Source organism: Haliotis cracherodii, unplaced genomic scaffold (assembly GCF_022045235.1).
Source record: "Haliotis cracherodii isolate W230 unplaced genomic scaffold, xgHalCrac1.p SCAF_17, whole genome shotgun sequence".
NCBI classification, from domain to species: domain Eukaryota; kingdom Metazoa; phylum Mollusca; class Gastropoda; order Lepetellida; family Haliotidae; genus Haliotis; species Haliotis cracherodii.
Genome location: NW_027266272.1, coordinates 18193127 through 18337305, shown reverse-complemented (window position 1 = coordinate 18337305; position 144179 = coordinate 18193127). Strand labels below are relative to the sequence as shown.

Genomic DNA, 144179 nt, shown 5'->3' with positions numbered 1-144179 from the left:
TGTGATATTATGGTTTGAGTTAACAAGAAAGAAATCTGATCAACTTAGATAATCATCATTGCTAATAATTGATTAAAAAACATGTATTTTGTGTGTTTTTGTGTGTGTTTTTGTTGTTGTTTTTGGGGTTGTTTGTTGCGCCGCACTCACCAATATTCCACGAGGGTCTGTAAATAATCGAGTCTGGACCAGACAATCCAGTGATTGACACCATGAGCATCAATCCACGCAATCTGGATCGATGACATGCATCAACTAAGTCAGCAAGCCTGACAAAACACTGGTACATAAAGTTGTTTTGATTACACTGTAGGAAGTAGACCACGAGCTATGTACCGTTCCACTGTCAACAGTAGGGAAGTGGTTAGGCTATTGGAACTTGAGGACAGATAGTTACAATTACAATACAATACAATAACAAATACAATGTTGAGTGAACGTAGCCAAAATACTCAAATGATGATAGTCCTTTCTAATCGCTATAAGCAACACCTCATATTTATTTAGATTTACTTTCATTTACTGTTGTAACCAAATACACAACCGATTGTCCCATAAAGCTAACTGTGCATAGCGGAGCCTCCTAGGGATATGTGATGTTAATACGCTTGTTAACATGGTTTAGTTTGACTCTACACATCCTAACAAACTAATCAGCAAATCTCGCTGCACTGTGCGGGAGAGATACTGGAGAAAGGCATGGCACCGCAGCCGGAAATACGAAACTTAGCCTACTGCATGGCTCCTAAATATTTATGCATAAATGGGTAAAAGGGACAGAAAATCTGTCATTTCCAATGTTTAATATTTGTTACTATTTTTAGACACCCTCAACTGTCAAAGGTCATTTCTATAAATAAGCTGCCGTAAAAACCTTGCTATCATATCATAATATGACTAATGTATACTAGGCTGTACAAAAATGCATATGTCCCTAAAACTAACCTTCTGCACGTAATGCACTTTTAGTACCATTATAAAAAATGAGATCGTAAAAAATATTCAACTCGTAAGTTCAGCAAGAGAAGTTCGTCTGATAGCTGATGTAAACAGTAATGTGTATCACGTGACTACTAAGGGGAGTACCCGCTCAATTCTTAAAACTATGGAAGCTGAGTAGGGCCATATCTTATATCGTTTATCGTAGTTTGTAGGATAATCCTGCGAGACGCAAACGACAGTACCGGCCTTATAGTCCAACACAACTGAAAGAAGCCTATCTGGAAGTAGTTGAACGAGGTTCTTCTGTCTACAAAGCAGCCAGGAAGTACTCTGTGCCTGACCAGACTCTGAGGGACAGAACTAAAGGCATTACTTCCCCAGAATGTTTGTCCTCTGGACCAGGCCCATTATTTTCCCAAGAAGAAGAAGCATGCCTTGTCGACCACATAAAGCTTATGGCCTCAGTAGGGTATGGATATACCAGGGCGCAGGTTATCTGTCTTGGAACTGACTATGCCATAAATCTCAAGAAACGTAGTAATGATTCCAAATCACTATCACTGCAGTGGTTTTATGGGTTGATGGGAAGATCGCCTGAACTGAAGTTGCGACGACCAAGGGGATTGTCTCAATTACGAGCCACTGCCACATCTGAGGATAGCATTAACAAGTATTTTTCTCAACTTGAAGCAGTTCTTGACAAGTATGACCTAAAGTCAAGCCCAGAGCTGATCTACAACGTCGATGAGAAGGGAATTAATCTCACACATTCTTCACCGCAAATCGTTGGATCTGCAGACGCAGTTCCAATTGAAATCTGCCCAGAGAAATCCTCTACAGTTACTGTTTTGGGATGCGGCAATTCATTGGGTCAGAAGATTCCACCTTTTTACATTTTTCCTGGTTCACGCATGCGCGATGACCTCTTAGATGGTTCGACAGTTAGAACTTGTGGAACTGTTAGCGAGACGGGATGGTCCAATACAGACATATTTCAGCGATGGTTTCAAAGTCGGAGGTGACAAGAAAACTCTGCTGCCATATGACGGCCACAGGTCTCACATCACCCCTCATCTGATAGATTACGCTGTTGACCAGGGGATAATCCTGTTTGTTCTACCACCTCACACAAGCCATGTTCTCCAGCCGATGGATGTTGGGTGCTTTGGGCCTTTCACCAAGATTTTCAGTTCAGAATGTAGGAAATGGCAGCGGTCAAATTCTGGAACAGTTAACCGATATAGCGTCTGTTCTTTGGCCTGTAAGGCATACGAGATTTCTCTGTCTGCCAGTAACTTGCACAGTGCTTTCAGGAAATGTGGTATTTATCCATTTGACCCAACGGCAATTGACAAGTCATTCCTGAAGCCATCTAAAAGCTGCAGAAATTTCAGTTGCATGTCCTGACATCGTTGAACAGCCCTCAGATTCAAGATTTTTTGAAAATCATCTTCCTGTTATTACCATTAAAAAATCGAAGCCCAGACGTTCTATCCATAAGATCGTTGGTGGACAAGCAATTACGGAATCAGATATATCATGTCAAGTCACGGCTTACATCAACCAGTCCAAACAGTCAACAAACGGAGGAAGCAAGGCATCAAAATCAACTGCGAAGCCAAAGACAACTAAAACAACTACCAAGTCTACTAGCAAGGATAAGCAGGACAGTATGTCATCCCAACAACCTGGACCATCTGGGATTGATAAGCTCCTTATCTCAAGCGACGACCAATCAGATTTTGAATCTAACAACGACGATGACGAAAAGTGTTTCAGTGCGGAAAGTGTATGCGGAAAGTTTCAGCCAGATGAACTTAGGCGATGTCCACATGTTGAATTCACTAAGTGGGGACAGTGCATGCATGGAAATTGTGAACACTGGGTGCATTTAAAATACTGTTGTGACATCTCCTTTCTTCGACGACATGATGTGTTTTTCTGTCCGTGTCACGGTCTACCTTGCAGACACCAAGAAGAATAACGAAATTTGTGATGATCATGATCATAAACTGTAAATAATCTGAAAATTTGTGTTCAAGTGACAGTTATTTCATATTTCATAATTCAGTACAGTGTTATCTGTATTATGTTACGTTTGGAAGTGCCTTGGGAACATTACTTTCGATTCCAAAGAACTTTGACATTGTGGCGTGTGCTAATCACCCGTAGCTTGACCCGATGAACTTTACCACGGAAACATATGACGTCACTACATGTTGTGTATAAATGGCCGCTATTGTACAGCAGCCGATACGGAGGCATTTGTGGACAAAATGATGTTTCCTTGTAATTAAATGGTGTAAAGGTGAGTGTTCTAACGATTTATTTCACATTTATTGCTTGTCGAAGTCAGCGGGTTGGTTTATCGTAATGCTATTCTTAATACCACGGAAACACGTATATTATATATAGGCAACGAGAAAAACTACGTTTTCGTGTTTGCAGTGTTTCGGAGTGGCCCGTTTCAACCCGTGAGCCTCGCATTTAAATGAAAGTTCTGTTTGAGAGGAACCACATGCCAACAAGCTGTCACCTACTTTTGGACAGTGGCTACTCCTGCTAACGCTGACTACTGATACCATGTTTGCGACATCAACTTCGCCCCCAGTCACACTACAATAAGTATGATGTTTTCTCCCATGTGAACACTGAGGAATAGATGAATTAGCCACAATCATTCTGACATAATAGCTTTGATCAAAACATTGAATTACCAACCAGGTTACCACAGTACGGAGCTTTGACAGATACTCACATGTTTGGCCTAGCACATTGACACGGTCCGCAACATCTTCTGTAACTTTTGATGGTTAGAGTAATCTCCCTTTTACGTGGGTTGTTACTAAAATCATGCAGGACATTCCTCGAAATAAGATCCAAATCAATTTGATATAAAGCCAGTATTAAAACAAAGTTGATATTACTTTACTCTGTATTATTAAAAAAGCTAATTTGATCAATATATGACTTTACGTCTATCCTATAATATAAAAATTTTGAAAATATTATTAAATTGAGGACACAATCACTAAATGCAAATAGCAATGTGATCCAAACCAATTGTATTTCTTGCTTTACATAATAATTTTATAGACAAATTTATTGGTTTCTGTGTAAGGTATCTTTTGTATGTAAGGTATATGTGAAACAAAGACAATCATGAGAATGATCATGATGATATCGATGATATTTTGGAACATAACACAATTACAATTGGTATAAATAATTTACATTCTATGTGAATAAGATGCTTTGGGTAGAATAAACAAAAACATAAACATAAACTTTCTATTGTATTTTCTTTGTCACATATGTAAAGTATAGGGGAATATTATTTATGACAAAAGACAACATACGTATGTGCTAATTTAAACTTATCTTTGAAAATTATAAATGTATCCACATTTCATGTTAAATTTTAGTAACAGAAATATATTTTCAAACAGAAAATCAAAATTTTGATGATGTGAGGGTATGCCCAAAAAGGATTGTAAAATAATTATTGTTTGCAGCAAGCAGAGGAATCTCCAGATACCCCCTGATGAAAACACTGATGGTGAGGGTGATGATGATGAAGACATGATTATAAAAAAAAGCCCATATGATAATATGATAGCACTTGAAACCATCCAAAAATGATATATGTTTTTATCATAGAACTCTTTAAATCACACAAAAATCACTGACAGAAAAGAATATTCTCATCTTGAAATGTTCTATAGCCCAAAGAAATAAAGCCAGAAATAGGCTCTTAAATTTCTTTTTAAGATGAGAAAATATGTGAACCACTGAGACACATTTCTTATAAAATAACATCCAAATTACTTTCTAACCTCTAATTAAATACAGACTGTTTGTAAAATAACTGAAATTGCATAACATTGGTTAGCAATGTGGTGATTGATTTGGTGAATTTTAATGAAATAAAATTCAAATTCCTGCAAAGGCAGCTGATTCCTTGAATCAGCTCAAAATGTGCAATATCTTTCCTCATCTTCTCTAATTTTAGCCTCAACATTTCTTTTTGAAGTTCAAGGATATCCTCCTCCAATAATGTCTTTTTTTCTTAAAAGCTATTTGTAATCTAATCTTTTTTTCTTGAGAAAAGGTAGAGCTGGAGACCCTGAGTATCTTGAGGCTGAAGGTGGGTTTAGGCGGGGTTTGCACACCAAGGGGCAAGACGCCACAAGCTTCTGAGTCAAAGCTGAGGATAGCTGCTTCCTGACAACTGAAGAAAAGAAATGTTTACTTAAATGTTTGTGTAACAAAAAATAACATATATATCATAAAAGTATTGTATCACAAAACGAAAATGTGTTTACCTGTTTGACATATCCATGACCTGGAACAGGGTTGAATCAAAGCTCCACTTGATTCCACAATACTGACATTTGATTGTCCAAGAACAACATAGACTGCCTAAGACACAGCACACCCAGCTTGCTTAGGGGTGTTGATGTACTTTTTGATACAATAAATAATAATAATAATAATAATAATAATGTGTAGACTATGTTTGATGTTTACTGCCTATACAGTTATTTGAAAATATATGTTTTATACTGCTTCATGCATAATAAAACTAAACAGGTCCAACCATCTCATCATGCTAAAGTCAGTCTGTATTTATTATATACTAATCACATGCAAAGTAGTTTATTTTTTGTAATGATTATCAGTATGAATACTACATCTGTTTTCTTTGAGTAATTTTGAACCATTCCACTTTGTTGTATTCAGCTCTGTATTGGTAGTTAATTGTGCCAAAACAAATTGAGTCTACTAGGCTAAAGTATAAGGATCATTTTCTGTAGATGTTTATGATATAATTAGACTATCACTCAACGAGTTTTCCAAACCGAACAAATGTTTACTAGACTCAGGCTTTGGAATAGTGGTTCCAGACTGTATCAATCTCATTAAAATCAGATTTTAGTTCTCGTTACCGCTAAACAAAGCTAAGATCTAATTTTAATGAGATTGAGACTGCATTGGCCTATTACCTAGAAAAATATGTGACATCATGTTTGAGGTTCATAAGAAAATTAATATTTTAATTTCTACATGTCTCTACATTTTTGGCTTATGGTAAACTGAAATAAATCAACAATTTCATTTCTAAACACTGTTACTTTGTCTATTTATAGACATTTATGTATCTTCGATAAATTTGCCTATGCAGACTGTATGGTGTAAATGAGACCATCTTAATAGGTTTAACTGTCAAGTAAAACATATTTATTATACGTTCTGTCAGGAAAAGTAGAAAAATACAAATACAATTGTTTAATAATATTGGAGATTAAATCTCGTATAAATGTAATTACTTACCTGTGCCACTGAGCTGTCTTGTGATTTGTTTGTTTGTTTGTTTGTTTGTTGTTTAACGCCGCACTCAGCAGTATTCCAGCTATATGACGGGGGTCTGTAAATAATCGAGTCTGGACCAGACAATCCAGTGATTAATATCATGAGCATCGATCCACGCAATTGGGATGACATGCATCAACCAAGTCAGCGAGCCTGACCACCCGATCTCGTTAGTCGCCTTTTACGACAAGCATAGTCGCATATACGGCAAGCATGGGTTGCTGACGACCAATTCTACACCGGATCTTCACGGGTCTGACAGATATCTCCCGCATTGACTTCGAATGGATGTCGTACCACCGCTTTTCGCAATCCTCTGTTGACCGAACCACGTTCGGAAAGGCAGTATTGATATTCGCTGCCACCTTCCCCCAATGCCTCCTACATTCGCGACGTAATGTTCTCCTGGCACAAACTTGTCCTCGATAATTGCCTTCCGCTCGTAGGCAAGTTGGACCGGGAGCATGACCAACTTGGGTTGCGTTTCTTGTTAACACTTTGTGCAGAAACCATCGCGCGAAGTGTTGACAACTGTCAGACGCACGTGTGCTTGTTTGCATCACGTGACAGTCATGTGATACAAAATCATGCCTCTAAACCTGAAGAGTGCGTGGAATTCTAATTACAGCACAGGGATTCCCCTGATTACGACCAATGCTCGAAATAGAGTTACTCTCAGATTTTCTCTGAGTTATTCCCTGAGCCTTTATAACTACACTCCTAAGCGTAACTCTTAACTAAGAATGTTCTCAGCGAGGTCAGAAAATACTTAAGAAAATTCTGAGAATGTTTATAATAACGGCCCCTGATTACAATAATTTGAGTTTCAAATGTGAATTTGTATTTCATTAGTAAAATACTATTTTGATAAAAGATATTTCATAGAAAATTAATGATATTTATATTTTTCAAAAAGGCATGCTTTTGGTGTATTCTATCATCATATTTCGTTCGTTAAAACAACAAACAACAGTATCTCATATTCATATCAAATTAGTATATTTTCAGGTGTAACACTAAAGAGAAATATCTCGACACAGAACATATAGGTTGCTCTTTTCAATAATAAGTTGCACTGGTGCATGGTTTTTTATAAATAAATCGAGCCCTGTCAACAACGTCTCCATCCAGAGCTTTGCAGCAGAAGACGCTGGTGGTTCTTGTTGATTTGACTGTTCAAGGACAGACTTTGGACTGGGTAACTGGAGTAGGCCAGAATCATAGAGCGATGGTGGTAATTCCTGGATCTCATGGTAAACTAAGGCTCTGGAGCTACTTTCAAAATGATTCATGTGAGGAAAGCACTTGCGCATGGCGATGAGGTTCCGTGGAAGATCTAGATCATCGTCAAGAAAATACTACTGTTTGACTAATCAAACATATTTGACATATCAGGCCCTGACAACATCCAGCGTCTGAAAGCAATGGGGTTTTCTGTTAATCCAATCGCACCCCCTGATCCCTTGACTGGCTTGTTCTCCTGCTAATGAGCCTGATCCAATGATAAAACAAAAAATCTGTTTTTCGTTTTAGAGCTCTTCCTTAGCTCTTCTCTTGGGGGCACGGGTGGCCTAGTCGTCCAAGGCGCCGTTATTCGCTGTGCAGAGTTGCGTCCCTTGCAATGCTTCATGACGAAATACTGGAGACGGTCATGTAAATTTACAGCTTACAAACTTCCCCCAAACCTGGGATCGCATCAACATTTGGGTGACTTACGTATAAGGTCAAGGTCATTAAAAGTCAAATTATGAAAATTATGAAACATGGTAAAAGTTTCAGGACATTTCAAGTGGTAGAGTTTATTGTTCTTCCGCCATGTTCTGTTATGCAGATGCCAGTCATCATTGTAAAGGTCCCATATAAACATCAATACGCTTTACCATTGACCAATGGCTTCCTTTATATCAACGTTGATGGGGCGCCATGTAGATTGAATGAACCTCCGTCACTCACCGACAGGCTTAACATGGAAGGGCCCGTGAAGATTCGGGATAAAATAGAACTTCAGCAACCCATGCTTGCCGTAAAAGGCGTCTTTGGTTGTCGTTAGAGGCGACTAACGGGATCGGGTGGTCAGGCTCGCTGACTTGGTTGATGCATGTCATCGTATCCCAATTCCGTGGATCGATCCTCATGATGTTAATCACTGGATTGTCTGGTCCAGACTCGAATATTTACGGGCCGCCGTTATATAGGTGAGGTGAAATTGGGTTTAACGTCGCGTCCAAGATTATTGCACTTATATAGCGACATGCACGCACGCGCGCGCGTGCGTGCGTGCGTGCGTGCTTGTACTAGTCCGGACTGTTGCCGATTTATATGAGATACCATGTTGCAGTTTAACATGAATATCCCATTCAGACACAGTATACTGACTCCGAGCCGACCAGTCCTTGTTTTAGCCCCCTAATGCCGAGCGCCAGACAGGGCGACAACAAGTACATGTACAATCTTTTAACGTATTTTGGTATGACGCGGCCGGGGATCGAACCCCGGACCTTCCGCTCTCCGGGCGGACGCTCTACCACTAGATCACGGAGGCGGTCCCGCCGTTATATAGCTGGAACTTAACGTGTAAGAAAAAAAGTTCATTCACTCTGTAAAGAATCTGACCTTTTATTTTGATGATCAAATTTGTTTGTTTATCAGATATGTCTATCCCAAACAGGGGAAGTTGGCCTCGAGAATGCGCGTTTTGAGGGGTTGGGGCGGCCTGACGTTAGTGTGGACGGCAACAGGTACGCCCTCGGCAGTAGGAAGCATCTGCAGCAACCTCACCTGGAAATACAGGACTGCTTAAAATGATAAAAGAATATACGCTCTATTAATTTCGACGGAAAAGCCACAAGTGTAAGGTAGTTTTGTTCAAGATCACGTGGACCAATCAGATCTCATCATACTGACATTGAGGTATGATAATAAGTGTTGACACAGATTCCATGGGGCGTAAAGGTGAAAAAGTAATAAACATAACATGATCGGATCACTGAAAATCAGTGATTACAGTAGTTGTTCGCGAATTTGGGTAGGCATATCCTGCTCTACCCGAAGTACACGCCACAATTTTCACAAAAAAAACGTCTTTTATGCACGCTGCACCCAGCGATTACGACGGCGGCCGGTACACTACAGGGTCTGGGAGGAACGTCAAAATTGAAGCAGACGTAATCTTTATGTAACACGGGCAAGGGTAATATATTGTGCTGATAGACCCAGGATCATACAGACAGATCACACAGGGTACAGCATCATGGAGTCGCGCACTGTAAAGGAATAGATAAGCCTAATTAAAAGAAAATTCATATGATTTTTGTAAGTGGTGGCTAAATGGTTTGCCGACCTCGTTGATTTGGTCATCATTCATAGACGGCGTAGGATGAAGGTGCTTTTGATATCAACCTCTTGCTGCGTTAAACCTGCACTGTTGCTGAACAAACAAATACACAAACAATACATGATATAAACAAATTATCATCAACTGTTAAAGATTGGAACCGTGAAGATCCGGGATAGAATAGGTCTTCAGCAACCCATGCTTGCCGTAAAAGGCGACTATGCTTGTCGTAAGAGGTGACTAACGGGATCCGGTGGTCAGTCTCGCTGACTTGGTTGATGCACGTCATCGTATTCCAATTGCTTAGATCGATGCTCATGATGTCAATCACTGGATTATGTACAGATCGCCGTCATATAGCTGGAATATTGCTGATTGCGGTTTTAAACCAGTCGGTTTAAGTTTTAAAAAAACAAGGTTATATGTGGACTATTGCAATAGTCCTCGCCACTTGAAATAGAATAACGACTGCTGACGCTACCCGGATTGTAACCGCGTGATCAAAACTCATTGATGATGTTTATTGCTTTTTTCATTACTGTAAGTAAAATTTATACGTGCAGCTGTCTTCGTTTATTAATCATCGCGATATTTCGTGATTCTATTTCAAGTGTCGAGGACTATAAGTGCGGCGTCAAACAACAAACAGCCACAAATGTTGAAGATAATATCAAATATTACAAAACTCACATTGTCTCGAGTTGTCATGAGAGGGGCCCTCATGACAATCCACCTAACAGACTCCGAACAGGGTGGAGTTGTGAGCGATCCCTGGTAGGTGAAGAAATTGCCGCTGAGAGGGAGGAGTTTACGTGGGTCGATCCTGATTGGAATCTTCTTACCTACTGTATTATAACAGCTTACAGTCAAGACTCAGTTTATGTCGTGATAATAACGAGAACCAATAAAAAAAATATTTTTACAAGTGCCAAATTAATTGGACTGGAAGCGCCCATAAAATATGCAACCGTTTTCTATTTTGATCTGTGGTTGCATAAGTGAGTTAAGCAGATTATATCCTTAACATGAAACATTATTGGTAAAAATGTAAAGTCACAACTTTGCGTACCCCTTCTATCATTTTGTTTGTGGTAATATGGAAACAGTGTAGAAACAGAATGGGTTGGATTCTTAGTCTATATCCTTGGTTCATACAGATACATATATTTGTGACCGCCTCCATGGTCTAGTGGTAGAGCGTCGGCCTGGAGAGCGGAAGGTCACGGATTCAATCCCCGACCGCGTCATACCAAAAGACGTTAAAAGATGGTACTTGTTGTTACCCTGCCTAGGGTTCGGCATTAACGGAGTCTGAGTGGGGTATTCATGTTAAACTGTGGCTTGGTATCTCATTTGGCTAGCACTATAAAATCGGCATTAGCAACACACACACACACAAACACACACGTGCAAGAATGTCGCAACACAAGTGCAATAATGCGTGCTGCATGTCTGCTAGTACTAATCAAACAAAATCAAGCCATTCCGCCAATGAGGAATATTACTTACAGTAATGACTAAAAATGCAAAGTGCGCTTTTATAATAATATCATGTATGCTAGTTACAAACGAGGGTGCCAACCCCGGTCTCATTGTTCAACCCGGAATCCCGAATACTGCTTAACACAAATCCAAAAACGTCAGAATTCACCCTGTACAAAGTCAGAATGTCAATCACAGACGAAAACATTTGGAACACGTTCCTAGGTCGAAAAAGGGTGCGATTTGAAGTTACTGAAAATAGTATAGAAAAAATATAATATATAAAAGGAAATTTTCCCGCACACCAATAATGGGTCAATAAATGTTGAATCTGGGTACGAAATTAGGTGTGTTTGTTTTTTTGTTGTTGTTTTTTTTGTGTCAGTTTTTTTGTTTGTGCCACACTGCTGAGTCCCGAATACCCTTTAAACAGACCCCAAATAGCGCGTTGGCATACTTAAATTAATCATCGCGATATATCGTGATTCTATTTCAAGTGGCCAGGACCATTGCACCTGCATTAGTTAGGGCAGCCCTCCCACATCAAGCTGACAGGCAGTGATATAACTGAAATATTGTTTAGTGGAACGTTGAACATCTTCTCTCAGAATAACTTTACTGCCTGCAACATACTTACAGCCCCCCCCCCCCCCCCCCCCATCACCCCCTCTCTCTACACAACCCCCCCCCCCCCCCCCCCCGAAAACACACACACACACACACACACACATTATTATCAGGTATCAATTAATGCATTACACGCAAGGGCAAGATATATGTACAATATTTAAAGTATGAATATTTTGTTTCTGAGCTTAGTATGCAAAATATTATCTTAATATGAGTGAGTGAGTGAGTGAGTACGGTTTACGCCGCTTTTAGCAATATTCCAGCAATACCAGAACTGGGCTTCCCATGTCGGAAATCGAACCCGGATCTTCGCCGTGATGAGCGAACGCTTTAAACACTTCGCTGACCGTCCCTTATCTTAATATGAATGAGAAGATGCCGAAAATAGATGTACTTACTTCCCTGTAGCCTGGAGACCGCGCTGATGAAATTATTCAGGTCAGTGTTGGGAGAGAGAGAACCTTCCTGATTGAAAGAAAACAGAAATACAAACATTTTTGTTTATTTTCTTAAAGAACTACATTCGGATAGGACATGCAAGACAACATTCCCCTTAACTTGTATTGCCATGTTACTAAATACCTGTAATACAAGTATACCACATCTTCCCGAGCCAAAGAGTAAATTGACTATAAAAGTCCAGTTCCCACCCTTGCCGATCTAGGCTGGAATTTCTTGGCTCGATCGTAGCGCCACCAGTGGCTATTACGAGTTATATGTTCCTCCTATTGACCAATCAGATTCCTTTAATATCACTTGCATTTGCTCCAAACAAAATGGCGGCTCCCAGGCAAGACGATCTGATCGATAATCAAGATCTATATTGTGATAAAACGGGTCTTACTTCACGTGAGCACCTTCATTAAAAACATAAAGAGATTTGAAAAATGTATGTTGACGCCGAGTTAAAAATACACAATAAACTAGCTGACCCAGACCTCAGTATGAAATAGTTGGTTGGTTTGTTTGTTGTTTAACGCCGCACTCAGCAATATTCCAGCAATATGACGGCGGTCTGTAAATAATCGAGTCTGGACCAGACAATCCAGCGATTGACATCATGAGCATCGATCCACGCAATTGTGATCGATGACATGCATCAACCAAGTCAGCGAGCCTGACCACCCGATCCCGTTAGTCGCCTTTTACGACAAGCATTGTCGCCTTTTACGGCAAGCATGGGTTGCTGAAGACCTATTCTACCCCGGAATCTTCACAGGTCTAGCAACACGTACACTAGTGTGTCAAATAACAGATAACTATGACAAGTTGTAATGTTAACGCCAGATCTAAGTAAGAAGAGCCAAACCGGCTCCGTGGTCTAGTGGTAGAGCGTCCGCCCGGAGAGCGAAAGGTCCGGGGTTCGATCCCCGGCAGCGTCATACCAAAAGACGTTAAAAGATGGTACTTGTTGTTACCCTGTCTGGCGCTCGGCATTTAGGGGCTCAAACAAGGACTGGTCGGCTCGGAGTCAGTATACTGTGTCTGAGTGGGATATTCATATTCAACTGCGGCATGGTATCTCAGTGCGCTAGCACTATAAATCGGCATCAGTCCGGACTAGTACAAGCAGCCACACAAACACACACACACATACATGCACGTCGCTATAGAAGTGCAATAATCTTAGACGCGACGTTAAACCCCATTTCACCTCACCTAAGGAGAGCCAAGGAACTTCACAAATTTTCCCCCTATCCAGCGCCAGTGAGCGGCCCGGGTCAGCAGCGTGGGAACTGACCCATGGAAGGACAGCGCCATCATGTATTACCTTGGCACGGCACCTTGGTACTAAATGCTTGTATACAGCTTCTTGGGTCCAAACTGTATTTGTGTAAATTTTATTGATCAAATTTTAACAAATACCAGTTAAATAAACTTTAGTAATTTTGACACTCTTTTAAAGTCCAGAAACATAGTTTTTAACAACTGCTGATTAAATCATAGCATGACTATTGAAGAACTGACGAATACTCTGTAGGAATTATCATATCAGAAGCGATTAAATCAATTATGTCAAGTATCAAAGTTGAATACTGTGAGGGTTTACCACATTTATTACCCTCAGCTGCACCGACACAATTGGAAGTCAGCGATTGGTTAAACCCTGCTCTGATCATTGTTTCAGTTGTATGACAGTGTGTAATAGATTGACGAGGCAAGTGTAAGACGTTTATTACTGTAGTGATCGTAGGTTTCCGGAGGTCTTCGGAAAGGTTCGAGTTGGTCATCCCGTGGCTGACCACGGGATACCCCAAGAAGAAGGGTTGTCAGCCATCGTTGTAAGTAAACCAGGTCGAGTACCCAGCTCAATGCAGTATTGAATAATATACTGACTTGACGAACTGACAGCCCTTGTACGTGAGTAGAAAACAAGGTTTGTGAAACCAAGATATCGTTTTCACAGCAGTGGCGCTGTGAACACATCGACTTTTCTCGGGAAAAGATTTTTTCCGAATTCGTCGACTGCTCGACTTTGCCGCCACGCCGTCGCCATCTTGCTTGTCTTGGCTACAGGGACGAGGGATATTTGGCTAAGGTTGAATGAAACTTTAGCATTTCGCGACGAGTGGAAACATTTTTCGCCCGGTTAGTACCGTGCGACCTTGTAGTAGTGATTTCTTTTCACGGCCGGTTCCGTATCGGCTGGTAAATTTATAGTTCACCGCACGTGGAAATCTACGTGCGTTGATCAAGTACGGCCGTTTTCGTGGCTGTGCACAATAATTAATAATTAGGGAACCGTAGCGTATCGGAAATTTATATTCTTATATCAATTATGACCCTTTCACATGCGTAGTTGTGTGTGACAATTGGTGACTGCTCGTAACGGATGTTTGTTGACATTGACTCGCGAGTGTCACCTATTTTCGTCACGGACGTATAAGTTCGTGAGTTGGTAGGTCATAACCAATAGCGTAGGTGTTTAGTGTTAGGGGAAGTAGGAATAGTATTGTTATTTTCATTAGGATTCAGGATAAATAGTTGTCTAGATTTATTGTTCATTGCTCTGTGTGATTTTCCAAAGTATTCTACACACTGTTGGAAGATGGAGGATAATGGGGTGAGAGTCAATTATGCCACTTGGTCTCAACTATGTGAAATCCAGGGGATTGATATAGGACTGGCGCAGAGGATCATAGACCTGAGAAGTGTGGTGGGCAATCTCATCCTGGATGATGTCCGCAGTTTAGAGGGATTTGATGACAGTGACGAGGTGGTGAGCCAGTTAGACTTTGCCATAAACCCCGACCATGGCAACAGGCGAAGGAACCATACCGAGAGGATGGAGGATCAGCATGTGCAACAGCCGGAGACAAATCCATACGACTGGATGCAGGAGGGTGGAGAGGACCAGGCCCAGACACATCCAAGGGGGTGGGAAGTTATGGAGAGACTGTTGGACCATCAGAAAAAAATGGCAGAGGCTCAGGAAAGGAGACTGTCAGAGATGCTGGCAGCCCAGGCTGAAACTAGCTTGCGGATGAGTCGGGAACAGATGAACGAGATAGCTAAGCTCCAGGCTGAAACTGGCTCGCAGATAGTCAAGGCTTTGGCTAATTTGGCTCCCACGCTACAAGGCCCGGGCAAGAGTAACTCGAGCCTGCAGCATGACAGGCTGGCACTTATGAGTCCGTCGCGGGAAATAGTTTCCAGTATCCAGAGGGGATCACGGGTTCACCCGGAACTGAGGTTGGATGAGAGCCCACAAAGACAGTACCACCCTTCTTCAAGAGCGGAGGGGAGCGAGTATAGTGGGGAGACGGTTTTTCCCGGGAAAGCACCGCCAGTAAAAAACGAGTCTGTAACGCCGATCCCACAGGTGTCGAGGGAACAGGACTACAGATTGCCACCACCTGCGCTCTCGACTTACAGCGCTGTTGGGGGTGGACAGGGGGCGCGAGTCAAGGACTCACAACATAAGCAGTTGTTGCAGAGTGTGGATTATCTGACCACGGAGCAGAATCGGAAGCATGCTCGAGGATCACCACAGGGAGGTACTCCCCAGTTTCAATCGGACAGTTCTGGTGAGTATGCGAACTCAAGTCTGTACTACCACAAAGAAACCCCAAACAAGGGAGCCAATTGGGGCTACAGCTCACCCTGTAACCCCCGGAAGAGCATGGATGCACATGGGCTGAATCCATCCACTGGGGATTACCCTTTGCCCAAGCAAGTGAACAGCTACCAATCAGCAATTGACCATCAAGTCGCACAGGATCCCAAGGTGGTCAAGCAGGAATTACCTGATCGTGACCAGACCACGCTGGACAGAGTACTTAACAGAAGAGGCCCCGATAGAAGAGATTCGGATGGTCGAGGCGACCAGGACCGGGCCCCCATGGATAGATATCATGCCGAGGAGAGTGACGTGGATGAGCGAGAGGACCCACGAGAGCCTAGCCGCAAGGGTGATGCAGTTAGACGGGATAGGGGCGTGAATAGAGGTCCGGTTCGCCGAGGCCCAGAACGACGGGAAGGAGCAAGAGACCAGCCCCAACGCCATAGTACCCCTAACCTAACATATGACGGAAGATCTGGTTGGTCAGGTTTCTACCTCAAATTCCAAACATTGGCCCGCAGAGAGGGTTGGTGGGAACAGGAGAAAAAGGATCAACTCACGTTAGTGATGCGAGACATGGCAAGTGACTATATAACTATGTGCCTGGATCGGGACCCGGACTTGTCCTTTGAGGATTTGGTGTTTAAACTACAAAAACGGTTTGAACGCAGTGAACCTGCGGAGACGGCACAGATACGATTCCCTACCATGAGGCAAGAGGGGGGAGAGACATTAGAAGACTGGGCACAGCGATTATTGGCCACGGCTGTGGTAGCTTTCTGGGATTGTCCAGACCAGTTCATCGATCGACAGGTGATAATGCGTCTCTGCCAAGGATGCGAAAACAAGGAGGCTGGACAATTCGTCTCTAACATGAAACCAGGGACTCTGGAGGTCGCCATTGCAAGCTTGCGCCAATACCAGCATAACACACAGGCAGTGTATGGAAGGGCCCGTCGGGAGATACGACAGGTCGCAACGGACACATCACCACCACCAGAAACACGGGTGAAGGTGGTTCAAGCCTCGAGCCCCAAGTCATCGGGTAGTTCTGGCGATTCTGGCACAGAGATAACAAGGAGACTGGAAGCTGTGGAACAGAAAGTCAGTAGCCTCACCCTGTTTGCAGAAGAAAACAGGACCTCTATAAAAGAGATCAAAACTTCTATAAAAGAGATCAAAACTTCTATAAAAGAGAACAGAACTTCTATGGAGGAAATCAAGATCATGTTCACGAAGCTGGCGGAGAATGTGAACAGTAGAGGACGTCAAAGGTCTCCGAGCCCTAGCCGACGGGATACCCCAAAAAGAAGGGTTGTCAGCCATCGTTGTAAGTAAACCAGGTCGAGTACCCAGCTCAATGCAGTATTGAATAATATACTGACTTGACGAACTGACAGCCCTTGTACGTGAGTAGAAAACAAGGTTTGTGAAACCGAGATATCGTTTTCACAACATTACTTTGCTGAAACCCAACAGAACCGAACTGAACGTACGTTTATTCGTAAGAAGACGTATCATCTTATAACACAAGTTACTTAGGATGAAACCCAAGAGCAAATCCGGGCGAATTGGAATCAGAACCACTGTCATGGTCTAAGTGCACGTCGAAGGGACGCAACTCTGCACAAGAAATAGCGACGCCTTCATGCGTCGAAATTAGGGTTGCGACCGGGTACGAAAACTGAACTCGAGTACCCGGCAGACAATACCCGAACCGGACTCGAGTACCCGTAGTTCAATGTGGACAACACTTGTTTGTAATGCTTTTGCGAATAAAAGGTTATCAAACATCTATTGATCTATTCTAAGGTATTATGTTTTTTATTAAATGCCTGCATGGCTTACCTAAAAAATTTGAACGTTTGTCCGTTTTGTCGTCCATTTGGAAGTGACCTACGAGTTACGAAAGGCGATTAGAGTTATCTCCCCTGAACGGGTACTCGAGTCCTGAAAATTGGACTCGCGTCCTAAGCTACCCGACCCGTTATCGGGTACTCGAGTACCCGTCGCAACCCTAGTCGAAATTATTAAAATATTTATTGAAAATTCAGTACCCATCAACAAACGAGATAATTAATAAACAAAATACATACAAACAGCTGATCTGAGGTTACTACTGTGTAAAGTTATACTGACCAGTAGGAAGACAGCTATCACGGCCAGTCCGTCAGGCATCCCACTCGCGCCGTCCATGCTCCCATACTTTGCGTTGTAGTGAACCAAGTGAAGCTGGAGTAAAATATACACAACCATAGTTAGCTTTTGTTTTAAAATGAGGAATGTCTTTTAGAATATTATAACCCCCGGGTTATAAAATGCACATCAACAATAGGTCTTCAGCAAACCATGCTTGCCGTAAAAGGCGACTATGCTTGTCGTAAGAGGCGACTAACGGGATCTGGTGGTCAGGCTTGCTGACTTGGTCGATGCCTGCTATCGTATCCGAATTGCGTGGATCGATTCTCATGATGTCAGTCACTGGATTGTCTGGTCCAGACTCGATTATTTACAGACCGCCGTCATATAGCTGAAATTTTGCTGAATGCGTTGTTAAACAACAAACAAACAAACAATACAAAGAAAACTGGTTACTACTAAAGCTATATTGTGAAGCAATCACGATCCCACCTATGGCCAGCTAAAGGGAATCGTTTGTGAAGGAACAAATGTGTCAACATGAAACATGGAGGTGATCTATGTAGCAATTAAAACAGCTTCCTGAAAACTAGATTAACGTCTTGACAATGGAGGTGATGTTTGTATTCAACTAAATTCCAAAGAAACATATAAATAAAGTTATAAGGAATGTTAAACAATTGGAATGCAGAGGGTATCTCGGCCGAACGCAAAAGGCATTTTCATCCAATCAGGACATTTTATATCATTCACCTCCTTTGCGGCAGCTTCATCATGTCATCTTTTTCCTTGACTCTTAAACCTGAAGACATATTTATTCCTCTTTTTATTACCCATATAGGAACGGAGATGCTGGGCAGTATTTATTTCTGTAACCTCCCTAGGGAGGTCGCTTGATGCCGATTGGCTGTTTTAGAAAGCCTGTAATTTCATTGGTTAATGACACATTGCCGGAACTACATTTTCCCATTCATCATGTTCATTCATCTTTTTCCACAAACACATGTCTGCCATACGAGACTTGTCATTTACAACATAAAGCGATCTATAAACTGTATATTTTATTCATTTAAATAAAATATCGTTTACTCATGTTGTTTACGATAATTGAATACACGAAACATAAAAAGTAGGCTAACTGAGATTTGTAGATTAAATTTGATTGAAAAAAACCGTCTGCTATACTTGCAGGTAAACAACAATGGCGATATTGTTGTCCCCGATAAAAGTGACCGATCTTGTGAAGATTGACGTAAAATTATTTGCAAATGTAGTGAACATAATACAGCCATTGAACAGTTTCAACGTCTTTGTGGTGAAAACTGACATGGGAGAGTCCGTCGTTATAGACTACGCATGATTCCTGGAACCGTGACGTCAATGTCTGCCAGGCGCCAACATTTTGGTCTAAATCAATCACATTTGGATGTTTTGATGGATAATGATTTCTTGGATGGTCCGAATAACACCCCGATGTTCCAAAACAAGCAGAAAGATTTATTGATGTACATGAAGGCGACACTGACAAATTTCTGGCAAAAATGTAAATGCAAACACTGTAAAAACAAACAAACATGCTGTTGTCAAACAGTTTCTTTCAGAAAAGGTGAATGAGCAACGCCCAATTGACGTTATCCCTCCCCCTGAACTTAACACGGTCATGTGCAAGTTTGTCATTGGCGTTAGGAAAAAGGATGGTTCCGAGTACGATTGTTTTTCAACGAGTATTATAAAGAGCGGTATACCACGTTGGTTCAAAAGTTGTTTGATCAAGGTTAAATCATTCGAGGCCTCAGTAAAGCTTTCAGAAACTGTATGGCTGACATATGGAGGACATTTCCAAATCTGACGCTTCAGTAACAAAAAATATGTCCGATACAAATTCCGGTAGGATCATGTTTTTAAGTTAGCATTTGACTTGCCTTTACATGTGTTTGTAATGGGTGCAACTGTTGGGGCAGAATATGCTTGGTTGGTTTGTTTGTTTGTTGTTTAACGCCGCACTCAGCAATATTCCAGCTATATCACGGCGGTCTGTAAATAATCGAGCCTGGACCAGACAATCCAGTGGTTGATATCATGAGCATCGATCCACGCAATTGGGATCGATGACCGTGCATCAACCAAGTCAGCGAGCCAGACCACCCGATCCCGTTAGTCGCCTTTTACGACAAGCATAGTCGCCTTTTACGGTAAGCATGGGTTGGTGAAGACCTATTCAACCCCGGATATTCACGGGTCGGCAGAATACGCACATGCTCATGAAACAGTCGGAATCGTACAACCGCACAATTATACTGCCATGCTCATGAAACAGTCGGAATCGTACAATCGCACAATTAATTTTTCATGAATATGGAAAAGGTTTTGTCGCTTTTATGTACCGTAGTAGCCGTAGTAGCCGTAGTCCTACAGAGCTGCCGATGTTGTAAGAGTACACAAAGGTGAAATACAGGAGTACCGATAGGATGGCATATTAATCCTGTTTATAACAAGTTGTCTTTCAGGCTGGGATATCAGGAAGAAGGTGTCCTTCAAACTGTTGACGTTTATAGTTACGTTTCTGAAATGTCATTGAGGATGACTTAAAAAGTAATAAACCGAAATCTCAATGTACTTTTATCCTGTGTTGTTTTGGACGAATTGTGAAAGGGATGGAAACGATAAGGCTAAAAACAGAAAGAAACGTGCCGTGGACGAGTATCACTTCTTGCTTAGAGCATTGTTGTATTTGGACGATGTGTTTTGCATTGAACTGAGTTTGAATTTTTAAATTTTGGCAATTTCATTTTTAAAGCGGTAAAGTTTTATTTGGTCGTTAGTTTATTTTGCCTATAAGAAAACTCAATGCAAACAGAGGGCGCTTTGATTTCTCCATCCGGTTAACATACAGCCTTGGCGACTGTCAAGTGATATTTGTCAACTTGTCTTTAGACAATAAAAGTTACACAATTCGACATAACATGTAAGTTTATCAGCCTTTCTATTTGTTTTAAAGTTTACACTTTTAGATAACACGTCATAAAATGGCTAACTGCATTTGCGTATTCGTCTTCTGATTACAAGACCGACTCCGTGGCCTAGTGGTAGTGTGTCCCCTCCGGAGAGCGGAAGGTAGTGGGTTCGATCCTCGGCCGCGTCACTGCGAAAGGCGTTAAGAGATGGTACTTGTTGTTACCCTGTCTGGCGCTCGGCATGGTATCTCAGTGGGGCAGCACAATAGATCGGCATCAGTCCGGACTAGTACAAGCAGCCACACACACACACGCACACGTGCATGCACGTAGCTATAAGTGCAATAATCTTGGACGCGACATTAAACCCCATTTCACCTCACCTCACCTTCTGATAACACTGGATGTATGGTTCCACATGCAGACACAGAACTTGTGGGAGAGCTAACAGCATTGTGAGTTGATGGGTAAAAACTAAAAAGTATATCTATAGTCCCGGCTGTTGTCTTTGTTGTTGTTGTAGAATACCTTTATAATTCTGCCTAACAATTGCTAATCACACTGAAAGATACCCATTATAATAAAGGTATAAACCCAATGTTACCTCGGCGTCATAACCTCTACCGTCAACGAGGTGTTCAGACCCTGTGTAGGGCAGGTTGCCGACGTGGTAGTGCAGCTTACTGAGGATGTAGGTGGAATCAGGGCTGTGTGGGACGCCGGTCAGAGTCAGGGGGTTTGAGACAGAAAATTCCATACTCGCTGTGTGGCCACCTGAAAGAAAGGTATTGTTTACACTCACAATCACATGACGCTGCGGCGTGTCAGCTTAATGTGGGTTGTTTGGTTGGCTTGTTGTTTAACGCCGCAATATTCCAGCTATATGACGGCGGTCTGTAAACAATCGAGTCTGGACCAGAAAATCCAGTGATTGACATCATGACCATCGATCTAAGCAATTGATCCATCGATCAACCAAGTCAGCGAGCCTGACCACCCGATTCCGTTAGTCGCCTTTTACGACAACCATAGTTGCCCTTTACGGCAAGCATGGGTTGCTGAAGACCTATCCTACCCCAGATCTTCACGGGTCTGCTTATTGTGGGAGAAGAACCCAAAGTGATGCGGGTCTCAGACGCTTTAATACCACTCTGGTGAAACCCACGAGCACGGGTGTGGTGCTTACAAACCTAGAAACATAATCGGGGCGAACGAGGATTCGAACCCGCTGTCATAGGTTTCTGGCGTGCCCAAGGGACGCAACTCTGTGCAGTGAATAGTTTTGTCTCTTATTGCATGAACGTAAAGAATTATATGTAGGGGAAAAGATTTAGAAGACCAATAAATAAACATGAAAAATTACTCATGATAAATAATTCACGAAATTCAGTTATGTACTTATCTAGCAACCAGATATATATTTCATTACCATGGTTATACAGTTGCCCCTGCAATGACCCGGAAGGAAAGAGACTGTACTTGACCCGGAAGGACTTAAAGCAAGACGTTTGCGCAGACCGGATGTTGACGGGAGACTGCCAAGAGCCCCCACAGCACATGGACAGCTGAGACCAACTGTAGGGACCTGTGAGGAAACCATTGAAGACGCATCTTAGATTTCGTTTGCATTTGAAATGGTTGAGTTGGTGACTGTTGCTTAATTCCAAAATCAACAATATTCCAGCTGCATTGCTTGTGTCACAGAGTGACATGATGGCACTCAGTTCGGATGATATACTATGAGCTATAACTTCGGTACTAATTAATTTCTGGTAAGTACTGACTTACACGTCGTTAAGGGAATCTAGACTATTTCACATGTGTGTTACGGATTGCAATTGTGCCATTGTCCAACACAGTAAGCCTTTACTTGATATTACTACACCGCCTCCGTGATCTAGAGGTAGAGCGACCGCCCGGAGAGCGGAAGGTCCGGGGTTCGATCCCCGGCCGCGTCATACCAAAAGACGTTAAAAGATTATACTTGTTGTTACCCTGTCTGGCGCTCGGCATTAAGGGGCTCAAATAAGGACTGGTCGGCTCGGAGTCAGTATACTGTGTCTGAATGGGGTATTCATGTTAAACTGCAACTGGTATCTCAGTCGGCGTCAGTCCGGACTAGTACAAGCAGCCACACACACGTGCATGCATGTTGCTGTATAAGAGCAATAATCTATTAAGTGAAAACCCAATTTTACCTCATCTCATATTACTACAGTTATAGCCTTCATCAGTAGTGAGTGAGTATAGTTTTACGCCGCTTTAGCAATATCCCAGCAATATCACGGCGGGGGACACCAGAAATGGGCTTCACACAATGTACCCATGTCGGGAATCGAACCCGGGTCTTCGGCGTGACGAGCGAACGCTTTAACCACTAGGCTACCCGACCGCCCCCTTCATCAGTAATCCCCTGGTTATCCTTGTCGTGTCGGTAACCATCCATAGTCCCATGAGCAGGTTGTTTGTATATTGTCAAACGCCGCACTCAGCAATATTCCAGCTGTCGGTGGTCTGTAAATAATCGAGCCTGGACCAGACAATCCACTGATTGACATCATGGCCATCGATCCACGTAATTGGGATCGATGACATGCATCAACCAAGTCAGCGAGCCTGACCACCCGATCCCATTAGTCGCCTCTTACGACAACCACAGTCGCCTTTTACGGCAAGCATGGGTTGCTGAAGACCTATTCTACCCCGGATCTTCACGGATCCATGGTGCAGACAGTCCAATGATCATTATCGGGACGATTCTAAGACTCGATCCCAGACCAATATACCCTGGTGGCTCAACACGGGTAGTGTAAGACGCGTGGCTCACTGAAAACGACTACAATATTGGTTACACAATCCCAACAAGCACCGCTGTCTCACCGTTATAGGATTTTTTGTTATAACTGTAAGCCGCTCCATTAGCCGCACACTGTATTGGAAGCATCGTCTGTCGTCTGGCAGGACCCTCCTTCGCTTCAAGGTCAACAGTCGTCGTGCTATTTGTGCCGTCTTGTACACCCACCGTGCAACCCACTGTGTCAGCAGCAACAGCAACAGCAGCGAAGACAACAACGACCAGCGAGAACGTCCCCAACATAATCCTCCCGTGACGTCTGACGAGGTGGTGTATTGATCATTTACTGGAGTCCCTGTGGTGTGTATTGTACCCTATCTGTGCAATCTGACAACAGTTGTCACCTGCGTATGCCACCGCTTCAATAATATGACGTTATCTAGATGCTGTTTCTGTTCAAAAGGTCGATTGTGTGGCAGTTCCATCGATAGATACATCACTTAAATAGCTTCGTAGTAATATGAAGGACCGTGTTCTGAACTTTCATCCAAACCACAGTCTATACATACATACATACATACATACATACATACATACATACATACATACATACATATATATACTCACCGCCAAAAGAAACGCGAACCATACAAACATATAGAGAAGTATATACGTTAAGAAGAGATGCGTACCACTTAATTGCAAAGAGTGTCTTTATTCTTATCACGATATGTTGCACGTGATTTCCAAACTTTCCACCCTAATCCTGCACAAGACAAAATGGTAATCCCAGTTTCCAAACTGGTCTTCAGCAACCCATGCTTGTCGAAACAGGTGAATAATGGGATGATCGGGTGGTCAAACTCGCTGATTTGTATGATGCATGACATCGTAACCCAATTGCGTAATTCGATGCTCGCGATGCCAATCACTGGATCGTCTTGTCCAAAGTCGATTATTTACAACCCGCTGTCATATAGCAGGAATATTGCTGCGGCGTTAAACAACGAACAAACGCATCTTACAATGTAAACACATTACTAGATGTTTATTTCGTAAGGTCTTTTCTGGCGCCAACTGACATTGATCTCCACTCAGGATAGATGTTCTTGGTAGTCAGGACAGGTTCTCTCGTTTGGCGAACACCGGGCGTCAGCAGTGACCAAATTATGTCAGATGCAATTTCCAATTTTGACTTTCACCAGATGTTCTCTTCGGACGAGTGCCACGGTGGGGCATGATGCACCTTTTCGCGAACACCTGGTTCCATCCCTGTTTGACAGTGATTCATGAAGGTTACATCCCATTAGTAAGACATCCCATTAGTGAGGCACCCATTGTAAGACAGTGGAGAAGGTGGGATTAATTAAACAAACACAGCCAGTCTACCCACTTAACAATGGTCACAGCCCATGATTAGCGGATTAATTAATACATGTTGTGATATTGTCGGAAACGTAGAACGGGCTCTACTTTTTGCAGATATTGCGTATGACAATAGAAACGGTTTTTTCGCTTTTATTTACAGTGATCTGTCAGTGTTGGTTCTTGAATTCGTGCTAAAATATGAAATATGTTTCTTTTCCGGTGACACAGACACTCATGAGGAGACCCCACATATATTGACGCCACTAGACTCAAAGAACATCGGACCTCTGTTAGCAAACTCGACCAGAAATCCGCTATTTCCGAACACATCCTGAAGAACGTAAACCATAACATCATTAAGGGAGCCACCAAAGTCCTGTCTACCAACAACAAGCTGGCTTCAATTTGCCCCTTGCAATGTCCATTTTTACACCTATCAGTGCTAATTACCACCCCCCCCCCCCCCCCCCCCAACACCACCCCCCCCCCCTCCCCAACACACACACACACACACACACACACACACACACCAACCCACCCCACCCCCACCCTATTTGCCAAGTGTCCATTACCAATTACTTACGTGTTGGCTTCCATTGTCTATTGCTAATCACCTATCAGCACCAATCATCTGTTGGCTTCCTTTGTTAGCTTGTACCCTTTGTTATTTTCCACCTTTTGATATCTTATTAATTTTGTTGTCCTTACATGTACATATATATGCTCTCTGCCTCATGGCTTTAACTCACCTGATGAAGGAGTAAGCATATACTCCGAAACGTTGTGTTCCTCATAATAAAAAAAGTTGACATCCATTTATTCTCTTCCTTACTTGTCTTCTTGGTCATAATTTTTTCTAAACAAAGTGTGTTGCAAAAGAGTGACTGGGTATGGTTTTACGCCGCTTTTAGCAATATTCCAGCAATATCACGGCGGGGGGCACCAGAAATGGGTTTTACACATTGTACCCATGTCGGGAATCGAACCCGGGTCTACGGCGTGACGAGCGAACGCTTTAACCACTAGGCTACCCGACCGCCCGTGTTGCAATAGACGTACAGTAGGCGTGAGCAAAGGTCGGGTTAAATCTTCTCCTGGACCAGTGGTCGTAAGTTTCTGATTGCGACAACCCTATATCTACATACGAATCTCCTTAAGCGACCGTACAAGGGACCGTACCAAAAGTTAATTTTGCTTATTCAACGATAACATTTGGTTACATATACACACATTCACGAGGTGAAATAAAAACCACGACCGTGAAGATCCAGATAGCAATAGGTCTTCATGATCAGCAACCCACGCTTGCCGTAAAGACGACTATGATTTTCGTAAGAGGCGACTAACGGGATCGGGTGGTCTGGCTCGCTGACTTGGCTGATGCATTTCATCAATCCCAATTGCGTTGATCAATGCCCATGGTCTCAGTCACTGGATTGTCTGGTCCAGACTCGATTATTTACAGACCGCCGTCAAAAAGCTGGAATATTGCTGGGTGCGGCGTTAAACAGCAAACAAACAAATAAATAAAAACCAAAAGGACTTATGATACTAGTACTTATTGCCGATTAAATGTGATTAACATCAGCATTTCGAATTATGTTGTGCGCAATTAACAGAGTACAGTGTATATAAGTATAAGGCGGTTAAATTAACTGTCACAGCCAGACAAACAACACAGTAAATCAACTGTTAATATCCCATTGACCCGAAAAGAAGGTCACTTCGTACATACACAGTATATATCTGACAGTAACCAACAGGGCCGAGCTCATTGAGGTTACTCATGTGTCTTAGTATCAATCACGTCACCAGCCTTACAAGAATAGTCGGCGCTAATTTCATGCATGAAAGAAGGTAATCGATCTTATTTATTATTTTGTTTACGTAGTTGTAAAGAACTGTCTTAAGGGAGTTCTGACTGGTAGATGCAGCTCGAATTTATACTGCCAGGCAATAGAACGTATACCCTCATGTTTGATGACGGTTAAAATGAAACAAACAAGAAATGTTTATTCGATGGTGATGTATTTCACACGGGTATCATAGTTGTGTTTTGGACCTTAAGTTTGCGACTGTTTTCAACCGACTGTTTTTAATGACGTCTGTAATTGATTAAGTCCAATTTTCATGTGTGCACTTTCTTTTGCCCGGTAGTGCAGTTTGTCAGATTATGTTTGTTTGTTTGTTTGTTTGTTGGTTAACGCCGCACTCAGCAATATTCCAGCTATGTGAAGGCGGTCTGTAAAATAATCGAGTCTGGACCAGACAATCCAGTGATTGACGTCATGAGCATCGATCCACGCAATTGGGATTGATGACATGTATCAACCAAGTCAGCGAGCCTGACCACTCGACCCCGTTAGTCGCCTTTTACGACAAGCATAGTCACCTTTTACGGCAAGCATGGGTTGCTGAAGACCTATTCTACCCCGGAATCTTCACGGGTGTCAGATTATGGAACTTGTATATTTCAGGTCGGTGGTTCGATTAAGACACCGCAGACTTAATGTTCACCGGGCGGACGCTCAATCCACTGGACCAAGGAGGCAGTACTCTCGACCTAGGCTGGAACTGGGTATCGGAAGGGAGAGCCTGGTCCCTTTAGAATGAAACCTTTGTCAACACCCACACCTACATCTGTCACCACTCCTTCTACCACATTCACAACGCCCACAGACCCGTGAAAATCCGGGTTAGAATTGATCTTCAACAACCCATGCTGGTCGTAAGAGGCGACTAACTGGATGGGTGATCAGTCTCGCTGACTAGGTCGATGCTTGTCATCGTATCCCAACTGCGTGGATCGATGCTCGTGATGGCAATCACTGGATTGTGCGGTCCAGACTCGACTATTTCCAGACTGTCGTCATATAGCTGTAATACTGCTGAGAGCGACGTTAAACAATAAACATACACATCAATCATATGACGCTGCCGTGGAAACAAGGTGTAACTAAACATTGGTAACGTCACCGCCATCTTACATGTATCAACAATGTGGCATTAACCAGTCTGGAGCTCCTGAAAGAGCGATTTGTGTCTGTAGCTGACGTGTGTCGCAGTATCGGTGATGCAGTTGACGGATCAATCAGTCAGCCTGGATTAATGGAGACGTTCATGATGGTGACATTCGCAGTTTCCATACACCAGATTGGTAATTAAACTGCCATTTAGTAGGAAATATGGCCCCATGTATATGTCGAACTTTGAATACGACTATATACAATATGTTAGATTTATATGTTTTACAGATTTTCATAGAAAGGTCATTCGGTGCATATAAGGGAGACAACTCGTGTAAACGTCCGGGCATATACCGTAAAGCGATACGAAGCCTTGGGTACCATTTCTGTTGTCCCTGTTGTCTTCGTCCGTTGTGCCTCCTTCATTCCGTCCGTCCGTCCGTCCGTCCACCGTTTGTTTCTCCCAACCTACTGAATACATTAATATCATAAGGAAGAATACACGTTAAATGTCCTTCTATATTTTTCTATTTAAATTTTCTATTTAAATTAAATGGTCTTAGGGGAGTGCGGTAGAGCCCCTCTCCAACTTGTGTATACCACAAGGGCCATCAAGTATTGGTGCAGGCTACTGCTTTCGGACGAGCACAGACTGCCTCGCCAATGCTATTTAATCCTCAAATCACTGGACCATTCTGGTCGCACCACATGGGCTACTCACATTAAGAACATCTTGTTTAAATTAGGTTTTGGATACGTATGGTTAACACAAGATGTTGGCAATGTGAAGATATTTATTCATCTTTTTAAACAAAGATTATTTGATAACCTTCAACAATCATGATGTAGTTCCATCAATAGTATATCTGATACCTTTTATTATAAACATTTTAAATCCCTGTTAAATGTAGAAAAGTATAATACACTCCCCATACCAGTATATTTGAGAATATGTATGACTCGTTTCAGATGTAGCAAGTTTTAACTTGCAGTTGACTTGGGGAGATACACAAATGTCCCATACACGGAACGATTATGTAAATATTGTATAGAAAATGGTATATCTTTTATTGAAGATGAATTTCATGTTTTGCTTGTATGTGAGCGTTATTCAGCCCTAGGAAATATGTATCTTAAACAGTATATCAAGTTTCAAACTTTAACATATTTTACTGAAATTATTTCATCAGAAAACTTTGATGTTGTATGAGAACACATGTTTATATCTATATAAAGTCTAAGAGAAACTCACTTCCTTGGCATGCGTAGTTCATGCAATCAACCATTGTCTGTATTATGAGCCTATGGCCTCCCTACTGACTAAGGGGCGGTCGGGTAGCCTAGTGGTTAAAGCGTTCGCTCGTCGCGCAGAAGACCCGGGTTCGATTCCTGACATGGGTACAATGTGTGAAGCCCATTTCTGGTGTCCCCCGCCGTGATATTGCTGGAATATTGCTAAAAGCGGCGTAAAACCATACTCACTCCTACTGACTAAACTGTCTGTCTGTCTATTTAAATTCCTTCAGTCTATATTTTTCTATTTAAATTCCACATTTGACATGGCCGATGCAACAGAATGTTTTATTATATGCAACCTTCAAACCCATTTATTCTCCTCTTTAGTCTTTATCCATAAGAGCGGTTATCTTGCAATACACCGGTATGCCAGATATACGCTTTTACGGGCCCCTGTAGACAGGACCCCAGTTCGCGTCATTCGTACATCCACCGTTTAAGATTTTGATCGCATCTATCATGGCGATCTTAAGTCCATGACGTCATACAATTGCGTCAGATTGATCAGTGCAAGAGAACTTAGACTTAGGTGTATTAACTGCAAAGGTGATTGTAAGCTCCTGACAATACATTGATTCCATGGTATGGTATTGTCTAAACATGCACGCAAAGTCTTTTGGGTTAATGTTGCTATTACCGAATATGGATTAGGCCACGCCTACTGGTGGTCTACTCTCTCCTTATCTGATCTTAAGGGTAGTTCTAACAGGCTGAACGATGTGACATTTGTGTTCATTTTAGATAGATAGATAGATAGATAGATAGATAGATAGATAGAGTAAACTACGTTCATAACGAAAACGCTTATAACGAACTGACGGATATAACGAACTTTTTGTTTGGTCCCGGCCATTTGCTGTACATGTGCTGTATATATGCTTATAACGAACTTCGGTGATAACGGACTAATATTACTGGTCCCTTTGAATTCGTTATAACCATGGTTTACTGGATATACATTGTTGACAGGTGTGCACGCTTTACAAAAACATTTTCTTTAGATATAAATCCACTGATGCTTGGTGTCGCATTCATATTGAGTCGTATTTCTGGCTGGGGACCAGCGGTCGCATTCTTTTGGAGACGCATTAATTTCACGATTCACAGTATTTATGCAGGCTTATTATTTATAAGACTTGACTCAAATATGTTTTGCGTATATGGTGGTGTACTTGTAAACGTAACGACCACAAAAGGTATTGAAGTCAATTCTTATTTATAACAACATTCTTCTGTGCAAGTGGAGTGAGTGAGTGAGTGAGTGAGTTTGGTTTAACGCCGCTTTTAACAGTATTCCAGTTATACCACGGCGTGTCAGCTTAATGTGGGAGGAAAGCCCGAAATTATGTAGGTCTCAGACGTTTACCACTTCGGTGAAACCCACGAGTACGGCTATGGTGCTGACAAACCTAGAAACATAATTGGGGAGAACCGGGATTCGAACCCACAATCATAGGTTTCTGGCGTGTCCAAGGGACAGCGCAAGTGGAGATGCGGTCGGGTAGCCTAGTGGTTAAGGCATTCACTCGTCACGCCGAAGACCCGGGTTCGATTTCCCACATGGGTGCAACGTGTGAAGCCCATTTCTGGTGTCCCCCGCCGTGATATTGCTTTCATATTCTTAAAGCGGCGTAAAACCAGACTCACTCATTGTGAAGCGGGCCCACTCTCCGGTAGAGGTTTCCAGTAATATAAACGGGGGAAGTTCATTAGAGGAAATGCGGTAAGTGTTAGGATGAATGTGAGGGAGGTCACTGCCTGTCCTTCATCTGTCTCCATTCATTGTCATAACCCCTGTCGTACGTCACACCATTGACAGCAGGTGCCCGAAGGCCATGCTAGTATTAGTTGTATACAGATCCAGGGATGATGGTAGGATGTTCTTACCAACACTATTTACTATATATACACTTGTATGTGTCCTTACATATATGTATGACACTGAATCTGTCATGATGTCCATGTATGGCTCACTGAGGTAGTTTAGACTTTTCGTACCGCAGTCAAGTACGAAAGCCTAAAGGTGGCAATTCAGAAGCAGAATTTCGATTATTTTCTCGATATTCCGAATATTTATCAAACATCAAATTTCTATTTTTCTTATTTGAGATTGAAAAATAATATTTTCATATTCTCCATTATAAAGTTTTTCGAAATTTCGAGTTTTTCTCTCGGTAATCAAATATTTTAAGAATAACGAAATTTCGAAAAACATTTCTTGTTTATATCACCCACGAATACAATCTATGAAGTTTAGTTTGCTACAGGTAACATTTAAATGTTAACCCTCAAAACGAATTCAGCGTTGCGACGATCGTAACTCTTAACAATTTTCAAATAGAACTTGGTGTTGCTTTGTGCAAGTATTTATAATGAGCTAGATTCCATACTCTAGTGAATGCTTAAAGCACTACACCTTAATATCCTCAAACAATGGATCAGTGTGTAAAATCAGCTTCCTGGGAATCATACAACCAAGCTGCCCATGAGGCTCTAGAAGATTAATAGCCACATTACCATCTCATCCTACCGGGTACCCATACATCGCTGGGAGAGCAGAGGCATATTTGGAACACAGTGACTTGCCCAAGGTGGCACCATGTGTAACGTGTGTTTCAATCTGGGGCAGGAGCAATGCCCTAGAAACTCTCAGGGTACCAGTTACATATATACAGTAAACTACGTTTATAACGAACACGCTTATAACGAACTGACGGATATAGCGAACTTACTTTTTGGCCCGACTATTTGCTGTACTTATGCTGTATATATGCTTATAACGAACAACGGTTATAACGAACTAGAATTAGTGGTCCCTTTGAGTTCGTTATATCCGTAGTTTACTGTATGTTATTACATATGATGCTCTAGAAGATTAACAGCCACATTACCATCTCATCCTTTGGGGTACCCATTCGTCGCTGGGAGAGCAGAGGCATATTTGGAACACAGTCACTTGCCCAAGGTGGCACCATATGTAACCTGTAAATCAGCATGGGGCAGGACCGAAGCCCTAGAAACTCTCTGGGTACCAGTCACATACACACGCCCTCATATACCTACCCATTAATCGCCCAGGTGTGCTTTACACAATACAGTTTACTGTTCAGTAACGGTTTCGCTGAATCACTGTGTCATTGTACAATCTTGATTTATTCTGAAAAGTCACGTTTTGAGCAGAGTGAATGTTTGTGTCCGATGGTTTTAGATGCTAATGTTTACCTTGAGGCAGCAGTTAAAGGAGGATTGTCTTTTTATGTAAAAAATGAATTTCTGAAAGTGATGTGACATTTGACAGCCGAAATCTTATATATAAAAGTGTACAAACATGCACCTAGGAACCCTTAGGAATGGCTTGATTCATAAAGAATACTGTATTTCTTATTCAGCTGTGCTTGAATCATTTACCTTTGAAACATGTACTAATATATGAATTTCGTCTGAAAAATATTTTCATCTTAATTTCCAGAAACTATATATATTCAAAGGTCGGGGAAATCTTACATGGACAGGGTAAGGGAAATCTTACATGGAGAGAATGAGGGAAATCTTACATGGACAGGCTGAGGGAAATCTTACATGGACAGGCTGAGGGAAATCTTACATGGACAGGCTGACGGGAATCTTACATGGACAGGCTGAGGGAAATCTTATAAGGACAGGCTGACGGAAATCTTACATGGACAGGCTGAGGGAAATCTTACATGGACAGGCTGAGGGAAATCTTATAAGGACAGGCTGGGGGAAATCTTACATGGACAGGCTGAGGGAAATCTTACATGGACAGGCTGAGTGAAATCTTATAAGGACAGGCTGAGGTCATCAAATGTTGAAATCATCAACCAGAACTACAAGTTACTCAATAAGTTAAAAACACAAATGAATGCAGAATGGTCACACAATACATCAAAAATGACAGTGTAAACAGACCAGTTAGTGTCACTGTTACCTCATAGTAATCCTGCCTTCTTCCAACCACGCTTGATTGCGTCAGTGTCCTTTGCAATTTTGTCCACACATGACATGACACTGAGTTGAGTCAATTATCGTATTTGATAATTGGTCGCAATCTCTTCCGGTCAACTTTCCGGCCAACTCAGTAAATCTAGCTTCGGAGAGAAGCTGTCTATTTGTTGGTACGCGAGGGGTCATCTCAACACGGCAGCTCGCAAAAATATCTCGTCGCAGTATTGTCTTTGGCGTGGTATTCGCAATATTTTAACGGCGCAGAAATAAAGCTGTTTACAGTATTACATGGCCAGAGTGAGGGAAATCTTACATGGAGAGAATGAGGGAAATCTTACATGGACAGGCTGAGGGAAATCTTACATGGACAAGGTGAGGGAAATCTTACATGGACAGACTGAGGGAAATCTTACATGGAGAGAGTGAGGGGAATCTTACATGGACAGGCTGGGGGAAATCTTTTATGGACAAGGTAAAGGGAATCTTACATGGACAGGGTGAGGAAATCTTATATGGTCAGGCTGAGGGAAATCTTACATGGACAGGGTGAGGGAAATCTTATATGGTCAGGCTGAGGGAAATCTCATATGGACAGGCTGAGGGAAATCTTACATGGACAGTGTAAAGGAAATCTTGCATTGACAGGCCTAGGGAAATCTTACATGGACAGGGTAAAGCAAATCTTACATGGTATTGATAATGAGATCTGTGCAGAGTACCATGGTGGCGGTCTATCTATTGTCCGTCCGTTGGAGCATCCAGGATCCACGCATCAATGTGACATTGTGTTTATTGAGAGTGTAAATCGTGTAAATGTGTATCCTTAAAGAAAGCCACCGAGCGATACTCAAAGGCTGGAAGACCTAAAGTGACACGTGACCTCAAAGTTTCATTTTGCATACGTCACCAGTATCATACCTACCAAAACGTCACCTTGATTGGACGTACCTATTCATATCATTTAGAAGATGAACACGCTGTTTGTTTGTTTTAATTTAGAACAATGCTCTCAGTTCATGTGACGACGCTAAATTGAATATGTAGCTGTTGGGAGGTTAAGGTTTCAAATATTAGTTCTGCTAAAAGCAGAGTACTTTGAATCATTCCGACTATATCATGAGTTTCTGAATCACCATCAAATAGTGATACCAGGTGTTTGCGATGGAATGAGCGTATCCTGCCCCACCGGTTCCCGACGGCACCCGCCACAAACACACGCAAAGGCAAATACATCGTTAACTGGACAAAAGCATATAGAACAAGGCAAAATAGGAACTTGCATCAGACATTTTAGTAGTTGATGCCTCAAATTTGGACGTGTCCTCCACATGTTAAAATAAAAAACAAATTTATGAATCTGTCTTTGTAAAAGTATTATTGTAGTGTGAGAAAAAAAAGCGCTCAAGTGCCGTATTAAAGCATTTTTATGTGTCAAAAATAAAAGATATTTTGATTTTCATTGACACCAATAAATGCCAGCTTTCCGTGACAGATACAGCCGATCTTAAATATGAAGCATACGGCGTGACACCTCTGGACCAGAAAAAGAATGATATCGTTATGTCCGGGGGATATTTTTAAGTGAAAGCAAAACCAATTTCATGAGGGCTTAAACGCTATTTCCTGCATTTTGGAACCGTTTATCTTAGATTATATTTGTAACGAATATAGGTAATATGTTTAGTATAATTTTTTATTATACATATATATACGTGTTTCACCAACACATTTCGACACAATGAAATACATATTCAATATAAAGTCATCATGTTATTGACAGAATCGTAGAATCTTGATCTTTGAATAAACCTTGAAATGTTTGTGACAAAATTGAAGGTTAGGGCAATTCGGCCGTTCCGCCCACCAGCAAAGTCGTCAATCACTTCGTCAATGGCAATGGCAATTTCCCTGTGGAAGTGGAGGAGTGCCACATAGCTCATTCTCTCGTTGGTCATTGTTGACACGAGGTATGTCTTGATCCTCCCCATTGTGCTGAACGAACGTTCTGCCGTGGCAGAACTCACTGGCAGAGTCACCAGGGTTTTCACAGCTATGGTAAGCCATCTACCACTGAATCCATAAGTGCGATATTCAAGTGCGATTTACAATAAACATTACGTTCGATCGTGGAGAGCTTGTTGGGGGGTGTAAAAAACAATTTGTGTTTTTTGTTAGTTGTGAGCAATTGCTTTTCTGTTGCAGTAGTAGTTTCGCCCCAGTATATCAGGTCACAAGATATGATCAACATGTTATTTGACAGGAATGCCAAATATCCCGTATATACTAGTTCGGTATGTTGTGCTAATTGGTTACATATTGAAAGATACTCGCATGAACCTTCATGCACTCATCAATGTCATACCACTAAAAGGCCCGTGGAGATCGGGCGACTAACGGGATCGGGTGGTCAGACTCGCTGACTTGGTTGATGCATGTCATCGATCCCAATTGCGTGGATCTACGCTCATGTTGTTAATCACTGGATTGTCTGGTCCAGACTCGATTATTTACAGACCGCCGTCATATAGCTGGAATATTGTGAGTGCGGCGTTAAACAACAAACCACTCAAAACTAACCAAGAGTTAACGTCATTCATATAGGAACCAAAGACGGTGTGATCCTCCGAAGGTACGGAAGTCCTACATTTGTATGGTTAAAGTGGAAAACGTTTCAGACACTGACCTGTGACTGGAATTTGTTTCATGAAAATATTTGCCTTTGTTTTTGTTTCAAAAGAATATGTTTTTATCCAGCTGGGTGTGATGGATGTCCTTAAAATGTGTTTCTTGAATTACTTCTGTGATTGGTGGTTTCCTAATATCAGAGAAATTATTGTATGTCTTAAAGAAACGATCATGCAGCATCCATGAAAGATCAGTGGCTAAACTCAAAGCTATAAAATCCGTGAAGATCCGGGGTAGAATAGATCTTCAGCAATCCATGCTTGGCGTAAAAGGCGACTATGCTTGTCTTAAGAGGCGACTAACGGGATCGGGTGGTCAGGCTCGCTGCGTGAATCGATGCTCATGATATTAATCACTGGATTGTCTGGTCCAGACTCGTTTATTTACAGACCGCCGTCATATAGCTGGAATATTGCTGAGTGAGGCGTTAAACAACTAACCAACCAACCAAATCAAAGCTATAAATCTACAACATTCTTTTTCATGCTCACATAATTCAAAGAAACACGTAATTATTTTTATATCAGTTGACGTTACGAGGGATAGCTGAAGTGTTCTGAACCTAACTAGTAAGGATGTATATATAATACGCCCTTAACAATTTGCATGTATTCAGTAGAAAACATTTCATGCATGCAGGCCGCATTTGAACCAAATATATAACAAGGCTTGAGCTTGACTAGGTTATATCTGTTGAAGAAGATGGACAAAACTGGCTACCGTGCTGTCATCAAATATCTACAACTCCAACACCACCCCATGCGGACATGATGTCAAGTTTGGGGAAGCCATGCCACTTCCTTTGCCGCTGTTAAGAGGTCATCAGTGGGGTTCAAGAAGAGAAGAGACAGCCTTATGGTCAAAGATCAGTGGCACCTTCAACTGCCATCTCTGAGCAAAATGTTGATACAATTTTGTGTTTATGTATGATTGGCGAGTCATAGCCAATATCGTAGGAATATCTTACGAGAAAGTTGAGAACAACTTGGGCAATGAACTTGGCATGACACAGGTTTTAGCAAGCTGGGTTAAAATGTTGCTGACTCCTGATAAGAAACCCTCCAGGTTCATCGTCTGAAGTGCGAATGTGCGTCATTTTGAAGCAGAGCCATCTGACTTTGATGAGCGATTTGTAACAATGAGGGAGTGTTGTTTTCACGACTATCATCTGAAGACTTCACTGGAAACATCTAACGTGTCCTTCTCTGAAGAAAGCAAAGTCGGGTCGCCTAGGGCGGTCGGGTAGCCTAGTGGTTAAAGCCTTCGCTCTTCACCCCGAAGATCCGGGTTCGATTCCCGACATGGGTACAATGTGTGAAGCCCATTTCTGGTGTCCCCCGCCGTGATAATGCTGGAATATTGCTAAAAGCGGCGTAAAACCATACTCACTCACCCATCAGAAAGGAATCCTACTTAATGGCCAATATATGTGGACCTCGGAGGAGATTATGTTGAAAAACAGTCAGCAACTAACTCCGTCCTACATAGTTTGGTTCAGAACTTTTCGTCACAGCTCGAGAACCCTTTCACCCTGTTGATGATCATTATATAACAATAAAGTTTATATTCACACGGCATTCCAGATTACACGTAAAAAGAAGGGTATCTTATAACAAGCAAAACCATTTTATTCAACAATCATTTAAAATGACCAACATTTACCATAATATTGAGGTAAGAAGATAATTCATGGCATCCCGCATCAGCGTAAAACGAATTCATCCTAGGTCAAATATACCACCTCAAAGCAGTTGAATGGCGTGATCACCGATCCATTCCTGAAATACAACTTTTTTTGTGAGGGATGTGGAGGTCATTTTGGTCTTTTTCATTCAGATTCCCAAGATGAATAAACGGCCGGGTGTCTTGAAATCCCTTTTTTTGGATAAGCTGAAGGCAACTACTTATTTGTTGTCGTGTTTCATTTACAATGTCTTATTCCATTTTGTTATTTCCGCACTTTATTTATAACGCCGATTTAAACAGCAATTCAGGTATACCACTTCCTTGAAACCCACGAATATAGTGCTGAGAAATCAAGGGTCATAATCAGTATGAACATGGCATTGGAACCAACAATTCTGGTCAAAATCATCAATAAAATATTAATTAAAACCCTAGGATCCTTCAACAAACGTGATTATAACTGAACGAACTATCAAACAAAATTACTGACTACTAATCATAGGATCTCCTACGGCTAAGGGACGTAACCCCGCATAGCGAATGTTGCACCCTAGATAACTGGACAAGATATCAGTGACAGTTTGTTAGCAAATACTTTTATAGCATAAAAATAAAAATCTCAAGAATTCTCTCAAACAGCAAGTCCCTGTACCAGAAATTAAGAATCCTGCAAATGTTGAGATGAAACGGTTATGGAAAGACCAGGAACCGTTCCTTCGTACTTATAATTTGGTATCAGTTATAAAGGGGTGGTTAATCACGGTAAAAGGTGAAATTTTGGATTCTAAAGATAAAGAAACCAAACTTCTTTAACAAAACAGTTATCTGTGTATATCTATTGTGTATACCTCGTGTGCATTCTTTCAAGTAACATTATGCTTGGAAAATCACCAGGGGGCTCGTCCTACTTTTGTGATTGATGGGAGATTTTAAATAGATTTATTAATTGTCAACCATCAACATACATGACGTTGTCATGAAGTAGGTTGTTTGAAAAAAACCATAAAGTACAGATTTAGTAACTCATTTTTGGCTTTTATCTGGCCTTTTAACAATCATCAAATAACTTTACAATGGTACCTAACAGTGTTCACTAAAGCCACTAATATTTCTACGTAATCCATTACCATATCGTTGTAGATACTTCAGATACTATGTTCGCATTTCTACTTCTGTTCCATGAACCACGGATACGTATTTAAACGAGCTGAAACGTTAAATCCCTGGGCATGTAATCAAGGCATACATCGAGCGATTCCAAAAGGCGGGAGGACCTAAAGTAACATGTGATCCAAATTCGTCGAATTCCCTTTCTGCACATTACAGCAGTGTTATAGGTTCTTAGGATTGACGGTAACCCCAGCGATGTTCAACGCTTGGAATAAGTACACGGTGGCTAGATTTAAGTAACTCAGGGATCGTTACTTCAACTTTATTCAATAAATATGGAACTTATTTTATCTTGTTGTCAGTCACATCATCGATAAGGTTATTAATGTGCATATAGTTATACACAATCAAAGATGGCATTTTAAGGTTCATCTAAGTAATTTACTTACTGAAAATATCGATATGCACAAACATTCACCAACATCGTCTACTTTTGTACATCACCCTGTTCTGCCAGATTAATCTGTTGGGTTGTCGGGAAGATGGACGGGGGTGCAGACACGTCTTAACATAGATTACAAGACTGAACATACATAAATGTCTCCTGCAAAGATCCGGGTTAGATCTGATCTTCAGGGTCCTTCTGTTATGACCTATTGTACTAGTGTGTAATGTGTCCACGATCCTTCTCCTGTTGTTGTGTGATGAAGAACTTCTCCACAATGTCCGACGTTCTTCGTCAGCAATGGAAGTTAGCCTCCACCTGGCGTCCTGCCCGTGGCACCACTGGTCGGACATTGCTGTGTTGCCCCAGGTAACTGCCGTCAGACATCCGGGAACTCTGCAGTATCAGAAGCTGGAAACAAGTAGTAACTTAGTGTTAGTTGTTTGTTTTTGGTTGTTTTTAGTGTGTTTTTGTTTTTGTTTTTTTATAAAGATACATTATTAACCTATATTAGTGAGTGAGTGAGTGAGTGAGTGAGTGAGTATGGTTTTACGCCGCTTTTAGCAATATTCCAGCAATATCACGGCGGGGGACACCAGAAATGGGCTTCACACATTGTACCCATGTCGGGATTCGAACCCGGGTCATCGGTGTGACCGACCGCCCTTAACCTATATTAATATTAACGGTTTGGAGATACCGTTTTTATTACGAATGTATTTCAAAGTGATCAAGTTGATGTATCTTGTCATGGGTGATATACGTGTGGCCAAGTCGCCTAAGGCGTCGCAATTCGCCGTGCAGAGTAGCGTCCCTTGGGCGGGTCAGAAAACTATGATTGTGGGTTCGAATCCCGTTTTGCCCAGATATGTTTCTAGGTTTGGCAGCACCATACCCGTGCTCTTACCAAAGTGGTAAACGTCTGAGATTTCGGGCTTTCCTCCCACATTAAACTGACATATTAATATATATCAATCATGGCCTGATGAGACTGATATATCCGTGATATATTCCTGGAATACTGTTAAAAGCGGCGTTGAACCCAACTGACTCACTCACTCATTGAGGTTATATATAAGGTGTCATTACCTTGTCACGGCTGATAAATACTGGCTCCTTCATAACCATCCAGCGCACAGACTCAGAACACGGAGGCGTGGTCAGTGACCCATGGTATGCATAGAAGTCCTTCTGCCAGGGAAACAGTTGACGAACATCCACTGAGAAGGGTATCTTGTTGCCTGAAAGTCACAAAACAGGGGTCAGCCATAGGTACTACTCCAAAGAAGTTCAACAACACCTTGGCCTGAAAGATGCACTATAGTCATATGAACAAATCTGATGTTCTTGAACTTTTGCTACTACAGTAAACTACGTTTATAACAAACACGCTTATAACGAACTGACGGATATAACGAACTATTTTTTGGTCCTGTCAATTTGCTGTATATATTCCGTACATTTGCTTTTAACGAACTACGGTTATAACGAATTAAAATTTGAGGTCCCTTTGAATTCGTTATAACCGTAGTTCACTGTAGAATATAGTCATTATGTACTTTATATCTCCTGGAATGGAATATACTCTTGTCTTGTTCAAACTATTTGCTATGAAACGTCATATCGTATTCATTTAATGTTTTCCGCTAAAGAATTTCACAACTGTGCCTGTGCGCCGCACTCAGCAATATTTGAGGTAAATGATGGCTGTCTGTCAATAATCTGGACTGGACCAGAAAATCCAGTGATTGACATTATGAGCATCGATCCACGCAATTGGGATACGATGACATGCATCAATCACGTCAGGGAGCCTGACCACCCGATCCCGTTAGTCGCCTCTTACGACAAGCGTAGTCGCCTGTTACAGCAAGTATGGGTTGCTGAAGACCTATTCTACCCCGGGTCTTCACGGGTCTTTGTATTATGAGGAGACAAGATGTGATCGAGTCGTCGGACATTGATCATAATATAGAGGACTGGTTTGTCTGATCCAGCTGCCATGATATAGCTATAATATTGCTGAGTGCAAAAGTTTTGTTAACATATCCACTGTTCCAAACTTCCCAAGGAAGAGCGATATACATCTGCGTGCACGAAGCATCGTTCAAGGTTAAGGAAACGTCTAGACACTCTAGGTCGGATGTGCTTTGTCTTGGACACACAATGCCCTTTAGAAAGCTGTCGTATGTTACAAATGTAATATTTGGGATAAAACTTTCTTTGTAAAGTACAGATTCTACTACTCTTTTGGGTTTGAGTCCCATTCGGGAATCGAACCCATATTGCCAGAGTTAGGCATCTAATCGCCAGGACACAAAGTATATAATCTGTACTTTACTTAGAAGAAAATAACCGAAATATAATATTTCTGTCATTTGACCACTTTCCAAATGGAATTGTGAATTCATATCTTTCGGCCATGAGAGCCGTGAAAATTTACACTTGTCAGAGGGGTACACAAAGTACGTGATCTAGACTACCACTTGTCGGACTTTCATTTTGTTGAATCCTCGGTGGCTGAGTGGGTTAGATCGCTGACTTTGTGTGCTGGTGATTAGGTGCCTCGCTCTGGCACTGTGGGATTCCACTACCAGATGGGACTCAACCCCAAAAAGGACGAGAATCTGTACTTTACTAAGAAAGTGTTATCCCAAATATAACATTTGTTAGATTGTGTTTTGTCTCCATGAACATCCATTGGATAACCTTGATAAACAGGTGAAGGTGAAATTGGGTCCAAGATGATTGCACATATACAGCGACGTGCAAATCCTTGTTTTAGCCCCTTAGTGCCGAGCGCCAGACAGGGCAACAACAAGTACCATCTTTTAACGTCTTTTGACCTTCGGTCTCCGGGCGGACGCCCTACCACTAGACCACGGAGGCGGTCTCCTCTATAAACAAAGGTGGAAAAAGCATTAAATAACTGTGTACACTTACCTTTACCTCCAGCCAGCCCGCAAACCCGTATGAGACGGTTCATTTCAGCATTTGGGGACACGCGAGACAACTGTGGGAAAAAAGTCAGCGAGTGAGAACGCTACTTTCAACTATTTTATATCAAGGCGTGTCAGTTTAATGTGCAAGGAAATAGCCCGAAATGACGTTTACCACTTTGGTGAAACCAACATGCTTGGGTGTGGACTTGTCAAACCCAGAAACATTATTTTAGCCGCTTTTTTGCAATATTCCAACAATATCACGGCGGGGAACACCAGAATTGGGCTTCACACATTGTACCCATGTCGGGAATCGAACCTGGGTGTTCGGCATGACGAGCGAACGCTTTAACAACAAAGCTACCCGACCGCCCCGAGCCTCACACATAAAGAATTGTTTAATTGTGATTTTTGTAGATGTGAACATTACATGATGTAATACATTCCACAGAATATTTTGCAGTGTTGAAAATATCAGCTCGTTGGGCTCCGAAGCTGTGACATTTGATCTCTCGATAATCTAGCTCTGTTTGAATCTGATCCAGAAAGGTTCTTGCAAAGATTTGAGACTATGAATGGAACCTGAATTCACCACTTCGAGGCTGAATCCAAACTACAATCAAAACAGTCAAAACGTTTGACGTCACCACCACCAAAGAAGGCAAAGACTGTCTATCAGCTGGAAGGGATGTGGACTCCGAGTTCTGGGATGCCGCGGGTGTCATCGTTGTGAACGATCTTACAAAGGGCCAGGCAATAACCGGAGCACAGATGCTGTACCTTTGAGGCAATTACGGGTGAAATTAAGACAAAAAAGACGGGGAGCTGAGAAAATCTGTGCTCTTCCATCAGGACAACGTGCTACTACACAACACACAACCATGGCGACAATCCATGAGTGTGGCTTCAACTCCTTCAGGAATCGCCATATTCTCCTGATCTGGCTCCGTGAGACTTCCATATGTTCCCAGACATAAAGAAAGCTCTTGCCTGAACCCATTTTGACTCGACCGATGACGTCATAGCTGCTGTGGAGAACAATGTGGACAGCCAAGAGAAGGACATCTTCTAAACTGGAATACAATCCCTCCAATATCGTTGACAACAGTGTACCGGAAAGGGTCTATATTGAAAGATAAATCAGTTTAAAGAATTTCGAAGTCTTTTTACGCGAGGCTCAGAAATATCAATCAACTCTCACATACCTGAAGGAAAATTCCAACAACAGCGAGACCATCATGTCGCTTGACTGCCTCAGCCACGCTACCGTACTCCCTCTTGTAATGGACCAAGTGAAGCTACAGGAGACGCAAGTAAACTGTATAAAGGTCATGTTTAAATATGTCAACTTCTATCAAATATCAAAGTATGGAACATCTTAAGGCATTAAAGTTTGTGTAGAATTCAGCTTTTTCTGAAGCGGCTGTTGAGAGAACTCACATCATATGCAAGTTTCTGTACTTAGCAATCGGCAGTCTTTCTATATTTCCATTGACCAAAACGAAAAGCTTGATAAATTGAGTGGGTCGGCCGGAAAACCTCCTAGTCGACATGAAGAAAATATATATTAAACTAGTGCCTGGCTATTAAAATATGTAAACCAGGGCCCACTTGCACAAACCGATCTTAGCGCTAAGACTATTGTAAGCCTATGTTAAAGTATGGGAGTTACGATCATCTTAGCGCTAAGTTCGCTTTGTGCAAGTGGGTCCAGGATATAATAAGGTGTGACATGAGCTGCATCAGCTACCTCTCCGTCGTAGCCCACGCTGTCCACCTCGTGCTCTGAGCCATGCCCTGTGCCGTTACCCGCGTGAAAGTGCAGCTGCGCCAGGACGTACTCTGAACTCTCCCAATAGGGAACTCCCAGCAGTGCCGGGGATACACTGTTGCTAAAGTCTATAGACACCGCATACCCTGTAATGAGAAGAGAGATGTGACTGTAAAACTTATACTGGTTATACGTGTAGCCATGTCACAAGACTCTGTGTCCATATCAAGTTTGTTTCATAACATTGTATTTTCTAGTTGCAGTCAGATTTTCATAACTGCTTCTGCAGTATCAAAAGTTTCCCGGTCAAAGAGAAAGGGCACTATAAGACAAATGCTCTTCCCGGCTTTCTTGAAATGTTGAAATGGTACCATCAATCTTTGAAATATTTATTTGAAAATTATTTAGGCTTCTGGGGTGTTATGCGCCCCGCGTTAGGTTTTATACCACGAGCCGGATCCGAATTTATCTCGCCGACATGTTGTAATGTGACATTGAAAAAGAATAAACACAAACTCAAAATTGATAGAAAACAGCTGTTCATTTGAGCTGAGGTTTACTTCTGCTATGTCACGTGACTTCCATTGACTCGGAAAAAGCGTGCGGATTTTTGTTTTGATGCGGGGTATAATGGATTTATTCTGCCTCTCTGAAATCCACGTGCAGTCTGTATTGCTCGTGGAGGGGTATAAGAGATTAATTCCCCATCTGAGAAGTGTATAACCTTCCAATGTGGGTTACGCAGTATTTTATCAAGATCACGTGGACCAATCAGATCCCATCATTCTCCAATGGAGGTATGATAAGATTCTGTTCCAAACGTTTATGCTGAATTTATCGATTCCAGAAAATCAACATGGTCAATAATAATCAGTCTCCCTTTTCTGCCGAGACAGATTCCCTTAGTCGTAAAATGGAAAATAAAGATGAAAATTATATGAATGGATCACTGAAAACCAGGGATGACACCAGGTTTGTTTGTTTGTTATTTAACGCCACACTCAGCTATATTCCAGCTATATGACGGCTGTCTGTAAATAATCGAGTCTGGACCAGACAATCCAGTGATTGACATCATCAGCATCGATCCACGCAATTGGGATCGATAACATGCATCAACCAAGTCAGCGAGTCTGACCACCTGATCTCGTTAGTCGCCTCTTACGACAAGCAAAGTCGCCTTTACGGCAAGCATGGGTTGCTGCAGACCTATTCTACCCCGGATCTTCACGGGCCGATGACACCAGGTGTTCGCATGACGTGCTTTACCATTAGCACCCGCTAATCACATATTTTGCAAAAGAAGGGTTCCTCATCACACCACGTGCTTTATACGTCTATCTTGAATGTCGACCGTTTGTCATGTATGGCTGTTAACTAGAGATGTTGCAACTGTATTTGGACGAGTCATTTACATTTGTTCAATAGTTACACCCCTGAGAGTGTTATATAGCTTATAAACCCCTTCACATGTTATATATCTTACAATGACCTACCTGTGCAATATTGCTTACAATGACCTATGTTATATAGCTTATAATGACCTACCTGTGTTTTATAGCTTAAAAAGACCTACACGTGTTATATATCTTATAATGACCTACCTGTGCAATATTGCTTACAATGACCTATGTTATATAGCTTATAATGACCTACCTGTGTTTTATAGCTTATAAACCCCTTCACATGTTATATATCTTACAATGACCTTCCTGTGCAATATAGCTTACAATGACCTATGTTATATAGCTTATAATGACCTACCTGTGTTTTATAGCTTAAAAAGACCTACACGTGTTATATATCTTACAATGACCTTCCTGTGCAAAATAGCTTACAATGACCTATGTTATATAGCTTATAATGACCTACCTGTGTTTTATAGCTTAAAAAGACCTACACGTATTATATATCTTATAATGACCTACCTGTGCAATATTGCTTAAAATGACCTATGTTATATATCTTATAATGACCTACCTGTGCAATATTGCTTACAATGACCTATGTTATATAGCTTATAATGACCTACCTGTGTTATATAGCTTCCCTCGTATTGGCCCGACAGGTTCCGTGGTATACCTTATCCTGTGCGACTGGCTACATTTACATTGGGCGATTTCAATATTAATGGGAGACTGCCATTCGCCCACACAACAGTCAGCCGCAAGTGGCCACTTGGAAGGACCTGCAAAAAAAATCCCTGTACATGTTTTGTAATATGAAGGGTGAGTGAATTTTGTCTAACATCACAGTCTGCAATATTGCAGCTACATCATTAAATAAATTTTATGTTTGTTTGTTTGTTTGCGGCGGTCTGGAAATAATCGACTCTGGTCCAGACAATCCAGTGATTGACATCATGAGCGGGTCATACATTTTAACCATATGATTCTCCTTTAATTGGGCAGGATAAGCTCATCTTTTCCCGAACACCGCGTATCATCACTGTTTGGTAGTTATTCATTAATCTTAAACGGCAACACCAGAGAATAACCAGTCTCCATTATCCGACAAAACATATTCCTTTGGGCATAAAAGGTAAAATAGGTGAAAATTATATGAATGGATCACTGTAAATTAGTGATGACACCAGCTGTTGGCGAAAAGGGTAAGCATGTCCTGTCCTACTGGTTGCACCCGGTTATGATTTAGTCTCAATGATTTAGGACCGCCTCCGTGGCTAGTGGTAGAGCGTCCGCCCCGAGAGCGAAAGGTCCGGGGTTCGATCCCCGGCCGCGTCATACCAAAAGACGTTAAAAGATGGTAATTGTTGTTACCCTGTCTGGCGCTCGGCATTAACGGGCTAAAACAAGGACTGGTCGTCTCGGAGTCAGTATTCTGTGTCTGAGTGGGGTACTCATGTTAAACTGCGGCATGGTATCTCAGTGAGCTAGCACTATAAATCGGCATCAGTCGGGACTAGTACAAGAAGACACACACACACACCTGCATACACGTCGCTATATAAGTGCAATCATCTTGGACGCGACGTTAAACTCAATTTCACCTCACCTCAATGATTTAGATATTTGTAATGAACATGGAAATGGTTCGAGGCATCCGTTTGAGGACAAGCTACGCGGTTTCATCCGATTCCGGAGTCCCACCAAGGAGAGTCTTCTCCTGCTTCAAGAGGCGCCAAACTCACCGTCATCCGCTACTGGGTTGTAGCTGAATCGTGATGACCCTGCTGCAATGGCACATTGTTGTGGAAGGCGCACTCTGTTTTCCACACGTTTGTTGATTCCAATATCCAAGAGTTTGGACGGATCAGCAAGGACGGTCACAAACAGAAGCAGAATTCCCCAAGCAGACGACATCACTAAAATCACAAAACTTCCAAGAAAAGTCCACTGAAATTTTCAGCTAGGTTTGCGTCAGTTCTTCGCCGACGTGAAATTAAGTCCTTGAAGAGTTTGGTATCTCTGGGAGCAAGCCAGCAGTGGGGTCGACGATCTTGAAAGTGAATTGATAGTGTGACGGTGACGTTGAAATCCCACCGCTACAGCCCCACTAATGGTCTCTCGTTTGAGAACAAACTGACGTAGAATTCTCGCGGCCTTATATATCGTACATTGCTCTTCTCAGCAACTGTCAAAACATGTGATTGATAACAATTCACAATGACGGATCCAATGTCGTCTGCTCTTTCTTTTAAACCTCTGCCAGCGGTGGGGTTTTCAACGATGATATCAATAGCTTAGCTCTGACGAGGGGGGTTGGCCTGACAGTGATAAATCGAAAGGCTGCTCGTAAATATGGCGGAAAGGTCTTTTTCTTTTACCGAATATCCTCGCGCAAACGCCCAAGCGTTGATGTTTTTATCCCGTTAATGTTGTGCTTGTCGCTGGTTTTCCTGGACCCGATATTGTTGTTTTTTTGTCTGTCTTTTTTTTTATTACGGGTTTCTGAGACCCGATGTTCTTTTTGACAGGTCTGTTATAATCGTGTAGTCGTTGCACAAAGCAGGTTAATATGTAACGAAGGGTCTCATTAAGCAGATATACGGTAGGCGTCAATCATCTGGGCAATGAACAGTTCGCCTTTGACAGACTACAGTCAGCTCGGTAACCCTACGCGGCAACAGAGGGGACAGCGTCCTCGTCTTTACAGTGGGCAGTTGCGAAGTACAAGATGAAACTAAAAGTTTCGCAAGCTAAAAAAATCCCCCTTTTATAGTCTTCTTCTGAATTCATGCTAATTTATCATCCTTATGAGTGAGTGAGGGAGTTATGTTTAACGCCGCTTTTAACAGTATTCCAGTTACATCAAGGCGTGTCAGCTTAATGTGGGAGGAAAGCCCGAAGTGATGCAGGTCTCAGACATTTACCACTTGGGTGAAACCCACGAGCACGGGTGTGGTGCTGACAAACCTAGAAACATAATCGGGGCAAACCGGGATTCGAACCCACAATCATAGGTTTCTGGCATGCCAAAGGGACGCAACTCTGCACAGCGAATTGTGGCGCCTTAGACGACTGGGCCACATGTGCCCCCTCACCGTTATGATCTGGATGTTGTATTTTTTACATTAATATTTTGTAGATATGGAATATAATTCATAGCATAAAAAGATCTTTCTAAGGAATATGCTTTTGATGCATTTGAGAGTGGCCGCGTCCCTTTGTCGCGTCAGGATCCGATGACCATGGGTGTATGTTCCATTTTTAATGTGATTATTTATAGATCAGGGTGCCGTTGTACAAAACAACCTTAGGGCTACGACTGTCGTACATCTATGTTAAGGTATGGGAGTTACGATCACCTTAGTGCTAAGATCGCTTTGTACAACGGCACCATGGACTATATAGCATAAGACCACCTCCGTGGTCTAGTGGTCGAGCGTCCGCCCGGAGAGCGGAAGGTCCGGGGTTCGAACCCCGACCGCGTCATACCAAAAGACGTTAAAAGATGGTACTTGTTGTTAACCTGTCTGGCGCTCGGCAATAAGGGGCTAAAACAAGGACTGGTCGGCTCGGAGTCAGTATACTGTGTCTGAGTGGGGTATTCATGTTAAACTGCGGCATGGTATCTCAGTGAGCTAGCACTATAAATCGGCATCAGTCCGGACTAGTAGGGGTATTCATGTTAAACGCGACGTTAAACCCTATTTAACCTCACCTATATAGCATAAAGAGACGTTTCTTCAGTATCAGAGTCATTTTGACGCAAGAAGTCGGTGCACAGAAGTATATATATTTGATGTGTTACAGGAAGAGAGGGTGTACGCATGTTGTGCACGTGCAGGCCATGACGATGAAATTGACAACGCTCCCGTGGACACACGTGTTGCTCATAAGACTATTAAGAGGACGGTGTGACAAGTCGACACCAGAATTCTCTAAAAGTCGTTTTATAGAGGTTACAGTAAACTACGTTTATAACGAACACGCTGATAACGAACTGATGGATATAACGAACTTATAGATTGGTCCATATGCTGTTTATACATGTATATATGCTTTTCACGAACTACGTTTATATCGAACTAAAATCTGTGGTCCCTTTGAGTTCGTTATAACCGTAGTTTATTGTAATTACAAACAAAACAACATGTCGAAGCATGCCAAAGACTTCCGCCCGTATCCCCTGCCCAAAAGTTATATATGTATTATTGCTATTATTGCTCCTGCATTTAAGTATATTGACCAAGCAACACAAGAGAAATTAAAGGGTAAGAATGCATGTATCATTGTAACCTTTCGGAACACCTACATGTGCATACATCGACCGGTGAAGATCCAGGCTGGAATAGATCTTCAGCAACCCATGCTTGCCGTAAAAGGCGCCTATGCTTGTCGTAATTGGCGACTAACGGGATCGGGTGGTCAGGCTCGCTGACTTGGTTGATGCATGTCATTGATCCCAATTGCGTGGATCGATGCTCATGATATCAATCACTGGATTGTCTGGTCCAGACTCGATCATTTACGGACCGCCGGCATATAGCTGGAATATTGCTGAGTGCGGTGTTAAACCGGTCGGTTTAAGTTTTAAAAACAAGGTTTGATAAATAAAGCATTTCGTTGGCCAAAACATCGCGAATAAGCTACCAGTGATCATTAAAGTAATGAGTATGATTCAATATCCGGCACGATTTCATTTTATGATAATTATCTAATTGCGGCAATCCCGGTCTTCTCAATCACGATGAATCCACGAAGAGAAAGAGCAGTTGTTTCGCAATGGTATACCTAAAGTCATAACAAACGCAAAGAAATACGTAAATTGACATCTGCGCGTTCCGTACATGCACGGACTTGTAGGTCCGTGGTACATGTAAGTAAAATTAATTTTCTCATCAACAGTTTGATTGATGGCTTGGGAGATGAAATATCTTCACATGCTGTGTTGACTATTGTTACACCTCACCTGTCAACAATTAAATTGACACGTGAAATCCGTTACCTGCGTCTGTTTACATTTAAGATGGTATTTTTAGAACATTGCTTGAATTATTTCGTAAACTTTTATTAAACCTGGAAGTAATTACTGTGTTAGTGTGTTTGTTTCTTTCTTTCTTTAACGCTGCACTTATCAATATTCCAGGTTTATGACAGCGGCCTGTAAATAATCAAGTCCAGACCAGGAAAACCAACGATAGATATTATGAGCGACTATCCACACCGTCGGGGTGACACAATCAACGAAACCTGACTACCCCATGTATAAAGTCGCCTCTTCCGACAAGCTGAGTTTGCTGGGGACCAATTCCAACACGAATCCCCACCTAATTGCAACATTAAATATGTTATAATGAATATATACTTGGTTAAAATTATAGGGAGATTCTATATACCCACTGGACTATATTACATATAATTTGTGACCCGTCAAGGTCCGGGTAGAGCATAGATCTTCAACAACCCATGCTTGCCGTAAGAGGCGGCGAATTAAAGGGTAAGAATGCAGATATTATTGTAACCTTTCGGAGCATCTACATGTACATATATCGACCCGTGAAGATCCGGGTACAATAGGTCTTCAGCAACCCATGCTTGCAAGGCGACTAACGGGATCGGGTGGTCAGACTCGCTGACTTGGTTGATGCATGTCATTGTATTCCAATTGCATAGATCGATGCTCATGATGTCAATCACTGGAATGTCTTGTCCAGACTCAATTATTCACAGACCGTCGTCTTATAACTGGAATATATTAAACAACAATCAAAGAAACAACATATAATTTGCTCGCGGATGACGTAAAGAATATTATCCTTCTCGAGCCAGTCTCGCATGGATATTCATTGCATCGTCGCTTCAGTTGACTTCGAGTTTACGCTCCTGTTGGTAGCTGACCACAGACGTTATACCGTATTTCTTTTAATAAGTGCCAGAAAATCCAACAGTCGCACCTATGGGGTTCTTAACACCCATACTGTAACATAGACTAACGACAGTCGCAGAGCAAGGACGATCGTAACACTCATACTGTAACAAAGACTAACGACAGTCGCAGAGCAAAGACGATCGTAACACCCATACTGTAACATAGACTAACGACAGTCGCAGAGCAAAGACGATCGTAACACCCATACTGTAACAAAGACTAACGACAGTCGCAGAGCAAAGACGATCGTAACACCCATACTGTAACAAAGACTAACGACAGTCGCAGAGCAAAGACGATCGTAACACCCATACTGTAACAAAGACTAACGACAGTCGCAGAGCAAAGACGATCGTACATTAACATTACATTAACATTAACATAGACTCGTGATTGTCGCAGAGCTTAAACGATATTATTACATGCCCATGGAGAGATCAACTGTTTAATAAACATACATCTGTATCACACACTGTGTAATACCAAAGCGCGTGATAATGAACTGCGGGAACAAGTCCCATTAACAAACATTGAAAGCTCTCAGGATCTCTTTAGTCTTATTCCACGACATGATAGATCACTAAGAGGAACTTATGCACACTCGATGACCCCAGCAACCTTGCTGCTGGGCTGACGTCACATTGCATTGTTTCGCCGATGGATCTTGCAACAAAATTCCACTAATTACGTCATCGGGTACTGTGACGTGTTGTAAACTTTGTGGTGCAGGACCCCGTTCCACAAGGCGACCTCACTGTAGCGCAACGACTGTCGTAAGTTTCTGTCAAAGTATGGAGCTACGATAACATTGTGGAACGCCTCCTGAATTCTAAAGGTGGGCCGTTGTATGTAATTAAATCAATATGTATCAACGTTTTACGTGTTTGAAGTATTATTCTGTTAAACTCAATTGGACTACTTTGTGGATCGTGTAGGTGTCTGCCTATTCATACGCGACAGTGAAATTCTAAAAAAAAAGTATAAATGGCTTTCGCTCGTCAAATACCAGAACTATTCACTCGTTTCATAAAATTGGTATTACACGGGAACTCGTTTAGTATTCTATATTTAGAGCTAAAATTGATAGAATTATCGTTAAACCGCCCGCATGTTATCAGAAATGAGCGTGCCACTGTAACTTGATAATGCCATTATGTTGCTTGACGACCGGCCATTATCACGCCCATTGTTGGTGACGTCATAGGGAGTCAGCTTTTGACGTCATCTAGTTTGTTCTATGACGTTTCCATGTTTGTAAAAGTTTGGCAATGACATTCGTTGTGTGTTGATCGCAGTAAATGTTTCAAAACCGATATTGCTGTTAAGTTTTATTTGATAACCAATTCTATCCATTTTTAACAAGTGCAAAAGTGAGCGTGGCTCACTAATACCCCCGACCCGGGCAGGGCATTATCATTTGCAGAAACCTTCGGTCTTTTCAACTGCACTCCTTCGTCGGGCAGTTATGGAAGAACTCGGGATTTTGCAAATGATAATGCCCTGAAAAATAGCGTAACCCTTGTAGTAACTTCCGTACATAGATTACGATGGTCGTAGCACTACGATCACTTTGTGGAACACGACCCAGTTCTTCTATGGATAGACCCGTGACGATTCCGGGGTAGAATAGGTCTTCAGCAATCCATGATTGCGGTAAAAGGTGACTATGCTTGTCGTAAAAGGCGACTAACGGGATCGGGTGGTCAGGCTCGCTGACTTGGTTGATGCATGTCATCGATCCCAATTGCGTGGATCGATGCTCATGATTTCAATCACTGGATTGTCTGGCCAAGACTCGATTATTGTCAGACCGCCGTCATATAGGTGGAATATTGCTGAATGCGGCGTTAAACAACAAACCAACCAACCAACCAACCAATCTGCTATGTATATCCCCAGAGGGACACTTACAAGCAGTACAAAAGAAACATGAGAGGTAAGTTAAAGCAACTATAGTGTAACTTTATTTGTTAACAAAAAGCATCATCATATAAAATTCAGCAAAAATCAATAATAAATTTTCATTCAGATAACAAATGGGCAAATGGTGCCTGAAATATATTATCATCACAGTATTCATTGAGCTGTTTTGATTGGTCAAATGATTCTTGCTCTTGATTGGATCGACAGATCACCTGACCCTGTACAATGACAATCATTGATCCAAACAACATAAAAACTCGTGCCTGGTTTGTTAGTGTCAGCATTTGATGATATTACGATGCCCCTGGCATGACTTTGTTATATGAATCCAGTGTCAACATGTTACCGTAATAAAACTAAAATACAGTGACTACTGATATGAGATTGAAGATGACTGTGTCATGTGTCGTTCAAACAAACATTTCAGACAGTACATTTTAATTCATTCATTCATTCTACCATATCGACCCTACCATTTTGATATCACTTAAAAATAGAGGGGTTTTTTTTTGGTTTTTTTTTAATATATTCTTTCTAACGACCCTGTGTGTTTTTGTTTAAGATAATGAACTGGACTTTTTAAATAATTAATCAAATTCAAAATCCACACTTTACATAATTTATAAGCTCCTCGCCAAAAACAATTCAAATTACTTGTCCTTAGGTAAATATAGGTAGGTAGGTCAATAATTAGCATTGTGATAGTATAAAATATGTTTCAATGATTTGTTACTTCACTTGCACCACATGTGAAAAAACATTTAGGGTTGCAGGTAAAGTGATACCCCAGTTGTTTCAAAGGAAAGACAAGTACCGCATTCAACGTAAGCGCCCAAGGAGCTCTCAAAATTAGAAATTGGGGGCTCTTATTAGAATAAAATTTTGGTGGAAAAAAAACCCCAGAAAAAAATGATACAAAAGAAAAGTCTGTGCGTTTTATACACGACAGATATATTTTTCCAGAATTTAATTGCCCATAATGGATGTGCATATAACACACGAGTGCATATTATACACGATAAATAAGTCTTGTGTACATTGATCAATCGGAAGGGGTGTTAATTGGGATTGTTCACTAGCCAATATATCAGCAAATATCACTGTGGGCGCTTATTACGTCGAATAGGGTATATGTACTTTTCCTGGTGGAAAGGAATAAGATTTCTTTCTTCACAATAAATGTCTTTGGAAAGAACCAATAGTTTCAGGAATATAATTAATGATTGTAACAAGGAGTTAGGTATCGTGTCTGAATGTGACCGATTGCTTGGATAAGTTGTCATGTGGGTAGTATTCAAGCATAATAAGTTTCATTGTAAGTTAAATAAACATAAGTACACAATTCAATAATAAGTTGTTGTCATTATAACACTCTGACATTGCTGACTATCCTTACCAAATGTAGAGCAGTATACATGCACTCATTTTTCGGTACTGTCCAAATGATAAATACCTGTGTTTGTGGGATCAAAATGTCTAACTGAGATGTTTGAGAGAGCCACATAACAAGCAAGCCCCTGCATGAAATAACAGTACAGATATTCATGTATGTACATATTGTATACTGAACAAAAACGTCAGGGGTCATATGTTGGGGGAAAATATTTTGTAGTGAAGACGTTGCACGCAATTTCATAAAGATATCTCCAAAAATATTCACGATCCCTAACATATTTTGTTCAGCATAGTATTATGAGAGAGCACGGTTACCTAATAAGGTGAGAACATAAATCGTGAGATCTGATAGGAAGGCACCGAGTGCAGCTATATACAAATCATGGACAGGCATCAGTATTTGAAGGGTACTGAGAAAGATTTAGTTTATATAAAAAGCCCTCTGGTGATGTGAATCACGTGGAAAAGTTGCCTTCTCTACAGCACAACAAAGAGGTGTGTCTCTCTGTTATATCAATGTTACACTCATGCACATATATGATATTAAAGCTGGGAAATAAAACAATTGACACATGCTTATTAAACAAAACACAGATATAATATTTGGTGTATGAAGCTATATGAGAATAACTAATGATAGTTGAAATAAAGCTACTCTGTTAGGTTTTCTGTTCTTAGACACTGCACAGTATTTTATAAGAAAACAACATTAAGTACTTATGATATAGAAGTGCTTTTTATCAATAGTTAGGACATTAAGTGAATGAGTATGGCTTTACCCTGCTTTAAAAATATTCAGATTTAACATAAATTCATTGTTAGAATACTATGAATGCAAGAATATAAGAACCTTAAAAATATTCCAAATTTGGGACGAAAACAAATATTTCCCCCAATTTTGCCAGCATAGGCACTTAGTTTAAAATCTCAGATAAATCCTTGATAATCCTTGATAAATCCTAGATAATCCTTAATAAATCCTTGATAAATCCTAGATAATCCTTAATAAATCCTAGATAAATTCTAGATAATTCCTAGATAATCCTTGATAAATCCTAGATAATCTTTGATAAATCCTAAATAATCCTTGATAAATCCCTAATAAATCAAAGATAAATCCCAGATACATCCTAGATAATCTTTGATAAATCCTACATGAATCCCAGATAAATCCTGCATAATTCTTGATAAATTCTAGATAAATCTTAGATAATCCTTAATAAATCCTAGATAATCCGTGGTAAATCCTAGATAATCCTTGATCAATCCTAGATAAATTCCTCATGTAAGGACTGTTTCACCATTTCATTATGTTTTAACAAACATATCTTCTAGGAAACTAATATAAACAATGACCAGATATATCACTACGATATGTTACAGGTGACAGTAATTCTTCCTTCTATCCAACACGGTGATGAATCAGTAAAACTAACAATCAAAATAAATGTATCACATTTCATAGAAAATGATTTAAAGTTACTAAGGTCCTTATCGTATATTCCGATCCATGATTATTTTGATAATACACTTGATTCTTTTAATTCAAAATCCATAAAAATGAACAAATGACTAGAAAAAAAGTATGTATGTCTGTTTCTTTGATATGTTGGTTCCATTGTAGTTCAGTAAGAACTGACTTGAACATATTTTGTGTTTATGGAGTAATAAACATAAAAACCGGTGTGCATTCTGTGTAAATCTGTGTTTATTGTAAAATAAATATTCTTAAGTAGCACCTTGAAAAACATATCTTGATTAATAAAGTGTTATCTTCACTCAGCATAAATCCTTCAAGGGAATAAATGCCTCGAGGATATGGGGAAATGAGATCAAACAATGTCACAGTCTGTGAGTGAGTGAGTGAGTGAGTATGGTTTTATGCCACTTTTAGCAATATTCCATCAAAATCATGGTGTGAGACACCAGATATGGACTTCCCACATTGTACCCATGTGGAGAATCAAACCCGGGCCTTCAGCATGACGAGTGAACACTTTAACTACAAGGCCACTCCACTGCCGTTAGGGTTAGTGCGTGAGTTTCAAAAAATGTTGCCAAAACTCTTCACAAACGAAATTAGATTAATGTCAGGTTTTCTTTTATCTTAATTCAAAAGGAGGTGCCATTTTATCACATTTCACACTTACAAATTATTAATATATTTTAAGCAAATTTTCCTTCATAAACAAGTCACTATTGCCACTTGATGGGCTATTCAAAACATAATTATCGACCATAAGATTTATTGCCTGCTTGCTATGCACAGATTAACTAGTTATCTTAAGGGTTAAAACAAAACTCAAAATGACATCTTTGCTTCTCTTACTTACTGTCACATATCAGATCCCTCCCAAACATAAATGGAATGATTACACAGAGGTACTGATGGTTAAGTTGTTAATCTTCATAAATAAGGATAATATATTAGAAACAAACATTAAAAAACGTTAGCGCTTTATGCATATTAAAACCCAATGTCCTATATACATATGTCATCTTATAATACACATTATACTCTCGTAAAAGCAGCCATAAAAAGGAACATGAAAGCATTTCAAGGAATTTTTAAAAATATAATGAAATTTTGACTGTCAAGTTCCTTCACAATAAAATGAAGAACTGAATTCACCAGGTTTTGGACAAAAACATTGTTTCATTGTTGAAGGCTTATGATCAACTAAGAAACCCCTCAAATAATACAAAACACAAAAAACACAAGTAAGACATCAAAACATAAATCATAATTGTTTTCAAATTATAAGAATCAGTTATAAGGTGTACATACAATCTGAAAATACCATACAATGAGACTAATAATAAAATTCTACAAATAGTGTACTCCATTGATCCCTATCATACCGTTATTATGTCAGCGATATTTCTCAACCACTGACAAGTGTTCCCTGCCTCCCAGGCATGTCAGTTAACACAGCCGATGCTGTCTTGGTCTTCAACACGTACCTGTATGAATTGCTAGATTTAGACAAATTCAACATACAGTTGTAGAACTACAAATTGTTGGCATAACATCAAAAAAAGGATAACTTGTGATTTCTTATTTTATTCTTGATGAAAAGAAACCTTTAAGGAAAAGAAGGTACGTTGGATGTTTGGTCATGTTTGTTTATTCCTTAAAATAATATATAGACCAATGTCATAAAACAAACACGTTTGTATTATTGAGACACTTGTGTACAGTCCTATCTGCCAAATGGACACACCCCTCCTCTGTAAAGCTACACCTCTTTATTTATGTTTACTTATGTTTACCTGACAACTGTGTATCAATGAGATCCTATGATAACGTGTTTTTAAAAAAAAGCTTGGATCACAACTTGCATGACACATAGAATTCTGGATAAGTAGATTTACCTGGTCACTTAGAGATTTCTTTTTGATTCAACAGACTGCTTGTAGCATATATTATGTGAAATATTATGAACTTACAACCTATACATTCCTCAACCAATACATCCAGACTGTGCGATTATCTGAACATATTTCTAATGTGTTAATATATTTTTCATAGTCCTCCATGGAAATTAGGCTACCTTTATTGATAAGAAACAATATCAATGTCATTGACAACATGAATTAAAGCTTCCAAGATTGATTAATGATAGTTTTTACTCTGGTGTAATTCCATATCTAATCCATACGTCATAATGAAACTAGACAGTAGGGCTGGGACGAGTCCAAATTTACTACCCGGGTACCCGACCCCCTATAACCCAACCCTACCCGGGTACCCACTGCAGGTTTCAAGAGATGGGTACAAAATGTCTGATTGGGAATTGTTTTACTGCAGCCATGGCCAAAATTATTTAAACATACATGTATTGAACGATCAGATCATGCGTACACTGAAGTTGATTGAAGCTTTATTTTTACGCAAACAATATATCACGTGACTAACCACGGGTCTGGGTAGTCCTGTGGGTACCCCGGGTCCAGCTCAGGACCTACCCGACCCAAGTACCCAAGTTACCCATACCAGCCCTACTAGAGAGACTGCCCAAGGCTACACTGTCAATGAGAATATTCTAGGAGACACATTTCAGTTTCAATACCATGGACAAAATATGACACAACATAATGTCTAAATGCTAATTTGTCAGTCATAAGCACAAAGATGAATCAAACACAGCAGTTATAGCATAAACACTTTGAAAAATACTCACTCTTAAAGCATACAAAACAGGTGAACAGTCACACTTTATGCAGGACTTAAGATGCACATTTTCCCTGACTTCTACAGTGTAATACTCAAGCTATCAAGCTAATACTATGGAAACACAACAGGGCTAAACATGCCTACTGGTATCAGGACACTACAACGTACTGATTCCGCTATCACAGTATGGTGTTAAGACCAGGGATAGAAATTAACACTATCCAGTTCGGCTAAAAAAAAATAATAGTCTTGGTTCTCAGGCGCTGCCTCCATCATCATAAAGTTCACCGCAGGTCTCGTTATTATTTCCATTTTTCACCCAAAAAACCCCTAAAAAATCCTTAAATATTCAAAGTCCAACGGTAGTCAAATACTGTATGCCAGTAATTTACTCATCAAGGAATAGATTTATGTAGGAAGGCCCTTTCCCAAGTTGATTGTATTTGGTTATACAACTGTCTATTTGGTTTCACACTAGTTTGAACAACAACAACAGAACAACAGAACAGACCGCCCGTCCGCCCGCACTATATTTTCAAAAGCCATTGCCTGAGAACCAATTCTTTTCATTTTTTAAGCCTTATCTCAAACCAATTCCAATACTGTTCAAGGAATCCTAAGGGCTGGTAGAACTTTGAACATTTTAGGGGCTGTTCCAGGAAGCTGTCACTATTTTAGCTTGGAGTTATCTTTGTTAATCTCTATCCCTGTACCAACAATCATTAATAAGTCAAACAAATTCAACAGTCCTTTAAGTATATTTCTGAATTTGTTTGAAGCATATTCTAAACTATTCTAGTGTTGCTAGTCTAAGTAGGTCAAGAAACTCGCACACAGGTATACATAGCATCCTTCAGGAAAACAAGAATGATCATACACACAAACACTGTATGTAATTCTGGCACACAATGAATAAATTATCAGTTATTTTTCATATTATTATTTATCGATAATATTGATAGCGTAACATATGCAAAGTCCTGCAAGTACAGATACTTGGAGGCTTCAAAAGATGATCTTGTGATGCAGTGATCGAGTCAGGACTTCTGTTTCCACGTACAACAAAGAGAGTTTTCAGGGGAGCAAACTCTAAGGCCTTTTTATATTTTAGTTGGTTTATAAAACCAAATCATAAAAAAAATGAAATTAAAAAACAAATATAATGATGTTTGAAATGGGTCGACTGTTTTACAATTAGGGGAAATAAAAAAAATAACACGTTTTTTTACTACAGTTTGTAAGAAATGGTGAACAATATGACAAAAAAATATATATTTGTTTTCACACAAAACAACCAATCCATTAACTCACTGTATTGTTTCACAAACATACTTTCCTGATGGCGTGACATACGTTCGTTTTTCATTCATTAGTAACAGTACTAATCTGGAAGTTGAAAATCTGTTTTTTCGTACCACCTACATAGAAGTTTAGGCCAAACATTTTGTAAACCAACAAAAAGCAAACAATGGCTTCCTGGAATGATTACCTGTACATATGTATCATACAAATGAGAAAATATTATAAATTCTATTTACGTAGAGATCCTTAATCAGATTCAAATCAAGCAATAATTCATACAACATTTGGTCACTTCAAGGCTGATTATCTATTCCGTCTTTTCATTTGATTTCTGGCACTTATATTACAAGACCAGATCCTGCTAATTCCCCTTTGCTGGTGAGAAGTTGTCACTAAGAGAAATAGAATCATTAACCTTTTGACCTCGACCTTAACCTTTTGACCTTGTAGGTCGATGCCTCACCCAGTACAATCACCCCTCTCATGTCCATTTCATATTTCAACCCAGAACCTTATAGAATTAGATTAACCACATTTTAACTTAATATTAAAACCTTTTTCCAAAATACTCTGGTTATAGAAACCATAATCTTGACAAGCTGTTTTAACAAACTTGACCTTGATTAAAACTTCATTTATAACTGTTAGCCTGAAGCTCTGATTTTTACTTATTCCTATGCAAGGATAATATGCCTAAACAGTAGATCTACCTCACAATCAATACTAATACCGTATTCGACGTAATAAGCGCCCAGGGCACTCTCAAAATTAGAAAAAGGGGGCTCTTATTAGAATATTATTTTGGTGGAAAAAACAGAGTTGAAAGATAAATTTGACCTGACTGTTTATATAGGTCAGATATATTTTTCCAGAATTTAATTGCCCGTAATTAAGGGTGCATATAACACATGAGTGCGTATTATACACGAATAAATAAGTTTTGTGTACATTGATCAATCGGAAGGGGTGCTAATTGGGATTGTTCACTTGCCAATATATTAGCAAATGTCGCCGTGAGCGCTTATTAGAGCTGGGCCTTTATTACGTTGAATACGGTACATTGATTTATGGGGTGTATTTGTTTCATCAATAAGTAATTTTTCTTTACATATTCAATGAGAGTAGTGGATGACATATAACAAGCCCAGCTTAAGGCCTATATCCAGTGAGAAATTACCCTATGATCATATGGTGTATATGGTACCTTGACAGGTCTTCCACAGACAGTACTCCATGGTAGTGAAGATTTCTTGTGTGCTCCATCCATACAATGTGCTATTTGGATGTGCCGTACGAAAAATAGAGAAATAATGATTTATCGGATGTGATTAAATGCGAAAGTGCATATTGTTTTGATTAATTACGGATTTCAACCGAAATCAAACTAAAGCATTTTAAATCAGCATACTTTTGCAGCAGTTCAAGCTGCAAGTTGATGAAATTCATTTTTGCTATAAAACACTTAAAAATTTAATCCATTTCAACCATTCAGTCATACCAGATTTGTCTTTTTAATCCAATGGAGGAGTCAGTGTTCGCCAGGACCAACCACAGATAATGGATGATTTCCAAAGGTCATGTGAGTTTGACAAACAGTAAACGCCATGAGACAAGGCATGATTCTCCAGGTGTGTAATAAATGTCACCAGAGTCACATCTCCTCCCTGCACCTCCTGAACCTCACATGAAATCACGAGATCATGAAATCAAATCACACCTATCCTTAACAGTCATTTTCAACAATAACAGACATTTAAAACTTGAAACCATTGACTAGGGTGGTGATGTTTGTGGGGTAATCCCCATGTGGAATATAAACCATTCTTTAGATGTAATATTGCTCCTAATAAACATAACGTCTGCTATACAAACCAGGATATACATGTCATATCAGACTGATGTGTTGCACTGAGTTCAAGGGGTATCCAGTTCACTACACCAAAACATCTGATAAGTGGGAGGACCTCAGAATTTACTGCCCTATCAATTCTTCATAAACATGCTGCTGCATTATAACGCCTTTTTAGACTAATTTGTACATTAACACTGGATTTTGATCACTCCAGATTTGAAATTCAAAAATATTTTGTGAATTTCAGGATTGACAAGTGTAATCTGATCAGGTTGGACGAGCTCCTTGGTATACAACCAAGAGATGATTTAAACCCAGTGCTACGCTAGAGTGCAATACAAAAGGTGAAAAAGGTAGAAAATGTTGAAGTCCATGAACCGAGATCTGAACCTTGTTACAGTATTCGCCGTATTAAACGCCCTGCTCCTATAAGTGCCCCCTGACCCACTTCAAGACCAATCTGCAAATAAACTTTACGATCAGCTCCTACTCAGACCAAAAATTTTCATGACAGTCATCATTTTGTGTATATTACAGATATTGACAGGAAACAGTAGTGTAGAAAGGGAATATAATTTCCTTATAACTATTATCAAAAACTTTTAGTTTCATCACATTTAATTTTATTCACCACAACTCAATCTCTGACATTAAATTTAACTTGTTGCAAATGGTTTAAATAAGAGCGGCCTTTTGTCAATTTTCGGAAAGGGTACTTAAAACGGCGAATACTGTATTTGGTCTAAAACTTAAGACTTAAGCTGCTACAGGTAAAACTGCATACAAAGTGACCTTGTTGATCCAGTTGCTAAGACATCATCAAAGTTGTATTGGACTTGTGTCGAGACAGTGTCATGGCGCTTGCAGTAATATATACATAAATCGTATCAAAGCCCTGCTGTTAAGGACATCTGCTGGTATGTGTACAGGAGTGTTCCACTGATATTATGTAAGTCAATCTATCGCTGATGTTAAGCAGTGAAGCCAAGAATGGTAAACTAAAATTCAAATCATTAAACAATTATTTAAACAAAAAGAGCATTAATTCCCACTTACACATTGTGTATGACTTCAAGCATGGGAGAACTATCTCACTTGGTTAAAACATTCTAAAACTTAAATGCTATTACCGTATTCGACATAATAAGCGCCCTGGACGCTCTCAAAATTAGAAATAGGGGGCTCTTATTAGAATATTATTTCGGTTAAAAACAACAGAGTTGAAAGATCGTAAATTTCGAAGTTTATGCTGACAGCCTGAAATGTTTATATACGACAGATATATATTTTTTCCAGAATATAATTTCCCATAATTAAGAATGCATATAACATACGTATTATACACGAATAAATAAGTCATGTGTACATTGATCAATCGGAAGGGGTGCTAATTGGGATTTTCACTAGCCAATATATTAGAAAATATCGCCGTGGGCGCTTATTAGAGCGGGGCGCTTATTACGTCGAATACGGTAAATACTATTTACTTTAATGTGAATCTATTAAAACATTAAATGACTTCCCATATCCCCAGTAGTAAAGTGTGAATTTGACACAATAGCTAACAACTGCACCCAATCTTATTAAAATCTGATCCTCATGCTTGCTTCTGCTACACAAAGATGAGAGGACATCCCATTACTGCTCGTTAGAACTACCTTTCACGAACTTTGACCAACCAATGTAATGTGTAACAGGAAGTCAACATTAGCCAATCAGGAAGCAGCTTTCTCAAACTTTATGGCCGTAGTTTCAAAATGGCGATTTCCTTTCCAGGCCATGTTAAAAAAATATTTTGACAAAGTTCTTGATTCAAAATTTGAACAGTAATTTGGATGGCGATTGCACCTAGCAGAATAAGAAGCACACCAACCCTTCTCTTTTTATTTGGCCAATTAGACAAAATAGAGATTTTAGAAATAAATACAGTACACTATGTTTATAGTGAACACACTTATAATGAACCGACAGATCTGCTTATTTTATGACATAAAATTGATGGATATAACGAACATGGTTATAACGTAAATAACTGATGTAGCGAACTCACTTTGTGGACCCACGTGTACTCTGTGAACGACAATGTTTATGTTAATAATGAACTGTTTATCTCTGAGCTGCTCGTGTGTCACTAATCAGCCTATCAAAACATCCGCGGCCACATGCGACTTTTCAAAATGTCAGTAAACAATTTGAAAGCAAGTGATTATCTGGATCAAATACTTGCACCTTGTCTTCGTTTTACTTCCCCAATTAACAATAGTAAAAATGTGATTGGGCTGTAGCCTTTGAAGTGGATATATTCTGTCTTTAAAACGCGCTGACAAAAGTGAGGAAATTCAGTCGAAATGCTCATAACAAACTCTGGTTATAACGAACTAAAATTACTGGTCCCTTGGAGTTTGTTATAAACATAGTTTACTGTAGCTTAGAAAAAAAATTAAACATTTTTAATACTGACCAGCAGACACCCTTAAAACAGCAGTACTGCAAAGATGACTTGGTTGAAGTGGTTAGGGTACGTTCCACAAAGCGATTGTAGAAGTACAACAGTCGTATGCCTATGTTAAAGTATGGGAGTTACAAATGAGTGAGTGAGTATGGTTATACGCCGCTTTTAGCAATATTCCAGCAATATCACGGCGGGGGACACCAGAAATGGGCTTCACACATTGTACCCATGTCGGGATCGAACCCGGGTCTTCGGCGTGACGAGCGAACGCTTTAACCACTAGGCTACCCGACCACCCCATGGGAGTTATACACACCTTAGAGCTACAATTGCTTTGAGGAATGGGCCCCTATTCTCGTGTATCATGGACTACATGGGTGACATGACGATGTAGCGCTACAGTCCTGCTTGTCATGTCTTACTAATACTGATGAACCTTCCTGTACTGTTGACTTCCTGCATGCAGCGCCAACAGTTTGAAATACTGCCTGAATATATCACTATTGTGGAAACTGATAGCTATTTCATAAAGTTTGGTGTGTCTATTCTGTGACTGATTTTCCTATTCTCGTTCTTCTAGAATCTTGAGAATGTCGGCACAGCCTGTCTGGGCTGTCTTCACTGCTTCATTGATTTCACTCTCAGTCTGAAAAATAGAACAGTTTGTTTTTTATAAAACAGTGCCACAACACATCCCTGGGTATGTGAGGTGAGGTGAAATGGGGTTTAACGTCGCGTCCAAGATTATTGCACTTATATAGCGACGTGCATGTACATGTGTGTGTTTGTGTGGCTGCTTGTACTAGTCCGGACTGATGCCAATTTATAGTGCTACCTCACTGAGATACCATACCTCAGTTTAACATGAATACCCCACTCAGACACAGTATACTGACTCCGAGCCGACCAGTCCTTGTTTTAGCCCCTTAATGCCGAGCGCCAGACAGGGTAACAACAAGTACCATCTTTTAACGTCTTTTGGTATGACGCGGTGGGGGATCGAACCTCGGACCTTCCCCGGGCGGACGCTCTACAACTAGACCACGGAGGCGGTCTCCCTGGGTATGTACCGTATATGACTGTAGATAAGCCGAATTTTGAGGACCAGAAAAAGATTCTGTAGAAATGGGGTCAGCTTATGTACGGGTTACACTTTCATCAAACTATTTTTCCGGTGGTAAAAAAACTACATCATATCGCTTCAGGTGAATGAACAACGCTATAACAAACTTTGTCAATGAAAATGTGAAATTTGCGATTAAACATCACTAGACATGATGACTTACCATTTCAACTTCATAACAGTGAGTCCGGGACCTTACGGAACGGGGCAAACGGAAGTTGTAAGTACCGGATGGACACCGAAATTAACGTAAATATCATTGATTGAAAGTTTGATAAAAATAAATGAAATAGGTTACGTAGATTACAAACATGAGTCCAGATATACCATTTAACACTTTTTATTACTGATGGTGTAAGGACACGATTAACTGGCGTAATTCACTACGGACTTGTTGCTATTCTATTTCCGATGAAAGATTATGACGAGACATAGTTTTAGGTTGATGGTCCGGCTTATCTACCGCACATAACATTTTGATACAGATTTCAAGGACCAAGTTAATGCCTCAGCTTATCTATGAGACCAGCTTATCTACAGTCATATATGGTAGTCAACAGTTTATGATGTCAACAAAGACGCCACTTTCAAATGTTGACAAATATTATTGCATAAAAACTGACGACCATGAACTAAAAACAGGAAAACAAGACCCAACTATGCATCTTGATTTCAAGAGGTAGGTCAATAACAGAAAAGTCAAAGTAAGGTCAAAATTTAAAATATTGTGAAAAACAGCCCACATGTCATACGGCCTGCTACTTACAAAACATACACCAAACTTCATCACATGTTGAAGAAAACTTGGCTGAATAAATGGCCCAAAACAAGTTTTTCAATATGGCTGCTCTGAGCTAAGAATCATATCAACACTTGACGAAAAGGTTCAAAATGCCTCGGCAAATTCTAAACCTAAGAGTCCTAACATGGATGAAATCGTGTTCCTATTCTGATATCAAAAGACACTCAGTGAGATTCTCAATCAGTTTCCTTGAGAGTGGAAAATACCTCTTCCAAAACACCCTCCCCAAACCATTCTCTGATACGATGTTCTTCTAAATCGCCTCCAATGAAGAACTGCAGTTGTACCTTTTCTCTGAATGCCTCATCCTTGATGTCCTTCAGGTTAGTCTTCACGTTATAGTAGGCGCCCCACACGCCTGTCTCCAGCGCTCGCACACCCACCTGAATACCACAAACAAGGCATTTTATTGCAGATCACATGATTGCCATATTTTCTGGAGTACAGTGCATACCCAAGCATAATGCACACCCCCCTCTACTGCAGTGTTCGACATAAGAGCCTACCGGTAAGCCCATAGCAGATAGATCTCGTGTTGGGACTGTAGTTTCAAATTTGAATGGATCCATATTAGGGCTGGGACGGGTAACTCGGGTACCCGGGTCGGGTGGGTACTGAGTAGGTCCGGGGTACCTACAGGACTACCCTGACCCCTGGTTATTCACGTGATATATTGTCAAATGGCTAAAATTATCTGGAACAGGGCTATGCTAAAAAAAGTTACCAAACGGACAGTTTGAAACATCTCTTGAGACCTACAGTGGGTACCCGGGTAGGGTAGGGTAATAGGGGGGCGGGTACCCGGGTAGTAAATTTGGACTAGTCCCAGCCCTAATACATATAGCCTGCAGTGAATTTAGGTGTCAATTTATTTGTCACAACAAGCTGCAGTTATTTTAAATGAGGTCCTGAAGAGTTTAGCCAGGTCCTGCAGCTTCTAAAGTCTTTGGGTTGAATGGCAGCCTGGCAAATTCATTTATCAAACACTGCTCCAGGGGATGGGAGTATTTTGGAAAAACATATTTTTCAAGTATTATGTGCAATAAATATATTTTCATCTTGCCTCAGGTGCAATTAATGTAATCAATTTTGAATGACATTTTGAATACAATTAATGAAATAGATTACAAACTTTAGTCCAGATACACAGTGAACACATTCTGAAACCAGTCAGGGTACGGGATTAAGTTGCAAACTTCGGTACAGATTTGGTATTTCCAGTGTCACTGTGTTGGGGGAAAAAACAAAAAAACAACTCATTGTATTATGTGCACCCACTTCTAAACAGCTGTTTTTTTGGGGAAAAGTTTGCACTTTCACAATACAATAAGGTAGCCCCTTAAGGCATCGAAAAATAAAAGAATTGTTTTTCAGGCAATGATTTTTGAAAACATAGTGTGGGCGGGCAGTTGTTTTTTGTTCTTTTTTGGCTTGTTCAAACTAGTATGTAAACAAATACACAGTTGTGTACCATCAACTGGGAAAGGACCTCCCAACATACACAAGCATACAAACTCCTATTGCCGCCATTACCATAACACGAGATGCGCATTAAGCAGAGCACATGTAAAGGGAAGTAACTGTGTGCTATATTGGAACCCACTGTTTTTAAGTGTTATCACTTTTTTATTTTTGGCAAAATGGAAATAAACCTGAAACTTTATGATGATGCAGGCGCTGCCTGAGAACCAAGACTATTATTTTTTTAGCTAAAATAGCGGGCTAAATGGCAATCGTACCAATGATGCTTCGACAACTCTTGTTTTACTCTACTAGGATACCTTGCGGCACGGAGATCAGAGAACCACTAAATAGGGTGCCCAGGTGGGGGTGGGGGGGTGGGGGTGGGGGTGTGTGTGTGTGTGTGTTATTCTAATCAGCCAATCAGCACCAAGGCTTCTAAGTTCTTGTCATGAGTGAGCAAACCATTCAGATTAGAATATTTGATTTCTGTACCTTGTAAATGAACATAATTGAGGGGTTCAGAATAAACAATATTGAGGTCTTGCTATAATACTCTTGTGAATACATCCTTACACCTGAAAGGGACTAAGACTGAGGGCATACTTGAGTTCTCTGAGGATTTCACTAAAACTAAATTCCTGAATCGAGGATGTAAAGTAATCATTTTAGAAAGCTGACATCTCATTGGCTCAAGAACACACACATCCTTCATTTCACCAATTCATATTTTTGCTATCTCAAATATTAAGATGGCTACGCATCTAGCAGTTAATGATCCGATCATATACAGGAAACACAAGTGTCACAAGGTGTGGTGTCACCCTGGGTAAGTGACATGAGATTGGGTTTAACATCGCGTCCAAGATTATTGCACTTATATAGCGACATGCTTGCACATGTGTATATGTGTGTGGCTGCTTGTACTAGTCCGGACTGATGCCGATTTGTAGTGCCAGCACACTGAGATGCCATGCTGCAGTTTAACATGAATACCCCACTCAGATACAGTATACTGACTCCGAGCCGACCAGTCCTTGCTTAGCCCTTTAATGCCGAGCTTCAGACAGGGTAACAACAAGTACCATGTTTTAACGTCTTTTGATATGACGCTGTGGGGATCGCACCCCGGACCTTCTGCTCTCCGGGCGGACGCTCTACCACTAGACCACAGAGGCGGTCTCTTGACCTAGAGTGGATATGGAACAGTGGACATAACATGTGAGGACTGTAGAAGCTTGTTGGCTCCATTAATACCTGCAAGTCTGATCTGCAGTTGATGTTTCCGATCTTGGCGATCTCAGTGAGGTGTGGCCAGAGAGAGTTGACAATCCGTGCCACACACATGGGCACCTGGACAGCGGTCAGCAGGCCACGCTGCATGGCGATCTCACGACTGCAAAACAACAAGCTTGACATAAGTTTTACTACTAAACATAGAGTGACTGTATCTCGTCTTTAACTGGCTTTCGCTTTTGTAGCCCTCTTGGGTCATGGGTCAGTGATAGTGGATTTAGCAAAAAATAAGCCTGAAAAAAGGAAATGTTTCTGGGGGATTGGGGCATCATTCTTAAGGCTAAAAAAAAGAAGTCTTGGTTCTCAGGCACCGCCAGCACCATCATAAAGTTCACCCCACATTTCGCTCATATTCCCATTTTTACCCCCCACCCCCACCCACCCCAAAATCCTTAAATATTCTAAGTCCAATGGTAGTGAAACAGCTCACCAAGAATACATTTATGTAAGGAGGCCCTTTTCGAGGTTGATTGTACACAACTGTTTCTTTTGTTACATTATAGATGAACACGCCCACCCACCCTCCCCCCCAAAAAAACCCACCAACAACAACAACAACAAAAATGCACCTACCCTCCCAAACTATATTTTCAAAAGCCATTGCCTCAGAACCATTTCTTTTATTTTTTAAGCCTAATCCTTCGTGTGAGTCATTTTTATTGTCTAAAATTAAAGACCCTTTACAAATTTCCAGCTACGTAAGAAGCTGACTCAATGAATCATAGGAACATAATAATGGAATTGCTGCATCCATAGATAATATTGTACTACTTGTAAGATAATCATTCCATTCCAACAATGTTCATAAAGTTTGACTTACAGTTGGGAGTCTTCTTCTGTCTTATGTGGGAGTTTAACAGCCAGCTGTAACAGAAAAGTATGGAAACGTGGTCAAAGTTAAACAACTTTCATGAACTATTTGGACAAATAGAGACAACTCACAAAATATATGCAACGATGAATACTTGTTTGATTATGATCACAAATCTTGTACACACCACAAACATAATGGTATGACATGAAAAGTGAAAGAGGACGTCTGGTGTAAATCTGAAAATTTTAGTTAGTATGATGGAAGTAAAAATGCAAGATATATGGCATATACGTAATAGAGGTAGAAGTTTTGGAAGAATTATAATGGTATGACATGCAAAGTAAGAGTGGTCTCCCTTCATTGCATCGCCAACATAAAGCCACATTGTGTCACAGTTCAAGAAATTTTCAAAGATAATTCCCATATTTTTCACATAAAAACAACTCATTGCCAAATTTAAACCTTTCAAACAATCTTTGTGAAATTCAAATATTTTTTATTTATCTTGTCTATCTGTACTACATCTTCCCGAGGCAAGAGAGTTAACTGACTTTAAAAGTTCAGTTTCGACCCTTGCCGAACTAGCCTGGAATTCCTGAGCTCGATCGTAGCGCCACCAGTGGCAGTTACGAGTTAAGTCCCTTCTATGCCTCTCCTATGGGCCAATCAGATTCCACCTCTCGCATCACTTGCGTTAGCTTCGAACAAAAAGGTGGCGCCCAGTAACTACAATCAAGATCTATATTGTGAGAAAACGGGTCTTACAACGGGAAGTGCTTCAAATCACGTGAGCACCTTGATTAAAAACATGAAAAGATTTGGAAAATATCTGTTGACAACGAGTTGGCGGTGGACATGCTGTGCAAATCGTGCAATCAACCGAAATCTGCATGACAGTTTACGAACCAGATTTCGATTTCAGTGCGTGAATTTGATTGGACTATGCATAGACTCGTTAGTCCAGCCAAAATGTAACACCACAATACCAGCCTAGTTCGGCAAGGATGGAAACTGGACTTTTATAGTCAGTTAAGATGTCTGTACAAATACACCCAGACAGAGGCTAAAAGAGGCGAAAAACAACAAACACACCCACCTACAGACAGACAGACACACACACACAGACAGAGACTCACCATCAGACACACACACACAGAAACACACTTGTTGGGTTGCTGTTGAAACATTCAGTGTCCAAAAATCTGTATGGTATATCTAAGATGGTGTTCTTATGATGTGAATGATGACAGAATCTACGCGTCTCCACCATGCAACGTTAGTGATGCTTCAAAACTGACCATGTATTCACTAAATGCTCCTGCATCAGCGTCGATGAAGGGGATGAGGTCCTTCATGGCGGTGTACACAGGAGGGATCAGCTTCCTCATCTGAGCGTCAAGGTCGGCAAACTTGCGGTTCCCGTAAGTCAAGAATCCAACCATTGCACCTAGGGCTGCTCCCTGGGTCAAACACAAAATTCCAATTTAAATTGTCAGTCAGTTGTAGTTTGAAGTGAGTCAGGTTTTATCATGTTTATGCCATGTTTTGCAATAGTCTTGCAATATCAAGACAGGAGACATCAGAACTGGGCTTTATACAATGTACCCATGGGGGGGGATCTTACCAGGATCTTAGAGATAATTAAGCCTCAGTGTCATCCATGGACTCGCCACAGGCCCACCTCAGGGATGGTGACAGGGGTACGATTGTCACTGAGATAACTGAGCCCCAGTGTCATCTATGTACTCACCACAGAGGCACAGACAACCACCCCCCCACCCTGGGATGGTGACTGAGAGCTGACTGTCACTGAGATATCTGAGCCCCAGTGTCATCTATGTACTCACCACTGAGGCACAGAGAGCCGCCACAGACCCGCCCCCGGGGATGGTGACCGGGAGCCGACTGTCACTGAGATAACTGAGCCTATGTACTCACCACAGAGGCACAGAGAGCCGCCACAGACCCGCCCCCGGGGGATGGTGACCGGGAGCCGACTGTCATGATGAAATCCTTCACATCCATGCTGACAAGCGGCCCATCCTCATCAGCTCGGATCATGTACTCAATGATTCTCTCCTTGGGACTGAAGGCGCCCAGTGAGTTCAATCCAAGTCTGTTAATAACCTGAATAAGGGCAGGAAACAAGACATAGAGTAGAGCAGCTAGTCTGTCAAACAGACCCTGACACAAATATATCTAATACAGCCCATGCAAGTCTATAAATTATAATATTTGGTAAGTCTCTTGGCTCCTTTTGATTACATTATGTAACTATAATTTAACAATTGTTTATTTCTATAAAATTTCAGAGACTAGATGTTAGTCTTTAGAGAAGCATGAAATAGCATATTCTGCTTGTCAACAGCCCACTGTCTGTCACTGGTTCTCAATGAAAAGGTACAAAACTCTTCTTCTTTAACATGTTTAATGGCTTTAACAATTCTGAGAGTTTGTTTGCTTTCCAGCTTTATGACGGCGGTCTGTAAATAATCAAGTCTGGACCAGAAAATTATGAGCATCGATCTATACAATCGGGATACAATAACATGTATCAACCAAGTCTGACCACCTGATCCCGTTAGTCGCTTCTTATGACAAGCATGGGTTGCTGAAGACCTATTCTACCCCAGAGCTTTACACGTTAACAATTCTGATTATTCCTCCTGAACCAGTGAACCATTCTGTGCCCAAATAAAATTGAGACTACTAGCCTGAACCTGGCTCTCGGCATACGTTTTAGTAGAATCTAGCATTATTATATGAATTCTTAAGAGCTAAGTTTGGTACACCAGACAGAATTTTACCAGACTTGGGCTTGAACTAGTGGCTTACCATATTCGTTGTAATAAGTGCCCCGCTCTAATATGCGCCACGGCGATATTTCCTAATATATTGGCAAGTGAACGGTTCCCTCCCATAACGTAGACCTCCAAAATGCAGACTTCCCAAAAACAATCCCAATTAGCACCCATTCCAATTGATCAATGTACACAAGACGTATTTATTCGTGTATAATACGCACTCGTGTGTTGTATGCACCCTTAATTATGGGCAATTAAATTCTGGAAAATATATCTGTCATGTATAATATGCACAGACTCTACTTTTGTATCATTTCAGGCTGTCAACATAAACCACGAAATTTATTAACTTTCAGCTCCAAAATGACTATCTAATAATAATTTGAAAAGTATTCCAGTTATATGACGGTATGTCAACTTGATGTGGGAAGAAAGCACAAAGCTATGCAGGTCTTAGACGTTTACCACCTCGGTAAAACCCACGAGCACGGGTATGGTGTTGACAAACCTTGAAGCCTAATCGGCGAACAGGATTCAAACCCACAATCAGAGGTTTCTGGCGTGCCTAAGGGAAGCAACTCTGCACAGCAAATTATGCCACCTTAGACAACTGGGCCACCGTGCTCCCTAGAGATAGTGAGTGAGTATGGTTTTACACTGCTTTTAGCAATATTCCAGCAATATCACGGCGGGGGACACCAGAAATGGGCTTCACACATTGTACCCATGTCAGGAATCGAACCCGGGTCTTCGGCATGACGAGCGAACGCTTTTACCACCAGGCTACCCAACCACCCCCCAAGAGATAACAATAAAGGTAGAGGCTAGAAGTAACCATTTGTAAAGCTGGTGGTGGTGGTAAAATGGGGTTTAATGTTCAACTAAGATTATTTAACTCACATAGTGATGTGATTGTGTGAGCATAAATATGTCCCCCCTGAACATGTGTTCTGGTGGAAGCGACAAACCAGGAATTATATATGAGGGAAATAAATTTCAAGAAACGAAAATCCTTTCATATCGATACGACCAATACAAATGTTCAGGGAAACATAGTTACTCTCACACATGTATGTACATGTGTGGCTGGTTGTACTAGTACAGTCATCATACTGTTAATGCTGAGAAAGAGGCAGGGTAACAACAAATACCATCTTTTAGCATCTTTTGGTATAACAAAGCCAGTGGATTGAGTGAGTGAGTGAGTGAGTATGGTTTTACGTCATTTTTAGCAATATTCCAGCAATATCACGGCGGGGGACACCACAAATGGGCTTTACACATTGTACCCATGTCGGGAATTGAACCCGGGTCTTCGGACGAGCGAACGCTTTAACCACAAGGCTACCCGACCGCCCCCCAGTGGATTGAACCCCAGACCTTCAGCTCTCCGGGCACAGACTCTATCCACTAGATCACAGAGGCAGTCAACACTTGAAAGAACATTACTTGAAATCAACAATACTTTAAGATACCAAGAATAGATCCTATGAACTTACAAGTCAGGAAACGTTGAGACCCACTTAATGAATATACACAAATTACCAATCATGAGATAAGGGACCTTATGGGTGAAAAATCACATTTTGATTTTTCATCATATTTTAAAACTACAGCATCTTCGGATCACAAAACTACAATTTCAAGTTTCAATTCATATTTATTACAGAGATACATGACATCACACATGACTATTTTCACTGAAGTTAGTTGACGTCAAACGTCTTTATGACAGCATAGCACAAGTGTATCCTAGCACCCACAAGGTCCCCCTTCTCCTGGTGGCTCACAAATATCAATAAGTTTTACACTCAATCCTCAATAAAGATTGCCAATTGCGTGGATCGATGTTCATGATGTTCATGATGTTCATCACTGGATTGTGTGGTCCAGACTCGATCATTTACAGACCGCCATCATAAACGGTCATATAGCTGGAATCTTGCTGAGGGCGGCATTAAACAACAAACAAACCAAACCAAACCCATAAGGATTGTATGCTATAAATGGTCTTACCAGCCTGAGTTTCTGGTCCTCCTCCAGTATAAACAGGTTCTCCTTCTCCATGTAGAAGTCAGCCACCGCCAGTAGCGCCTGCAGAGGGACCACGCCCACTATCTGCGAGCCTACCACTGCCAAGTTAAGCTCCTGTGAACAGCAACATCATGTCGGGGTTATCCCTACGTCACACAGTTTATAGACTGATATTCAAAGTTCATTAAATTTTATCATACTTGTGTCCAAGATTATTGCACTTATATAGTGACGTGCATGCACGTGTGTGTGAAGGGGGGGGGGGGGGGGGGGGGGGGGGGGAGGGGAGAGGCTGCTTGTTCTAGTCTGGACTGATGCTGATTTATAGTGCTAGCCCACTGAGATACCATGTCGCAGTTTAACATGAATACCCCACTCAGACACATTATACTTCCCCCCAAGCTGACCAGTCCTTGTTTTAGTACCTTAATGCCGAGCACCAAACAGGGTACCATATTTTAACATCTTTTGATATGACGCGGCCAGGGATCTGGACCTTCCGCTCTCTGGGCGGATGCTCTACCACTATTCTAAGACTTGGGGTATCGTAAGCCATATGGTGATGTTTCAGGGCACATAATGCATCGTAAGACTTGGGGTATCGTAAGCCATATGGAACTGTCTACTTACATCAGCATCTTTAGCACATTCCTCGTAGGCCACATGTAGAGGAGTCTTCTCGTAGTCGGTGAGATTCATGGAGACCTGGGCCATGTTTGCTTCCTCCATGTACCAGCCGATAGCCTGGACATCACTCAGTCGGCCTGTCTGAAATACAACATCACTCTCCAATATCACACAGACTACACGTTTCTGGAGAATCGCCTCAATAGCCAGGACTTCACTCAGTCGGCCTGACTGAAATACATCACTCTCCACTATCACACAGACTACATGTTTCTGGAGATTTGCCTCAATAGCCAGTACTTCACTCAGTCGGCCTGGCTGAAATACATCATCACTCTCCAATATCACACAGACTACAAGTATTTGGAGATTCGCTTCAATAGCCAGGACATCAAGTTGCATCAGCTGATGTGGAAGGAAAGCCTAAAGGGACACAGGTCTGGGACTTTTGCAAAACCCATGATTCAATTGGAAAATGTTGGTCTTTTAAACATATAAATCTGTTCCCCAAAATGTTTTCAAAAACTCAGAGCTGACTGAAAAAATATTCTTTCTCAATTAAATCCTTAGCCACTTCCAACCCCCACCAATAAGAATATTGAATCATCCGTCCAGACGGGGCTCCTATCTGCTGCCCTCACCTGATCTTTTCCCCGGCCCTGTTCCCGGACATTGAGGGCGATCCTGTGGGCTTGCTCCTTGGTTCCCAGCAGGTTGATGTTGAATGCAATGAGGAACTTCCTGGCGCCAACAGCTGTCGCGCCCCAAGACGGAACAAAGTCTGCAGGACCAAAATCAGGCTTCCATTCGGGGTCCTGAAGCTGTGGACAAATGGAGAGTTCAAATTCAAGAATTACCTGTACTTGTTCAATAAAGGTTATTATTCATAATTGCCAGCAATAGCAATTTATCAGTGTATCTCAGAAGTACATCCCTATCATCTATAAAATGATAGACATAGTATAAAAAATAGAATTTGTGTAAGAAAATTTATTCCATACATGGCCATGGAATACGGGGTTATAGAGTTAAACTGTGACACTTATGAAACAATATGCTTCATCAGACCACTAATGAAGACAAATCTGTTATTTGCCATACGCTGTGTATGTCATTGTAGTCGTTGTAGTGTTGATGGGATAAACCATGTTGTTGATATAAATACTTTCAATTGCAACCTTGATGACTACCTTGCATCTCTAACCATTATTTTGAAATTTGTCGTTTTACACGTATTATATAGAAAAAGGACAAAAGCAGCTTTGTCAAGCCATGAAACATTTGTTAACCTCTCACAGTTGTGTGTACAGCAATGGCTGTTGTGTTTCTCAATCTCCCTGCAGCCATTATTATAACCAAGGTTGCATTTTAGGTGTTGTATTTTCGGTACTGCCTTAAGCTCCCCTTGATTAACACTGGTTTAACTCAGGTGGAACCTAAACTCTGGTTGCTCGAAATGTGGTAACCTTGGTTGACTTGGTCATTCAGATTTTAATACTGAAACATATGTAGCATTGACGGTGTTCATAGTTCTGAGTTGTCTCAAGCACACCTGTGCAGGCAACAAGAAATGAATTGTTAATTTTTAGATTTTCAACCAAATTTATCGAAAATGTGATGCTGGAAGCATTTTTTTATCATATAAATTTAATGAAATAAAATGATCAAGGGATCAATCATCCAAATTGATAACAAAACATGAAGTGTGAAGTATCTTGTATTCTTTAGTATTATATTGCATACAACAAACTGATCAAGATATTTGTGTTCATTTCTGTCAACAGATTCCCATCAAGCACTAATGTTTGGGAAGACTATGACTACAGTGTTTCATCAGTTGATGTAGGGTGTTTGATAGTGAGGTGTTGTGTTGTTGTTGTTGGTTTGTTGTTTAACGCCGCACTCAGCAGTATTCCAGCTATATGACGGCGGTCTGTAAATAATTGAGTCTGGACCAGACAATCCAGTGATTGACATCATGAGCATCGATCCCCGCGATTGGGATTGATGACCGCGCATCAACCAAGTCAGCGAGCCTGACCACCCGATCCTGTTAGTCGCCTTTTACGACGGTTGCTGAAGACCTATTCTACCCCGGAATCTTCACGGGTAGTGAGGTGTTGTGGATGAAAGTCCACCAGTTAATTGATTTGGGCCTAGCAGTACAAGGCACTGATTGGAGGAGTTGGTCAGACACATGTGTTGCCTACCTTTGTAAGGAGTCCCTCGAACTCCCCTGATCTTATGTCGGGCAGCTTCTTCCTTCTGTCATCTCTGGCTGCCTCGCCATACAGGTAGACTGAAACAATCACCAGGCATCACAATGGGCCATTGGTGTTAGACAGCAGTGACGGCCACAATTAACACTTCTCCAAACTAGATCACTAGTAGATAACAACAGTAATGGCCACAATTAGAGATTCTCCAAACTAGGTCACTAGTAGATAACAACAGTAATGGCCAAAATAAGAAATTCTCCAAACTAGGTCACTAGTAGATAACAACAATAATGGCCACAATTAGAAATTCTCCAAACTAGGTCACTAGTAGATAACAACAGTAATGGCCACAATTAGAAATTCTCCAAACTAGGTCACTAGTAGATAACAACAATAATGACCACAATAGGAAATTCTCCAAACTAGGTCACCAGTAGATAACAACAGGTCACTAGTAGATAATAACAATAATGACCACAATAAGAAATTCTCCAAACTAGGTCACTAGTAGATAACAACAATGATTGCCACAATTAGAAATTCTCCAAACTAGGTCACTAGTAGATAACAACAATAATGACCACTATAAGAAAATTGCTCCAAACTAGGTCACTAGTAGATAACAACAATAATGACCACTATAAGAAAATTGCTCCAAACTAGGTCACTGATAACAACAATGACCAAACTATTTGCTCCAAATTAGGTCCAAATTAGGTCAATAGTTGATAATAAGAATCTGAAATGTCTTTTATCATTTTTTTCCACCCACTGACCATAGCTTTTTAAACAAAATCTGTAAACTCTGAAAACAATGTGTCCTGTAGACAGTGACTACCTGGTACAGACAGCTCCTCTGCGAGTCTCTCGGCAAACTCCTGCGCACACTGTATGCAGTCTTCCATGGTGGCGTCCTGGACGGGGATGAAGGGGCACACATCCATGGCGCCCATACGAGGATGCTCACCTACAGGATACAGAACGGTAAATCACACATTGGGAAGACTGGGTCACTACAGCTCTTGTAGCCTTGAATAACTACAGATGCCACGGTAGTTCCATACTGTGTTAAGTGTGGGGACATCCCTCTGTAAAATAGTTGAAATGTTTCTAAAAGTAGACATCTATGGCTACCGTACAGCGGTGCTCATCTACTGAATAAAGTACGGTAAATTCATGCATTCAGAAGACTGGGTCAAAATGCAGTTGTTGTAGTCTTGAATAATACTTCTTCTTTTTTTAAGTGTGTACATTATAAGGGTAACGCTATTTTTCAGGGCATTATCATTTGCAGAAGCCCGAGGTCTTCCATTAACTGCCCGACAAGCATGCAATGTCCTAACATTATATATTTGGTTGTTTTAGTTGTTTGTTTGTTTGTTAAACATCACAGTCAGCAATATTCCAGCTTCAAGACGGCAGTCTGTAAATAGGTAAATCTAGACCAGACAACCCAGTGATTGATATTATGAACAACAATCCTCGAGTGACATTGCATGCTTGTCGTAAAAGGCGACTAACGGGATTGGGTGGTCAGTCTCGCTGACTTGGTTGAAGCATGGCATTGTATCCTAATAGTGTAGATTGATGCTCATGACATCAATCACTGGATTGTCTGTTTCAGATTCGATTACTTACAGACCGCTGTCATACAGCTGGAATATTGCTAAGTGCTGCATTAAACAAACAAAGAAACAAAATGAGTGACTATGAGACTTGTATAAGTAGGGCAATGAGTAAGTTCTGATCAGAATCATAAAATCTAAGATAGTAAACAAACAAAATGGTGTTTAAAAATCTTGAATTAAACTAGAACTGCCAATTAGCCTTCAAGTCAGGCTACCATTATGCGTCCTCATGTCGATGAGATGGTAAGCTGCCCGCGCTGCATTGAGAGCTCCCTCGACCACAGTGACTGGGTTGCCGACGAAGGTGTAGACAGTACGGTTGGTGGAGATCCCTGGGTCGACATCCAGCACGCTGCATCCTTCTGTCTGGGCAATAGCAGATGCGATGGCTTCAATAACCTGCAATACAAGACCAATAATAAGCAATGTATCATCTGGCTGACCATCTGATTCAATATAGTCACATCTTACAGAAATGAAGTCATTGAGTGAGTGAGTCGGGCTTAACGCCGCTTTTAACATTATTCCAGTTATATCACAGGGTGTCAGCTTAATGTGGGAGGAAAGCCCGAAGTGATGCAGGTCTCAGACGTTTACCACTTCGATGAAACCCATGAGCACGGGTATGGTGCTGACAAACCTAGAAACATAATCGGGGCAAACCAGGATTCGAACCCACAATCATAGGTTTCGGACATGCCCAAGGGACGCAACACTTCACAGCGAATCGCGGCGCCTTAGACGACTGGGCCACCCGTGCCCCCTCAAGTCATTGAGCCTTGCTAAAGAAGCTTTAAAGCTTAGTGTTATAGAAGATATTTCATCTCATCGATGAGAGAAAAATGATACTTCACTCGACACATGGTATATCCTATTTATTATAAATTACAAATGTAAAACCTTGAAGATAAATTCTCCCTACACAACAGGCAGGGATGTTTCACCACCCCTTGTAATTGCAACTAAAAACGTAGTTCCAAGTTTGCAAAATCTTTAAAGATATACATGATATAAACAAAAGTCTAAAAAAATATTTAGGGTCACAAAAATTCTTTATCATACATTTGGATATGATTATGTTCAAGATCAACTTAAAAAAATAATATTCTTGAAAGCTACAAGACCGCTGTTGGAAGCAAAGGAATACAAGTAACAAACATGGCGCTTTGTGAAACGAACAGTCTCAATTGATGAGTAAAATGAGAAATCTACAGTTTATAACGAAACATTTTCAAGAGAAAAACAAACGTCCAGAAGCGATATTAACTCCATAAACGACCATCTGTCATTATTTTGCCTTGTCAATGTGGAACTAACATCAAAAGGACGTCCACAGTTTGTGTACGGGCAAGACACTTACTATAAAGGGAGACAACTTGAGTGGAGGTAACCCTTTATGACCATGAGTTGTGAAATATCAAGTGTCATGTTCACTGCAATGAAAATATCCCTATTCTCAACTTCTCAACGTCAGAAAACCTTAGTCTTTCACACTGAAGTATATAATAAATATTATAATGCATTGAATGTCATGTTAAAATGAGAAGGAACCACCTGGGTTAAAAGCTTACTTTGGCTGCTTGGTTAATGAGCAGCCATGAGAATCACCAAAATGTACATGTACAAATATTGAAAAGTTATGAAACTATTACTCTCCATGGTATATCCATGGCAGATTTTATTACTGAATTGGGCGACAGAGTAGCCAGGTTGTTTAAGCACAAGTAGCCTTGCAACAGGAAGCCCTTGGTTTATTTCCCCCAATGTGCCATCCTGCCCCCCAATACATGAGGAGAGGCAGGACAATATAAGTTGCAGCAGGATCACTCGAGGCACAAGGGGTTTAATGCATCCCGCGTTACGTTCTATACCACGATCTGGAGGCATAACACGCAAAAAAAAACATGTACCCCAAGTGATCCTGCAAAAATGAATTTACCTGACCGACATGTTTTAATGTGACATTGTAAAACAATTAACACAAATTCAAAATTGATTGAAAACAGCTGTTCAATTGAGCTGATCTTAACTTGTTCTAGGTCAGGTGACTTCCACTGACTGGGGAAAAGCGTGCAGTTTTTGCATTGAAACAGGGTATAAGGGATTTATTCTGCCTCTCAGAAATCCATGTGCAGCCTGCATTTCTAGTGGCAGGGTATAAGAGATTTATTCCCTGCTGAGAAATTTATTACATTCCAAGACGGATAACACAGTATTTTATCAAGATCACGTGGACTAATCAGATCTCATCATTCTGACATGGCGGTAGGATTAAGAAAGGGAAAACACCCCCTGATGAATGAACAATGCAAACTACCTCATATAACTGGAATATTGATTATTATGGTATTGCAAATTACTTGGCTTCTGATTGTTTAATAGTTAACAGGTGGCATGCAATAGCTGTCATAAAATGAATGTTTACTTTGAACAACAGATGTCATATCTAAGTGTATTTATATCTATATTTGTTCTGTTGTAGTGTGTACTACTTGGTTGCTGATGGTTCCAGCAGGGGTAGATTTAACAACAAATCTGTATCTTTACTCATATACAAGTCAAAAGGAATGTGTGCATCGTCAAGGAAATTGGAACATTAGCAACTTGTAGTGTAACCACTGAGTTTTCGTCATTAAACAATATATCACGTGACGAACCACGGGTCCCGGTAGTCCTGGGGGTACCCGGGTCCTACTCAGGACCCATCCTACCCGAGTACCCGAGTTAACTGTCCAAGTCCTAGCATCATGAAAGTGACCCTTGACACAATTCTCATCCCTAAGCAAATACAGTTTGGTCTCAAACATAATAAATATGGTCAAAGGTTTAACTATTAACTGTTTAGGTTGCATTCTAGAAGTTGGGGAGTAAATAAGAAAAGGTACAACTCTATGGATAACAAGTCCAGCTTAATAACGGTGAGTGAGTGAGTGAGTTTGATTTTACGCCGCTTTTGGCATTATTCCAGGAATATCACGGCGGGGGACACCAGAAACAAATGCTGGGACTTGAACAAACACTGGGTCTTGAATAAACGCCAGGTCTCGATTAAACACTGAGTTTCAATTAACATGATTAAACACTTCTTATCAGAACAGATATATGAGTGAGTGTGTGAGTGAGTGAGTGAGTGAGTGAGTGAGTGAGTGAGTGAGTGAGTGAGTGAGCGAGCGAGCGAGCGAGCTAGTGAGTGAAGTTTTAGGCCGCTTTTAGCAATATTCCAGCAATATCATGGTGGGGGACACCAGAAATGGGCTTCACACATTGTACCCATGTTGGGAATCAAACTCGGGTCTTCGCGGTAAACGCCAGGTCTCGATTAAACAGTAAGTCTCAATTACACAATTCTTATCAGAACAGATATATGAGTGAGTGAGTGAGTGAGTATGGTTTAAGGCCTCTTTTAGCAATATTCGAGCAATATCACGGTGGGGGACACCAGAAATGGGCTTCACACATTGTACTCATGTCGCGAATCAAACTCAGGTCTTCGGCGTTACGAGTGAACGCTTTAACCACTAGGCTACCCGACCGCCCCTTAATAACAGTGAAAGAATCTACATCGTAACATTGTTAAATGAAATAAACCAGAAGTTGTTATCCATAAAGTTGTACCTCTCTTATTTTCTAATTTGACTATTGATGAAAAAAGTAAATCAAGTAAATTTTATTTTATTTTTCAAAATTCAGTGATGCCTTTCATCTGCATCTCACACCAGAGTTTTCACTAAGTGTACCAAGGTTTCGACAAGTATAGCTGACCCATGTCATCCAGCACTCCAGGCTTGTTTGTGTTCATTAGCATCAATATGTCAAGTCACACACTTGACTCCAAGGTCAACATGATAAGACAACACTGATTCCAAGCTGGCAATTATTCCACAACCTATGACCAGCTGATACAGACCAACCTATAGTATAGACAATGTATACTACTTTAAAAAAGTTAAAGAGAACATGATTTTTTCACATGTTTGTTAGTTTTTTGTTTTTTTGTTTAACGCAGCGTTCAGCAATATTCCAGCTACATGACGGCAGTCTGTAAATAATTGAGTCTGGACCAGACAATCCAGTGATTAATATCATGAACATCGAGCCCTGCAATTGGTTGGTTGGTTGGTTTGTTGTTTAACACCACACTCAGCAATATTCCAGCTATATGATGGCGGTTTGTAAATAATAGAGTCTAGACCATACAATCCAGTGATTGACATCATGAGTATTAAGTCACCCAATTGGGATATGATGACATGCATCAACTAAGTCAGCGACCCTGACCACCCGATCCCGTTAGTCTTCTCTTACAACAAGCATAATCACCTTTTAGGGCAAAAGCATGGGTTGCTGAAGACCTAAATATGCAAATGTTTGTTTTGTTTGTTTGTTGTTTAACAGCGCACTCAGCAATATTCCAGCTATATGACAGCGGTCTGTAAATAATCAAGTCTAGACCAGACAATCCAGCGATTGATATCATGAGCATCGATATATGCAATTGCATCAACCAAGTCAGCACGCCTGACCACCCGATCCCGTTAGTCGCCTCTGTCGACAAGCATAGTCACCTTTTACAGCAAGCATGGGGTGCTGAACATTACAGTCTGAGTATAAGTTCAGTTGAATCTATACATGTCTCAAGGTGTGGCCTTTAAACATGCATCCTCACATACTGAGTGCCTTGTTCACAGGGGAACCATGTTATGGTTAAAGAGCCATGTTGAATCATAAATAACCTTCCACATTAGAAACCTGATTCCTGGTAAATGGGCCATTTTCTCTGCCAAATCCAAAAGGTTTCTGGAGACAAGGAATCTGGATAAGTGCCATCCCACTATCTATCACTATCATCAAGCCTGTCTATCATTTGGTTTTATTATTTAATAAAAGATTCCTTTATTTGCATATTTTACCCATGAAGATCCGGGTTAAAATAGGTATTCACCAACCCATGCATGCCATAAAACGTGACTATGCTTGTCGTAAGAGGTGACTAACGGGATTGGGTGGTCAGGCTCCCTGACTTGGTTGAATAACGTCAGCATTATCTGAAGATGATTTGGTTGGTTGGTTTGTTGTTTAACGCTGCACTCAGCAATATCCCAGCTATATGACGGCAGTCTGTAAATAATCGAGTCTGGACCAGACAATCCAGTGATTGATATCATGAGCATCGATCCCCGCAATTGAGATCGATGACATGTATCAACCAAGTCAGCGAGCCTTTTACGACAAGCATAGTCCCCTTTTATGGCAAGCATTGGTTGCTGAAGACCTATTCTATCCCGGAATCTTCACGGGTCTATCTGAAGATGAGATAGATGATGAAGAAGGAAGCATACACTCTAGAACATTGTGTTCCTCACAATAAAGATGTTGACATCCATAAATGCTCTCTCTTATGTCTATCACTTCTAAATGTCATTCAAAGAACTACTATTTATCTTGTAAACTAATATCATGTTAGGATTGAGTTAGACTGCATGTATTCAGTCTGTAGTTTCAGCCCTCTAAGTAGCGACCATTTTGGTGTCCAGATGCTACTCAAATCTATGATTGGCGACCTAAATTCATCTTCTGCTCGTCACTTGGCTACCTAAAAGTAAACATAACTGTCGACAATATCTGTTTAAGATATCTGTTAGCCACTAAAAGCTTTGGTTTGGCTCCTCAAATAATGATGTTAGGAGCCACTTGACTCCTGCGCAAAAAACGAACTTAAAGGCCTGAGTTTTCCTGAATATATTTGATATTGATAATTACAAAAAAATACAAAACATGTTACCATGTTACACATGTTACCAAAACAAGGTCATATTAAAAAACTGAGGACACAGATAATAGCGATTAGGAACAACATTTCAGTCAGTTATCAGAGATCTATCTAGACCTGTTCAGAGGCCGATATTCGGTCAAATGTCATGAAAAATTCCCAAATCAGAACTAAACATTACTAATTCATGCTATTAGGGACTGGTAATTTATGATAAGGAGGGGTGTCGTGAAAAAAATGATAAACATATGGGGAGGGGGACAAAAATATGTTCCATAAAATGGGGAAAGGCACAACATGATGCAGTCCTAGGTGCAACCAATCCCATCCATCCCCCAATAATAAATTACATGTCCCTACTGTCAATCGGAATCCATATATAAAATTATTATCACAAGATCCAAATCCATCTACCTGAATGGCCAGTTGCAGTTTTGTAAAACTATGGGCTTGTCAGTCTGTACGATATCATGTCATCATTGTGTCTGTCACTTGCTTATGTCAAAATTGACCCTGTTCATACTTCGAGGTACTGCACTAGGGGTCTGGTTGCGTTGACAGACAGCACACAAATAATTCACTGTAAATAAGGCCTAACATTTTTTATTTTTCATTTCACAGGCCAGCCGCCCCTACTGAAAAGTGGCCGGTCCAGAAAAAAATTAAACGTGAAAATATTTATTTTTATTATGTTTACCCCTAGTAGTATAGACCCTCTCATACAATATAAAATGTTATATATAAATTCCATGTAGACATCACTATCAGTGACCCAAGAAGCTAACTGCAGCTTTAACTCCAAAGCAGAGTGACCTTCAAATAAATAAATAAATAAATGAATAAATGAATGAATGAATGAATGAATGAATGAATGAATGAATGATTAAAAATAATAATTATATTAATAAATGAATGAATAAATAAATAAATAAATAAATAAATAAATAAATAAATAAATAAATAAATAAATAAATAAATAAATAAATAAATAAATAAATAAATGACATAGCTATTTATTTTTATTTCCGCTGACCTAGAGCATGTAGAGTGGAAAAGCTGGAATAAATCTGTGAAACATAACATTAAAAAACTGTAGCCTAAACTATTCAAGCCCATTACCGTCATACAATCCTGCACAACAAACAACTGACTGAATAACTCATACAATATTATTTACTTCAACATTGCTGAAAGAATTTATAAGCAGCGTGAGTGTCGGGGAATTTTTCATGACTCATGGTAATCACAGAATAGTTCATCACATATTTCCCTTGCATGGCTTTCTCTAAACGTGCTCAGAAACCGATATATGGTCCAAAGTCTGCAACAAATGTCAAAAACAATTACCAAATTCTAGGGCTGTGTATTGACTTGGATATTGCACAGCAATATATTGCCACACTGTAACCTGTATTCCGATACGTATTGCAATATATTGCCAATTTACATTTTCATGAGTTAATCAGAGTTATACCCTGTATTAATGTCAGATACCATCAAGCTCCTTCCCAGCGTGTGACACCTTCATTATACTCTCAGTATAGAGAGCTCCCTCTGAGAAAGGGCTATCGCTACGAGGAACTTGATAGTCGCAATGTGTACATGCTAATTGATAAAAAGATCGTCAGAGGCAAGTTGTATCAGAAAGATACTATTTTCCATCTCCATATCAATTAGGAACACATAAATATACTTATTTATATTTGCCCCAATATATTGCTACATTTACAAACATATTGCAATATATATTGATACGTATTGCTTAAGATTTGCACCACAATATGCCGGTGTACCGGTTATCCCGCACACCCTTACCAAACTCATGTTAATAACTACTTTTATGGCTCTGTATTTCACTGATAACAGGACAAATATACAGGAAGCTTTACATTATTGTATTAAATACAATCTCAAAATATAATGTTAAAATATCTCTGGATACAAGAAAATATGAAAGTAAAAAAAATCTTAATTTTGAACAAAGAACATTTTTTTGCCAATTTGCCTGCCAGGGGCAGTTAGGTTCCAATCTTGGATAAATCCCCACCTTGCTGATCCAAGAAAGATTATTAGAAATATGGGTTATTTGAGTGTCATCTAATGACTGCCAACCCCTCTCTCAGCCCTGTAGAAGTAGTTTCAAAACTGCAATTATAGATAATGTGGTAAGTTTGAGATATTTGTACTGAAACTCCCAAGGGACTTCAAGCTGGTTGCAGATACTAGCTGTGGAGTTTGAGATAAACTGTCTCTCTATAGATAGACAAAGATGCAGTGAACACAAGGGGGTTATACATGCTGGAACACCAACATGGTGCGGAGGATATTACCATATTTCTTCCATTAAAACGCTTGGATTCAAATAAACGCAAGACTGAAATAAACGCTGTGACTCAAACATAAACACTGGGTCTTGGATAAACAGTGGGTCCTCAATTAAACACCAGGACATGAATAAATGCTGGGACTTGAACAAACACCGGGTCTCGAATAAACATCAGGTCTCAATTAAACACTGAGTCTCAATTAAACGATTCTTATCAGAACAGATATATGAGTGAGTGAGTACGGTTTTACGCTGCTTTTAGCAAAATTCCAGCAATATCATGGTGGGGGACACCAGAAATGGGCTTCACACATTGTACCCATGTTGGGAATTGAACCCGGGTCTTCAGCTTGACGAGCAAATGCTTTAACCACTAGGTTACCCGACCGCCCCTACAGATACACGTATACAATTCATCCCTTCTTTTTTCTTGTTAACACATCCAAAATCATGTTTAGTATGTTTATGGGCTTTAAAAAAATGTGTGCGTGCGTGCGTGCGTGCGTGCGTGCGTGCAAATACGGGTCTCAAATATACGCCAGGTCTCGATTAAACATTTCAGATCAGAACAGATATATGAGATAAATCAAATTTGCACTTGACTCATTCCATCATCCATACTCATTCAATCCCAAAGGGACTCACAGTGGATACTGTATGAGTCTTCTCAATATATAGGAGTATGTAACAAGTTATTTTGTATTTGTTAAAACACTACTACTATTAGTACTATACCACTAACCCATACAGCTCTTTTGACATCTACGACATAAGATGTTTTCTTTGAGCAATGTTTTCTTTTTTGGATTAATATTAACCTGGATTCCAACTACTCAGAAAATGTGTCGATGGTAGCTCTGACATGACCTGTAATAGGATGTCCTCAAATCTTTGTTTAGCTGTAGCAATAACTAAGATCTGATTTTAATGAAATTGATTAGCAGGTTAAGTAGTTTCAGGAATTATAATGAGATTTCAGTCAAATGAGTCGGCAATCAAACACCTGTATTGTTCTCCTGTTTTGCTGAAGAACTGGGGTAGAATAGGTCTTCAGCAACCCATACTTGCCGTAAAAGGTGACTATGCTTGTCGTAAGAGGCAACTAATGGGATCGGGTGGTTAGGCTCGCTGACTTGGTAGATGCATGTTATCGATGCCAATTGCGTGGATCGATGCTCATGATATCAATCACTGGATTGTCTGGTCCAGACTTGATTATTTAAAGACCGCCGTCATATAGCTGGAATATTGCTGAGTGCATTGTTAAACAAACAAACAACCAAAACCTAGCTCCTGTTTTGCTGCAAATATGTGCAAGTGAAAACAAAGATGACGGAATCTGATGAAACCAGCATCAAACTATCGACCACCAAAACTCAACTCAATGTCCAGCTGATTTTGTTTGTCTTTTATTCATTAACAATTAATTTTGAGCCAAATTTGTTGCAAACCATCTAATCCTGAGGCCAAGAGGTCTATTATCATGCTTTAGTATGTCAACTGTCCTGATCAATGGAAATCATGATCATTGATTACTTGGAGACGAATGATAGATGACTGACAAATCAGAGCCTTATTGCTCTAACTGATTTCTCTCCAATTTGTAGGGCTGGGACGATACATCAACTGTGGGATCCGATGTGCATCACGATACCTTACTCACGATCCAATACGTATCACGATACTTGCGTGAGCACTTATCTGTGGTCTTTAAGCCATCTTTTTCATAGACAGGATGGCCAAACCTGGCACACTGATGATTTACAGCTGGCAGACTGAAGTATGGCACACAACGGATTTAAGTATTTACGTTTTTCACGACTAACTTTCACAACTAATTAGTGTTTAGAATAACAGTTATTAAAGCAAACATTTAAGGTAATGTACCTAGTGTACGACTGTGATCGATACTTTTATCGAGAAGTAAAAAATCATGATCAACCGATGCATCTGTGAATTGTCCCACAACTACCAATATGCCCCTTAAAACAACATATATTTTGCTAAACAACTTAAAGGTGTACAAACATGTATAAACTCTTCTCTTGTAAGGCAACATTTTTTTCATTTCTTGGTTTACGGATTTCACACTCATTTCAAAAGTGAGGTAGGCCAATTTAAAAAAAGCCTCTCAGATCTTTTTACTTGAATTTTGTCCTAAAAAGTTAGGTAGGTATGAAAAAAAAAATTCTGGAGTAACAAAAGTAAAATAACACAATTTTTCAAGAACATTTTATTATATCCCTGGCACTTAGCTTGTGCACAAATGGCAATAGAACAATATGGGCGATGATTAACTCTTTCAACACCATCCGACCAGAAGATTACTGCTGTGACACCAAGTTCCCAGAGATTCTTGTGTGATAGATGAAGCCAACATTTATCAAGGAAATGATCTGGTTGTAAAACATCTTTGCTTCTACATGTTTGGCTATACACCATTTGAAAGGTCTAATTAATCCTATTGACTTTAAATATGAAAGTTATGTGTGTCACATTATTTCAATAATTCACTTACAACTTAATTAAGTTTGTTTTAATATAAAATGATGTAGGCTAACATTCATGTCCTGGCAGAGACCATGTACCGGTATATGGTCTCTGGTCCAAGATAAGGACCAAGGAAGTGAAAATTTAACGATTTTCGGCAAATATAAGATTTTATAAAATCCACTTGCCTATTTCTTTTTTAGTTTCATTGCTTACGTAATTGGAAAATTATTTTAAAAAGAATTACAAATAATATCTGTCATCAGTGCTCATCACCCATTTCCCGATTATAGTGACTTTCCGCTCACTATCATGAGGAAATACCTCTGTTTTCGAAGCTTTGTATGAATAAAACGTATGTCAAAGGCTGCCATGTCAGTATCCATAAAAAAAAAACTAACATTGTTTCATTGACATAATGATAATACAGAAGTAACTCTACTGGAGTCTTTTCATAGCTGTGACATGTAAAACTTGGTTTCTAGTGACGCTTTCTTGCCGAAATCTGCTACAAGGTTCATGATTGGTCAAATTTAAGCATGTGACCTAAGACAGCAAATCAAATTACAGCAATGGTTAGGTCCTCGTGTATGATAATTTTAAGATTTTGATGAAAGGTTTTGGATAAATCATGTTATTCTGAACTTTTTGAGCAGGAAATCGCGATCTATATTAAAATATGGAACTTCATGGATGTATAGTGATAGGATACGAGCTGTGACAAAGCTTTCTTATGCATATATTTTGGCATTAAACATCGTGTACGAGCCGAGAAATAGAGGTGACGAAAGCCGAGATGTCATTTGACACGCGATTGCATGTAAAGATGGAAATAATAACTTAGATGTCAGTTTGGCAACTTTTAGATATGTTTTTGGTGGTTTTATTTATTACTTTGTATAATATATTTAAAGATTTGCTTGAAACGTCATTATTTTGCTGTTTGACATGTTCGATGAGGACCCGTTGTCGAAGTGTGTGTCAGAGATAAAATTTTCAATAACATTGCGAGGAAATAGTGAATAATCTTTTAATCTATTGATAAAAAATGATAAATTGAAATGGAATCCAGACATTGCGAAATGTGATAGATTTAATAAATGAATGATATGACAGGTAGGTTAATAAAATTATATACTATTTTGACATGACTTGGTCTGGTTAGTGGTTACTCATGGCGGTGTCTGGTTACTCGTGGCTTCTTGGCCCGTGTACCGGCCAACAGTGTTGAAAGAGTTAAATTGGTCACCACTGCGCTTTGCATTGACATGCTTTGATGGATCCCAGCGAGAGTGACTTCCCTTTGGTTTACATTTGCGTAGCAAATGCAATCTTTTCTTTTGGGGGGTAACTATTAATGCATTTTTTAATGTAAAGATCGGCGGTAATAAAAAAAGGAGTGATTTGTATTTGTATTTTTTTTTCAACATTTGGACTTTGAAAGAGTCGCCTAACATGCATTGTCAAAACCAGATGAATTCAAACCAACTGATTGATATTTAAGATGTCTCATGACTTTGACAAAATTTAAAAAACAGATCATCCCTGCCATAGCAGTGCTCCTGCTGGCTTCTAAAAATTAACAGTCACCCCTCAATTTTTGTAAGTCCCAACTTTGAACAAAATAAAATAACATGAAAATTACCTAGTTTTAATTCTTTCAACATCATGTTCAGTGCACTGTATTATGTTCACGGCTAACATGCAATGATTTCATCTCTGAAGTAACTTAGTTAGATCTACACGTCATTCAAACAAAGTTCAGTCACAATTTTCTCTTATTTCCCTGGAATATTTCACTTTCATTTGAAACTAAGTCGCTACAAATAAATGGATATTCAACCTCAAAGAAAAGCACTGAAAATAGACAACGGGACTTTATTTGCAGGGCCACAGGGACTGGCAGTCCCATGAATTACCAGTCCAAGCCAAATTTTACCATAAAAAAAATGGTAATTACTGGTAAAAAGGAACACTGCATAGTGACAAAACAGGATAAAGAGGTCACTTCACAGACACCTCAAAGTCACAATGGTAAATTTGTGATGGCACAAATCAACAATAAAGGCATGTTTATACAGACGGATTGTTTCCTTACACATGTCTATACAATCCATTAATTAACATGGTCCAATTAGAGCAGCAGCTACTGGTAGCCTTCAGGCTAATGAACAACTAAGCTCATATCTGAGTAGGAAAATGGTAAGCTAATTCCATCATCAAGCAGAACTACACATCCAATGTGAATTGGCAGCATTAGAAGACATTATGCATGTTATGAACTAAGTGAAATTTGGTTACCGTGGATACTGGAAATTGAAGAACAATACATAGTTAATGCAAATGGAAAATCAAGAACAATGCAGACAAATCGTTTAATAGTTTGAAACCTGTTTCCTCCGTATACGTATAAATTATTCGAAAAAAAGGAAGTTTTTATTGTTTTCAAAAGTTAATTTATTACCATAAAATGTATGTTTTGGAGGGAGTAATATATTTGAAACAGTTTCTTGGAACTGCACTCTGAATACAATAAGCATGTTGGAATATCCGTAGAATGCACTGCATTCATGACACCTTATAATTTCTTATCTAGATATCTAGCTCTGAATTAGATATGTCAGGCTGACAAACTTAGAAACTGCAAACAAGTTCTATCATGAACTGCCAAGTTGCAATCAGTTTCGATATTTTTACCTAAAACAAGAAAAAAAGGTTATCTGTAAATTATAAGAGTGACGTAACACAAAATTATGTTTATCGATCAAATTCGAATAGATCAATAGCCTAATCGGTGACCATAGTGATATTTTGTTGACAGTGCGGTAGTGGCCTCTAACATAGTCATTTTTGGGTAATCAAACGAGTCATAAGTCTATCACTAGTATCACATGTATTTTAGATAGGACTACAAGGCAGGCATGCCTAAGGTATTTGTGCAGGATGGGAGAGTGGAAATAGAAGAGTTAAATTTGGTTTGTTTTGATGGGTGGATTATTGACGACTTAGTCATCAAAAAAGAATTTCCTACCTCTTTGCTTCTCCCTTCCGAGAAATTCGGCACACACTCGATAATTCTAGGCATTGTGTATTCCCTGCACCAGTTGTTCACCTCAGCTACCACTGCGATCCAATGTTGAAAATAATTTTGACTGCAGATATAAGTTCTGTGGCCGACTTCCCATGTAGACGATATGCGTAACTCGTCATCACGCTTTGCGCTTGTAACTGGGCGATTTGTGACGTTGCAGTTTATGTGCTTGACGTAGTTGTTATCGGCCATGTTGCTTGTTTTCATGCCGGATGGGACTCCGAAAACAGGAATAATAATCTAAAAGTATGTCAATCAGGCCGTTATTTTCGTGCAAGATGCAGCATTGTTTAATCGCGATTTTATTACGAATTAATGCGGTTATTATGTTCTTGATTTAAGCTCCTGTTGTGCATGTACACACCTGTCAAAATGCTTGCCTGTTGCTCGCAGGTGCTTGTTTGGAAATGCATATCTGTATAATTAAGCGTTCGGGCGTTATTATGCGCGCTTGTTAAGTTCTTTTTTGAAAATAATCTGCACAGACATTAGATTTGTATTTTGTCGTTTTGTGTGTAAGGAGGCTGTACACTGTCATTGCATCTTATGGTCTGTAAAATGCACAGATTTGAATATATTGCCGAATAAATAGTTCAAACTTGTGGAAGAACGCTGATCATAATTTTTACTAATTTTCAATATATTTATGTTACACATCTGTCAAAATAATGATACTTTACAGTATTTTATTGTTTAATCATTATATTGTTAAAACACTCTTTGAGTGTCGATTGGGTAAAAGAAGACAGCAGCAGACTACTTCAACTTCAAGAAACAGTCAAATATTTAATATTTTGTAGCTTGGCTTGTTACAAATCTGGCAAATATGAGAGAGTGTAGCCACTGAGCCAAGATAGAGTTCTTTCGGATACAGCCCAACATATCTTCTCCTTTTCAATTTATTATTCACAATTATTCTGGCCACCATCCAGTTATCGCCATTTTTATCGTGTTATATTCTGTGTATAAAGTTGACTGTGCCTATAACTTTCATTTTTGTAGAACTGTAAGCAAATGCGCTTACATCTGTCCGTGGCAAACGATTGAGTAGATTTCTGTTATAATACGACATCGACTAACTGTACCAATTATCGCCATAGTCTAAACAACACATGCCATGTGATCTCATGCACCGTTTCAGTTTTATAAATTACATTTCTTTTTTACTATCTCTGGTATCACACTCAATTATTTTAATAATAAGAAATGCTTTTGTCAATTTGTCATCTGCCAACTGATGTAAACCAATATTCCCCAAATTCGAACTGCACATGCTGATCCGTAACACTATTTACTATGGATTACACGATATATCCCGGCTATGCATTTTTTTTAAAATTGCTAATTTATGTTTTGGAATTATATTTTTGGGAAGATGTGACAGCCAGATTGAAGCCAATGACAGAACTGTGTGTGCATGATCATAGTGCTAGAATGTTGTTCCATGTGAATTAGTCACATGACACCAATTTCTAAAATTGCATTTGAGAGATGTGCTTATATGATCGTTTTTTAAATATTTCCAAACAAGAGTCAGTTTTGTTCTTCATTTTCAGATAATTATTTCTCTCTTCTTATATAAACGAAAAAGGTTAAAAAGATATGCAATCACATGCACTCTATAATGGGGTGGGGGCGGAGGGGGAGGGGTTGGCAATAATTGTTCCTCGCAGATAACTGGTCGTGTGACTTTCTCAGAAATATCACCATAGAAGTGACCCAAGAAGATCAGGTTTAGACGCTTGCCATGCTTGCCGTAAGAGGCGACTATGCTTGTTGTCAGAGGCCACTAACGGGATCGGGTAGTCAGGTTCACTGACTTGGTTGGGGCATATCATGGTATTCCAATTGCGTGGATCAACATGATCAATCAGTCACTGGATTGTCTGATCCAGACACAATTATTTACAACCAGCCGTCCTATAGCTGGAATATTGCTGGGTGCGGCATTAGAGCAACAAACAAGCAAACAAAACTATGTTACATACTTTTATGTTTTATGTGTTATCATGGTAATAATAAGATGAAACTTTCCTGACACATATATTACATATCAATTTTGCAGTTGTGTTCATTAAATGACGAATTCAGCATGGTCCGCACGGTGAAGAGACGGCAATCAACAGTGCGATGTTCCCAGCAGCTGCTGACGGCTGTGGCATATATTCGCCAGCAGAAACAGATCCCCAACATAGACCGTCTAACTCGCTACATGCAGAGGGAAAATGACATGCAGTATGGGGAGACCGTTCAGCAACTCAGCTATGTGGTCAAAGATGGCCTCTTGTTGTCGTATACAGCAGTTGGTTGTAAAGGATCCAAAACAGGGCTGGAACAAGAAGGGTTTAGAATTCCAACAGATGATGACCAAGAAGAGGTTAAAACTTGTTTTTGTTCATTTCTTTAAACATATTGAAGATCAGAAATACCGATTTAATGTTAATGTTGACACTTACAAATTTTTTGTTGCTTCATATTGCCCTAGAGCCAGGGTTGTTCTCTCTAGAAATATATCGTCGGATCGTAGGTTTTCAGACATATGTTTTCGAACAGCCATGTTTATCTCGGTTACTCGCTGTAACAGGGAGTGTAGCATCACACAGACATTTTAAATACTCAGATGATGTCTTGTTTTTGAGAGAAAGTTGTATTTTATCATGTTTATAAGTGAATGAGATGTTGTACAGTTGTTCATTGATATAGAGGTTATCACGTGAGTGTGTTTGGAGTGTGTTTGGGAATGGTAAATATCCTGTATTAGGAATAAACATTGTATTTAGCGAGTCTTGACCAAATCCAACTTTTTGGATTTGTGGAAAAGGTTCCAAGCCACAGAGGTCTACGAGCACAGACGTGGCTACTGATCCCGCTTGGCTAGGACTAGTGCCCTCGCAAAATTGTTTCGCAATTTATGTCTCCAAAGTTGCCCAAACTTGTAAAATGCCTTAGCTACGTCACAGTTAGACACTGATTTTCAGTATAGTAGACTGTTCTTTTGATAATGATAGCAATTATCCCAGTAGTTTCTTCAGATTCCAGATGGTTAATTCTGACTTGACAAGGTCGACGACATGTTTGTTTGTAAACAGTGAAAATAGTCCCTACCATCATTAGAAATACCTTTGTTTCGCACAATGCAATACAGGCACATGAAGTTGGGTAGTAGGGATTTTATTATGTTTATTTTTGTTATTTGTCATCCCACCATTAAGCGATTACTGACGGGCAGACAGATGTGCTGATTTAGGGGCCATATGTTCATGATGTAAACTCATTAACATGTTTAAAAAGTTCATGCTGTCAATATGGTGAAAAAAACTTTTCGATCTGAACTATTTTGCAAGGTCAGGCATTTTACTCGACATGTATAGAACAAAGGCTTTGTTTTTTATTTTGCCTCATTATCAAATTTTTATTGAAGACAAGTTTTTCTAAATCTTAAAGAGAGCTGCATTGACTGTTTCAGGAAAATGATCATGATTGGTACTGCTTTGAGTGTCACCAGCCAGGAGAGGTGGTGATGTGTACAGACTGCTGGCGGGTGTTCCATCCTATCTGTACAAGGGAGGATTCATCAGGCTCCAAATTCTGCTGCTCAGTCTGCAAGGTGAGTGTCGCAATGTCACGGGAGGCTTTATTAAGGGTCTTGTAGACCATACCAAGTCTTATTTATTGCTTTTCACAGTCCATAACCACACAGGAGTAGATTGGTCTTCCACAATAACCCAGTGTCCCTTAGCTTTATTGATCAAGTTGATAATAATGATCATTATATATTTCTGGTATCAACGTGATCAAAGTTTTTGTATTTCTTGATTGCAAAATTGTAATTTTAGTCGAACTGAATTGATGTTCTTATCTTTGATAAGATACTTCATGGTTTGTATGTGTTTTACTTATCCTGCATTACTCCTTAATTCACCTGCTACCTACCTTACGACAAAAAAGACGGTGCTAAGCGATGGTCCTGGGTGAGAAAAAAGTGTTGTTTCCATCTCAAGTACGCTTTTTGCAGGACCCATCGCCACTGTCATGTGACAGATCGTGATGTCACAACCAATTCACTTTCCTGTTCGTCATCCTTCAGGGAAGTTCTGCTTCGTTTTGCTCCTCAAACTTTGGCTTAATTTGGTGGTTAGCTTTCTGCTACCACACAAAATTTCGTCTGCGATGAGTGATGTATTCCTTTTCATATTATGTTCACTTTAACGTGTGTTAATATGCAGCTATTTTCCACGTAAAAAAACCTTGTATCTTTCCCCGTCAGCTAGCTCGTTTCCACCATTTTGAATTTGCGTTACATTGTTTACCTCTGTGCAAGGTAGTCATTATTGTTTGCAATTCTCGGCTAGGTATTAGCATTTCATGTATATGTATATACCTTTAGCCTTTGGCGTCATATAGCGTTTCACGCTTGTATTTTGATACACTTTAAAAGTTCGTAACTTTTTGTCAATTGGACATTTGGTGTTTATCATCGCTTGCCATATCGTGTTTACGCCTGCCGTACACTAGATGCCAGCTACGCTATATGTGCACTCCACAACGATTATTACACCATCAATTTGTACAAGTCTACTTCAAGTACAACTTCAAGTTTTGTGTAACTTATGCTTGCGCTGTGCACTAATTGTCGTGGCAAGAAATCTTCTAAAGATCCTCAACCATGTTGCTTGGACTGCACTGAAGTATGCACTCCAAATTTTAAATGTCGTTTTTTCTCACCTCTTTCTCCGCCGAGTTTCTCCATTTGTAGACAGGTCACAGGTCATCGCTTAACGCAGAACCAACTACCTACCCGGTAGCGCAACCTATGTACGTGCAGCCTATGGCGCAGTACCTGGAAAATACTTGGATGCAGAACTTCATGCAATCCATGTGGCAGCAGTTAACCTCCAGCGTCAGCAACAACGCTTAAGCCTTGGGTGGGGCGGTCAGGTAGCCTAGTGGTTAAAGCGTTCGCTCTTCACACCGAAGACCCGGGTTCGATTCCCTACATTGGTACAATGTGTGAAGCCCATTTCTGGTGTCCCCCGCCGTGATATTGCTGTAATAATATCTAAAAGCGGCGTAAAATCATACTCACTCACCCCCAGCCAGCGTTAGAAATTGGCACTAGTCCTGTAGTCCTTTCCAAACTGCCCAATAGTTAAGGTATCATAAGGACTAAGAGAAATTTGGGTTTTGCTATGTTATCATTATGAGGACTAGTGGACTAAACATGTTTCTACCCCTGCCAGTTGTCCCAATCGTGGACACCCTTGAAGGTGGGAGACTGAGCCTCTTCTGGCAGAACTGGGACGTACTGAAGGACGCTTTCGTACTCAACATTCTACACTATGGCTACCATCTGAACATAGTGGAAGATCCACCGTTGACCACAGCTCCTTCACCTTGGTTTTTTTCCAAGGAAGCCACATCTTCTACTAAAATTCAACCTTGACATCTTTTTGAAGAAAAGAGCTGTAGAGATTGTACATCCCCAGCGTTAACAACAGGCTTTTACTCTCCCATTTTTCTGGTGGCCAAAAAGGACTCGGACAAGATGTGGATGATTCATAAATCACTCCTTGTTCAACGAGCACTACCTGGAGGATCCATCTACTATACTCCTTCAGGCTTGATCAGAAGGCCAAATTTCATTCTCCTGTGTGGGATTGGAATTTGGTACTTCAAGGTTTGCGAGGGCCCCACTTTGAGTCCCTCAACGCATCCTCAGTTTATGACATCACCAAGAAAACTATATTTCTCTTGGCTTTAGCCACTGCGGCATGGGTAAGCGAGTTACATGCACTTGACATCACCCGTGTCTGTTTTGAGCATGGTATGCTGGGAGCGGTATACCTCGGGTTGTGCTGGGATTTCATAGCGAAAAAGCTATCAGGCCAATCCAACTGGTCCTTCACCATTCCACCAATCTCTACGATTGTCGGGGTCGAAGATGAGGGTGAGTTCCTCTTGTGCCCTGAGTTTTCATCCGGTCAAAGTTATTTGCAGCACCATATCTGTATGTCTGCACAGTCATCTTGAAGGCTTCAAGTTCGCTAACCTTGATCCACCTGGAAAGAACAATCCTCACGAGATCAGAGCGGTAGCCTCAACCATGGCTCTACATAGCAACTGTTCTATTACAGCAATCACGGAAGGATGTTTTTGGAGGACCAACATGGTTTTTGCCAGCCATTATCTACGCGATGTGACACTCGAAGACATTGAAGGCGTTCATAGTTTTTGCACTCTAGTAGTAGCCTGGCAGGTAACCAACCCCTGACACAAATAATGAACTCTTCTTGTCTGGAGCCAGTCTTACCTGTCCCGACTGTGACATGCCCGATGGGGGGACTTTCCATGCTTTTCACCTTTGGCTTGGTAACACAGTACGTAAAGAGTTTCGCTTACGCTAATCTTCTATTTAACTGTTTGTTTACTTGGACTTATCCTTAATACTCATGTTCTTTCTGTAGATAAGATTGAACCAGCCCTACGGTCAGGTGCTATGTTTGCGCCATTCGGTTTCCTTGACAACTTGTTGTTTGAAGGGTTTATAATTATTGAGGTTTTTGACATCTGAAGGTTTAACCATCACCATACCGTCTGATACAGATGCATTAAGGAGTAATGCAGGATAAGTAAAAGATTTTTGTAAAATCTAGTTATTTTTTTACATTTGTATACTTATCCTGCATTACCAAGCCTTAGGACCCACCCATCACAGACTTGCCTCCCCACTATTGCTTTTGTTAGTTCGGGTGACAAGCAGGAATGTGAATTGTTTGTGACATCATGATCTGTCACATGACAGCAGGATTGGTCCTGCACAAAGTAGATGTGAGATGGAAACAACTCTTTTTTCTCACCCAGGACCATCGCGAAGCACTGTTTTCTTTGTCGTAAGTTGCAGTAGTTGCATTAAGGAGTAATGCAGGATAAGTATACAAATGTAAAAAATATTTAGATTTCACTAGTTTTTAATGTAAGTTGAACTTTGCTCATAGATACTGGACTGTATATCAGTTATGTAACTATACCTTTTATTTGGTACAGTTCCTCATTTTTTACCGTGGTTTCAGTACCAATAACAAATCTCTAAATGTATGAACAACTTGATTCTTTGATTAAGTGTCAATGTCCTATCAGCGTGTTCTACAGCATCTTATATGTTGAGAGTTATATAAGAAATGTCCAACAATTTATGGTGTGTATAAAATTTCAAATCAGATCAGTTTGCTTAAGATTATATCACTCAAGTTAAAAGATGGGGCAATTCGTCATTCATAACCCATAAATGTGACTTTTGTGTTACCATTTATCATTCTAGGTTATCTCTTGATAAGGCTACTATTACTTACCCACTCTTTCTGGATTTTTCAGCTTAGATTTTTCTTGGTGCCATTTCAAACTTTACGTAGCCTCTTATAAATTTTAGCAGCTACAGATTTAGGCTTTCATATTAACATTTTAGAAATTAAATAATTACGCAAGACAAGATTGAAAACCAATTGTTGTGAAGTGTCTAAACAACAAACTTGCTGCAGTTAAGATCATGAAGATAAGTAATTGGAACAATTACCTTTGTCAATAAATAATTACTGGAATTTGCTTAGCCAATTCCCTGAAACAATTCTGCTGCTGTCATTTTGTTTTATTCCTATGGTTGTTTATGCAGTCACTTGTATTTCCGATCCATTATAAATATGCATTCACTTGTATTTCCGATCCATAATAAATATGCATTCACTTGTATTTCCGATCCATTATAAATATGCATTCACTTGTATTTCCGATCCATAATAAATATGCATTCACATGTATTTCCGATCCATAATAAATATGCATTCACTTGTATTTCCAATCCATTATAAATATGCATTCACTTGTATTTCCGATCCATTATAAATATGCATTCACTTGTATTTCCGATCCATAATAATATGCATTCACTTGTATTTCCGATCCATTATAAATATGCATTCACTTGTATTTCCGATCCATAAAATAAATATGCATTCACTTGTATTTCCGATCCATAATAAATATGCATTCACTTGTATTTCCGATCTGGCAGACTACTTGGCAGACTTAGTAATCTCAGTTATCGTGCATGCGAGTGCTTAATTATTTGAGTCCACTTTGTCCGCCCACATCTGTAACTAATAAATAATAAGGAAGTTAACAAACTTAACAAACCGGGCAAGTACATATTTCAATCGTCTCAGTTCATCAATAAAATATTTTTTAACCTAAAAGATGTTTTCTCGCACATTCTCAGTAATTATAGCAAAAGTATATGTTTTAACTTAGCCCTCCACAACAGTATGCACTATTCCTTCTTGCTTTGATTATATATATAACAGTGTAGAACATTGTGAAAACAATAATCACTGGAACATACCCTCCGACCACCTTGATCCCATCTGGCTCCTGTACTACTCATCACTTTTTCCTTCATCACCCGGAATGGAAGTGTTTGTTTTTTCGATGACCTTCTACGCCCTCTTCAAAATTGGGTGGACTGCCATGGGAAGAAATCGGCTCATGATTGCTGGGTCACCTGCTCCTTGGACCAGCGATGCTCTGATTGTGCTCACCTATCTTCCAATCTTTTCAACATTTGCCTAGCTAAACAATGCAAAAGGTCTCACCAACAACTACAGTGCCCGACTTCAAACTCCCTCATAAGCCTGTGACTCGCATCTCTCCCGCCTCAGTACCTCCTACAGGCACGTCCTCGGGTGGGTCCCCTCCTGGTTCGTCCCCTCCTGGTTCGTCGCCTCTTACACCCACGGCGTGTGCTGAGCGCCTTCCACCTCAGTCTTCCCCCCTTATATCTGTTTGCTCTGGAACTTAACGGGTACTACGATGATCTTCTCCCCTTATATCTGTTTGCTCTGGAACCTTTCCAGCGGGTACTACAATGGCATCTACCATAACTACTTGCGCCTCTTCGGCTGTGACCTCATCACACCTACTGTTGTCCGCCACTGACACCCATTGGCAAGCTCCACCTCGCATCCCATTGTGTCCTTCAACCTGGAGTCTTCAAGCCCCCCCAAGGCGCAGACATAGTTGCCTCCTCAGGTGCCACCTCCTTTTCAAACACAGGTGTGTCCTCAGGCATATCTTCAAGCACTTCGCCAGACTCTGCCTACCCTTCCGTCTCCTCTCCAGGTGCCACCTCCTTATTCCACACCTCATGTGGTGCAGGCATCTGATCACAGGGTCTCTTTGACCGACTTCTTTCCAACTCATCCCTTATTCGTGGATGCATCGAACAAAGGATGGGGGCCCATCTTGGGGAACTCAGTTTGAGACTGTGGCCACCCCATTTCTCCATTGGCACATCAACTGTTTGGAGTTCCATTGGCCATTCAGACATAGTGAACAGTCTTGCGGGGAACTCCCCCTGTGATAGCAACGGACAAAGTCTTGGTCGCTATGTACATCAACCGGCTGGGATCCACTCACTCACAGAGTCCTTTGAACTCACGTTCACATTTTATTGTCTCAAAGACGACATCCATGTTGGTGGTTCCCGCGTCTGTTCTGACTCACTGGAGAGCCGGCCGTGAAAATCAGTGATTCTCAGCCTGCTCAGAAATGCACACACTACTCAACCACACCAATGCCCAGAGTCGTGGGATCCAAGCATGTGGTCCATTTGCAAAACACATTGACGGCCTTCAAAGAATACCCTGTCGTTTTGGTTACGTTCCATCTTTCTTCAAGCTTACGCCAATGCTGGTCTGGATCCACCTTGAGCTTCCAATCCCCATGAAATTTGGCCGTTGGCGTCCACGATGGTACTGCACACAAACAGCTCCGTCACAGACATCGTCCTAGGTTGTGCTTTAAGCGCCCACTCAGTCATCCCCTTTTACCCTGTGTTTTGGCTGCTTGGTAGGGGAAAAGAGAGTGACGAGCATACTGACTTTGTCATATGTTTCTGTTTAAACATGAACAACCAGGTGTGCATTCGGGTGAGCTGTTTTTTTCTGTTCTCAGGTAACACAGTTAGAAAGTTTCCACTACCTTTTGGAAATGAGTTGAGATAGGCAATACTATTAGTCAGGTTAAGTATAAATGATATTTTTACCCTCAAAAGTACATATTTGATAACCAAGCAGGCAGACAAAATAGGGAAAATTGAGAACCTTTTAAAACTTTAAAAGGGTAAGTGAAATTATTGCTGAAAAAGTACAAAAATAATATCTATCTGCCTGCAGGACATGTTGGGCTAAAGAAATGTTTGGTCCCCCTACAATATGGAAAGCCTGTTCTTGGTGACCCGGGCCTTGAAATCGTTGGAATACTGCTAAACATGCTAAGAACCAAAAAAATAACATACTCACTTGCCCCTTGGAAATTATGATGTACGTTATAAAAGGTCAAGCTGGAAGTTAATGTATGCCAGATATGGACATTGGCACTTACATTTCCAGTATAAATATTCTATATATCTATATACATGTATTGCATTGTATCATATTCAAAAGCAAGTCCTCATTAAAAGCTAACCTGTTTCTTACCATGCTTACTCCTCTCAAATATTATTTTGAAAGTCCAGGTGAACTAATGTTCCACAAACCTGTGATGTAAATCTTATTATTTTGCATGTTTTTGTCATATCTAAACTATTCACCTCTTGTTTTCTTGCAACAGGAGACCGAGGTAATGTGACATATTTGCAATGCCTTGTTTCCATTTGCTATAGTCTTGTCTATCACTGTCTGTCTGTCATTCTGGTCATGTGAAGTTTTAGCTGGTTGTGTTTTGGGATCTGCACATATTTGTTATTGTCAAGTTTAGTACTAACTTCTATGTATAAACCCTCTTGAATACACATACACACATCATCATGGTTATATATTGATTATATGTCCCTTCTGGGATACAAACTTTAAACTTTAAGTCTATGAAGGGGCTGATATAACAGCTCACAGCTCACAGCTCACAGCTCACACAGGCGGAGTGGTGAAAGAACCACTTTAACATTATTTATTTCAATGAATTTCGACCGTGAAGATCCTAGTTAGAATAGGATTTCAGCAACCAATGCTTGCCGTAAAATGCGACTAATTGTTGTAAGAGGCAGCTGATGGGGTCGGGTGGTCAGGTTCACTGATTTGGTTGATGCATGTCATCGTATCCCAATTTTGTGGCTCAATGCTCATGATGTCAATCACTGGATTGTCTGGTCCAGGCTCGATTATTTACAGACTGCCGTTATATAGCTGGAATTTTGCTGAGTGCGGCGTTACACAACAAATAAACAAAACAAATAAATCACTCAACTGTTCTACTTTGCTTGCTCTCATTGTTCCGGCAAGGAAACTACTTTTCAATATTCACACTCTTTATGGTTTTGCCATGTGTTTTTTCAGAGACATCTCTGCATTATTGCTTTATGTCCTTCGAGAAATTTCAAGACAAACACACTATTTACATTTTGACTGTTTACTAACCATCACCAATAGCTGCACTTTAGCACTTGCATTGATAGTGGTGAGGTAGTTCTTGTAACATGGGAGTAATGTTCGCTGCCTCAGGCATGTCATCGTCCCGAGGCAAGAGAGTTAACTGACTTTAAAAGTCCAGTTTCCACCCTTGCCGAACTATGCTGGAATTCCTGGACTCAATCGTTGCACCACCATTGGCTATTACGAGTTATGTCCCTTCTATGCCTCACCTATGGACCAATCACATTCCACCTCACGTATCACTTGCATTTGTTTCGAACAAACAGCCACGCCCTGTCAAGACGATCTGATCGATAATCAAGATCTATATTGTGAGAAAACGGGTCTTACATCGTGAAGTGCATCAAATTACATGAGCAACTTGATTTAAAACATGAACAGATTTAGAAAATATCTGTTGACAACGAGTTAGCGGTGCACATGCTTTGCAAATCCTGCAATCAACCGAAATCTGCATGACAGTTTACGAACCGGATTTCGATTTTGGTGCGCAATTTTGATTGGACTATGCATAGACTCGTTAGTCCAGCCAAAATGTAACTCCATAATACCAGCCTAGTTAGGCAAGGGTGGAAACTGGACTTTTATAGTCAGTTAACTCACTTGCCTAGGGAAGATGCCGACATGTTAGAAGGTGTGTACTCGCTGGATGTTGCTGTGTATTGTAAGCAATATACCTCTTGATAATAGGTATTGAAATTGTTCTGTCTCTAGGATTGGGAGCCTCTGTTTGCATATGTAGTTTGTTATCATTGGGCCTGACATTTGTTTTGTTTTTGTTTACATATTTTGATAGTGAAAAATTGCATCATTTTTGTTAAAAAAAAGTTTTTAGAAAAATAATTACCCCGGTATACAGAATTTGTTAATCATCTTAAAAGTTGATTTGGATTGTAGGGGATAGTTGTTTTATATCATGGCCTCAGAGCTATAGATAGCTGTGTTTTTGCTTAAAATCCCCCCCCCCAAAACTATTCAAAACCCAATTACTTTCAATTAACTTGCGTACAGAGATGCATGCATTAAATGAAGAACTCAGTTGTTTGGAAACAGCCCAAGTAAATACCCAATGAAGCTTTTTCAGCATGCTTACAGCAGAGCTAATTTCAAAAACACAATTACGAGCTAATTTACTTTCCGAGTCAAGCCTATATTTAGAACCGTTTTATACATCTAAAACATTATTTCATTTTTTTAAAATCTCAAAATACTTACACATTTTGTGAAAAAGCCAATAGAGTGATGTATAGATGAGTGAAGAAATATTGGTTACCCAATGAAAAATGTAATACCCCAATTAAAATAGAAACCTTCGAGTAAAAGCTCAATTGCTCAAAAAGTTATCTGGAGCTCTGGGCCATGTTTATATTATGAATCTAACATCTGACAGCGGCAATTCATTTTCATTATTTTTGGTCAAAGTGATCTTAACTGTAAGTGGTAAAAATAAATCCTTGTCATTCTGCTTTTATTTCTTCTGAATATGTAAACCAAGCAAAAAACATCTAAGGCCATGATATCTGTATATAAAACTTCCAGTTGTAGATAGCTATTTGTATTTGTCTGTTTCATGTTTTGACTTTACAGTGGTGACATTATAGTAAGAGTGGATGTTTACACATATCTGTTCTGAATGATACTATGAATGCATGATGGGAGATCCGGGTATGACCTTTAGCAAGCTTATCGTAAAAGTGGTAATATTTGGTGATTTGCTTGCGCTTACATTGGGACTGCATTATTATATCTCACAGATGACGACACATTCTGTATCAGGTTTAACATGTTTAAAGTTTGCCATTTGAACTTAGATGGAATTAAACTATGTAAATAAGCATAGGTGATACCTGTATGTTTTCAGACCCAAATCCTTAAGATCAGAAAATCATCATTTTAATTTTTTTTATCATAGGTGGTAAATATTTGAGCATGGTAAATGAGATCCTGCTTAGAATAGGCTATATATTTCTATAATGTCAAAGTATGTAAAGTTTAACATGTTTAAAGTGTGGTTAACATAAGAATACACGATCGGTATCCTTATCAGTGATATGGGGATATGTGATTGCTGAGAAGTATTGTATAAGACAAATGCTCATTGTGTTTACGCCGTGATATAACTGAAATAATGTTAAAAGCATCGTTAAACCCAACTCACTCACTCACTCATTGTGTTTATGTAGTAGTTTGTGCAGATAATATTTGTAAGGTACTTTGTTCAGAGATGTTTTGCTATGTCTTGACCACATTGGAGGTCTGCGAGATGTTCATGTTGTCATTGTGTTTCCAGGCAGGTAAAAAGAGAAACAAAATCAAAAAGAAACTGCTCAACACTTTACTGAGTTACACTGTGCTACGTCTCAAAGAGAAGGTAAGCAGAAATTCTTTATCAAACATTACCACGTTACCTTATGATCCCATTAACCTATGCTTGTGGTTAGAGGCAACTAGATGAGAAGTGATTTGGTTGTGTATTATCTGAAAATGGCCCAGATGACACAACAGTGTCTTGAGTCAAGGTTGTTTATTCAGTTATCTATTTTATGACAGACTTATGTGAGCTCACAGCAGCGCTCTCAACCAGACTAACATCTAACTGTCATTTCCCCAGCAACCAACCCCCTTGCGTCACATATACTATCACATAGAACATTGCATACCAGTTATATGCTACCCTGGTGACACTGAACGCGATCACCTGCTGGGTGCGACATCTTGAATGGAGTCTCGCCCTTGCAAGATCTTGTTATGTATTTATGAACTATCTTTCAACACTCAACAGTTGATTGCATGTCATCATGCCCGATGATGTAGGACATATTGTCATAATATTTTGCTACCGAAAAAAATAGGGAAATGATTAAATGATAGGGAAGGTGTTAAGACAATTATGTCTGAAAAATTAATTTCTGGCATGTAGATTAATATTTGGTGTGCCCAACATATTCGGCGATACTTGCATGACACCATGATGGGATATTATTGATTGATTAACTTGCGTATAGTTGCCCTTAGTTTTCCCTGCCATGCTGCCGAAAGAGCTACTCCAAGGTGTGCCAGGTTGGCGGGGCCTGGGTCTCTGGTATACACTTTCCACTTGAGAACATCCCACAGATGCTCTGTTGGGAACATGTTAGGGGACTATGCCAGTCCAATGTCTGTATGCCTTTTCATCAGAAATAATCGGTGACGACATGAGCTCGATGTTGTCTGTCATTGTCACCATGCAGTTAAAAACAGTGTAGATATCGCTTGATCGCATCCAAAAGATATCTCCTGTGGGAGCCGGTTTTGGATGATAAATATACATTGCTATATGTGACTACAAGTTGGACACAATTTTATGGATAACAACTTCTTTATTTCTGTGAAAAGCGACATTTCAGTATAGATCCTTAGCAAGACAACTGTATAAGGATTTATACCGAAACGTCGCTTTTTATAGTATTTGAGAAGTTGTTATCCCTTAAATTGTGTCTACCAGTCAACTTCTAAGTAATGCCTATCAAACAATGTATATGTGACTATCAATAATGTCCTTAGGCATGTGTGGCTTTTGTCCACTGTTCACTGTACACATGACTGTTTCAGACCAGAGAACTACATCGAATCGGCCACACCGAGGAGTTTAATCGTTTCCTCTACATGCCCATGGATCTGAACACCATGGAAACAAAGGTTCAGGCCAAGAAATACAAGTGCCTTGAGGAGTTCCTAGCAGATGCCCAAAATGTGCTTCATAATGTCTTTCTATTATATGGAGGTGAGTTGAAACATGTTTTATTATGGGACAAAAGTCGCAGATCAAGCCATCATTGGCCTTGTAGCCTAGGATGCCACCGTTGGCCATGACGCCCAGATTCAACCCAAATATGACCCGTGGTCAATCACAACATCTCGGGCTGTTGGATAGCCTGGTTGTTCCGGTGTTCACTTATCATGCCAAAGGCCTGGGTTTGAATGTCCACATGGATACAATGTGGTGAAGACCACATCTAGCTTCCTCTGCCATGATATTGCTTGAATATCACTAAGAGCAGTGTAAACCCATAGTCACTCACTCTGAGCTTCCAAAAAGTGGTCAGGCTCGCTGACTTGGTTGATGCATGTCATCGATCCCAATTGCGTGGATCGATGCTCATGATATTAATCACTGGATTGTCTGGTCCAGACTCGATTATTTACAGACCGCCGTCATATAGCTGGAATATTGCTGAGTGCTGCGTTAAACAACCAACCAACCAACCAACCAATCAATCCATAAAGTGGTTATTGCAGGCTTCTTGCCACACGATATTAATGAAATGATGTTCAAATCTGTAGAAGCACAACCACAGCGATTGAAACTGACAGTTTTCGTCCACTAGTTCTTAAAATGATAACATGTAGCAAAATCCCTTAAAGGGCAAGTTCACACAGAAATGAACCATTTTTTCTTGTACTTTTTCCACATTAAAAGTGTTAACATAGAAGTGTCATAGACAAAAATATAAAAACATCATATTTAATTAACATATTTTTTGCACTAAAACGATTCATATTTTTCACTTTTACCAAGTGTTCTATTTCCATAACAAAAACACCATGGCTTATGCCCCTTGCAATATGACGTCATTGGTGCCAATTGATAAACATTATGACGTCATCATGCTTTGTTAGAGCCGCTTCACGTGGTGTAGGTACAGTTTTGTGATTCTAGCATCTCAGATCCCAGCCAGAATTGTGTTATGCTGAGACACCACTGCGCCGGAGTGTGTCGTAGACCATGTTGTTTTAGCGCAAACTGGTCCTTGATATCTTTTGCGTTGAGAATAGACAGGGACCCAGTTGAATTGGCACCAATTACGTCATAATCTAAGGGGGATAACTCAGGCCTATTTCGCTCGTAAAACGAAGGCCTCATAACGGCATATCACTTTCACACTATTGTGAGCTTCCTACTTTCACTGTGAAAAAAAATGAGTGTATATTTTCAAACACAGATACTAACTAATTCTAAAATTGCGTTTTGTTTAGAAAAAGAAAGAAAGTGATTTTTGCGTGTACACTTCCCCTTTAAGGGTTCTACTAGTTTGGCAAGGACTATAGGACTAGTGCCATTTTCTAATGCTGCAACCTGCTCCCTCACTAATGGAGATTCTGAGGTGGGAAATGTCCAGAATCACATTCTTGTAAGAGATGATTCAAAAGGGCACAGAGACTACAATGGCTCGATGACATTATTGTATTACGGTTACCATGGTTACCAATATTCCATCTCAGATTTGATGGTAATATGCTACTCAAAAGAACTTAAGGTCCACATGACCACCACTTTCATAATTAATCGGTCATGGCATGCGATTACTGACTCAGACTGTGGTGTGAATTCTCATTTACTCACTTGGAAAAGTTTGCTTTACTTCAAGCAAACCAGTCTGAGTTTAGTATGTTACAAAAGCAAAATACTTTTTACAGCTTTTATCATGTTTATGCAAGATCATACATTTATATTCTAAAATTTTCATCCCCATTGTCCACTTAAAGGTCAATGACTCACTTAAAGGGGAAGTGTACACGCAAAAATCACTTTCTTTCTTTTTCTAAACAAAACGCAATTTTAGAATTAGTTAGTATCTGTGTTTGAAAATATACACTCATTTTTTTTCACAGTGAAAGTAGGAAGCTCACAATAGTGTGAAAGTGATATGCCGTTATGAGGCCTTCGTTTTACGAGCGAAATAGGCCTGAGTTATCCCCCTTAGATTATGACGTAATTGGTGCCAATTCAACTGGGTGCCTGTATATTCTCAACGCAAAAGATATCAAGGACCAGTTTGCGGTAAAACAACATGGTTTACGACACACTGCGGCGCAGTGGTGACTCAGCATAACACAATTCTGGCTTGCATCTGAGATGCTAGAATCACAAAACTGTACCTGCACCACGTGAAGCGGCTCTAACAAAGCATGATGACGTCATAATGTTTATCAATTGGCACCAATGACGTCATATTGCAAGGGACATAAGCCATGGTGTTTTTGTTATGGAAATAGAACACTTGGTAAATGTGAAAAATATAAATCGTTTTAGTGCAAAAAATATGTTAATTAAATATGATGTTTTTTATATTTTTGTCTATGACACTTCTATGTTAACACTTTTAATGTGGAAAAAGTACAAGAAAAAAAGGTTCATTTCCGTGTGAACTTGCCCTTTAACCAGGACAACAGCCCTTGGACATGATGCAAGATGGCTTCAAGAATTGCCTGGTCATTTTGAAGAACTATTTTGAAAGATAGCATCTTTTTTCTTCAATTTGGCTAAACATGTCAGAGATATTTTAAGCTATGTGTAAATGCTTTTTGCATCAGATTGGCATAGACAGTGTATAAATGTTCCTGTTTGTTACAGATGAGAAAGGTGGAATGGCTGAGCTGGCCAGAATAATGATAAGAGATTGTAAATATGATGTAAGTATCCCATCACCATTTTCAGGTCATATGACTCTTCTACCATGTCTAGACCGCGTCCGTGGTCTAGTGGTAGAGCATCCCACCAGAGAGCGGAAGGTCCGGGGTTTGATACCCGGGACTGGCATACCAAAAGACGTTAAAATATGATACTTGTTCTTACCCTGTCTGGCGCTCAGCGCGCACACAAAGTCTTTTTAATCGTTTTAATCAAAATTCATCTAATGAAATAAAGTTTGGCAAAAATGTAGCACGTCTCCTTTCAAAGTCGTGACTTCATCTGAGTGAGCCCTTGAATCACAAGACTGTTGTCATGGTTATGAATGATTTTTACCTGGAAAAGAGGGGGAGTGAAGTTGTGCTATAAGACCTCCTGATTATGTTTGCGATATCACACAAACGTCATGATGAGTACTGGTGAGTACTGGTGATATTGCACTCAAATTTCATTTTCAGTTCCACGAGAAGTATACAACCCAAGATGCCTGTAAAATGTTTTACCATCTTGTCCTACTGGGTACTGCACTGCTAGGTGAACAGAGGCATAGTTCAACAAAGTCACTTGCCACATAATATGTTCTTTAGTATTGGGCAGGACCGAAGCTTTAGCATGTTTAGAAACTCTCTGGAATCAAGGGGCGATTGGGTAGCCCTGTGGTTAAAGCATTTGTCTATCAAGCCGAAAAACCCGGGTTCGATTCCCACACGGGTACAATGTGTGAAGCCCATTTCTGGTCTCCCCTGCCGTAATATCGCTGAAATATTGCTGAAAGAGGCGTAAAACCATACTCACTCAGGAATCAGGCTGCCAAACATGGTACCCTTCCACCATCTCCTTTGTGACCTGTGCTCTGTACATGGAGCCATGTGCCACCATCATGCTATGTGGGGCGGTCGGGTAGCCTAGTGGTTAAAGCGTTCGCTTGTCACGCCGAAGACTTGGGTTCGATTCCCAACATGGGTACAATGTGTGAAGCCCATTTCTGGTGTCCCCCGCCGTGATATTGCTGGAATAGTGCTAAAAGCGGGGTAAAACCATACTCACTCACTCATGCTATGTTGTTTATATCCTTCTCTTATTCATCATTTTCTTTTAGAAAATTTCTTTAGTATTTTACGCTGATAAACTAGACAAAAAAGATTGTTGCCATAAATATCTTTTGCTTATTTTTCAGTTGGATGAAATTCAGCAATGTCCTAATTGTTATTATTTATCAAATGCCAAACCTCCAAACTGGTTTTGTCAGCCATGTGTAAGTATTGGTCGCATATAGATTTCTGTAAACTGTGCCTGTCTAACCTTCCAAGACTGACTGGGGTAGTCGGGTAGCCCTGTGGTTAAAGGGTTTGCTTGACACGCCAAAAAACCTGGGTTCGATTCCCTACATGGGTACAATGTGTGAAGCCCATTTCTGGTGTCCCCCGCCGTGATATTGCTGGAATAGTGCTAAAAGCGGCGTACAACCATTCTCTCTCACCCACTAATGCACTACAGTATGTTCTTCAAGTCATCTCTTAGGTATCCCAGAAATGATCGTGGGTTCAATTCCCAGAATTACCTTGATCACGTTTCTAGGTTTGTCAGCACCATTCCCTTGCTCATAGGATTCACCTAAGTGGTAAACATCTAAGGCCTGCAAACTTCAGGCTTTCCCGCCTCATGAAGCTGATATGCCATGATAGAACTGAAATATTCAAAGTGGCTTTAAACTCACTTCTTAGAATGGGGAGAAGGTGAAAATATGTAGGTCACTGTTTGTACAAGGACCCGACATATATAATATAATGCAAGTGTTAATGCTATACCCTTTCTTCATACTTACAGACTATTTCCAAGATTCTTATCTCAATATGCTACATACATATTTCCCAAAATGTTCAGGTTTTTTTTATCTAAGTATACTAAAGCCTGTTGTTGACTCATGTAGTTTTCTAGATAATGCAGATTTTTTTTGTGGAAGTTTATTTACAGAAATGTATTATTTGCTAGATAGAACTGAGGGGGCACGGGTGGCCCAGTCGTCTAAGGCGCCGCAATTCGCTGTGCAGAGTTGCGTCCCTTGGGCACGCCAGAAACCTATCATTGTGGGTTCGAATCCTGGTTCACCCAGATTATGTTTCTAGGTTTGTCAGCACCATACCTGTGCTCGTGGGTTTCACCGAAGTGGTAAACGTCTGAGACTGCATCACTTTGGGCTTTCCTCCCACATTAAGCTGACACGCTGCGATATAACTGGAATACTGTTAAAAGCGGCGTTAAACCCAACTCACTCACTAGATAGAACTAACACTAGAATATGTTCACTGGTTGAATGCATGAATAGTTTTTCAAATGAATGTTTCAGAATCCTGCCCATGAACTTGTGTATGCTAAGCAGAAAGGTTTCAGCTTCTGGCCAGCAAAAGTAATAAAGGTTGTAGCTGGAAAATATGATGTTCGATTCTTTGGAGGATACCACCAAAGGTATGGTAGAGTTACTCACCATAGAGAGTCCAGGTTAGAAAAGGTCCCCAGCAACCATCCTTCTTATCCCCCGGCATATAATGTGGTTGGGTGGGGATATGGTCATCACCTGGTCCATCCATATGTCCGCCTGCATAACTTGAAAACCGTGAAAGAATTTTCACCCAAACTTGGTACTTTTATTAACCAGGGCCCTGTTCCACAAAGCGATTGTAGCACTAAGACAATCGTAACTCCCATACTTTAACATAAACTTACGACAATCGTAGCACTACAATCGCTTTGTGGAACGGGACCCAGGGCCTGAAGTGGTGCCTTTTGCTATTGTTGGGGCCGGAGGATTTGTCATCTCTTGCACAAAGCGACAAAATGGATCAGGTGACTTGGTTGAATGTGTGTCATAGTATCAAGACGGCATGGGACATTGTTCATGACATCAATCATTGGTTAGCCTGGTCCAGACGTGATTATTTGCAGGCCTCTGTCATATAGCTGGAATAATGTTGAGCTTTAATCCAATAGAAAAATCGATAGTATACCTGGTTGAAGTGACACAATGATGACTTTCAAATAGGTTATTCTGATTAATTGTTTGTTGTTTGGCGCTTAGCAATAGTACAGCTATATGACAACAGTCTGTAAATTATCAAGTCTGGACCTGAGAATCCAGTGGCTGACATCATGAGCATCGATCTACACAATTGGGATACGATGACCTGTATGAACTAAGTCAGTGAGCCTGACCACCCGACCCTGATAGTCACTTCTTACAACAGGCATGGGCTGGTGTTGACCAATTCTAACCTGGATCTTCATGTAGGGAATATATTCTGAAGCTGAAATAGAGAACATATTAACCCAGAGAAATTCTTTGTCAATCAGGATTTATTTCTTTGGATATTAGGGGCACGGGAAGCCCAGTCGTCTAAGGCGCCACGATTCGCTGTGCAGAGTTGCGTCCCTTGGGCACGCCAGAAACCTATGATTGTGGGTTCGAATCCCGGTTCGCCCCGATTATGTTTCTAGGTTTGTCAGCACCATACCCGTGCTCATGGGTTTCACCAAAGTGGTAAACGTCTGAGACCTGCATCACTTCAGGCTTTCCTTCCACATTAAGCTGACACGCTGCGATATAACTGGAATACTGTTAAAAGTGGCGTAAAACCAAAATCATTCACTCACTCACTCTTTGTATATATGTTCCAAGCAGTAATTAACAGGGTCCACACTAGTGAGGTTTTACTGAATGTAATTGGAAGTTTTTGTTTACCAAATCTTGAATTATGTAAATATAATCTTTATATCTTAGTCATTATCATAGATCCAAAACTAACAGAATTGTTTTATGTCAAAAGAACATGTTAGAAGTTGACAGGCTACATAACTTAAAGCCTTTATTACAGAGCCCCAGATAAGCTGCATATCTGCGTAAAGTACGCATCAGAAATGCAGAAATATGCAGTAAAATAATATTCAAGCGTATCAAATATGCAACAAACATTACAGATACGCTACAAAAATATAACTTGGGCGCATCATCAAAATATTGTGAAGTTACCCTGCATATTCGATTGGCAAATCAGCAACTTATTTTGAAATTATAAACGGGCATTCTGTCAACCTTGCCAAACTCTGCGATGACAGTTACATCATGATCATTTGCCATCACACTTTCTTGTGGAAGTATCATGGTATTTTTGAGTCCTATAAAGCTCTTGAACCCACACAACACCAGTTTGAAGGGACTAGATGAATAGTGTTTTTAAATATTTAACATAAATACCCACATGTGTAAAAACTAGTGGGTAACAGAAATTTGAATACCCAGATAGAATTACTGATACCCAGTAATTTTAAAATGCATGGGTAAAATACCCACAACACCAAAAGCTTATCTGGAGCTCTGCTTTATTACCTTATAGCCAACTGGTACCCTATGTTATGCCTTCCTTTTACTACGACCACAAATACCCCGAATCACCCCGAATAGGAAATTTTCATGTTCATAGATAAATCTCAATCATTTCTTGAAGTTCTTAAGTGAATCTTATTTGATTCCCAAACATTCATACAGTTTGCGGGAGTTCGTCAAATCGGTGAGAAAGTGTTTGTCAAAAACTTTCATGGAAGGGTCCCCAAATTGCAATTTCGTGGCTGTATCATAATCCGTTCGTAATTAATTCTTATGTTCCAAAACAGCTTCGTAATTGATTCTTTTGCATTCTTGGCTATTCTTAGCAATTTGTTGCTCCTAAAATGTCTTGTCCTCAACCAAAAAACATGTAAGAATTAAGTAAGAACAACATTTGGCATATACGTAACTTAGTTGTAGGTGATTCTTACAATTCATACATGAATCTTGTAATTAAATACATGTTTCTTAATCCATTCCTGGCATTCTTCATATTTTTCAACCCGATTAGCCACAAAAGTTTGCATTATTGGCCGAATCATCATGATTTTCGAAAGTTTACGTTTTGGGGTGATTCGGGATATTCGTGGTCGTAGTGAAAGGGGGGCATAAGTGCTTGCAAATGTATAAAGTGCCAGATAGTATTTGTGTTGAACTGGTTTCGGATGTGATGCTTTTCAGAGCTGTGATCCCTGAAGGAAAGATCAAGCCTATCTCAACAAATGTCAGAAGTCTCACAGTGAAGCGGACTGCAGGTATGGTGCTCTACAACTGAAATAACTCCAACAGGATGGTTTATTTATGATATCAACTCCATGGGAATTCTGAAGCTGAATATTTCCCAGAATTAAAATAAAAGACTAAGTGACTAAATAAATTTGCATCTATACATCGGTGAATAATGACATCCTTGGATATGTCATGGTAGCTGAGTACTCGTGTTTATGAATCAAATTTGATTGATAAACCACCATTTAACAAAAGCATAATGTGATCAGTTATTATTGAAGTGTTTTAATATCGCTTTTCTGTTAAAACATTGATCTTGGTGGGTGGCATTAAATCGCCCAACTATAGTGAGACTGGTGGGTCTTTACATAATACTGTAGCTTCCCTTAATGAGATTCTTTATGTTGGGTCCCAAGATCTGACACAAACATCATATCTGATTCTTTTTGGAGACATATTTTCAGATGGTTTGCTTGTATCATAGTTTACACTGCCAGCTATCTTCTTTGTCATACCTCCATGTCTGAATGATCAGATCTGATTGGTCCCCGTGATCTTGATGAATTATTATGTATCCTGCCATGGAGGGAGATAATTTTTTCTGTAGGTGAATAAATCCCTTATACCCGCCACGAGCAAGTCAAGCTACCCATGGATTTCTGAGAGGCAGAATAAATACCTTATGCCGCGTTTCAAAGAAAAAAGCAGGACGAATTTCATGTTAATGAAATCAAGTGATCGAACAACTGTTTTCTATCAATTCTGATTTTGTTTTAATTCTTTTACAGTGTCATATTAAAACATAAAAGTAAAATAAATTCGTTGAAGGAGGATCACTCGGGGTACATGGGGTTATATATGTCCCTCGTTAGGTTTTATACCACTCGTCTCTGGCTTTACACGGGAATCATTATACCACAACTCGTAATGTAAACTCCATTCACTCACAATGACAACCGCCTCTGTGGTCTAGTGGTAGAGCATCCGCCCGGAGAGCAGAAGGTCCGGGGTTCGATCCCAGGACGCGTCATACCAAAAGACGTTAAAAGATGGCACTTGTTGTTGCCCTGTCTGGCGCTCGGCATTAAGGGGCTAAAACAAGGACTGGTTGGCTCGGAGTCAGTATTCTGTGTCTGAGTAGGGTATTCATGTTAAACTGCGGCATGGTATCTCAGTAAGCTACCACTATAAATCGGCATCAGTCGGGACTAGTACAGGCAGCCACACACACATACACGTGCATGCACGTCGCCATGTAAGTGCAATAATCTTGGACGCGACGTTAAACCCTATTTCACAACATCTCACTCACAATGACACCTGATTATCTTGAGTTCTCTTGCAGGGTTTGTAAAAGCATGTTCAGAGCTTGAACTCCACCAGAAGCTGTTGCGGGAGAAAGTCACCGAGTCCAGCATGGATAGCGACAGTGACGACGTGGACTGGGAGGATGACACGGACACACGACAAGTGACGTCAACAAGTCTCCTGCCATCAAAAGTACATGCCGCTAAAGTTGTTTTGAAACGTATTTCAGACCAGCATGTGAAGGTTTGCATTGTTGTTCTTGTTTGTTGTTTGTTAGTAATGTACAGTCTGGCACATGGTAGTGTTTACTTCTCCTGGTATTGGTACAGCAGTATCACTTTGTTATGCTACCAGAATCCCGTTCCACAAAGCGATCTTAGCACTACGACTATCATAAGCTTATGTTAAAGTATGGGAGCTACGATCATCTAAGCGCTAACATCGTTTTGTGTAACAGGGCCCTGGAAGCCGTTCCACAAAGCAATGTTAGTGCAAAGTTGGTCGTAACTGCCATACTTTATCATAGACTTACGATCAACGTAGCACTAAGATCGCTTTGTGGAACGGGGCCCTGGTCAGGTTTGTAAATTCAGTTTGGATCCCATCGCACATAGAAGTATGATAAGCTACTGTTTGATTTCAGTCAAAGAAGTCCAAAAAGAGATCTGTAAGTTTTCTGCTGAATAACGTCTTCTGTTTTCCATCCATAGGCTTCAATTTCGCTTCATCTCAAGCTGTGTATACAACTTACTAAGTAGTGCTGGATTGTTTAGATTAAGGTCAAATAATATGTTAACCCTTTGGATAGGGCATTCAAGATGATTATCAATATGCCAAGACTTTTGATCAATAAAATACCATTAACTTTAATTGGAGAAAGCTTTATGTTCATCACATTGATCTAGTACATGTAGTATTATTTGAAAATCAATTGATTATTTTAACAGTGATTAATATGACTGTTCAGAATGATAACCAGCACTATTTATGACAGCATATTCTTCTTTGCAGTTTAATTTCTATATAATTACCTACAAGAATGTTCTGCGACACGTCTTGTAAGGGATATAATTCATCATCTCTCCAGTATCCAGTGAGATACAGGACCTAACCTTTCAGCACATGGATAAACTAACACTCTCATTTCAATTTTGTTTTCATGTGAGGGACCAGTCGTTTCATATTCTGAGGAGGGATAGGATCTTTTGAAAAAAAGTCTTTGTTTCAGAAAATACTTGGAAAAAAATAATTTTGCTTCACGAATGTTTGTTCATTAGACATGTTGGATGTCCTGAAAAAAATGTGTTTACCTTACCTGATACTACACAGTGCTGTGCAGCGTCAGGTAAGTATAAAAACATTGCATTTATCCCCAAATGCGCATGTTGTGAACAAAAAGAAATGAGTTTGTTCAGTTCCTCCTTTCTGTGGTGCGGTAGGCTAGTCTAGTGGTTAAGGTGTTCACTTGCCGAGCCAAAGGCCTGGGTTTGATAACAACATGGGTACAATTACTGGTGTCCCCAACTGTGATATTGCTGAATGTTTTCCGAAAGTGGCATAAACACCAACTCACTCACTCAGTCCTTTCAGAGGAGGGGGCATGGGTGGCCCAGTTGTCTAAGGCGCAGCCATTAACTGTGTAGAGTTGCATCCCTTGGGCACACCAGAAACCTATGATTGTGGGTTCGAATCCCGGTTTGCCCCGATTATGTTTCTAGGTTTGTCAGCACCATACCCGTGCTCGTTGGTTTCACCGAAGGTGTAAACGTCTGAGAGCTGCATCACTTTGGGCTTTCCTCCCACATTAAGCTGTCACGCAGTGATATAACTGAAATACTGTTAAAAGCGGCGTAAAACCCAACTCACTCACTCACCTTTCAGAGGAAATAAACATGTCAGGCTCCATCCCAACTGTGAAGTGGTTGGTCCTTAAGACAGAGTTGATGCACGTATCATCTGAGCTAGGAATGTACAGTATGATGTACAAACTGACTTCCTGTAGAGCACAATAACAATATTAACATCCTAATGTTGTACTCTAGTCACACCCAGTAGCCCTTCTGCACATAGTCATTGTATCCTATTAACACATACAGTGGAACCCTGTTTATCTGGACACTTATTATTAGGTTTGCATGTTACACCTACTTCATGTATTGATAGATGTGGCGAATCACAATATATAGCATGAGCAAAATTAGCCCCGACTAACAAGACTGTAAACTATGTTTATTTTGCATGACTGATTTATTCGACTTCTATTGTGTAATGCAATCCGATTTATGCATTTTGTTTCATAATAGGTAGTGAGGTTAATCTAGCTGAGTAGTTGTTATCAGACTGGATTATTGCAGAACTTCGTAAATACCATATTTGTCGTAATAATCGCCCCGCTCTAATAAGTGCCCACGGTGATATTTGCTAATATATTGGCTAGTGAACAATCCTAATTAGCACCCTTCCGATAGATCAATGTACACAAGACTTATTTATTCGTGTATAATACGCAATCGTGGGTAAAATGCACCCTTAATTACGGGCAGTTAAATTCTGGAAAAATATATCTGTCGTGTATAATACGCACAGACTTTTCTTTGGTATCATTTCAGGCTGTCAGCATAAACAACGAAATTTACGATCTGTCAACTCTTTCACCAAAATTATATTCTAATAAGAGCCTCCTGTTTCTAATTTTGAGAGCGCCCTGGGCGCTTATTACTTCGAATACAGTATTACTTTTTGGAAATTTTTACAAAAGTATCATATGAATTAGTATATGGGTAGACCAATTGTGTATTATATCATGATGTGTAGTTTGGTAATAGCTCTACAGATTGGTAACGAGACTTAAAGCTGTTAGATACTCAGGATAGTTTATTGCAAAATTTTGTAAATATTACTTTTTATAGAATGAATAAAGAATCAAAACATAAATTGGTACATGGGAAGGCATGTATCGTATCATCGTGTGTTTTGCAATGTATCTATGAATCTGTAAGTCATGACGCCTAACATTTATGTCATGGTAGCTGATCAACTTTGATCTTTTAATTAACTTCACTTTCATTAGTCGCTGTAGATGCACTAAATGTCACATACTAAAACTAGCTTCCCTTAACGAGATGAATTCTTTTTTTTGATCCCAAGATATGACATACACAAGCATTGTATTATTCTGTGCCAATAACTTTTGAGACTACTAGCTTGAGCATCATTTTCAGTAGAATTAAGTGTTAGTATGAGGACTGTTATTAGCTGAGCTACTGAACCAAACAGAATTTGACTTGACTTGGGCTTTGGACTTGTGGCTAAAGTTTCATATCAGATTGTTGGCTTTTTGTGTGAACAAGTTTTATGTAGGCCTAGTCACATTGGTCAGTAGATATGACAGCAGGATGTGGAAACCTGGTTTCCGAATGAAGGACCCAAGCTTCCCAATAGTCAGAAGTCCAGATAAGTGAGGTCTCATTGTGCTCGTTAATTCTTGGACTGATAACTTCACGTAATGCCATCTAATTTCTCGTCGACCGCCCCCGTGGTCTTGTGGTAGAGCGTCCGCCCGGAGAGAGGAAGGTCCGGGGTTCAATCCCCGGCCACGTCATACAAAAAGACGTTAAAAGATTGTACTTGTTATTACCCTGTCTTGCGCTTGGCATTAACGGGCTAAAGCAAGGACTGGTCGGCTCGGAGTCAGTATGCTGTGTCTGAGTGGGATATTCATGTTAAACTCCAGCATGATATCTCAGTGAGCTAGCACTATAAATCGGCATCAGTCCGGACTAGTACAAGCAGCCACACATACACGTGCATGCACGTTGCTATATAAGTGCAATAATCTTGGATGCGACGTTAAACCCAATTCCACCTCACCTACTTTCTCGTCACTTATATGAGCTAGTAGTCCTAAGACTGTGTGAACTACATCCATCTTGTGCCTAGTGCTTCGTGCTTGTTATAAATGGTCATTAAGATGGGACTAGGGTGGCACAAACTGATTTATAGATTTGAAATTACTGGAGTACATGTCTCTCAGCAAACTTCTCATCTTCAAATCACAAAAGGATCAGTAAGTTAATTAAACAACTATAGTTCTTCAGATAAACAATGACCCGTGAGGATACCGGGTAAGATCAAAGGTCCCCCAGCAACCCGTGCTAGTCGTAAGTGGCACCTACATGAATCGGATTGTCAGGCATGGTGACTTGTTGGTGCATGTCATCGTCTGCCAATTGTGTGGACTGATGTTCTTGATGTCAATCACTGGATGGTCTGGTCCAGAGTCAGTTATTTACAGGTCACAGTCATATAGCTGGAATATTGCTGAGTGGAGTTAAACAACAAATAAATACAAATAGCAAGATAGACACAATTTTTATGGATAACAACTTCTTTAATACTGTAAAAAGACACAATTTTTATGGATAACAACTTCTTTAATACTGTAAAAAGCTGTTATCCATAAAAATTGTGTCTATCTTGTCATCCGCCAACTTCTAAGTAATGCCTATCAAACAAAATACAAATAGGTCAGATAAACAATACACTTTGGTAAAGATAAGTATCCACTAGATTTATGGACTAGATAATACATATAAGAAGATACCTGCCTACTGACATGTAGGAAAAGTCAAGGATTTGGGGTTTTCTGTTAATTTTAAACAAAAGCTTATTTTTGTTAAATAGTACGGAAGCAATTCAAAAGTGTGATGTTATGTCTATGTCTTTCCTCCTTGAGTTTGGACCTTGAGTGGTTAACAGATCTGTAAGTTTCCATCCTAGATATCTGTTCTGTAGATTTGCAGTGTATACCTGTTAAGTAACATCTCTAATCATGCTAATCTTCATATTTTCACCCTAAACATAAACCGCTTAAAGAACTAGGTAAAAAAAACAGGTTTAGTACTAAAGCATACTCAAGAATCTGTGCCACTACCAGCTTTCACTGTGAAAGAAAATGTCAGTGTTTTTGATCCACCATTGAACTTTTGAACTGCTGCCTCAGTTTGTAAAACTGAAAGTCAAGCAGATTTGTTGCATATGGCACTTGTTTCTGTTTAAGTATTTCAATAACATGGATTTAGTCTTGATTCTGCATTACTTTACAGTAGACTATGTTGCTGAATAGCATTAACCTTAGCATTAATATATGCATGCTTGAGAATTTGTAGATTATTGAGATTTTATTAAGCTAGATTACGATTATTTCGATTTAGTTACTTTAATGTTAGATTTTGTCATAATGAATGTTGTACTGCTTATGTTGAGTTAGATAGTCTTTCACATGATAAGTATATTTATTATTGATAATTTGCTGGTACTTGTACAGAAGTGAAGTTACTTTGTGATAAAGTTGTCGAATGTGAACTGGATAGTTACTTACCGTATTTGACGTAATAAGCGCCCCCTCCTAATAAGCGCCCACGGCAATATTTGCTAATATATTGGCTAGTGAACAATCCCAATGAACATCCCTTCTAATTGATCATTGTACGCAAGACGTATTTATTCGTGTACAATACGCACTCGTGTGTTATGTGCACCCTTAATTATGGGCAATTAAATTCTGGAAAATATATCTGTCGTGTACGCACAGACTTTTCTTCTGTATGATTTCAGGCTGTCAGCATAAACCACGAAATTTACGATCTTTTCATCTCTCTTTTCTTTTTTCACCAATCTTATATTCTAATAAGAGCCCCCTATTTTTAATTTTGAGAGCGCCCTGGGCGCTTATTACGTCGAGTACGGTAAGTGATATGTTGTGTTAGACCACTGGTAAAACAATGTCAAGTACTTCAACACTGGAACTTGGACTAAACGTATCTAGATGAATATCAGGAGCATGGGTGGCCCAGTCGTTTATGGTGCTACAATTTTCTGTGCAGAGGCACAAAGGAAACCTGTTATTGTGGGTTCAAATCCCCATTTGCCTCAATTATTTTTCTGGGTTTGTCAGCACCATACCAATGCTTGTGAGACTTGCATCACTTTGGGCTTTCCTTCCACATTAAGCTGACATGCCATGGAATACTGATTAGAGTGGCATTTAAACACAACTCACTCACTCACTCACTCACTCACTCACTCACTCACTCACTCACTAGATACATATCAATATCAGGCATCAATGACTTATCTTTTTCTCAGTAATAACACCATGAAAGCTCAACGTTCATGAGAATGATCATGAGTAATTTCAAGTATATCATTTGCCTATTTCTAGCATTGGGTGAACAATGGTATGTTAGTCTGAAAATACTCAATGTGTTGAAAAGAAATGAAAGCCAAATATATTAAAGGGGATGGAGGTTACAAAAAACATCGTACCAAAGATGTCAGGGTTTATAATGACGTAGAGTAGAGTACACTTCTAAAATCATGTTGGAATGGTTGAAATTGGTTTCTTTAACTTATGATAAAAGTACCTTGGAATGATGTTTATTGTATGAAGACAGCAATAAATGTTGATTTTTGCACACGTAAACTGGACAATAAGAAATCATACGACTTTATGGATAACAACGTCTGGCTTTTAGCTATGTTTCGATGTAGATTCTTACACCGTTATCAAGCTGGGTGACCTTCTGACATGATATTGCTGGAATACATATTGCTAAAACCATACTCACTACTTACTCTTCCTTTGAACATTTGTCACCATAAGAAAAATGTTTGATAGAAAGATCCTAAACTACTACTTAAACTAGTGTTGCTTGATTAGATCCGGGGTAGAATAGGTCTTCAACAACCCATGCTTGCCGTAAGAGGTGACTATGCTTGTGTTAAGAAGTGACTAACGGGATCGGGTGGTCAGGCTCACAGACATGGTTGATACATGTCATCGTATCCCAATTGTGTGGATCGATGCTCATAATGTCAATCACTGGATTGTCTGGTCCAGACTCGATTATTTACAGCCTGCTGTCTTATATCTGGAATATTGCTGAGTCCGGCATTAAACAACAAACAAACAATCTTGATAAACATGTTATTATTAGGGTTGGAAATTAACATAAGACACTGGTAAATTTAGGAAGTACTCTTGACATTCCTTGTGGACTGACACCTTTACCATCAGGTTGACTGCAACTTAGGTCATTTTTTCATACTAGTGAAAAACATGAATTTGTAACTCTGGTTGTTTGTAGTGCTATTAGACCTGCCATCATACACACCTTCTCTTCCAGGCCTCATCTCCAGAAGACTCCTTGGTAGTCACGTCCAGTGAAGACAACCGAGCACGATCACCATCCAAGATGTCAACACCTCCTCCACCACCAATAATATATACCACAACTTCATCGACGCAAACAATCAAACCAGTAAGCTTTACAAGTTTTAAGCTTCTCAGGTCAAACATACGTTTACTTTGTTTGTTAAAAAAGTCATGATGTATTTCAGATATCCATCTTTGGGTCTTATATGGATGATATACAGGATGTGAACTCATGTTCATTGGGTTCTCAGATTTAGGTTACAGATGTCTGGTCATTTAAAAACATGTTTAAACAGGGACTTGGATCCACTAACTCTTGACTTGGATCCACTAACTCTTGACTTGGATCCACTAACTCTTGACTTGGTTGGGTATGGGGGCACGGGTGGCCCAGTTGTCTCAGGCGCCGTGATTCGCTGTGCAGAGTTGCGTCCCTTGGGCACGCCAGAAACCTATGATTTTGGGTTTGAATCCCGGTTCGCCCCGATTATCTTTCTAGGTTTGTAAGCACCATACCCGTGCTCGTGGGTTTCACCGAAGTGGTAAACATCTGAGACCTGCGTCACTTCTGGCTTTCCTCCCACATTAAGCTGACCTGCTGTGATAAAACTGGAATACTGTTACTGCAATACAGTGTTAAACCCAACTCACTCACTCCAGCTGCATGGATTGCTCACAGTTATCAGATTACCAGATTTTCTGGTGCAGACACGATTATTTATATGCCACCATCATATAACTGAAATATTGGTGAGTGCCGCTTTTTTACAAAAACAAACACACTACATTTTCATTAGTGCACAAACACTTGAGGGTATTATTGATAGCAAGACTGATATGCCTTTTGGGTTATGACTGACTTGAATTTGAATGGAACTAATCTTTTCATTTAGACCTAGTCAAGTCAAGTCACATGGGACTCAGTTTCGATACATTTGATACAAGGCAGGTCTCAACAATGATCAGTTCCACATGCAATTGGGGTGTTCGGGTAGCCTAGTGGTTAAAGCGTTCACTCGTCACGCCAAAGACCCAGGTTTGATTCCTGACATGGGTACAATGTGTGAAGCCCATTTCTGGTGTTTCCCGCCGTGATATTGCTGAAATATTGCTAAAAGCGGCGTAAAACCATACTCGCTCACTCACTCACTCCACATGGAATTAGTTCCATCCAGAACAAGTATTGCCAGAGTAAATGTATCTCACAAAATGATATTCAGAGCTCCAGATAAGCTTTTGGTGTTGTGAGTATTTTACCCATGCATTTTAAAATCATTGGATATCAGTAATTCTATCTGGGTATTCAAATTTCTGTTACCCACTAGTTTTTACACATGTGGGTATTTAAGTTAAATATTTAAAAACACTATTCATCTCGTCCCTGCAAACTGTTGTCGCGTGGGTTCGAGTGCTTTATAGGACTCAAAAATACTGCGATACTTCCACAAGAAAGTGTGATGGCAAATGATCATGATGTAACTGTCATCGTGGAGTTTGGCAAGGTTGACGGAATGTCTGTATATAATTTCAAAATAAGTTGCTGATTTGCTAATCGAATACGCAGGGTTACTTCACAATATTTTGATGATACTCACTAGTTTTATTTTTGTGGTGTGTCTGTAATGTTCGTTGCGTATTTGATAGACTTGAATTTTATTTCACTGCGTATTTCTGCATTTCTGTTGCGTATTTTACGCAGATACGCAGCTTATCTGGAGCTCTGGATATTGAACACATGCATGTAGAACAAATTTTCAGTGATTCGAAGAAATCAACTTTCATATTTGAGGTCCAGATTATTACATTTATATACCAGGGTTCGGAAACATTTTCACTATGAAATTTATACTGGACCTAAAACACTTACAGAAATTTTGGGGAACAGAATTCTTGCTCATTGAAAAAAATTCCAAGTAAAAAAATTTCCATAGGAGAAATTCCCCCCGAGAAAATTTATAAAGGAAGATTTTCATGACAGGAACAGATACTCTTTAACAAAAGCACCCTTCAAGATACTGTTGATTGTTGTTTAACGCCACACTCAGCAGTATTCCAGCTGTATGACGGCGGTGATACTGTTGAAGGTTATAAGGTGAGGTCAGCATGATATGCAGCTGTTCATGTCTTGTGTTTCAGAAAGTGCATGCCGTTTCTATACAGACAGATGAAGTGAAGAAGTCACCAGTTCACCCAAGTAGTGGAGGTGTCAATGAGGAGAAGACATCCAAAAATAACATTGAGTTTGAGACTTTGAAGAAAGAGCTCAAAGAACAGAAAGATCAAGCCCTCTCGAAGCTGGAGGAAAGGGTAAGCCAGCCTCCATCTTTGTCAAATGATGCATAATATCTGCTTTTTCCTTTGAAAATTTCTGATGGCATATTCTTCAGCAGATTGTTTCCAAAAAAACCATTTCTGTACAGCTTTGCAGAATCTGTTTGAATTGTGGCATATTTCAAGTTCATGCCCTTTATCAGCCTGTCTGATAAATGTGTTGGTGACAAAGCCTATTTGTCAATGCTCGTCAGTAAGAAAACACAAAAATTGGCACATGTTAACAATTCTTTGTGTCCCCTGCCTTGATGGTGCTTGGGTGATTCTAAAAGCATAAGACCATGTTCGATAACCCACCCCATGCAAGTTTAGTTCGGGGTTTTTCTGTAGTACAATGGCAGCATGTTTAACATCCAAAGAATGTTATGAAGTATATTAGAAAAATGTTTTTGAGGTTTTTATTTCCATTTTATTTACATGATCACTAGAGGCTCAAACCTCAAGTATGGGCTGGCTTTTTCATTTTGAAAATGTTTTTCATGTCAGATGGTGCGCACCCAGTGTTATAAACATGATATAGCATGGCCTCTATTTAAGATGTTTGTTTCACCCCATGCAGGGGCTAGTAAAAAGAAATGGTAACTGTCTTGGAATCATTTACAAATTGTAGGCGACCCGCAAAGGTCCGCGATAGAATAGGTCTTCCACAACCCATGCTTGCCGTAAAAGGTGACTTTGCTTGTCGCAAGAGGTGACTAATGGGATCGGGTGGTCAGGCTCACTGACTTGGTTGATCAATGTCATCATATCCCAATTATGTGTATTGATGCTCATTATGTCAATCACTGGATTGTCTGCTCCAGACTTAATTATTTACAGACCGCCGTCATATAGCTGGAATATTGATGAGTGCGGCTTTTAACAACAAACAACCAAAAAACAAAATTTAGGCATCTTCACTGGGTCGCATTGGTAATGTTGACAAAGTTTTGACAAAGCATTCTGTGACTTTGTGTATGAAGTATTTGAAGTAAAAAAAATTTACAACCTGATGGGAGGGCACGGGTGGCGCAGTCGTCTAAGGTGCCGCGATTTGCTGTGCAGAGTTGCGTCCCTTGAACACGCCAGAAACCTGTGATTGTGGGTTCGAATCCTGGTTTGCCCCAATTATGTACCATACCCGTGCTTGTGGGTTTCACCGAAGTGGTAAACGTCTGAGACCTGCATCACTTCGGGCTTTCCTCCCACAAGCTGACAAGCCGTGATATAACTGGAATACTGTTAAAAGCGGCTTTAAACAAAACTCACTCACTACAACCTGATGACATGTTCTATTTCAGTTAAAGAAGGACTTTGAGGAGGACAAGCAGCAAGCAGTGTCGCGAGCTCTGACCAATACGCAGCGTGAGATTGATCGGGCCAAGCGGCAGGCAGAGGAGAAGTGTAAGGAGCAGTACATGGAAGAGATGAAGAAGCTGGCCCAGAAACACAAGCAGGACATATCACAGACCAAGAAGAAGCAGTGGGTGAGTTGGCACTGAGCAATAGGCACCTGGCAGTGGTCTGTAGGCACTGGTGGAATAGGTCTGAAGGCACTGGTGGAATAGGTCTGAAGGCACTGGTGGAATAGGTCTGAAGGCACTAATGGAGTGGTTCTGTAGGGCACTGGTGGAATAGGTCTGAAGGCACCTGGCAGTGGTCTGTAGGCACTGGTGGAATAGGTCTGAAGGCACTGGTGGAATAGGTCTGAAGGCACTAATGGAGTGGTTCTGTAGGGCACTGGTGGAATAGGTCTGAAGGCACTGGTGGAATAGGTCTGAAGGCACTGGTGGAATAGGTCTGAAGGCACTGGTGGAATAGGTCTGAAGGAACTGGTGGAATAGGTCTGACAGCACTGGTGGAATAGGTCTGAAGGCACAAATGGAATGGTTCTGTAGGGCACTGGTGGAATAGGTCTGAAGGCACTGGTGGAACAGGTCTGAAGGCACAGGTGGAATAGGTCTGAAGGCACTGGTGGAATAGGTCTGAAGGCACTGGTGGAACAGGTCTGAAGGCACTGGTGGAACAGGTCTGAAGGCACTGGTGGAACAGGTCTGAAGGCACTGGTGGAATAGGTCTGAAGGCACTGGTGGAATAGGTCTGAAGGCACTGGTGGAATAGGTCTGAAGGCACTAATGGAGTGTTTCTGTAGGGCACTGGTGGAATAGGTCTGAAGGCACTGGTGGAATAGGTCTGAAGGCACTGGTGGAATAGGTCTGAAGGCACTGGTGGAATAGGTCTGAAGGCACTAATGGAGTGGTTCTGTAGGGCACTGGTGGAATAGGTCTGAAGGCACTGGTGGAATTGGTGGAATAGGTCTGAAGGCACTGGTGGAATAGGTCTGAAGGCACTGGTGGAATAGGTCTGAAGGCACAGGTGGAATAGGTCTGAAGGCACTGGTGTTATAGGTCTGAAGGCACTAATGGAATGGTTCTGTAGGGCACTGGTGGAATAGGTCTGAAGGCACTGGTGGAATAGGTCTGGAATAGGTCTGAAGGCACTGGTGGAATAGGTCTAAAGGCACTAATGGAATGGTTCTGTAGGGCACTGGTGGAATAGGTCTGAAGGCACTGGTGGAATACCCGGTAGGTCTGAAGGCACTAATGCATCAACCAAGTCAGCGGGCCTAACCACCTCACTAGTTGCCTCTTACGACAAGCATGGGTTGAGGAAAACCTATTTTACCCTGGATCTTCACTTGTTAGGTAGTGGGCCAGTAACCACTACTAGAGCTGGAGAGAAGCCACTAGTAGCATGATGCCAAAGAATTCTGGAAATTGTTTTGAGAAAACTTTATCAATATAACCTTGTTCATCAAAAAATGTAAACTATTGAATTATGTTGGCACTTTTGTACTTCTCATTGAAATTTTCTTGAACTTGGAGATGACGCTTCATGTTTGCCAACCACGTGGGTTCAATGTGTGAAACCGTGATTTTGATGTATTTTTTCTAAAATCTGCGTAAGACCATATTCACACACACGCTCATGTTTGTCAATGAATTATAAGAATTTTATGGTGTGGAAACATGACTGTAAGTTGTAAATATTAATTTGAACGTTTGTCAGCTCTTCCTACGACTGTTTGATGTACTTGATGATTGTATTTCAGTGTTTTAACTGTGAAGAAGAGGCTATGTATCATTGCTGCTGGAACACATCTTACTGTAGCGTGAAGTGTCAGCAAGAACATTGGCACAAAGAACACAAACGTGTCTGTCGGCGGAAACGTTGACATTATGCCCCGCCTAGTCATCATCAACCTTCAGCACCATCTCCAACATCTCCAACATCATCAAGATGAACTACTTCAACATCGTCATCTTCTACATTGCTTATTCAACATCAGCAATATACAATAATTTGATTAGTCATTTTGTCTCATCTACATCCAAAGGATGTTGCTTTTTACTTATTTATCTTCGATATATTTTGCTGAAGAAGTAAAGTAGCGTTTGAATAAAATAGCAAACTATGTTTGCATGATAAAGACCGGTGTTGTGCTCAGTGTCCACTGGTCAAAATGAGACACTGTAGGAGGTTGCTTTTCGTCTCTTTGATTGGCAGATACTGATTGGTGGAGACTATTTATTATTCAGTATGATTCAGTAGTTACTTGTGCTACACTGATGACCCATTCCTGTAACTGGAAGATCCAGAGGTTTGGCAAACAATGGTCCCTAGAGGACTGTCAAAATCTACGTGTCCACTTCACCAGTATTTTGTCTGCTAGATAGTGTTCACAGTTAAAGGGCAAGTACAGTCGACATACCAACTTTTCAGATTTTTATACGTTAACGCATACTTAAATTACACATTCTTGACCAAAATTTATTTTGAAAAATGGAAATATAGAGTAAAACAGATGATAAAAAAATGACAGGCGAAATCGTCTCCAAAATGAAAAATTCTGCCTCTGCTGGGATTCCCCTTCGTGGAGGTTGAACAGTGGTGTTTGACACGCTGTGCAGTGTCGGACCAGTGCCCAATCTGCATGGTTGATGGGAGTCTTCCTGCTTGTCCAGCACCTATTGTTATAAGTACAAATTCATCCGTAATTGGTAAGACAGGAGGGCACTGAGGGGGGCATCTCACATTTGACACAATGAATTGGTGAATATCTCACAAAACATAAGGAAACAACTAATTGGTGAACTACATACACTGTACTGAGTGAAATTTAAGTTAACGATTTGGGCTATAAAAGGAATTACAGATAAGAAACAGTATCCCACTGTGGCAAATGTGCAGGTAATTGAGATACTGCAGGTTGAGCAGGTTAATACTGCGAATGGGCGGTCAGGTAGCCTGATGGTTAAAGCGTTCACTCGTCACGCCGAAGACCCGGCTTCGATTCCTAACAGGGGTACAATGTGTGAAGTCCATTTCTGGTGTCCCCCGCCGTGATATTGCTGGAATATTGCTAAAAGTGGCATAAAACCATACTCACTCACTCACTCACTAATACTGCGAACACAATCCAGTTGGTTTCATGCCACCCAAAAAGAAGTTTCGAGACTTCAGGGGGAGAAGACACAACTTCTCGCCAACCAGAAACCAGTTGACAATCACACAATGCTGTTTGGTGGACTGTTAATATAATGTAAATTTGAGATGTGAAGGAGAAACGTATCTATTTTGTAGTTTTGCTTCCCAAATCGTTATCAAAGTATTACTAAGCATCTGCCGGTCAAGTACAGTGTTAGATATGACGCCACCCCTGAACACCCCTCCCCTAGCTTCAGCGAACACGATGGGGATTATAAGTAAGAAGTTACCGTTTATGGTACCCAACAGGATGTTAGTAATAAAACGCTGGTTACAGATTGTTAATTGTTATTTGATTGATTCACAATATCAAGGTCAGAGGTGACGTTTCCCACACTCAACAGTTCAATGTATACAATATTGTTATTTTTGTAGGATTAACAGAAATAGCAGAAACAGTATTTGTATAGCTGCTAGGAATCACACATCAGTCAAGGAAGCCTTTGTCACACAGTGCTGCATTGGTACCTTTAGGGCACGCCCCCAAATATGTTTCTTCCAGAAGCTGATTATGGAGTATATGATTCAGAACTTTCATTTGGACACTTAAGTACTTTCTACTAATGTTATGAATTTATATTCCCTTGGAAATTGACTTATTATATATAGGACAATTGATATTCGCAAAATAATTGCATTCATTTTCTTCACTCTACTTGCCCTTTAAAATTAAGGTCTTTCACTTTGTTTGCTTTACAGAACCACCAACCGTAATATTAAAAATTCAGACGAAGAAAAATATCAGAATGACAAGGCATTTCATGCGGCAAATGTAAGATTTTTTAACAATGAAAGTGAAATGCCACTGTCAGATTTTAGATTTACAATATTTATAAGGACAGACACCAGATTATGGGTTTTTTAATCACCTACTGATGTAATTTTTCACGATTAAAATCCATAACAAAATCCATGAGTAACTATTATGTTTTTAACATGTTTTTTTTCACTGACATTTTAACTAAGTTTGGTCACTACTGCCCAATTTCTGAAAACAAATTTGACTTGTGTATGGTTTTAACAAGTGCCCCCTTTGTCAACTTTCTAAGTACCCTCTAAGTACCAGCGCGCTTATTACAGTGAAAACGGTAAATGCAAAATTCTATATGAGGTACCCACAAAAAATAAAAGCATTGAAAACTGATAATGAATAGTCTGTTGGTCGGACCAATACATTTTGTTTTGACCATGTTATCGCTGAGAGGAACTGCTCGTTTCTGTGAGGTCCTGCATCCTTTCTGCAGAGCAATCTTGGCAGTACGATGAATGTATGTACATGTTTTGTTTGGAAGCTAGGATAGTGTAGGCACTAGGATACTTGTATCTGGGTCTTGTATGTCTGTGATTTTAAAGAGTACAAGAATCATATGACAACAAATGCATCAGCTGCAGATAGGGCTTTTTTACAGGGGACACCACGTTTCCACAGGGTCATGGCTTTGTGTATAAAGTCTTCATTCAGGATATATGTTGTCATTCATAACCAAAACCTGTACATTTAGAAACAATAAGCTATTCTATTCCACATGTATATGGCTTTAATGTGGTCGAAGACCAGTCATTCATTGAAACCTCAAAACCAATTCCTAATTGTTTCATGTTGAATATAGACCTTGATTCATATCAGTAGTTGTTAGTTGATTTGTCACATTTTGCAGCCCAAGTGTTCTTGTACTGTTTCATTCATCTGTGAAAATAATTAGAGTCGCTGATATAAATGAAAAAGCTGAAAAACAAAACAAATCAAATTACTCTTACCTTTTCCGATTTTTACTTTATAAGAATAATGCATACTGTTTAAGTTTGACATGAAGAGCTGAGATTTTAGCCGGCAATCAAATGTGCCAACTCAAATGATGGTTTGCAAACAGGCAGCTAGAAGCATCTCGGTTTTTTCAGGAGATTTCATTTGCTATCATATGAGAACCCTCAGCTCCAATCTTGCCTTATCAGTTATGAAGCAGGACTTTGGTATTGTTTTATATTAAGAGTGCTTGTTCGGCCTTAAGTATGGTATCACACTATAGGCACCAGTGTATGGCCTAACTTCCCTATGAAGTATGTATTTATTGATGTTTTGATTGCAATAGGAATTTTCAGATTTTATGTCACGACTCATTTAGTTTTGTACTCGAGAAAATAAACACATGGCAGTTGGGTTTGAGATTAAAATAATAAAGTATTGATAATCTCCCAAAATAATTGATAAATTTTATTTAAATTAACACTTTTGTGAATTCATTTCATGATATTAAATTTTCTCATAGTGCAAATGTTACTATTGAGGATAAATTCGTATCTTCTGTGTATGCATTCTGTTCCTGATGAGACTTAAAGGAGAGAACCAAGTGATTGTTGTTCATCAACAAGATGCTGACTATTAAGGGTCCATTATGTAAATTGTCCTGCTATTGCATGTAAATATTCCGTCTTACCCGTACCCCTTTGATCAATCAGAAACACCTATTTTAGCTTGACACGATGTACATTAGGGGTAAGTCAGCTGGGTTTTTTAGACTCTGCTGTGTATATATGAGTATCGTTATGTAAATGGTGCACAATTATCTCCACTGTCAACCCGTAACTGGAGAATGTATTTCTTTCTTTATTATTTTCTGATAGATTTGAATATGAATTTGCAGTAAAACAGTTAGCCTGTTTGTTGCAAGGAATGGCCGCTGAGCGACCGCTTCATCACTTGTAAAGTCGATGCAGAGTGGTCTGTTTGAGTTGGGCTGACTGTAGGGTTGAGAAACTAGTGTGTTAATGATTCAGGACTTGCTGATGTATGCTTGTTGAAACAGGCACAAATAATATGTATGTCATTAAATTGATCTACAATGCTTTAATATTCAATCTTTATTAGTCAAAACGTGAGATATTATCTGCAGCATTTACATTGTCTTTGACTCAGTACCATAACAGTTCACTTCTTAGATATATAAATTCCAGTTCATTTGAAAGCTTTACTTTGTCAACAGTATCACAGTGAGATTGATTCCCAGGACCCTGTTACATGAAGCGATCTTAGCACTACGACCATCGCATGCCTATGTTAGAGTATAGGAACTACAATAACCTCAGCGTTAAGATTACGATGTGGAACAAGGTCCAGATTCCACAAAGCCATCTTAGCACTGGGCCCCGTTACATGAAGCGATCTTTGCACTACGACCATCGTAAGCCTATGTTAAAGTATAGGAGCTACGATCACTTTAGCGTTAAGATTGTGTTGTGGAACAAGGCCCAAACTCCACAAAGCAATCTTAGCACTACAACTATTGTAAGCCTATTTTAAAGTATGGCGGCTATGATCATCTTAGCACTACGACTATTGTAAGCCAATGTTAAAGTATGGGAGTTATGATCATCTTAGCACTACAACTATTGTAAGCCTGTTTTAAAGTATGGCGGCTATAATCATCTAGGCACTACGACTATTGTAAGCCTATGTTAAAGTATGGGGCTATGATCAACTTAGCACTACAACTATTGTAAGCCTATGTTAAAGTATGGGAGTTATGATCATCTAAGCACTACGACTATTGTAAGCCTATGTTAAAGTATGGGGCTATGATCATCTTAGCACTACGACTATTGTAAGCCTATGTTAAAGAATGGGGCTATGATCATCTTAGCACTAAGGTCACTTTGTGGAATGGGCTCTGTACAGTGACATCAGAGAAGTTTTGCCATCAGTCTGCCAGTTTTTGTCAATTCTAATGGTGGTCCAAGCCACCTTCACAAATGAACATGTTGGATTTTCTCATCTCTTGTCTAACACCCGTCTCAGACGGAGCTCCCAAACTAACATCAGCAATATTCTCAAACAGCCATGAAATGGACCAAACGCCTGCAATCACATTGGTATTCCCTCTAGTAGTCTTTCTTACCTGCAAACTCAACTGATCAAGAAGAGGAGTATTAATTAAGTGTGTCGGTCAATACAACTGGAATGTGGGCAGCAGTCAGTATCACGACAGCGCAGTTGAAGGATCTGATTGGCGTGTTTGTCATTTGGGTCATGTAGTACAATTATAACCAAATAATGTACTCCTACAAATGCCACATTTGCTGCAGGTACCTAGATATATACACAGACGCCATTGGTTTGAGTGAAATTGAAAGTTCCATTTGCACGAACTGTTCACAATATACACGGATATGCTGTTGTAAAACTCGTGTATTTGGCTGTGCTGCAGGACCTACAGAGGACTCAAAACAGTCCTGTATGGGGATAAAAGGGAACAGTTGTGAGAACAATTGTATTCAGCACTACCTCCATCTTCCCTAGGCAAGAGAGTTAACTGACTATTAAAGTCCAGTTTCCACCCTTGCTGAACTAGGCTGGTATTATGGAGTTACATTTCGGATGGACTAACGAGTCTATGCATAGTCCAATCAAAATCGTGCATCGAATTCAAAATAAGGTTCGTAAACTTTCATGCAGAGTTCGGTCGATTGCAGGATTTGCACAGCATGTGCACCGCCAACTCGTTGTCAACAGATATTTACCAAATCTTTTCAAGTTTTTAATGAAGGTGCTCACGTGATTTGATGCATTTCGCAATGTAAGACCTGTTTTCTCACAATATAGATCTTGATTGTCGATCAGATCGTCTTGACTGGCCACCGCCATTTTGTTTGAAGCAAATGCAAGCAAAACGAAAGGTGGAATGTGATTGGTCCATAGGAGAGGCATAGAAGGGACATAAGTCGTAACATAAGTCGTAACAGCTGGTGGTGCTATGATTGAGCCCAGGAATTCCAGCCTAGTTCGGCAAGGGTGGAAACTGGACTTTGAAAGTCAGTTAACTCTCTTGCCTCGGGAAGATGCATTGCCTCACCCTTTGTTTTCACGACTCCTGTCGTATCCCGATAGAGTAGTGACACTGATAGTGGATGAAATTAAGGGTAAAAAATAAACACCATTTCAGATTCCTCTTTTCTTCTCTCAAGGAGTTACATGATTAAATTGCCATGTGTTCTGTGTGTTTTTTAATCTCGTTTTAGTCTTACACTTCGGGGGATAAATTAGATCTTTGCATTTGGGGGTATAAATTTTTCAAGCGCTTTTCTGTTTTTCCAAGTTTCATATTTTAGTGTTTGTAAGCCTTTTTTTAAAGTAAGGATTGCCCAGGGAAAACAATGTCTGTTAGTGTGTATTCACCTGAACAAGAATGGCCCGTCTACACATTTCTCTGATATATTGTAGGTGTCTATGCAAATCCCACCAGAATTGCTTGGTAGTGTATTGCTCTTTTAACCAGTCAATGGTGTGTTTAATTTGTTGTTACCTTGCAAGATTATACCATATATTTTTGTACATGTATATTTTTCTCATTGATACAGATTATTGGAGTGTTTGTTCACTATGGATCCTCTTACCTATGATTAATCTACTGTAAGTGATACCATTACATGTATACATTAAGCATTGAAATATTAAATCACATCGTTTAAAATCTTTTTTGTTTGAGAAGTGCACTCAAAATCCAAATGCGATTAGATGGTGGTCATTGCATGTACAGAGAAGGTATGACTTAATTTCCTGATCCAAAATATAATGTGATGCGCTTGCTGTTCGCTGATGTGAGACAAGAAAGGCAGCACCAGAACAAGACTGACGTGGACTGCCCAATCTGGTGATGTTAGAGGATCTCTGATTGGAAACAGGAAACTTGGGATGTTTGTTTGTACAGAGTGCTTTTCCTTGACTTCATACACTATAGGAGTCAATAGACAACTGTTATTGAAATAGAGGTAATTAATATGTATGGTACGAATTAAAGAACACCCACAGTGGAAGGCTGTGTGTTACAGTACCCATCAGCCAGTGATGTACACAAACAGGATACATCTCACCATATGCCCCAAGGGATCGGTAGGCAACGACATTCACCAACATTCATTTCTACAGACTCGGAATATATGTCTCAAGTTTCACGATTATGTTTCTAGGTTTGTCAGCACCATACGTAAGTGGTAAACGTCTGAGACCTGCATCACTTCGGGCTTTCCTCCCACATTAAGCTGACACGCCGCGATATAACTGGAATACTGTTAAAAGCGGCGTAAAACCCAACTCACTCACTCAAGTTTCACGAATAAAAGCTTTAATTCAGCCATTATGACGAAAACGAACTCAGTTACTTCCCCTTACCCTATGCATTCAGTCAAACACTGGTTCATATGAGCTCAACGATACTTATGTGAGATAAACAAGTTCCCTAAGGTGTGTTCCGATTGATTACTAAGTGGGCTACATGGAAAATAATTGCCCGATTTTGCCAATCAGAAGCTGGTATTTTAATGTAAGCTGAGATAATGAAAGTTGTTTGTAGAACATCGTGAGATTCTTGTTCAAGAGCTATTCTGAGCATTGTCACCATAGGTTATGGCCCATGTTCCACAAAGCAATCTCAGTACTACGACTTTCATAAGCCAATGTTGAAGCATGGGAGTTATGATAACCTTTGCGTTAAGATCGCTTTGTGGAATGGGTCCCATGTCCAGTTCCAAAGACGCAGGCACAGTTGTGTCTCATGGTCATGCCAGGATCTGCTGACCATGAGTTATAATCACAGAACTTCCCCATTTGTGATCATTGTTCTGTCAGTCCAGGGTTTCTCTAACAACCTGCTCCATTTCCCTCCAACACATAGCTGACTTGTGGCCATGAAATCATGTTCCGAGTGACATCAGAACCAATTCACTCTTGTTACAGATTTCAGCTTTTGTTCGCTTTGGAGCTGGTTCATGTCTGCTTCAAGTTTCAGGGGTCACGGGTGGCCCAGACGTCTAAGGCGCCCCGATTCGCTGTGCAGAGTTGCGTCCCTTGGGCACGCCAGAAAGCTATGATTGTGGGTTCGAATCTCGGTTCGCCCCGATTATGTTTCTAGGTTTGTCAGCACCATACCCGTGCTCATGGGTTTCACCGAAGTGGTAAACGTCTGAGACCTGCATCACTTCGGGCTTTCCTCCCACATTAAGCTGACACGCCGTGATATAACTGAAATACTGTTAAAAGAGGCGTTAAACCAAACTCACTCACTCACTTCAAGTTTCACATACAATCAGAATAGTGTCCACTATTGTACACCTAATGTCACAAACCATCTTTCACGTACCATCAATATGTGTAAATACAACAAGGGACTGCTCACTGTCATGTATGTATCGTTGGATCATAGGTTTTCGTCCGTCATATGTTTCTGGACGGCCATGTTTGTTGCAATCACTGGCGCTGTAACTGGGGGTGTAGCAACACACAGACATTGTTAATACTCAAATGATGGCTTGTTTTTGAGAGGAAGCTGTCTTTTAAAAGTGAATAAGATGTTTTATAGTTGTTCATGTGATTAGAGAGAAAACTAGAAATGTTTCTTAAGCGCCCAAAAACCCATCACACAGGGATACAGTTTACCATCAAGTGTGGTAGTTGTTAAGTTGGGTGTTACCTGTTTACCCCACTGCTAACCAGGCGGGTACTGAGGTAATATTCCCTGAACATTAAGATTGATATTTGTGAACAAGAGCTCGTTCCTCTTTGACATTACCGTTGATATTTAATAAGATATGTTTTCTTAAGTTGTCTGTGTGAATATTTGGGGCACGGGTGGCACAGTAGTCCAAGACAATGCTATTGGCTGTGCAGAGTTGCATTCCTTGGGCACACCAGAGACCTATGATCGTGGGTTTGATTCCCAGCCATCCTGATAATGTTTCTAGGTTTTGTCAGCAACGTTCATGGATGTCACCAAAGAGGTACACGTCTCAGACCTGCATCACTTTGAGCTTTCCTCCAAAATTAAGCGGACACATCGTGATATATTTGGAATACTGTTCAAAGCGCCATTAAACCCCACTCAACCATTCACTCAAGATGAATATTTGAACAGATGGAATATTTATTTCTGGTCAGTACCATTGAACCTTTTCAGCATATGGTCATGTCAGGATAGACCAACCAAATATTCTGGCTCCAGGTAAAAATGTAGAAATGTTATCCTTGGTATGTGTGAAATTCAGGGGATTCTCAGCTCTCATGGAACGTTATTCTTGTATTTGAGTTCCAATTACTTTGCAGTCGAGTTGCTCATCTCCCAGTTTGTAAGTCACTTCGTAATGACATCAGCACACTGAAACAGTACTCTATGTATGGAACAAACCCCCTGATCAGCTTCACCAAACCAAGCCAGGGAACCCCATTCATTGGATGATGCTGTTTATCACAATCATATATTATGCGAACTCCAATAAATATTTGAAGGTTAAACTGCCTTTAGTCTTCTTTACTTCTCCAAAAAAAGTTAAGGATCGCCCGATTCTTTCGTATTTCAATAATTATTCTGTCGTGCCATGACAGATTAACTATAGTAAAATGAAAGAATCAGGTTGTCGTTACTTTTTCAGAGTTGTATAAATTGGTAAGTAATCATTATTAATTCGGAAATGAACTGTTCAGATAAAATTATCCAATGTCCAATAGAAATTTGATTAATATCAGACTTCAGCATTAGGTTTAACATATACTGCTAAAATCTGAATTGATTGATTGCGGTTAATATCAGACTTCAGCATTAGGTTTAACATATACTGCTAAAATCTGAATTGATTGATTGCAGTTGCTCATGGCCTGTCATAATGTATTTCATTATCATGTGGTTGATTTCACTAGGGGCATGCAAGGACATGCTGTTTTTTACATATGTCACCGTAGACGGATCCTATAAATGTTGGATCCGCCCTTGTATCACCTTGTACATGTAACACGTATAATGCTTCACCAATCATTGATTCTTTTATACATAGTCACAGATGTTTTATATTTTCATGGTTTACAAATGTGAGAAAGCTCAAAAGATGTGTTGTAAGTTGTCCTATTTTCATATAAGTTCTTGTTTTATGGATGACAAAGGCGTGGGCAGTTCTTGATGCCCTTAGCCTTATCTGCTAGCAATTCTGAATATAAACACATTGTTTTGCTCATAGGATACGAGTATTGAATTGTCTTATCTTCTAATTCGCTGGAGTTTGATTGGACGTGTAATTGAGCACTGGTGAGCATCCTTGAGCTTATGTAACAAACAACTGTTTCTAAAATATTTTATAGTTCCAGGGATTTTGAAACCATGTCAGAAATAAATCATAGAATTACCAGTAAATAGGGTTTGTACAGTAATAGTGAGCAAGGAATACAGTTCCTATTGACCAAAACCAAATTGAAATGGGGGGCACGGGTGGCCCAGTTGTCTAAGGCGCCGTGAAGAATTGTGTCCCTTGGGCACACCAGAAACCTATGATTGTGGGTTCGAATCCTTGTTCGCCCCAATTATGTTTCTAGGTTTGTCAGCACCATACCCATGCTCGTGGGTTTCACCGAAGTGGTAAATGTCTGAGACCTGAATCACTTCGGCCTTTCCTCCCACATTAAGCTGACACACCACGATATAACTGGAATACTGTTAAAAGCGGCGTTAAACCCAACTCACTCACACTCACAAATTGAAATGTTTTTCCTGAGAGACTCTTTCAAAATCCCTGCTTCTACTGATTTTACAAGTAATGACAGGCATCTGTGCACTTTTCAGTACCCTGCAAGATGACATGTTCGGGAATGAAACTGTAAATTTCAAGAAAAGTATGATTTCGAAACAAAGATACAATGAGAATGCATTTACTGCTGCCTGATTAAGATATATGTAATATGTATTATTGTTTACAATCATTAATGTTTATAAGAATAAAATATTGCTACTGCAACATAAGATAAATGTTTATTTGATATTTTATTTCTAAGTCCATGTTACAGATCAGACAAGGGAGCCAGGGTAGTGTCGGGCCAAACTAGGAAGAGATTTATAAACAGTTTTAACAGACACAAGCAAAGTTTTTAAATGAAGCTGTTGTAATAAATGATTGTATTAAAAGTAAGATTGATTTTAGAGCTATGAATATTATGGACTTGATTATTTATTGTTCAAATTGTACATTGATATAGACACTCATTCATACACACACATCCTCAGCAACCCATGCTTGCCGTAAAAGGCGACTGTGCTTGTCGCAAGAGGCGACTAATGGAATCGGGTGGTCAGGCTCGCTGACTTGGTTGATGCATGTCATCGATCCCAATTGCATTGATTGATGCTCATGATGTCAATTACTGGATTGTCTGGTGGGACTCGATTATTTACAGACCGCCGTCATATAGCTGGAATATTGCTGAGTGCATCTTTAAACAACGAACCAACCAAAACCTATCTCATGTTTTGCTGCAAATATGTCAAGTGAAAACAAAGATGACGGAATCTAATGAAACCTATCAACAAACCAACCAACCAACCAGCATTCTGTACTGAAACACAAAAGGATTCATATGATAATTTCAAGACAAAGTACAGCGTACATATTAAATCAAGATGACTGAGCTCCAGAAGTACTGGTACACAGATCTACATAGTAAGTTCATTGTAAAACATCCGCTTGGTACTGAACTTATCTTCTTGGCTTTTGCCATAAGATATATTTCTTTGAATGATGTATCTGTTTTGAATAAATGTTTAAAGTGATTAAAGTTGAAGGTAGTTTAAGTCATGTTAAGTTCATCTATTTCCCCCTATTTCCCTTGATAAACAGAGGAGGCACGGGTGGCCCAGTCTAAGGGGCCGCGATTCGCTGTGCAGAGTAGCGTCCCTTCGGCATGCCAGAAACCTATGATTGTGGGTTAGAATCCCGGTTGGCCCCGATTATGTTTCTTGGTTTGTCAGCACCATACCCGTGCTCGTGGGTTTCACCGAAGTGGTAAACGTCTGAGACCTGCATCACTTCGGGCTTTCCTTCCACATTAAGCTGACACGCCGCGATATAACTGGAATACTGTTAAAAGCGGCGTTAAACCCAACTCACTCACTTGATAAACAGTTTGTTCCTTTAGCCCAGTGTCAAGACTGGAAGCATTGTAACAATGTGAGCATGTATTGAATATTAACTCAGGACAATTATATTTTATTGTTTATTTTGCAGATTTTTTAACCAATATGCCAAAAAGGGTTTGGACTCACTGAAGGTTAAGTAGAAAGATAAGAGACTGTAAATAATATCTACAGTATTTGAAATGGCTGAGTTTCTAGAGGACTATGCTCCACAGTCCAATAATCCAATCATTGCTATGGAACAGTGACAGAATACAGTCAAACCTCGTCTTGAACTCGGATGTGTCGAATCCTTTGTTGTGTCAAACTTTTACGATATTGAGCACATTTTTCACCTGGATGTGTTGAATTCCCCGTTGTATCGAACTGAATTTATTTTGCCAAGATATAAAATGTGTTAAAACTAACCCATGATTACCCCTTAAAAAACATTTACACCAAAAAACTTCCCACAAGTGAGAATTTGTATCAAGTATAATGGGGTGAACACAATGGGGTGTGAAACGCCAATAACAGGAAAATGTTGATTGGTCACATGGGCAGATACAGCTTTTTTGAAAAGGGGGGATGCACAATTAAGATCTATTTAATGTCTTTGGTGGTAATTTATACAGAAATAAAGATTTTTTTCGAAATAAAAAGGGGGGGGTGCGCACCCCCGCACACCCCCTCTGTATCCGCCCATGGGTCAGGTGATTGGTAATAAGGTGTTGAAAATGGTCAGACGTGTTGACTCCGGGACAAGTCAAACTATTTCTCTTGTCCCAAGGAGTCCAAAACAATGGACTTTGACTGTGTCATAAGGTAATCAATTTTGGTTTCCATATCTCAATAAGAGGATGTCAAAAAAAAAAATTAAATGTGTTTTATCCTGAAATAAGTAAAAGACACTCGTTATTTTATATGGAAATATATAGTTATATCATTATGTTCCAAGTGTATATATAAATTTTCAGACCGGAAATCAGCAAGGTCCTCATTAAATCTGACATTGCTCTACTACTGAGCAAAAAGGGTGTAGGAAATCTGCATTGTTTAGTAGTGTACACCCTAGGAACCAAACAAGACTCCTTATGAATACATTGTGGCTAATAGTTGAAGATTGACTTTCATCATCCACCATGTGCTTGAACAGGTGGTGTAAGGATGTTTGTTGGGTGAACAGTCACCATTTCAGTGTTTCATGGGCAAATTTTAGATACACTTTTGCAGGCAGTATGGGCACTGAATATGTCAACATCTTGCGTATAATGCTCGACGTATGCATTTCAGGACTAACAGCAGCAGCATCAGTTGGCTGGCCATCATCCTATGCTAGAATAAGAAAGTTAACTTGCAATTTTATGAAGTGATATGCCATTAGGGGGTCGAATATCCGTGAAATTATAGTCAGGGGTGTTATTATTATGACTCCATGCTGATTGGTCAGATTACTGTTAGTGTTCTGTTGTCTTCATTATTTGCGAAGCAGCCAAAAGCAACGTGACTTCTTATGAATGCCGGGGTAGAATGGGTCTTCAGCCACCCATGCTTGCCGTAAAAGGCGACTATGCTTGTCGTAAGAGGCGACTAACAGGATTGGGTGGTCAGGTTGGCTGACTTGGTTGATGCATGTCATCGATCCCAATGGCAAGGATCGATGCTCATGACATTAATCACTGGATTGTCTGGTCCAGACTCGATTATTTACAGACCGCCGTCATATAGCTGGAATATTGCTGAGTGCGGCGTTAAACAACAAACCAACCAGCCAATCTTATAAATGCATTGTGGATAATAGTTGAAGATTACCTTCATTGTTCATGATGTCACTGATGGAGTCTTGGACATCGTGCCAAGAATGATTTGACTGAGCTTGTGTTTCATCAAATGATTGGAAACACAGTTTTCTTCATTTTATCAGAAAAAAAGACTGAGGGTAACACAGAATATCCAACTTGCAACTTGGAATAGTTAAA

At 40.1% G+C, this 144179-nt stretch overlaps 4 protein-coding genes across 6 annotated transcripts; 1 reads left to right on the top strand and 3 right to left on the bottom strand.

The window, feature by feature from the left end:
• Positions 1 to 8970: 8970 nt before the first annotated feature.
• Positions 8971 to 24014, bottom strand: LOC139464482 (carbonic anhydrase 1-like). Its single transcript, XM_071246009.1, has 7 exons — positions 23798 to 24014; positions 22347 to 22502; positions 21522 to 21691; positions 17964 to 18056; positions 12160 to 12226; positions 10340 to 10494; positions 8971 to 9093 (listed from the first exon to the last, which is right to left on the bottom strand). The coding sequence occupies exons 1-7, from the start codon at positions 24012 to 24014 to the stop codon at positions 8971 to 8973; spliced, it is 981 nt and encodes a 326-aa protein (XP_071102110.1).
• Positions 24015 to 39527: 15513 nt separating this feature from the next.
• On the bottom strand, positions 39528 to 47269 carry LOC139464795 (carbonic anhydrase 1-like). The gene is made up of 7 exons (XM_071246303.1): positions 47098 to 47269; positions 45979 to 46134; positions 43926 to 44092; positions 43381 to 43473; positions 42177 to 42246; positions 40323 to 40474; positions 39528 to 39644 (listed from the first exon to the last, which is right to left on the bottom strand). The coding sequence occupies exons 1-7, from the start codon at positions 47267 to 47269 to the stop codon at positions 39528 to 39530; spliced, it is 927 nt and encodes a 308-aa protein (XP_071102404.1).
• Positions 47270 to 63409: 16140 nt separating this feature from the next.
• LOC139464481 (formimidoyltransferase-cyclodeaminase-like) lies at positions 63410 to 92961 on the bottom strand. Its single transcript, XM_071246008.1, has 13 exons — positions 92808 to 92961; positions 79406 to 79589; positions 78401 to 78529; positions 77554 to 77642; positions 75985 to 76164; positions 75347 to 75484; positions 74699 to 74830; positions 71817 to 72005; positions 71177 to 71338; positions 69885 to 69928; positions 69026 to 69164; positions 66595 to 66690; positions 63410 to 65028 (listed from the first exon to the last, which is right to left on the bottom strand). Exons 1-13 carry the CDS (start codon positions 92859 to 92861, stop codon positions 64945 to 64947), a joined length of 1620 nt encoding a protein of 539 aa, XP_071102109.1. The 5' UTR covers positions 92862 to 92961; the 3' UTR covers positions 63410 to 64944.
• Positions 92962 to 93041: 80 nt separating this feature from the next.
• LOC139464935 (zinc finger MYND domain-containing protein 11-like) lies at positions 93042 to 134308 on the top strand. Of its 3 annotated transcripts, none has more exons than XM_071246540.1 (15): positions 93042 to 93113; positions 94933 to 95244; positions 96334 to 96474; positions 106635 to 106715; positions 107936 to 108107; positions 110739 to 110797; positions 111973 to 112050; positions 113143 to 113261; positions 115855 to 115928; positions 117248 to 117402; positions 117854 to 117877; positions 124398 to 124532; positions 126563 to 126733; positions 128038 to 128223; positions 129849 to 134308. In XM_071246540.1, exons 2-15 carry the CDS (start codon positions 94960 to 94962, stop codon positions 129969 to 129971), a joined length of 1803 nt encoding a protein of 600 aa, XP_071102641.1. In that variant the 5' UTR covers positions 93042 to 93113; positions 94933 to 94959; the 3' UTR covers positions 129972 to 134308. The 3 variants fall into 3 exon arrangements, with proteins under 3 accessions (XP_071102641.1, XP_071102639.1, XP_071102640.1); XM_071246538.1 differs by having other exon boundaries at positions 117248 to 117453; XM_071246539.1 differs by lacking the exon at positions 117854 to 117877 and having other exon boundaries at positions 117248 to 117453.
• The last annotated feature ends 9871 nt before the right edge of the window (positions 134309 to 144179 follow it).

Excerpts from the sequence above, each read along its gene's own strand:
- LOC139464482 (XM_071246009.1), bottom strand. The coding sequence starts at position 24,014 with ATGTTGGGGACGTTCTCGCTGGTCGTTGTTGTCTTCGCTGCTGTTGCT. Across the intron at positions 18,057-21,521 it reads GTAGAGGTTATGACGCCGAG|CTTCACTTGGTTCACTACAA; the intron begins GTAACATTGGGT and ends ATTTTACTCCAG. Across the intron at positions 10,495-12,159 it reads GGTCTCCAGGCTACAGGGAA|TAGGTAAGAAGATTCCAATC; the intron begins GTAAGTACATCT and ends GTTATAATACAG.
- LOC139464795 (XM_071246303.1), bottom strand. The coding sequence starts at position 47,269 with ATGTCGTCTGCTTGGGGAATTCTGCTTCTGTTTGTGACCGTCCTTGCT. Across the intron at positions 44,093-45,978 it reads AGGGAAGCTATATAACACAG|GGTATGCGGTGTCTATAGAC; the intron begins GTAGGTCATTAT and ends TTCTCATTACAG. Across the intron at positions 42,247-43,380 it reads TTGTTGGAATTTTCCTTCAG|TTGTCTCGCGTGTCCCCAAA; the intron begins GTATGTGAGAGT and ends TTTTTCCCACAG.
- LOC139464481 (XM_071246008.1), bottom strand. The coding sequence starts at position 92,861 with ATGCCTAGAATTATCGAGTGTGTGCCGAATTTCTCGGAAGGGAGAAGC. Across the intron at positions 78,530-79,405 it reads CGACATGAGGACGCATAATG|GTGAGCATCCTCGTATGGGC; the intron begins GTAGCCTGACTT and ends TGTATCCTGTAG. Across the intron at positions 76,165-77,553 it reads TCGAGGGACTCCTTACAAAG|CTTCAGGACCCCGAATGGAA; the intron begins GTAGGCAACACA and ends ATTTGTCCACAG.
- LOC139464935 (XM_071246538.1), top strand. The coding sequence starts at position 94,960 with ATGGTCCGCACGGTGAAGAGACGGCAATCAACAGTGCGATGTTCCCAG. Across the intron at positions 108,108-110,738 it reads TGTCTTTCTATTATATGGAG|ATGAGAAAGGTGGAATGGCT; the intron begins GTGAGTTGAAAC and ends TGTTTGTTACAG. Across the intron at positions 110,798-111,972 it reads TAAGAGATTGTAAATATGAT|TTGGATGAAATTCAGCAATG; the intron begins GTAAGTATCCCA and ends CTTATTTTTCAG.